Here is a 123,683-nt window from a genome sequence, read left to right as displayed (position 1 = left end):
AAACTATTTAAATACCAATGTAGCGAGGCCTACATTTTTTATCAGTTTTATTTTGATAAAAATGACACAGTCACATGGCGTTGGCGCTGTCTCAAGTTGGACAAAAATTTTAACCGGCATGCACTGATTCAAGTCAGCCGCATCGGCCTGTGTAGCGCTGCATGAAGTTGAACAAGCCTTTTGATTTTCTTCAGTTCTTCGCCCTCCTCCTAAGCCCCTGCCCTCCCTCCTCTGCTGGACCATTTATGGTGCGAAGACGTGACTTTTTGGGAGGGGATGTACTGTAATGAGTATACCATGTTCTGTTGTTTTCATTGTGTTTTTGGTTCTATCCTGTGACCTTTTCCTCTGTCTGTTTATTTAGTAATCATATTCACCTGTTGTCCATTTACTATCTCATTAGTTACCTTTGTTTGCTCTGTGTATATGTACCCTGTGTTCTCACCCTTTCTCTGTTCATCGTCGTTTGAGGTAGTTTGGTTGTGTTTATTCTGTGTATTTCTCAGAATGTATTATTAAAGCCTGTTCCCTTTCATTCTCCTTCATCCATGCGCTTACTTATTACATGCGTCCACTTAGCGAATGTATTGAAAATGACTACTCGTCTTGTTGCCAGGACGATTCTTTTGTACATTGTAATGGATAAACATAAGTAACAGGCTGGATGTACATTACCCCTTGGAATAAAAATAAGATTTTTAAGTGTGAGTTTTTTTGTTTGTTTTTTAGTAAAGCATGGAATGACTCGACTCGTACTCATGACAAAACATTCCAGACTTTACTCAGACTCCAGTTTAAAGACTTCAGACTTGACTCAGACTTCAGATAAAAGACTTGTGAACATCTCTGGACAGAACTACATTACAAGTATCTCTAAGAATAACATCCATCAGAGCAGGGAAATCAAGGCCTTAGATAACTGGGCAAGTCCTGAGTAAGTCCAATCTTCATCAAATGTGAACGCTTGCCCCACTACTCCCATTTATACATGATAGTGCTGATCCTCCCTGTGTGAACACATCTCACTATTACTGGAGGATCAGTGCGAGCACATAATTCAAGAAAGAGTTCAGTTCAGTTCATTTAAAGTATTATTATTTCATATACACTGTTTGGAAGTTAGTTGGGCAACAACAAAGGCGTAACCAATCAGCATTAGGGGGCGTATGACGGTCGAGGAGAGAGAACGAGCAAGAGGGAGATTTGAAAATAAGAGGGAAAAAAAAAAAAAAAAAAACCTGCAGGATGAGAAGATGGGACACAATACAAAAGAGCTCAGAATATCACAGGAATGAAGGTTTATGACTGCTGGGCAAGTGCTTTAGGACCTTGTCGATTCTCAAATAACCTGCCTGATCTATCTTAGCTGCTCAGTGTACCCAAACACACAAAATGAACTTGAGGAAATAGAAAAAGTATGGGCTAAAAGTATGGGCACCATTTTCTCTAGTACACTAGAAACTGTTGCACCCATCAGATTAAAAAAGGTTACAGAGAAAAGTACTGCACCATGGTACAACAGTATTACTCTCGCTATCAAGAGAGAAACTTGTAATCTAGAGTGCAAATGCAAACAAACTCATATATAGGTCTTTAGACAGTCTTGTGAAAATTCAGTATGTCCCTCTATAAAGGCTCTAAAAGCAGCCAGGGCCGAGCAAACTCATAGAAAATTAACCAAAACAATCCAAGGTTTTTTTACTACAGTCGCTTTATTAACAAATAAACAGACATCACCTGAACTGAATATTCTATTACAATTTAACAGTACCTAATGACTTTATGAATTTCTTCACTGAGAAAATCGAAAGCATCCGAAATACAATTGCAAATGTAAACATTAAAAGCATTTTATGATTCAACCTCAATTATCACCACTGAACAATTGAAGTTTTTTACAATTATGTTACATAGCCGATGACGAGAAGGGGAGAGGCTGGATCCAAATGCATATCCCACCTTATTTTTATAGTTTACTGCACATTTATATTTTTATTTTTTTATTATTATTTTATAATAAATCGAAAGCCTCGCACATTCACGAAAAATACCTCAGCCTTGGTGAGCAGAGACTTTTTAAAAAAAAAATTTTTTAAAAATCTTACCAATCTAAAACTTGAACGTTAGTGTATACGTGAACCGAATATGTCCCTTCCCGGGCACCATAATTTGGGTTGGATTTTTTTTTTCTGGGACCTGGCAACCCTGCTCACTCGGGTGGAGTTCGTTTGAACTTTTCTTTTTGGGTCTTATTGTTTTTGTTGATGTTTTTAAAGAAGCAAATTAGACCATTAATTAAGCGTAATAAGTTTTCTTTGAATGAAGACCGATTTTTATTTTTTTAAATAAAAAAATAACAGTTTTCACCGCAGTCTTTGTGTGACATCACCTGACAAAGGTAAGATAACGTTAAACTGATTGAAAATTGTTCGTCGGTGTTTGTTTTAGCTGTACATGCAGTATTACTAACGTTAACTGTTATAAGAGTACAGTTTGCGACAGTAAATATCCTTGTGTTTTCTCAAATGTACGTATATGATATAGTGCACTGCTAGATTCATTCAATCTGGATTAGAGATTTGGTTTGATCAGGTCTGGGCTGCGTTTCCCAAAAGCATCGTAAGCCTGTTGATCATAGAACAATTGCCACCTATATTCTCTAAGAAAGGCTTGAAACATTCCAGTGAGTACGAGTTACAGAGTAGAGTTTAACTTGATTTCTATGGACGGCTAGTGTGTTTTGCCTTAGAAATACAAAACGGGACCTATAAGGCACAAGTTAATACAGTATTGAAGATAAGACTATGAGTGACTATAGAGGTCAGCAAATAATCCGAATGAGCGTGTTAATATACATTCACATGAAAGTTACTCAGAAATGTAAATGCGCTTTTGGGAAACTCTGCCCTGGCTTGTGCTGTGTGGGGTAATGCCATTCTTTAACAAGTTCAGACAGGCGAGTGATAAGTCAGTTTTGTGTCAAACATTACTTCATTTAGTGAGCAGTATTATTAGTTGTAAGTGTTACACTGTGAAAAATTAAGTATTTATTTAAAAATGAATCCAATCAAAAAGTAACAGTGCAGTGTCAGTGTTTCATACATGTAGAATGGTATTAGTTGGAGTGTCATGTAAATACAATGGTATTGCCAGTACATGTGTGAGTGAGTGTATCAATCATTGTTGTGAAGATCTGTTTTTCTTTAATTAGCAGATTAAACATGAAGAGGTCCAGACACATTCATCACATTCATCACATATGCGTCAAAGTATCTATTTTAACAGTGTTTTGTTTCACATGGCATGCTGAAAAACAGCATTTGTTTGAGAACTTAAAGAAATAGTTAAGCGAAAAATGAAAGTTCACTGATTCTTGAAAGATGGGACAAAACATGTCCAGCAACTGCTATTAGGTTTAAAAATAACAATATTTTCTATTGTAAATATTATGAGGGATTAATAATAGAATGTATTTATCACAATTATCCCCTTCAATTTAATTTTATCATTATTATATCAAAAGTATGACACTTATTGTTTTTCTCTACATCTAAAACAGTGTCCATAGAGAAGGTTTCTATAATTCATATGCAATAAAATGGATAAAAATGATTTTTTTTTAATGATAAAAAAGCTTGTTTTATCAAAAGCAACACTTCATAATATCTCATGTCAGAGCAAGGTTTTTTTTAATGACACATTCGTGTTTTATAAGATTTCAAAGTTGTGTCCCCACTTTTTGTCAACACCGTCAGACATTAATTAAAATGTAATAAAATCAGGGAATATCAGGGGCAGCTGTCACTCTGAGGGACCCCATTGCCACATTCCACCTCTGAAGAGTACATCAATGTCAGACAGGCTCTAGTAAGTTTTATAGTTTTAGAATATTTTAAATCCTAATGTTAATATTTCCTGTGTCACAACCATGATATGTCAACACCCTCTTCCAATTTATGAGGAAATAATTTGAAATTTTTAGATCATTTTATCCTCCTGAAGCAGGTTCTATTAGCATCTAGCATTAACAGAGAAAACAAAATGGTTACTACATGAACTCCATTTGTTTTGTGAAAGAAATGCCTAATGTATCAACACCGTCAGATTTTTACGGCCAATGGTGGAGTTGACATTCAACATGAAGTCATCATATTTTTGTGGTTTATAATTAATTTTTAATTATATTAAATATAAAATAATGTTTAGTTTTTTCTAATATTGAATAAACACTAAATATGTGACCTGACGGGCTTAAAGGGTTCACCCAAAAATTAAATTTCTGTCATTAAAGGATTAGTTCACTTTAAAATGAAAATTACCCCAAGCTTTATTCACTCTCAAGCCATCATAGGTGTATATGACTTTCTTCTATCTGACGAATACAATCTAAGATATTTTAATAATCACCCTGATGCTCCTAAGCTTTAAACAGTGCACAGAAACCACCTGTTTGAAACTAAAAAAGTACATCCATCCATCATAAACGTACTCCACATGGCTCCGGGGGGTTAATAAAGGCCTTCTGATGTGAAGCGATGCATTTGTGTTAGAAAAATATCCATATTTCACATGTTATAAAGTAAAATATCTACCTTTCTCCAGACCGCCTTCCATATTCAACTTAGGAAGAAAGTGTAATGCCTCTCGCAGTTCAAAACGCTACTTCCTAAGTTGAATGCAGAAAGTGGTCTAGAGGAAGCAAGATATTTTACTTTATAATTTGTTAAATATGGATATTTTTCTTACACAAACACATCGCTTCTCGTCAGGAGGACTTTATTAACCCCCGGGGCTGTGTGGAGTATGTTTATGATGGATGGATGCACTTTTTTGAGCTTCAAACAGGTGGTTTCTGTGTACTGCCATTATAAAGCTTGGACACGTCAGGATATTTATTAATAAAACTCAGATTGTGTTCATCATAAAGAAGAAAGTCATATACACCTAGGATGGCTTGAGGGTGAGTAAAGCTTGGGGTAATTTTCATTTTAAAGGGTCATGAAACCCCCCTGTTTTACACAAGCGGCAACCTCCCCCAGTCTCTCGTGAAGCCAATACGGAAGTGACTTAAACTGCGATTCATCGACTGGCCGCTAGGGACAGGCTCCAAAAGAGAGCAGAATCTCATTGAGTTCCATGTTAAATTGGCCAAGTTTACAGCAGAAAAAAACATGTTTACAAGTTGGTTCAAATTGTGGTTTTGGTCTATACTACTAATTTTCCCCTTCAAGACAACTGTGAGGGGGGTGAATTTTTTTCTAACTCATTCTTTTAAATTATATTAAGCCTTAAAGTTCTGCATAATTAAGGGCGTGGTCACTTAAGTGACAGGTAGATGCCGCTGCTGTCTGTTAGCCGTCACTTTACCTCAGCTAATTTCAGCCGCTGAATTTGGCATCTTAGCCGTATTTGTGCTCGATTATTTTCTACAATTATAAAATATGGCTTGCTGCATAATATTCGAGACTGATGTGTGTCTGTGTAGATGTGCATGCATGCGGAAGATAAACAGAATACGTTGTTGGATAGTGACATTGGCTGAAAGTTTTGTTTGTGAGATTTACTACAATGACAATGGCGGGAGGATATCAAAATCTGACAGCACTGCTTGGATATTATAACTAAAACTGCTGCACTATTTTGAAAAAATATATTTTGGACACAGGCTCATGTTAGATACGATCGTATACAGTTTTACAACATAAACGCTGCTCAGATTGCATCCTTTCTTGAAGAACGATGACAGAGAGCAGATCATTCAAAAATGTTATGCAAACAATGGATAATATATCAATATTTCATGGACAAAAAGTACTGTTTTTGTTTTGCAATGGACATTTATATTTTACCCAAGTGCCACAGATTGGATTCATCTCGCGATCTCTATTATAAAAGTATGAAGTCCCGTTTTAATTTTCCATGTAGTTATTTGCACACCCAACACAAATTACTGGTGTTGGAGCATCTATATCTAAAAAAAAAACACCATAGATTGACAGTAAACCTTTAGAACTTTCTGATGATAAAACTTATCTTTATTAATAATTTAGATAGTATCTAGATAGATAGCTCCTTTGCTTGCTAACATGGTCATGTCGAGCTAGGCGGGCGTGGTTTCAGCAACCAGTCACATCAGCTCAAACCACCTGCCCGCCTTTTTGCCCATTTTCAGTTATCCGGGAGTGATGTGCGGTGACGCGCAGCTAAGATGGCCGCAGCCTCACTTACGCGTCAAAACTGCTGTTCAGAACTCTATGGGTGACGTCACGGACACTACGTCCATATTTTTTATGGTTTTACCCTGGTCGTTCACACCTATGACTTGAAAAAACTCTGTGAAAATGGGCGTGTAAAGCTCTGGAAAAGTGGGAGTGTAGAGGGGGGAGAAGAAGGGAGAGAACAACCAATGAAACAGAGACATACAACACACTCATTATACAGAATAATGAATATTAATATATGAGCATGGAGAAAATGACAAACTCACAAGCACAAGGAAAAAATGCGAAAGAATATTTAATAGGGCTAATAATAGGCTACTTTAATTACGTTTACGATCACTGCAGTCTCAAAATCAGTCTTTTGTCTGTTAGAATGATCATGTCGTCGCGTTCAGACCACTGTATCAGTGTCCAGTTTGCACATATAATTAATTTGAAGAAGACTTGATGAAATATGTGTGCATAACTACACTGTGCTGGTTAATGTTTGGTGCAGGAGAATGTGTGAAATAAAAACTTTAAACACGGATACTTTATTCTGTATGAGCTATGTGCCATGTGGCTAGTGTTATTAAACTCAACGCGGTGCTCCTCGCTGAAAACGAGCATATTTTCCATTTGTGCTGGTAGATTACAGCAAAACAATCCATATGCACACAAACCTCTGCTCTGGTCGCGGTTCTATGGATATTGTTGAATAAAGTCGTTATTTTCGTTTTGCTAACATACTCATTGTTTGTTGTGTTTGTTTTAATACAATAATTGATTAGTTCAATGTATTTGACAGTAAAAATGACTACTCAGGTTTTCATCACCACCATCAGATGTCAACTCCGTCAGGTCATCTCCGTCAAATTAATATTTTGATAAAAAACTGATAACATGACAATGTGTTTTGAAATGTTAAAATCATCTTGATTTCTGATATAGTTATATTTCACAGTCCAATTTAAGAAACACAGATGGAAATCTTTATTATCTTTATATATACTGTACATATATATATATATATATATATATAATATATACACATTTATTGTGTACAGGTGTACAAAATATTTGTGTAATAATTGCTCACGGTTCGGTTCGTATCACGGTTTTGGTACTGTTCAGAATGTGCTATGTTTAGGGAAAATAGGACTACTGTCAAATAAAAATAAAGAAAATAAGAACAAACAATCAAACTACAAGCAACATCACAAATAAGTACAATAAAGCAAATATTCAAATAAAATAAACAGTGCTTTTCACGTTTTTCAGGTATCTAACAGTAGTTTTCAGGTACTGAAAATGGATGAAGTAAAATATAAAATAACACTGCATGCATATTATCTTTACTGTATAAAATAAAGATGAATCATTATTGAAGTTACAAAAGCTATTCAGTCAAGAGCAGTGAGTGATTTATTTGTTATTTGTTGTTTGATTTAACGTTAAAAACAGGCAGCAGGAATATTATTATTATTATTTTTTTTTTTCCTTTAAGACATGCACGATCCAGTACATATACTGTTACACATGCGTTGTCTTTGTCGACTAATATACATTCACTTAAGACATAGCCAACTATGTTTGCTAGGATACTCGCCAAGAAGGACATGTTAACATAATTTTCAAAGAGAACTCAGTATTTGCGCGCTGACTGAAATAAGCATGTGCGCGCTTCGGATGAGCGCACACAAATTTTCTCACAGCGTGTGCGAGTTCTCTTTCGCATCTTGTTCTTGAAGGTTTAAATCAGCAAGGCTTAAATGAGTTTAGTTTAAACACAGATAGCAACGTGTTTTTTTTTGTTTTTTTACCGAGAACCGTGCATTGCCCCCCTAGTGTGTACAATATTTTTTTCAGGATTCTTTGATGAATAGAAAGTTCAAAAGAACAGCATTTATTTAAAATATAATCTTTTGTTACATTTTAAATGTCTTTACTGTCACTTTTGATCGATTTAATGCATCCTTGCTGAAAAGAAAAAAAAAAAAAATCTTTAAATTCTTCTCAAAAAAATAAAAATTCTTACTGACCCCAAACTTTTGAACGGTAGTGTATAATGTTACAAAAGCTTTTTATTTCAGATAAATGCTGTTCTTTTGAACTTTCTATCCATCAAGGAATCCTGAAAAAAGGTATACAACTGTTTTTAACATTGATAATAATAATAATAATAAATGTTTCTTGAGCAGCAAATCATCATATTAAAATGATTTCTGAAGGATCATGTGACACTGAAGACTGGAGAAATTATGCTTAAAAAATTCAGCTTTTCCAACACAAATAAATTACAGTTTATATTATATTCCAGCAGAAAACGGTTATTTTAAATTGTAATAATATTTCACAATATTTCTGTTTTTACTGTATTTTGAATTAAATAAATGTAATCTTGGTGAGCAGACAAAACTTCTTTTAAAAATATTAAAAATCTTACCGATCCCAAACTTTTGAACGGTATATATATATATATATATATATATATATATATATATATATATATATATATATATATATATATATATATATATATATATATATGTGTAACAAGGGTCACCTTTACATAAACATCTACACAACTCAGGTTCATTTAAATAAATCCCCAAGATTTATTGATGGCTTTACAAAGTTATTATGCAGGACACCCTATATATGGAGGTAACGAAGCAAGAGTTGAGCATCAAACCACACAAAAATACCAAAAGAAAAATCACACAAAAAACCTGTACATAAATTCATAAAAAGAAACCTTGTGATTCACACAATTCATCAAAGTGAATTACATGCAAAAATAGCTCAACTCTGCTCCAACACTCGACTAGTGTCCTTGTAAAGTATACAAACAATGGGGGAAACAAACAAATTACAAAAAAGAAACAAATGAAACTAGTCCGCCCAAAGGGCCATAACCACATCTTCCAGCCCAATTACCAATCTAAATACCTGGGCGGACTAGACAATATATCCAAACCAACACATTCAAACCAAAAAAAATAAACTCAAATACAACAAGAGCAACAATTAGGCTCCATAGAGCTGAAACACACACATAAAAATACCTTTATTATTTATATCAAAACAAACAGAATTTATTAAAATATTTTAGTGCTTCAAACAATCTCATACCTATGTCAAAGATCCAAAAGACAGCACATGCAAACCGCTTGCATATGAACCAATGGGCTCCATAGAGCTGAAATACATGCATTAAAACACCTTTATTATACTTCCTAAAAAAACAAACACCACATATTAAAACACTTTAATGAATTCAATAGACTCCTACCCATCTCCGAAATCCAAGAAAAATCCACACGCGAACCTCTCGCAAACAAACAGTAAGAGTGTCAATCTATTTCCGCCGGCTGGAAACAAACGCACCTACCGTTCTCGTTCCTACCACCAATCTTTATACATAGCTAGCCACACCCCTCAATTCGTAACTTTACTCCCTCACTGTCACCTGCCACATTCCATCCCCCCCAAATGCATCGGCGAATCGACGATTTAAAAAAAAAAAATAACTTAAGTTCTTACACTGTCATTTTTTACTTTGGACCTTGGTAAATGGTAGGGATTGGAATGTTGACCGGCTGTCCTTCTAGAGGATCTCCGGGGACCTTCTACTAACCGAGAACCCCAATTGGTTTCATTCACCTCATCTTGATCATCCTCCACTGAGGATCCCAAGTTTTCAGAGACAGGGGCAATATCCTCAGAGGACTCAGCACACAATGTTCCCAAAGGATAAATTTCTACCTCCTCCCCCTCTACAACTTTACCCTGTACATCAGCCCCAGGCATCTCATCAACTCCACATGTGGCCATCGGTGCACTTCTAAGCTCAGTCCTATGAACCTGCCATACTGGGCCATCCTGACTTACTGGAGCAATAGAGTAAGGGCCCCCCCATTCCTTAGGCTGCTGCACTACTCTATACAAAGTGGAGTCCCACATATCCTGAATCTTATTACGACCCTTCACAGCATGATTACGGGTATAAACTAGGACACCTTCCTCAATACCCGTATCTGTAACTTTAGACTCTTGACTCTGATCTCGGAGTTGCCTCCTTGTCTCCAACCGCCGCCTCACATGATCATAAGCCCCCTCCAATAACTCCTGGTGCTCTTTCACCCATTCTTCTACAGAACTCTCCCCTTCCTCCCCTGCCTCAACACCTAGCATGAAATCGATAGGCAAACGAGGTTCTCGCCCAAACATCAAATAATAAGGGTCCTACCAGTTGACTGATGAACTGTCGTATTATAGGCAAAAACTAACTGGGCAAGGTACCATGGCCAACACCTCTTCTGGTCAGGGAAGAGAGTACGCAACAAGTCATGTAGTGTACAGTTAAATCGTTCGCACTGTCCATTTCCCTCTGGATGGTATGGGGTTGTGCGACTCTTCTGTATATTATAAAGCTTACAGAGCTGTTGTATCAGACTACTCTCAAAATTTCTCCCCTGATCTGAATGTATCCTATTAGGAGGACCAAACAAATTAAACCAGTGTTTCACCAACACCTCTGCTACTGTACTAGCTCGCTGGTCCTTTGTGGGGATAGCTTCAGTATATTTAGAGAAAACATCGGTTAACACTCTGAGGTCTGACGGTATCGCCGGCGATACCACCGTGGTTTTTTTCTTATCAGTGTGAAAGAGACTAAAAATACTCCGTCAATGTTGCACATACAATTAAGAGTTATACACCATTTTAATCTGTGGAATATCTTCTTCATTTGTGTACACTCAGAGTAAAAACAGAATGTTGTGCTTTTTGTAAAATAAAGAAAACTAACATGATGCGTGATCTCTCCTCTCCCTCTGAACGAACTCCAATCTGATAGTTCTCAGAAAATGAACTGTAACTTAGTGAATACTAATGACAAAAAAATTAAACTTATGTCTAAAAAAACGTTAAGATGTCAGGTTTTAAATCATGTAAGTCATGTAAGTCAAATCGAAAACAAACCTTCTTTGTTTATGTAATCTGTATGAAAAGAGAGCCATGTCAGAAATCCGTGATTCAGCTCATTATCTGCTAATGCGGCCACGCCCACGGAGCCAGCGCTATTCAGACGCTAATTCAGTCAATACATGCATTCATCGTCTCAATCGTGTATTTATTGTCTTGAAAAGTGTTTATCTGGATGTAAAAGTCATGGTTAGCGATCTCTAGAAGACATGCAGTTACTTCCTGTTTACTTGTCTTCTACAGATGAAGTTTAGATGAGTTTTTGTTTCTTTAGTGCCCTCCGGCTGCTGTATGTATTGGAAACTCCATTCATGGAATAGCCTCTTCTTCTTTTAGATGAATTTGTGGACTAAAATGCACAGAACGCCCTCCGACTTCAAGGATGAATTGAAAACACCAGCGCTCATAGTAATGACAATGAATATTAAGTTAATATAACTCCTCTGTATAGAAAATTGACATAAGCATATGAGAATCCAATATTTCTCCAAATGTGCATGCTTTTAAACTAAAAGTCTATATCTATATCTTTTTGCATCACAGAAATACATTATATTTTAAAGTATAATATAAAACCATTAGTTTATATTGTAATAATATTTTTCTGTATGTTTCATATATCATAATGAGCTTGAGACATCACAGAAGGTTTTTTTTCACAGCCTACCTGACTGAAATGCCTCATTAAGCCTCTCCCACTGCCGAATAAGCTCCTTAGTGCCTATACCAAACTTAGCTCGATCCTTTGGACCCGGAAATTTACCTTCCTTCCAATGAACCAAAAAAGGCCCAATAACTGGATCCTGCTTCTGCAGCAACGCAAGATCCACCCCTGAACAACCTGGAAGGGTGACAATCTCAGACTGAACACACAGAGGCATGCTCCCCACATTACTTCCTACCCTGGAAGCTTCAGTTAACTGTGGCTCCATATACTGGCGGGACAACGCATCGGCATTGCCGTTACGAGACCCTGGGCGATACTTCAAAGTCAAATTAAATGCAGCCAACTGGGCCGCCCACCTCTGCTCCACAGCACCAAGTTTGGCTGTATCCAAATATCGCAATGGGTTATTGTCCGTATACACAGTACAAGGTGTACCTAACAAATATTCCCTGAACTTTTCGGAGACTGCCCACTTAAGGGCAAGGAACTCCAGCTTCATAGAGCTATTGTTCTGCATGTTTTTCTCAGATGGCCTAAGCCCCCTACTAGCAAACGCAACGGGTCGTAACTTGCCTTCATGCTCTTGTGACAACACTGCTCCAAGACCTGAATGGCTGGCATCTATTTCTAAGACAAACGGCCTCTGGAAATCAGCATAAGCCAAAACTGGAGCTGAAATCAAAGCTTGTTTCAGCTGAAAAAAAGAATTACCACACTCCACATCCCAATATGATGCAAGAGGCTTCCTTGGAGTCTTACCTCTTTTTCCTGCTACATTTAACTGAGCCACCACCCGATGCAGTGGTGCTGCCATTTGTGCAAAACCTGCAATAAACCTACGATAGTAACTGGCAAATCCAAGAAAAGATCTTAACTCTGCCAAATTACTTGGAGTTCTCCAATCTCGTACTGCTGCAACCTTATCTGGGTCTGTAGCAACCCTTTCTGTCGAGACAACATGCCCAAGGTACCTAACCTGAGTCTGAAAAAAGTGACACTTAGACAGTTTAATCTTCAACCTCTGTTTCTGAAGACGGGAAAACACCTCCTCCAACCTTTCTAAATGCTGTTGAACAGAAGAAGAAAAAACGGTTAAGTCATCCAAGTACAACAAAACTGATTGATACCGGCAATCTCCAAACATTCGCTCCATCAGGCGCTGAAAAGTGCTAGGAGCATTGCACAACCCAAATGGCATTCTATTAAATTCAAATAACCCAAATTGGGTGCAAAAAGCTGTCTTAGCCCTATCCTTTTCAGCAATCTCAACCTGACTATAACCACTGGCTAAGTCAAGAGTCGAAAACCATTTTGCCCCAGCAAGACCATCCAAGGATTCTTCAATCCGAGGCAATGGAAAAGCATCTTTTCTAGTTTTTGAATTTAACTGCCGGTAATCCACACACATTCGAAGTCCCCCATCCTTTTTCTGTACTAGAACAATTGGAGAAGAATAGGGGCTACTACTTTCCCTAATTATTCGGCTATCCAACAGTTGTTTAATGTGAGCTCTCACTACCTCATATTGTGAAGTGGGAATACGACGATAGGGCTGGCGGACTGGAGGTTCATCCAAAAGAGGGATCTCATGAGTTATCAAATTTGTACACCCAACATCCAAATCAGTCTTGGCAAACAAAGAATGATACTTTATTAATAAAGCTTTAGCCTTCAACTGTTCCCCCTCATCTAAACCCTCAAAAGATGGAAAATTTATGCCCTCTTCCCCAACATGCTCAGCTTGCTGAGTAGTAACATTAGTGGTAATGAACATGACTTAACTTCACAGAAGGCTCAGCTTGTGGGTCCTGTTCAACGGCTACCTCAGCCACACTGACGGTTGCTATAACCCTACGTGGAGTCAAACAAACATCAGAATAACTGACATTGGTTACGGGTACATAAGCAATTCCTCTCTCAGACGAAATAACAGCCGGAGATACCAACAACCCCTCTGGCAAGCTGCCCTTCTCAAAATCTAATGGTTCAACTAAAAATTGAAATTGTTCTTGTGAGGGAACCTTAGGACAAGTAACTGGAACAAATGTTAAAGCACCTGCAGTCACACAAACTGGAGCCCCACTCCGTACCTTTACCTTATAGGCTTCCAGTGAGTTCAACATAGCTTCCTCAACCTGGCAATGTCTTAAAGCTTGTCTCCATCCTGGAGCTGAATCCTGCACAGAAGGAATATCAAACAAACTAGACCCATGCTGTTGAAACAACTCTTGATAAAACCCTTTAATAACATTCATACCTAATACCCCAGGGGTTATATATTTTTTCAACTGCATTTGGGGGTCCCTGGGATCTTTCACTACCAGGATGCCCATAGATGGCATACAATTACCAAGAACTGTAATATCCAGCTCTAAATAGCCCACATAGGGCAATTCTAAACCATTTCCTGCTCTAAGGTCTAACCATGAGTAATCACGTAATGGAACATTTTCAAGATGAGCAAAATATTTGTTATAACAACTCTCGGTTATAGTAGTGACCATTGAGCCTGTATCCAATAATGATGAAACTATGACATCCCCAAACTTTACTTCTATCACTGGACAATTACTTACAAGTTTAGATGCCATACCTGCATTAGAGCCTGAAGGTACCCCTACCAATGTGTGGCTCTGCACACTGGCGGGTTCTAGTTTTCCGACTGAGTTACAGTCTCCTTCTCTGGCTGTGCAGGTCTGGGGCGTGGAGGAGCTAAACAATAGCGTGCAATGTGTCCCAACTGATCACAACGAAAGCATCTCAACTCACTTTCAGCCTTTTTTGTACTTCTAAAAGTTGGAAGTGAAGCAGGAACATTTACTCCAGTATTCAAAGGGCTCAAAGCCTTCACCAATGAGTCCAATTGACTCTGCTGCGCTTCAATAAGGGCTCTAAGTTCTGAATATTCTGACTGATTAACACTTTTGGGCTCACTAAGCACCTTAACTTGAGCCTCATTAGAAGAATACAAGGAATCATTTCGTTTTTGTGTAAAAGAACGCCCTTCACATTGTGCCATCCATTGAACAGCTTCCCTACGTACATCACGAATTGTCCAGTTAGGATGTGAATGTACTTAATCTCTTAACCTCACACCCAGATTGAGATCTCTAACCCCATCACAAAACTGGTCACAGAGATCTCTTTGAGATTTAACCTGAGCCAATTCATTTGAATTTACAATTTGAGCCATTAAAGTCATTAAAGCATGAGAATAGTCCAACAGAGACTCTCCTTCTTGTTGTTTACGATTGAAAAAGCGACGTTGCAGGGAAATGTGAGAATGTGAACACCCATAAATTTCTCTTAACACTCTAAATATAGCATTTACACATTCTTTTTCTTCCCTTGGTAGATATTTCACCTCTATTCGGGCAGCACCCTCCAAATGATTATACACCCACAAAGCTTTTTCTTTTTCAGTAGATTTTGTTTGAATATGAATCTCAACCAATTCAATCCATTCTTCTAAGGTAAGAGAATCAGACCTATCCAAATTCCCTGAAAACTTTGGTACCTTCTCAGTTTGTTGAATAAACACCACTTGTCCCTCTCTCTCCACTGCAGTTGCAGCTGAACCCACATTGTCCATGCTACTACTCGAAGGCCCAGATGGGGCAGATGGTGAATAAAGTCCTTGTGAACATTGCTCCAGATCCATGGTATCTCTTACAGCTCCTTCCAAGGACATGGCGCTGGAACTTGTCTGCTATACAAACACAACAGCCCAATGTTGCTCTTGTTAACAAAAAACAAAACAAAAAAATATTCCCCCACTCACAATTATAATACTTTACCACCAATAATCTTGGGGAAAAAAATTGTGACTACGCCAAAATGTAACAAGGGTCACCTTTACATAAACATCAACACAACTCAGGTTCATTTAAATAAATCCCCAAGATTTATTGATGGCTTTACAAAGTTATTATGCAGGACACCCTATATATGGAGGTAACGAAGCAAGAGTTGAGCATCAAACCACACAAAAATAACAAAAGAAAAATCACACAAAAAAATTTGTACATAAATTCATAAAAAGAAACCTTGTGATTCACACAATTCATCAAAGTGAATTACATGCAAAAATAGCTCAACTCTGCTCCAACACTCAACTAGTGTCCTTGTAAAGTATACAAACAATGGGGGAAACAAACAAATTACAAAAAAGAAACAAATTAAACTAGTCCGCCCAAAGGGCCATAACCACATCTTCCAGCCCAATTACCAATCTAAATACCTGGGCGGACTAGACAATATATCCAAACCAACACATTCAAACCAAAAAAAATAAAAAATAAACTCAAATACAACAAGAGCAACAATTAGGCTCCATAGAGCTGAAACATACACATAAAAATACCTTTATTATTTATATCAAAACAAACACAATTTATTAAAATATTTTAGTGCTTCAAACAATCTCATACCTATGTCAAAGATCCAAAAGACAGCACATGCAAACCGCTTGCATATGAACCAATGGGCTCCATAGAGCTGAAATACATGCATTAAAACACCTTTATTATACTTCCTAAAAAAACAAACACCACATATTAAAACACTTTAATGAATTCAATAGACTCATACCCATCTCCGAAATCCAAGAAAAATCCACACGCGAACCTCTCGCAAACAAACAGTAAGAGTGTCAATCTATTTCCGCCGGCTGGAAACAAGCGCACCTACCGTTCTCGTTCCTACCACCAATCTTTATACATAGCTAGCCACACCCCTCAATTCGTAACTTTACTCCCTCACTGTCACCTGCCACATATATATAATAATTATACACATAAAAGTTTTTTTTTTGTGGCCTCTGCTGCCTTGGTAAAAACTTATTTTTTTTTTTTTACAAAATTGCATACTGTTTTGTCCCACTTCTCAAGAATCAGTGAGTTATATCATCATTTAAGCTTTGTTCAGACTGTTAGTCCAAATCCAATTTTTGGTGCATATTCACTTGGAATTCCATCATATTTAGCAAGTGTGAACAATGAAGAAAATCACATGAAATCCATTTTTCACAAATCCATTTTAAGCTATTTATTCATATGACTTGATTTGACTTGACTTGATATGTGGTTTGGAATCAAATCTGTGTATCATTTATTCTGTCAGTTTTTGACTAAATATTTAAAGTAGAAAAACAAGAATTCAACTAAATTTTTAGTTTTTTGTTCAGGGATGGAAAAATGAAAGAAAGAAAAAGTGCTTGAATATTCAATATCTACACGGTCCGTGTACTTTTGTGTCAATTCCTTTTTCGTTTTTTAACCATGTCAAGAAAAACAAAAAAAGAACCGTTGTTTTATTTTTAAATGCTATGGTGAATACCAGAATTTAAATTAAAACAATGCACTAATTTAATGTGCACAAAATATATATTGACTTCTTTTCAGATTATTACGTTTTGCATCTTTATAAACCAAAATTTAAAATGGACAGATTAAAGTCGAAGAAATGTCAATTTACAAGTTTTCTTTTGTAAAATTGTTGTTTCTCCCATACTTTCGAGAGCCATGTCTAATACATGATAATAATTGACTTGATTTCCTCCCCATTCTCACTCACGAGGGGTCCAGAGAATGCTATACTGGCATCCATCAAAGCGGGACATTCTAAGTGCTTAACGTGAAAAATGCTTAATGTGGCTTAATGTAGGTGATATTGGAGGAGCAAATTCACTACAGCTTATAAGCAGCCCACAATGAACACCATTAATAACACGTTAAGCATTTTCCTAGAAAATAAAACACAGGTATGAAGAAAACGCTTAATGCATTAAGACACTGATATTAAATAACCAATAAAGATATGCAGACAAGCAGGTCAGGCCAAATATGAAGACAACGCGCTTTCAACGTTCAGCGTTTTCCACTTATATAAAACCATAATAAACACTTAACATAAAAATATTGTCCTTCCACTTTGTTTACGTTGCCGTTGTCTTAGCCTTAGATGCTTTACAATTTCTTAATATAAAACCATATAAAACCCCTAACAGAGCCAGACAAAAAATTAACCTTAATTTTGATGTCATTTTGGCCTTTATTCATGCAGGCTCTTGAAGCGAGTCATTCTATTGACGCCAGAGGAAAAGGCACTAGAGGGCGCTTTAGCGTCTGTGTGTATGACGCAAAACACTGGAAATTAAATTTAGCATTTTTACATATTAAGAAACAAGTTGTATTTCATTTATATTATTTTTCACAAAATAATAATCTTGCATAAAGAGAAATAGCTTGTTTCTGTTAATTCTATTCATCAGTGTTAAAATAAAAAAACAAAGAAACCGCATTTTCCATATTTAATTTCTGGTTTAAAAAGGATAAACGAATGGACGCAAAAGTACACGAACCCTACACTTGGATGGGAATGAATTGGCCATCCGAATGAAACGCCCATTTCCTCTTATTGGGCATCCAAAGATTAAGTCGTGCTGTCATCAGTTCTTCTTCATTTCCACGCAGCAGAATAATAGTCCTCCTCAGCTGCGGTTGTATGGATTCTTAACAAATTTATTGCAACTACATTTAATCTTTTTCTCACCAAAAACAACCAGACTAAGGAGTGGCTTGACACAAACCGTACCAGGGCAGAGACTAGACAGGGCTTTCTTCTGTGTAGACATAAATTCACCTATGGCTAACTTTACGCATGTCAGAGAAATAGGTATACAGTTGCAAGAAAAAGTATGTGAACCACTTGCAGAATCTGTAAAAATGAGCAAAATTTTAACAAAATAAGAGTGATCATACAAAATGCATGTTATTTTTTTATTTAGTACTGTCCTGAGTAAGATATTTTACATAAAATATGTTTAAATATAATCCATAAGACAAAAAAATAGCTTAAATAGCTTTATTAAAATGATCTATGACTGTTGTTTTTTTTGTTTGTTGTGTGATGGTTGTTCATGAGTCCCTTGTTTATTCTGAGCAGTTAAACTGAGCTCTGTTCTTCAGAATAAATTTCCAGGTCCCAAAAATTCTTCAGTTTTCCACCATTGAACCCTTTACAACAGTTACTGAATGATTTATGTTCCATCTTTTCACATAGAGGACAACTGAGGGACTCAAACACAACTATTAAAAAAGGTTCAAACATTTACTTCTTGCACGTTTTATGGTGGATTGTGTTACTTATTTATGGAACATAATTACTCTTTACCATCTGCCGCTGGTTCTGTCGACAAGGACAGCTCCCGTAAACTCATGAGGGAAAAGCGGAAGCGGCGCCGGCGACTGTGTCATAATAAAAGTTCCGCTGCTCGTGAGGCGTGTGTTGATCAATCGCTCCAGCTCCTCGTTCAGCTCGCGCAACACTCGGTCCTGCTCTGCTTCATACTACAGTAACGTTAATAATCGCATCCATGAACATGAGTTCTTCCAGACTCCAATCCCTATTCTTTTTGCACCGTCTGTTGAGATGGAGACCACATGTCCCAAGTTTCCGCTCTAAAACTTGGCGTCATTAAACTACGCCTTTGTTTTGAATAGGCTTCTAGCGACCTCTAGCGGAAAAAAATATCACAGGTTGTACCTTTAATAACGAAAGAAGTGTCTGAAACCACAGCCTTGCAGGCCAATGAGGAGCCACTAATAGTAGATGGTGCCCGCAGTCGCGCACCCGACACAGAGTCTTCCAAATCATTGGTAACTGGGGGAAAGCATAAAACATGTCTGGTCGTGGGCTAACGCATCCTGACCCAGAGACCCTGGATCGTCCATCAGGGAAAACCAACGAGGACAATGAGACGTGAGACTGTCTGCAAACACATCCACCACAGCGGTCCCATATGTTCTCCGTATCATCTGCACGACGTCTGAATCTCCCTGCGACACCCTGCCAAGAGAGCGAGCATCTGCAGCATGATTGAGTCGACCTGGTAGGTATGTTGCACAAATGGAAAGCAGATTGGTCTGCGCCCAAATGAGTAGATCGTGAGCTACCTGAAGCACACTCTGTGACCCTGTGCTTCCCTGATGATTGATATAAAAAACGGCCACTTTGTTGTCTGTGCGCACCAAGACATGCTTTCCTCTGAGAACAGTCTGAAAATGCAAAAGGGTAAGGAACACCGCTGTCTGTTCCAAAACATTTATGTGTGCTGTACGCATAGCCCCTCTCCAGGTGCCATTCATTCCCCTCCTGCGCCAGACTACACCCATCACCCCCCACCCCCCGGCCGAGAAGACATATGGCATATGTCCTTATGACTTCCCAGCGAGCAGGTGGAGGTCCTAATAGAACTCCTGTGAGGAGAAACTGCTGCTGTGACCACAGTGCTAGAGCTTGCATGAAGTCTCAAGAGAACTACATGGCCACATAGCTTGTTGCCAAAGCCAGGCCAAATGGAAGAACCCTGAACTGAAATATTTGACCCCCTATGGCAAATCGTAGGAACCGCCTGTGCTCTGGTGCAATTGGAACATGAAAATAGGTGTCCTTCAAGTCTATTGTCACGAACCAGTCTTGCAGCATGATGGCCTGCAAAACATCTGTTGTGCACAACATTCTGAACGGCAGGAATTTGATAAATCGATTTAAGTTTCTTAAATCCAAAATGGGGCGAAATCCGCCATCTTTCTACCCCCGGGATGAACTTGGGGATCGACATGTTCTATGGCATCTTTGCGCAACAACACTTGAACTTCGTGCGCAAGTGCCTGTGCCTGACGTGGATCGTGAACTATTGTTTGTCTCACGTCGGTATGAACAGGAGGTCGACAGCGAAACTGTATACGGTACCCTCTTGAAAGGGTTGTCAAGAGCCATTGATTTGTTGTTATTGATCTCCAATGATTCAATTGACTTTTCGTGAAACAGCTCACTGTCGATGCGTCAACACTCCCGCAAACGATTTCCTGTAGAGGTGTGGGGGGGGGGGCGACATTGGGGACCTGGGGGGGAAGATGTGAGACTGATGACCACGTGGTTGAGTCCCGCCACAACGGGAAGGTGGAGGAGGTGGTGTAGTAGTCTGAGAATTACGATGGTGGAAATGTTGAGATGATCTATAGTTGGGTCTTACACCAACACTGTGAAAACGAGCACCAGAGGCTGCTAGAGGAGGCCTGGGACCTGGGGCAGTCCCCACATGACGGGAGCGAGTTTCAGACACTGGCACATGCCGATCCAAAGATTCCTGTGCAGCTAGTCCAAAAATTTGTCCAGGTGCCAACTGCAATCTCCGCAAATTGTTCCTACATACCTCCGGCAAAGAGGACTGGGCCAGCCAAACCTGCCTTTAAGCCTGTACAAGAAAACCTAAGGCTGTTCCACAGTGATTGGCAATAACACCCATGGTCTGCAATGTAAGTTCAGTAAAGTCTGTCACTAATGGGTCAAACGAAGTTTCTCTCAGAGAGGAGTGTAGAGTCACAAGCATGTGCGCCAAGGAATTAGAAACACCGCCAAGGCTTGCTGTAGCATTGTATGAACGAGACAGTAACTCATCAGTGCGCCTACACTCAACATTGGGGCAGCGTACATTCTCACAAAGCGCCTCATCAGGAGATACAATAAGCGCTGCCACACTAGGTGGCATGTTACCAAGTCCTACTGTCTCTGGGTCATGCATTACAGCCAGTGTGCAGGCTGACTGATCTGGACGTGTTGCCTTTGTTGAATTTTGCAATGCATACACCAATACAGACGTAAGTCATTGCACTGAGGCATTGTAAATTATGTTCTCTGTGCACGATGCAGAAAAATATTCTCAGACCCCACTGCTGGTTGAGGGTGGCAATCATAGCTTTTAATGTTCCTTCCAGTGATGCAACAACTGAAGATGATCCACCTGATTGCACAGATACTGTCTCACTGCCAGAGTGCTGTGATAGATCTTCAGGCCGGTTTTCCTCAGCACCTGAAGTAACATCTGGAATGGTTTCAAAGAGTGAGTCAGTGGCAGCCACTGACATCACATCCAAATCCTGTCCTGTATGCATCATTGGTGAGGATGTCATATATCATACACTCAGGCTGAACTACCTTTTGCGCATCTGTTTTAGACTGAGCTTTAGACAGAAGTGGCAATAACAGCTCCACTGCAGAAGACAGCTGATCAATTTTACATTCTAAATCAGAAGATCTAGGTTTCTTAATCTTCTTCACACCCTGAGATGCTTGCTTACGCTTACGATCAGCTGTGGTGATACTGGAAGAAGGTAACAAACTATCTGAAGCAGATTCTAGACCCGCTAGACGAGCGTGACGCACGGCGAGTGGCATAATGGAGTATTCCGGACATGGGTCAGTCAGTGCCTCTCTAAGATGATCCATACCAAGACAAGCAGGACTATGGTGATGTCCATCCATTATATCCGTTACATTGGGGCATGTAGAACACTAATGTGCATCCATGTTAAATCAATACTCACCGTAAAGTTGATAAATCCAGCACACGTTAGTAATTCATGCCGTGATCAGGTTCGTATACGCTCTCAGCCGAGGCAGCCAGGGCTTCCGAGTGTAAGTATATAGTCACAGAAGCATTCAAACTTGCCGGCAACCTGCAGATTGAAGCTCCTTATGTGATGCAATCCTTATATCACGACCGCGGTGCACCGCGAGATGCGTGTAAATCCAACAATCAGTATAACTTACTAAGCAATGTAATTCAAGATGAAACAGCTTGCGATATATCTTGAAGATCTCTTCAGCAGCAAGCTGCACAAAATATCGTCACGTTCGATTCAACAAGCGAGAATGAGAAAGAGATCGAGGTGACGTGCTAAGGTGTTATTATAGTACAAGGCATGTCACGAGTCATGAGGTGACAACTTTGTCATTCGATTCTCGATCAACTGTGAGCGTGAGGAGTTTTCCACTAGTGCTTTCAGCACTGCCTCTGGCGGCCTGGAGCGAAAGGAAATAGAATCAGTGGGTTACATACCTATGAATGGGTTTTTTTTAATAAATTCAGCTCTATATATATAATTTTTTTTTTTTTTTTTGGTCTAGTGGATTATTGTAAACATCTTTTATGTAAAATATCTTACTCTGGACAGTACTAAATAAAAAATAACATGCATTTTGTATTAACTCCTTTATTTTGTTCAAATTATTAACATTTTCACAGATTCTGCAAGTGGTTCACATACTTTTTTTGCAAATGTATGTGTTTATTTCAGAAATATGAATGTACCTCGCATCTTCTCCCGTACATTGCCCATTAGTCTACTACTTTGGCCTGTTATGTTTAGCTGACCAACTCTCAAGATCTGTGTGTGAAAGCTGTGGGACACCCTGGACAGCGCAGAGAGAACACACAATGATTCTGTGACTTTGTTTAGTTGGCAGAGAAAATAAAATGCACCGTTTTGTTTGACATCAATTAATACTCAATATTAAATAAACTCAGCAAAAACAAAGTTATAACTGCTGTGTATTTACACTTACTATTCTGTGCTTTATTATATAGGTATATGTATCTGCTTTGAGATTACCCATCACAACTTATTTGAACTGTGTGAACTAGGTCAGTTGCTTTTTAGTTCATGTCTGTGTTGTTTTTTTTTTGTTTGTTTGTTTTTTTCAGATGGGGTTAAATGAAGAGAAGAATCAAACATGTGGGACCATCTGCATGAAATACCTGCTCTTCACCTTCAATTTCCTGTTTTGGGTTGGTATCTGTATATACAGTGCTGCTTGAAAGTTTGTGAACCCCTTGCAGAATCTGTGAAAATGTGAATAATCGGTTGCACGCTGCAAAGTGATGTTATGGGATTCACTGTCAATTGCATCGACTGACATAACCAATGCATATTAGACAAAGATATAATAGTAATGTTGTAGCAAATTAGCTCAAAATAAATATGAATAATTAATCATAACTAGTTATAATTAATTATTAATATTTTAATCAGTTAATAAAATTAACTTAATGTAATAAAATTAATATTACAATCAATTAACCTGTTGTTCAATGAACACACAGTGTTAATTGTTTATTAACTAAGAAATGTTCATTTCCAGGTTATGGGAAATAACAATCTTATTCTACTAAAAGCCTGTAGTCAGGACCGACATGAATAGGGACTCCCGTATACGAGCGCAAAACACGGACAACCTTACGTGTGACATGAACAAGACTTTATTAACTAAACATTTAAACTACTCTAACATTCACACACATACATGCATACAGTTTACCAAGAGAGAGAGAGAGAGCTAACGCAGAGTACAGGAAGCAAGAGGTTACAGCATTGTTGGACATTCAGCAGATCAACAGCCTTGAGCAAACCATCAGTTTTAATTTTAACCGGCCCTTCTTTAAAAGGGGTAAGGATACTCAATGTATCCGATAATGAGACTAAGTTTGATACTTGCATGTCTCTCCAAGTTGAATTAAACTGTCCTGATGCAATTTGTGGAGGCTCCCGTTGAATCTTTGCTGATATTGTCTTGATGAAAGAGAACCAGTTGGATTCAGAGGATCTTTGGTGAATGGAAGGTCTAGGCCGAGGCCTGGCACAAGCTTGGGGTTCCTTAGAAGCTTCTAGCTTCTTAAAGCATCATCTTGACGTCAGCATTTGTCAGTGAAAGAGAAGAAGAGGAGGAAGAGCAGGAAGAGAGGGGGTTCCTTGTGATCAGTGAATATAAGGGGTGAAGATGTCACACCCTCTTGAGGTGTCTGAGCCAATAAGGAGTTCCCCTTTCAGAGGGAAGTTTTACGAGTCTTTGTTCTGTAGCAAGATATTAGCATAAGACACTGGATTGGATGAATGAGAGAATAACCTTCTAGATTCTTATAATACTAATGTGTCACAGAGTTAGTAACATGTGACATAAATTACCAAATAGGAAATGAAAGTTGGAGTCCGTAGATACCAAGCATGCTGCCAATGTGATCTCAGTTAACTATACATTTGCAACTATGGAACATTAATACCAAAATAGTTCAAAAGAGAGAATTAATACATAGAATAAAGCCTATAAAAGGAAAGTCATGAGATGGGAAACTTGGATACATGTTTATACATTTCCCAAGTGGTTATATAGAGAATACGTAGGATTAAGAGAGTTTATTTGTCCTTCTCAGGAAGGATGAGTCACTAGTCTCTACAGCATTCTTATGGATCATAAAAGTACCATATAACTGTAACAGGACACCTAGTTGTGCCTGTGTGCTAGCTACACTTGGGATGTTGGTTGCAGTTTTAGGGGGATGAGTTCAGAGAACTTTGATAGGGAGAGTGAGTTTATGGGTAATTCATTAAATACAATGAATAATTGTGTGGCTGATTGGTCCAGACGTTACAATGTTTTAGCATGCAACTCTAGATAGAATGTTAATTCAAAATATTCAGTTTCTATTGAAATCTCATTCATATTATGACATGTAAATCTAAATGTTTCACAGTATTGCTCAACCTCAACAACTCTTCAAGGCTAATATTTTATGTACCTATGTGTTTCGGACTGAGTCAGCTGATGCATGTTGAGTCATGCCCATTAGGAGTATACCGGGTTTGACAATGACATTATCAAAAAATCCTACATAATTATACTTTTATTTGCTCAGGTGGTCGTGGAGGGTTTCTTTATCTCTATTAGCCTGTAACGTTTTATCATTTGTTAAAGCCACACATAATGCGCCTTTTAATTGTTATGTTTGAGCCATATGGCTTAGACACACATAGACATAGGCCACTAGAGCTAAGCCATTCAGCGTGGTAGCCCAGGCACACATAGCCATATCGTTCACTATAGCTAAGCCATTCAGCGTGGTAGCCCAGGCACACATAGTCTAATAGGCCACTAGAGCCAAGCCTTACAGCCCAGAATTACTTAGTTGTGGCAAAAATGGGCCAGGCACACATAGATAGCATACACACATTTCCTATGGCTCTTCGGAGCAGCAGCAGTACGTTTTGGCGGTAGATCTGCTGGGGGGTGAGGGTGAATCATCATCTTGCCTTCTGGATTGATGGGGGATCTCTGACATACAATACACCGGGCTTGTATTGTCTAATATCATGTCACCTGCTTTGTTGGGGGGTTATTCATGTAAGCTATATTGTACAGCAGCAGCATGTCTTACTTGCTCACAGCAGCGTGTCGTGTATGTATTGGCAGTAGCAAGTCCTGTACTTGCTCTGCAGCAGCAGCAGTAAAGCAGCAGCGTAGCAGATCTATTCCACCAAGACCAAATATATCTACATTGTCATATCCATTACCATGCAAACACTCCGAGAGTTATGACAGAAATACAAAGTTCTTGCATGAAACTCTAATGGGCAGGCTAATAGGTCCTTTCAACACAACCTGCTAATTATCGCATCATTATCTATAGGTCACAGATGATTGGTTCCTGCAGTATTAGTAGCCAATGAGCTTGCGTGCTTAATATTTAAATACATGAGTTGACATTGCTTAGCAGCGCAGCGTGCTTCAGAAATCGTCCACCTTCCCCAGCTCCACCTGTATAGATCTGCTACGGTTATGTACGCTATATTGTACAGCAGCAGCATGTCGTGTATGTATTGGCAGTAGCAAGTCCCTTACTTGCTCTGCAGCAGCAGCAGCATAGCAGATCTATTCCGCCAAGACCAAATTTATCTACATTGTCATATCCATTACCATGCAAACACTCCGAGAGTTGTCATGACAGAACTGAATTTATAAAAACGACCCGCTCAAAAGTTTCTTAAAGGTGCTAAATAGGATGTTTTGTTTTATACATTTTTGCAATATTACTTGAAACTGTCTTCACTAACTGATATTTATTAGGTGCACTGAAAGTAATAATATTAATATACATCATCTGTGCACGAGGTAGGGCCTTAAAAACATCACCAATCGTTTATGCGATCATCGCGTAAAAGATTGGCCCTCTGGCTTGTCAATCACTGCCATGACGTTCCTTGTGAGAGACGTGCACAAATTGGCCCTCTGGCTTGTCAATCACTGCCATGACGTTCCTTGTGAGAGACGAGCGCGGCTGCGCGCTCCAGTAACTTTCCACACTCCACAGGCGCCGCATGCAATGTTTTTGTCAGGAGACGGGAATAACAACTGCAGAATTATGAGTTACCTGCGGTGAGTCCGACATAATGAATCCACTAACACGACACAGCGAATGCCGGTGGTAAACAAACACTCGTGTTCCAATATTCGTGCACGAGTTTTGGGAGGCGTTCCTTTGAAATGAGCTGTTAAGGAGGGGGGTTGTTCTTACGCATGCGCTCATTTCAAAAACTCAGTAAGTCTTTGGATTCTCAGTCGACGAAAAAATCCTCTATATCACCTTTAATACTATGTGTGGCTACCTGGATGATCTATAACCATTTTTTTTTTTTTTGTTTTGTGATGGTTGTTCATGAGTCCCTTGTTTGTCCTGAGCAGTTAAGCTGCCCAATATTCTTCAGAAAATTCCTCCAGGTCCCAAAAATTCTTCAGATTTCCAGCATCTTTTGCATATTTTAACCCTTTGCAGCAGTGACTGTATGATTCTCAGATCTATCTTTTCACACTGAGGGCAATTGAGAGACTCAAACAAAACTATTAAAAAATGGTTCAAACATTCACTGATGCTCCAGAAGGAAACACAATGCATTGAGTCAGGGGTGAAAACCTTTGAACAGGATAAAGATGTTTTTTTTGTTTGTTTGTTTGACAAATTAAGTACATTATTGACTATTCCTTGATCTTCAAATTCAAAAGGTTTTCACCCCCTGCTCTTAATGCATCGTGTTTCCTTCTGGGGCATCAGTGAATGTTTGAAACTTTTTTTTTTAATAGTTGTGTTTGAGTCCCTCAGTTGTCCTCAGTGTGAAAAAATGGATCTCAGAATCATACAGTCACTGCTGGAAATTATTCAAATATGCAGAAGATGCTGGAAAACTGAAGAATTTTTGGAACCTGGAGGATTTGTTTGAAGAATATTGGGCAGTTTGCTCAGGACAAACAAGCGACTCATGAACAACCATCACAAAACATAAAAACAGTCATGGATTATCCAGGTAATGACACACAGTATTAAGAATCAAGTGTTCATAAACTTTTGAATTGGGTCATATTTATAAATTCAGCTATTTTTTGTCTTGTGGACTCTTGTGGACTTTATGTAAACATTGTTTATATAAAATATCTCAACTCAATCCCTCTTATTTTGTTAAAATTATTCACATTTTCAGATTCTGCAAGTGGTTCACAAACTTTCAAGCATCTATTTTACATAAAAGATGTTTACATCTATTTTCACACTGAAGACAGCTGAGGGACTAAACACAAGTATTAAAAAAAAGTTTGAACAATTACTGATTCTCCAAAAGGAAACACAATGCATTAAGAGCTGGGGGTTAAAACCTTTGAACAGGATGAAGAATTTTTTTGTATTTTGAATAAAAATCATATTTTTCATTTAGTATTGCTCTTCGGAATGTTTCCCAGAAGTACAATTTACCTTGATCTTCAAATTCAAAAAGTCTACTCCCCCTGGTTCTTCATACATTGACAAAGTGACACACTCCCATTCATTTCAGTAGAGAGCTGGCGATTTCCAGTGACATAAGTAACAGTGATGCAACAAAGCTGAGATATGTTTAACTTTATGCAAATGAAGAGCGACTTTAGGGAGTGACATCTGATAGGAGTGAAGTCAGTGGAGCACACGTGATCCATCATTACATCCCGTAGTGGAGTACTGAGGCAAGATGGAGAAGTTAATTTTAGCAACTTTCCTATAAAATGTCTCTGTGGACATACGGGGGTACTCACCATGTTGACTCTGAGCCAAAATGGTTTTGTGAATCCAGATAGACTGGTGCGCTGCAGATAAACAGCCACGATGGCAAAGGGCACTTGCTGTTTCTTATTCATTCATTATTTTATGTATTGATCTATTGTTTACAACAGGGGTCAAATTGTGGTTTTGGTCTATACTGCTAATTTTGCCCTTCATGACAACTCTGAGAGGGGTGAATTTTTTTTATAACTTATCCGTTTACATTATATTAAGCCTTAAAGTTCTGCATAATTAAGGGCGTGGTCACTTGAGTGACAGGTCCATTGCGCTGCTGTCTGTGAGCCGTCATGTTACCTCAGCTGCCGCTGAATTTGGCATCTCAGCCGTTTTTGTGCTTTTTTTTTCTCGATTATTTTCTACAATTATAAAATGGCTTGCTGCATAATATCCGAGGCTGATGTGTGTCTGTGTAGATGTGCATGCATGGGGAAGAGACACACAACACACGTTGTTGGATCGTGGCATTGGCTGAAAGTTTTGATTGTGAGATTTACTACAATGACAATACCAGGAGAATATACAACTCTGACAGCACTGCTTGGATATTATAACTAAAACTGCTGCACTATTTTGAAAAAAATATACTTTGGACACAGGCTCATTTGTTTGTTAGATACGATCGTATACAGTTTTACAACATAAAGGCTGCTCAGATTGCATCCTTTCTTGAAGAACGATGACAGAGAGCAGATCATTCAGAAGAAATGTGAAATGTTTTTTGTTTTGTTTTGCAATGGACATTTATATTTTACCCAAGTGCCACAGATTGGATTCATCTCGCGATCTCTATTATAAAGGTATGAAGTCCCATTTTAATTTTCCATGTAGTTATTTGCACACCCAACACAAATTACTGGTGTTGGAGCATCTATATCTTAAAAAAAAAAAACAACATAGATTGACAGTAAACCTTTAGAACTTTCTGTTGATAAAACGTATCTTCATTAATATTTTAGATCGTTGCTGTTTCTCAATATGCGTTCTTCAGCGATCTTGCGTCCTTGTGTTCTTGCTTTACATCATCATCAACCGTCGAAGTTCATTCCAAGGCCGTTTCTCGAGGGCTGCGTCCGAAAACCTAGGTAGCTGTCTTGCTGCCTCGCTATCTTATAAGAGAATGACTTGTACGGCAGCATTTGTGCATGAAGGTACCTCACGAAATTGATTTTGGACAGACTTCTGAGGCAGCGTAACAGTTTAATGATCTACAGCAATATAGCGCGAGCTTTGGTGAGAAATAAAAAAAAATTTAATTACTACAGTAGTAATTTCTCGATAGAAATGATATCAAAATTGAAATATGTTGATCAAAATCGTACATTTATACACAAAATGAGCAGCAAACGCAACTTTTGGACACCATCTTTATTTTTCTAGCTCAACTGTCACAGAATGGAAAGCACAGGATTGTGGGATATCAAAGGCAGCTAAGGATACATCTATGCTTCCTTCAAAAATCGATCTGAGGAAGGTATCTCATGAGAGAGGAAGTGAAGCTAACATTGGATTCGGATGTGCCTTGATGCCTTACTACCTTGAAATGTGTCCTCGGAAGGCAGCATTTTCCAGTTCTCGGACGCAGCCAATATGCGTACTTGTCTGCACTTGTGTACTGTTTTTATGTCATGATATGTAGTTTTAAGAGTTTTTCAGGCGAGAATGTGCTGGTTTAAAGCTCAAATTTGTGGTTTACTGATAAAGATAGAGCCTTTCTGACAATTTGATCTGACGTTGTCGGAGTCAGGCGATCCAGGCGATCACCGGACGCTCAGCGCTCATGTGCCCAGCCGAGAGCAGCCTTACCTCGGCTAGTCCGTCTGACGTTTGCCGCTGGCTCCTTTTTGGCTGAGGGCAACGTGACGTTTCATAACTTTATATATGGCTATTTAACTTTTGTATCCTACTGATTTTGTACGCTTGACTGAATTGTTTGCTTTATTTCTTATTGTATATTCTTACCTTTTATAATGGCTATTATTGATCATTAAAACTGACATAAAACAAATGGAGACATGGTTTTGTTTTATGTTATAGCCTATTTCATTTTATTACAGTGAAGTTAATCAGAGTATGCACAAATAGTACATTTAATATTTTTGAAATGTAGCCTATACGAAAAGAGGTAGGGTTGTTTAATATTTCGTTTTGTTATAAATATATGCACATTGCAGATAATCAATCACTCGTTGCCTGAGACTATTAATACGTTTTTGTTTGTTTTTTAAATAAAACGAAAAGAGGCAGAGTGGTGTTTTATAACAAATTTCGTTTTATTGTTTGCTAAAATATACAGAGATAACCAGAGAAGCCAGTGCGAGCTCAGTGACGTTATCAAGAACGCTGCTGTTCCATTTGCAGAATCACTGGACTTGTGTTCTCCCGTCCACGGGAGTTCGTTCTCCTGAGTCGAACTTGCCAAGTCTAACTACCAAGGACGCGAGTCCGAAGTTTGCGAACTTGGTTTTGAGAAACGGCCCAATACTCAAGAACGCAAGAACGGAGGACGCATGAAAGTACCCGGATGTGTTCTTGATATCGAGGATGCATCGAATGCAAACTTGAGGGAATCGAACCGTTAAAAATCCCAGAAGACGCTGCGGCGGTCGACGTACGGAAGCCTGTAAGCTTTGAAGTTCTCGTGAGATTCCAGCTACAAGCTCGCAAATACGTGACGGCTCGTGAAAGTAAACCGTTTGTTTTGCTTAATTTTAATAAAATGATAAACTGAAGAAAGCCTGCAGTATTTTTATTGACATATAAATAATAATAATAATCTTAACATTGACAAAGCATAACAGCCAAAGGCTACTCATTTTCATAAATACAAACGGTAAAATAAAAAGATAATTATATGAAATATTTTTTTTGAACAGGTTATGACATGTGTTTGTGATGTTATGTTGTATTTACTGTGCATTAGCCACTTATAATATGCTGGGACGGTCAGTTGGTCAGTTGAGCAACAAGATCGCAGCACATCTCAATTCTCAAATGATGCGTTCTCGGTCCTCGCGTCCTTCCGAGATCGTTCTTTCAAGGTCGCCTGGCAAGACCGGACTCCACGAGAACGCAAGTCCGTTCTCTGCGTTCTTGGAATTGAGAAACAGCCCGTATCTAAGATAGATAGATAGCTCCTTTGCTTGCTAACATGGTCACGTCGAGCTAGGCGGGCGTGGTTTCAGCAACCAGTCATATCAGCTCAAACCACCTCCCCGCCTCTTTGCCCATTTTCAGTTATCCGGGAGTGACGTGCGGTGACGCGCAGCTAAGATGGCCGCGGCCTCATTTACGCTTCAAAACTGCTGTTCAGAACTCTATGGGTTACGTCACGGACACTACGTCCATATTTTTTTTACAGTCTATGATATAGACCCTTTTACAGCCCACGTGATCAAACAGTTGCGCGCGCATTTTGGCAACGGAAGTGGTGTTGTTGCCTATTGGTTTTAACGTGTTAGCAACTCTGAAAGTTTTTCAGGGCTCTCAAGTGTAACGCACTGAGCGTGACAGTCACTCATTTCGGTCTTTTGTCACGCACTCCCGCCACACATTGTATTCCTCACGCAGAAAAACTATTTTTCATATATTTAATATGCTGCTGCGCCGGGCAGGAATCAAGCGCGTCTCCACTGGAATAGCCTGCCACTTATCATCCAATCAAAAAAAGAAAGAGGCTACACAGTAGCCAATCAGAAAATAGCACTATTGTATCTGGGTAAGATTTAAACCAACAACCAATGAAAAAAAAGTATATCCTGGAATTGTTCACCATCATCCTCGTTCACCCACAGAGGAAAACACTGGAGCTCTGAGCATCACTTCGAGCACAGAATAAGTCATGATCTCCTATTGTAATATTACAACAAATTCACAGCTTGTTTGACACAAACAATGACAACTTGACTGCTGTTAGAGAATGTTTCCCAGATAATCAGCATCAGTTTTTCATGAGTGTCTGAACTTAGTCAACAGTTTTACAGCCTGTTTACTGAAAACACCTGCTCAGTAGTCTAGACCTAGTTATATTTTCGTTATCACACGATGACTGGCATTTTGTCACATTAAACATCTCTCTCTCCAAATAGGCTTAATAATTTTATTAGCTCTAAATAAATTATAGTGTATTACATCGTCGATGTTATTGGTCACTTTAAAAATCATGTCATGTTGTTGGATATTAGTCATTCTTGCCTATCTTTAAAACTTGAGAGCCCTGGTTTATATATCTGGCCACTGTATTTGGCCATCTGCTAACGTCTTCTATCCACTCGACTACACAGATCTGATAGCCGGATACCATTTGATAAAGTCAACTTTTTAAAATAACTTTATCTGTCTGTGTTGGTTAATCCGCTCGCGAAGCTGTAGATATATATATCACTTTCGGAGTTGCTAACACGTTAGAACCTATGGGGAACAACACCACTTCCGTTGCCAAAATGCGCATGCATACGTTGCTACGTCATCATTGTGTACAAACAGTAAAAGGGTCTATAGAGTGCCCCAGGGATGACGCGTTTTTATAGGCCAACCCGGAAGTTAGAGGCGCATGGGTTCCCTCGACTGAAAGCCTATGCATTTTTCCCATAGACTTTTGGAAAATCGCAGAAAAAAAGCTCTGTGTTTAACAAAGGGTTATGACACTTACACGTTTTGTCTATCAAGATAATATCAAGTTAACACAACATTTATAGATTTTGAAGCCTAAATAAAGTCGTCAGATATAAAAGGCTAACAGTAGGCTATAAACGGACTACAGCACACCATGGTCGCGGATCAACGTCGTCACCACCAAGCTTCCTCAAACTTTATTTAGAAAACAACTCTATTTAAAAACATGCTCACTGATTATGACCTGGCTGTGTATGAGTACTTATCCACTTTTTCATGAGAAATGCTGTCCAAATGTCCTGTTTGTCATGATGACGACTACTTCCTTTCCTCAGTCCCCGCCAAAGGAAGTAGTCCCTTTTAGCAATTTGTTAGTAACCGCCGATTTTAAGACACAGTAAAAGTTTAAAAATCACACGCGGGTTATAACTGGTGTGTTTTATGTCATAGATCAAAACGTGAAAGTATTTAGAGGCTTTGTTTACCACAGACCTTATTTCAGGCGATTTAGCAAAAACCCATTAAAAAAACCCATAGACTTTACGGCGTTGGAACCGGAAGTCCTAAAATGCTAACTCGCTGCCGGGTTTTGCCTACAAAAACGCGTCATCCCTGGGGCACTCTATAATGGAAGCTATATGAATATCATAAATGTAGATGTTGACTTGCATTCGCAGCGGCAAGTAACGTTACTGGACAATGTATTCCGCTTCCAATGTTAACTTGACTGACAACAAATTATAACATGTCGATCTGTCACCAGACTGTGGTGCGACAATAGAGACAGAGAAACGACTTCTTCTGGTAGATTTTAACGTTAAACAACTTAACATTTGCAATTATGATGATATCAACAAGTTAAATAAAAACTTACCTGTAGGTTCACCAATCATTGTTCCGCCACCGCCAATGACATGGAAAATGGTGACTCCCGTGATTCCCGCCTGGATGTTGACGCATGCGCACTTTGCGGTGCCAAAGCTAATATTTAGGGGTAAATTTTACTTAATTTTTTACTCTTGCAGTTAATACTGATAAGAAATAGATAGTGGAGGTAGAATGTACCCTTTATTTTTTATTTTACTTGCTAACTCATATACTTAAGTAAACTATAACTGATTTGCATGGGTTGTATTTAACACCCTCAAGAGTAAAAACCACAATGACACTGATGAGGTAATTAAATATGACAAACAAATGGATAAAAATGACAATCCTTTTTCCTCACACAAACAGACTCAGGTAATTTACACACGCTTAATCTCTCTCTGTTTTTACAATTACTGCATACCAATGGCTCAAGCCTTTATTACTAATACTAAATTACACTTTAGAATTCGTAATGGAGGCTTAGGACCATTGACTGGGGATTGAGACAAAGTTTGCACATTGCTTGTGCCATATCCATTGGCTCACCTTAAAGGTTCAAAAAGGAAATATTTCCAATATTGCAGTGTGACATTTTTCTTTATCACTAATTGCTTGCAAAATGATGGACAAAAATGCACAGGAACATCCAGCTGCAGCCAAACATTCTACTCAACTTTTGACCAGTAACTAAGTCCTAATTACAGAACATTCCCAAATGCAACGAATATAGTCTTCCACTTCCACCTTACATTTAAGACCTAATGAAGAATTATTTGGGTCAAACTTACTTCTAAGGAGTGGTGTGATGTGCAATCTGTGCAGAATCCTGAGCTGAATAGCTCTGGCCCTGTTCCAAAAAGAGATCTTATTCGCCAGACCTGATCCCAATCATCATCTGTTAGGGTCAATTTCAACTCCCCCTCCCATAATCTTCTAAGGTCTAATGTGTTTGCAACTTCATACAGACCTGCCAACATGTAGGCATTTCAAATCCAACCGTCTCCATTGAGTTTGTATTGCGTGAGGCTGCCTCCTTGTCTTTTCTGACTTATTACAAAAAACAGAACAATGTCTAAAAACTGCTGTGCGTCAAGGTGTACAGCTTACAAACTTAAAAAACCCAGAAATAAGTTTTTATAAGCTGTCGACCCCCAAAAACGAATGTTTAAGGACATAAAAGTGGATACAGGCAGTGAGACAGAGCAACGGGTCATATTACTATAAGAAATGCATTGGAGGGGAACGTAATCGGCGACAGGTGAAATAATTCTTTGACATGGTAAAAAATAATGAATGGTTTGTTTTTGTTGGTTTGTTTAGCATATGTTGTCGCTGATTAAACAATTATAATTGTTTATTATATGTCTATGGAAACCTGTGTCGATGTAGGACCCAAATAGCGCTACTGAGCTGACCTTTATGTGCCTGATATAAATTGGATTTTATAATAACGTTAAATAGTGTTTGCCATTTATTTATTTAATTGTGTCAAAAGGCTTTGCGGTCCGGATGGACGCATCTCCCGGTCCGCATTTGGTACTGTTTTGCATTTTATTGCATTTTATACTTGTTTTCAGAGATGTTAACAGACATTTTATACTTGTGCATGTCACATGTGTGTGTCACACGCTAGAACAAACCTCATTGGTTTTGCAGCGCAAGTTTCCATGTTTTCCATAAGCCTAAATTAAATCTGATTTCCATTTTTGGCTCAGCTAACCCTTTAATGCCAACAGCAGTGCTTCTCTCAGCATCTCAAACATTATGAAAAGAATCTTGAATGTTACTTTAAATGTTTTCCCAGCTGGCAGGAGGTGCAGTGATGGCTGTGGGCACCTGGACGTTACTTGAGAAGAGCGACTACATCAGTCTGTTGTCCTCAAAGATTTATGCTGTCTCTGCCTATATACTCATCATGGCTGGGGTGATCGTCATGGTAACAGGGGTTTTAGGCTGCTGTGCCACCTTCAAGGAGCAACGACGCCTTCTGAGAGTGGTGAGAAATATGTATAAATGTTTACTTGCTCTAGAGAACTGTTGAGGGTTGTTTCCATTGAGGGTTGTTTCCATTTTCTTGCATTTTCCTCAACATAAATAGTAATGCATGACTGCACATCATATCAGTTTAGAGTCTAAGTGGAGGCCAAAAGAGGTTAGCATATAAAGTGTTTCCTCATTTTACAACCATGGTTTGTCTGTAGAAGGTAACACTAATTAAAGGGACAGTTCACCCAAAATTGAAATTTCTGTCTTCAATTGCTCACCCTCATGTAGTTTGTTTCGTTCATTTTTGAAATATTATGCAGATATTTTTAATGAAACATTAGAAAGTTTTTGAACCGGGAGTACACCGGGGTACCAAACCTGTGACTACCTGGTGGAGGACCTCCGTGAATTTGGCACCCCATAAAGCGAAATAATCCCCAAAACTATGTCATTAGTTTGTGCTACGTTTGTGCTGATTTGTGCCGCAAAAATGGAACGTTTGTGCTGGTTTGGTGTTTGAGATATTAAGCATTATTTTTTTGGTCGTGTGACGTCATTCTCCACCCCATGTTGTTCAAATCGCTTCAAACCGGTGCCATGCGTTTGTGCTCGATTTATGGGGGTTTGTGCCGTTAAAACAAACACTGTAACTGTTTTCCTTCCACAGATATAACAAATATAATTCGGGAGCTGTGACGTCACTCTCCACCCTACTTTGTCTAAATCGCACGAAACCAGTGTCATTCATTTGTGCTCGATTTGTGCTGGTTTGTGCCCTTAAAACAAACACTGTTACTGTTTTCCTTCCACAGATATAACAAATATAGGTAATTCGGGAGCTGTGACGTCACTCTCCACCCCGCTTTGTCTAAATCGCACGAAACCGGTGTCATTCGTTTGTGCTCGATTTGTGCTGGTTTGTGCAGTTAAAACAAACACTGTAACTAAGACCTCTTCTTAAATATAACGAAAAAATGTTTTATGAACATTTATGTAACTCTCCAACCTATACCATCCAAATTGCTCCAAACCATTATTTTTCATTTGTGCTTGATTTGTGCCGGTTTGTGCCGTTAAAAGAATCCCTGTAAGTGATTACCTTTTTTAAAAAAAAATATGAAAAAACCCAATCTCCACCCCAATCTAAATTGCTCCAAACATGCCATATTCGTTCATGCTCGATTTGTGCAGGTTTGTGCTGTTAAAAGAATGACTCAAAATAATAATAATAATAATAGGCCTAATAAAAAAATAACAAAAAGAAAAAAAATCTCCTCCCCGTCGTCTTAAATTGTTCCAAAATTGTGCTGTTCGTTTGTACCGGTTTATGCCGTTAAAAAGTACTACGACCCCTTCTTAAATGGACGAAATTTGTGCCAGATATTGTCACAACCACTTAGGCCTACATGTTACCTGCCTACTTCTGGAACCAGGCGTGTTCTATGCTGTGCTATTAGTACTGGGACAGATATTTGAATAAATAACAATAATAAAATACTATACAATTGCATGGTACATTTTCAAATACATGTTAACATGTTTCTGCGCCCTTCAAAAACGTTAAACAATGCATAGGAAGGTCTGCATATACGGAAATGATGTATGCTCTGAGACTAAATAAAAAAATCATGTGTGCAGGGTAATTTACAGGTTAATTTAAATTTTTTTTGACATGTCAGAGAAGTGATTTTTTTTATTATTATTATATTTTTTTTTATTAATTATTGTGCAATCAAGAAACTCACAGCAACGCATGTATAACATTTGAACACATCGCTTCACATCTTCCGCGGAGAAAGATAAAATGCTGCAACTACCAGGCCCTGTGGAATTTTGTGGAATTGCTTATGTGGGATCTAACTGCAAAATGCATAACAATACACCTTGAAAACAAACACAGACTTTAATCACTGTCTATGTAAAGTATAGGCGAAGGCTATTTTCTTTAAATAAAACAATAATAATGAAGAAAAAATATAAATACACTGTAAAAAGTGAATTGCAATTGTTACATTAAATAGAACAAGTTAACGGATAAAATTAGTTTTGTTTATAAAATAATTTATATAGGTTGAGTCCTTGTTTTTCCCCTTCTTGACTGGATCCAGTTAATTAGGCCAAGATGTTTAGATTAGACTACTTGATGTTTAGATGTTTAGATTGACTGTTATATTTTGATAATAATCAGGCTGCAAATCAAGTTGCAATGCTAAAATATGGCGTGTGTGTGTGTGAGAGAGAGAGAGAGAGAGAGAGAGAGAGGCGCTGGCGTGATCGAACATTAAATGGCCTACTCCATAATTTTTGATCACACAGATAAAAGTAAGACGATATTCGCAGCCACAAAGTGTTTACTTTTATTTGTGTGCACTCAGAATGAAAACAGAATGTAAATGAAACTACAGGATGCGCTTTCTCATCTCGGTTTCCTGACTTGTATATAACCGCTCAGTCCGCTCCTCACAACAAAAATAAACTCAGCAGCACAGATTTATCGCAATTTTTTTTCTTTCGTTTTGTTAATCTGTAAATTATTTAAGTCACATATTTCGCGTATTACTTTTATGGCTTGCCTGCATTACTGTAGCCTACCAGAGACTTATGTCTAGGAACCAGATTATTGCGTTTTTGGTCCTGCAAAGTCTCAATCGTTTGTACTCCGTTTGTGCCCAGACTTTAAATTATAGGCGATTACTCCCCCCACTAGCCCCAAATTCGCCCACAATAGTCTCGTTTGTTTGTGCTTCCTTTGTGCTGGTTTGTGGCGGGAAAGGTTTAGTTTGTGCTGCTTTGGTTTTTAAAATATTTAAAAGAATAATTATAGATCATTTATGGGTCATTCACCACAAAAAGTTTCATTTGTGCTGCCTCGGTTTATAAATATTAGAGACTGCATTGAATTGAATAACACTGAACGGCATATTATAGTATTAGGCTATAGCTACATTTAACAGAAATAGTATAGGAGCAACACATTATTTTTAATTTGATTTTACTTGAAAAGAAAGAAACTGAAAAATTAGTTGAGTTTTTTTGTATTTTTGGTTGATGGGTAAAACTCAAATTAGTTTATGCTTTAAAATTTGTTTCGAATGTGTGGGCGGCCCCTAAAATACTCATTTTGGCTTTATGTGGTCTAAAACAACATTGAGGAAATTTTTATTTATTTGTATTTATTTTATTATTAAAAGTCCTCCATGATGCAACATGTTTCACTCACTATTACAAGAAGAGTTTTGTTTATTTTTATTTTATTTTTTATAAATAATAACTTTATTTGTGTTTCATTGGAAAAACCCAAAATATCAGAAAATAATGGAAGGGATCGTGCCGGCGCCTCTGCGGACAAGAGAAGTGTGTTGTGCTCTGCACAAGACGTAGCTGTGGCAAGAAATATATGAAACAACCAAATAGAAAAAATGTAACTTATATGCAGAGCAGTAGCCAAGGCCTCCATCAGATGAACTGCGTGATGGGACATGCAAGACATGCTGAGTTGAATGGCGTTTCAGGGTGCCACTCATGCGAAACAAATTGTATGAAAGGTAGTGCAGATGATGCAATAATCATGTATGCGCATCTTTGACGCATATTGATGCGCTCCAACTCTCCCTGAGCGCACGCGACGACCACGGGCAGCGCTCTGTTGCGCGCAGATTCAATTGAGTGCCCCAGGGATGACGCGTTTTTGTAGGCCAACACGGAAGTTAGCGGCGCACGGGTTCCCTCGGTTGAAAGCCTATGCATATTTCCCGTAGACTTTTGGAAAATCACAGAAAATAAGCTCTGTGTTTAACAAAGAGTTATGACACTTACACGTTTTGTCTATCAAGATAATCTTTACAAGTGAACACAACATTTATAGATTTTGAAGCCTAAATAAAGTCGTCAGATATAAAAGGCTAACAGTAGGCTATAAACGGACTACAGCACACCATGGTCGCGGATCAACGTCATCACCACCAAGCTTCCTCAAACTATTTAACAAACAACTTTATTTACAAACATGCTCGCTGATTATGATATGCGCTGTGTATGAATACTTATCCACTTTTTCATGAGAAATGCTGTCCAAATGTCCCCACCAAAGTAAGTAGACCCTTTTAGCAATTTGTTAGCAACCGATTTGTACTGGGAGTATTTTTCTATGATTATTCCATATTTCTTTAAAGTATGAAACTGTTATTCTTGTTTTGTTTTTGTTTTTTACATATTATAGAGAAAAGAGTCCAATGTTTTTTTATTCAATCTTTTTTCGTTTTTAACTAAATATTTCACAAGTGTAAAGTTAGTAGGCTAGGCTAAAAGTAAAAATTTATTTAACCTTTTACTTGAAGACTTAAAATATAGGCTATTTTGATTCTTTATTCAGGCTGGTGAGTTCAATGCCTATAATTCAATGTCTTATATTTAAAAAACTGGAGCAGCACAAACGAAAATTTCACCTGTATAAACCAGCACAAACGAGCACAAACAAAGCACAAACAAACGAGACTATTTTGGCCAAATTTGGAGCATGTGGGGGGCTGAATGACCTGAGAATGACCTATAAAAGTTATTTTAATATTTTAAAAACCGAAGCAGCACAAACGAAACTTTTTACCGGCACAAACAAACAAGACTATTTTGAGCGAATTTGGAGCATGTGGGGTACACCGGTTTTAAGCAATTTGAATGTAAAAACATTTTTCGTTAGGCCTACTCTTTATTTAAGATTATGTATGCTTTTTTTTTATTTATTTTTTATTTTTTTTATAAACGGCACTAACGAACAGCACCATTTGGAACGATTTAAGAAGACATGGGGTGGAAATGATTTGGTTTTTATTTTATACACAAATCAAGCACAAACGAACAATACTGGTTTTTAGCAATTTGGATGCCATAGGTTGGAGAGTTAGCCTACATAACTGTTCTTAAAACATTTTTTCGTTATATTTAAGAAGAGGTCTTAGTTACAGTGTTTGTTTTAACGGCACAAACCGGCACAAATCGAGCACAAACGAATGACACCGGTTTCGTGCGATTTAGACAAAGTGGGGTGGAGAGTGATGTCACACGACCAAAAAAATAATGCTTAATATCTCAAACACCAAACCAGCACAAATGTTAGTTTTTGCAGCACAAATCAACACAAATGTAGCACAAAGGAATGACATAGTTTTGGGCATTATTTTATTTTATGGGGTGCCAACTTCACGGAGGTTGTAGGGGGTGGTTGAAGTTCGGTTGCACTGGTGCTGTGGCATGATCTGCATGAATGTGAAAGCAACTCAGACTCGTGTGCACAATTTTTCAGGAAGTAAAGTAATCTGCATGTGCATTTTATCAACAAAACATTTGTAAGGGATAGGGGTGTAGCAATACATCGATATAGATCGATACATCGATTAAATGTCTAACGATACAATGTATCGATTCAACATGTAAAAAAACTATACCATTTTATACATTTAAGAGGTAGGCTACCTTTGTTTTCACACTCTCTACATTTTCACGCAATGTCAATTTATGCATTACCACCAACGTGTGCTTCTCATTTAAACTACCTTTTAGAGCTTGTGAAATACAGTTTATGGAGCTGTCACTGTCACAATCAAACTCTTTACTAAAGTTTATCAGTTGCTTGTGTTTAAAGCCTTGAAGAAATAACACACAAGAGCTGCGCACACACACAGAATACCCCATTACAGACAGCACACAAGTAGAATTGGGTCTTCTTTTACTTATTTTTGTGCTTCAATAGATAGAGGTCTATGGTTTTGCATAAAAGGACTTCATCTTGCTAGAGTTTATTGCCGTTTCTAAATTATGTTATACCGGGTGTCTTTTAGATCACAACACTAGAGTAGAGAGTGCTATGAATTGTTCTTCATGCACTCAGTAAGTGAAATTTAAAACTTAAAGGTGCAGTGTGTACATTTTTGCGGCATCTAGCAGTGAGGTTGTGAACTGCAACTAACAGCGCACACCCCTCGCACCCCTCCCTTTCGGAAAAGCTACAGTGGCCGTCTGGCCGACATGTCGTCGTCTGACAGAGCAGAGACTAGCTTGTGTGAAGCAATGAGGTTTCTTCTTACTTCTAACAAAAACGGTCCCTGCTTCTAATAAACCAGACGACACTACTACTACTACTTTGTGTATTCAACATATTGATGATGTAAGCTGCCTCTAAAAACACAAACGATTTAGAAGGAGAACAACATAGTGACGAAACGCACTCTGTAGAGTGTTTGTCCATTTAGTGCTGCTGTAGAAACATGCCGGCACATAATGGCAACTTGACATGAAGGGAGGACCAGTGGTGTACGAAATGGCTCATTCTAAGGTAATAAAAACATATCGCTTCATTATGTAAGGTCTTTATGTACTACTGAAAACATATCAATATACCCCTGAATCGTATCGTATGGCAGAATTTTTTGAGGTATTGCCAAACATCGTATCGCTGGCTATGAGAATCGATAACATATCGTATTGTGATGAACCATCTGATTTACACCCCTAGTAAGGGATGACAGTGGTGATGATTTACCTTGGATATGAGCAAGAGTGAAGTGTGCAGTGTAATCACGCATAGTTTACTCATTCACTCTGCTGCGCATAATAGCACCAAATTAATAAAAAACACAATACATGCTGTTTTCCATTATGCACTGTGCTTGTTTGTGATGACGTAAGATGAATGCAAACCAACTTTGCAAGGAGAACTGAGATCAATTGCAATCTGACAAGGACCAGAGCATACGTGCTTAGTATGAAAGCCCCCTTAGTTTTAAATCTAGAACCCACCCTCTCTTCAGATCTCTCTCTAATGCCACACCTCTTTCAAAAATACTTATTTATGGTTATTGTTAGAGCTAAAATTGGTTTTGTGATCCAATGGGATTCTGATCACTGTATGAGGCAGAAATATATTTATATGCTTTGCTAAAGGCTACTTATGAAAACCATTGCCATAATAAATATATATTATGCTTATAAAAATAACTTTGACAAAGCATTTATGATTATAATTGTGTATTTATTTGGTTTCATATGCCATCATCTATCTCTTTCCTGTGCATTTGTTGATCCTGGACTTCTGCAAATGTCATAAATTACATATACTTCGGTTAACTCCTGTAACTCTGGTTCCCTTTTTAAGTAGATCTGTTGACATTGCATCACAGTTGTGGATTGAAATCCACCCTGTCTCATACTTCAAAGCCATGTCGGACTACTGCCCACATTGCTAAGAAGGCTTACATGGCAGCTGGACACGCAGCATCAGGAGCATCCCCCTCAGGCATGATCCAGATCGGCAGCAGCCAGCCAGATGTCTCTGTTCCAAGCACAGGGTGCGGCTTGATCCAGAACTGCCTCTGCACCAGAAATCCAGCAGGAAGTTCAGTTTCCTCACAAAGCAATGTCCCCGCCTGTAATGGCCAGGGTCTAAGGAGGAGCGTCACTAAAGAGATTTTGTCACTGTTTGTGTTAGTGTGCTTTGTTGCCACTTTCAAACATGGCTCAATATCAGAGCTCTTTTCTTCCTCAAAATGCTGTGCTCAATATAAACAAAACCCCTCCCTCAGACAGTGTTTTTCAGAGTGCAAGCTCAGTGAAACCCAGTATATTGGACGACAGCGTTCCTGCTTGGGTTTGCTCTACATGAGGCCACTGCAGTTTTGGCTGAAAGATTGCATTCTGCAGAGAGCGTGGAAAGCCGTGAGAATGTTTGTTGTGGTAACGCATGCATGTCTTGATGCACTGTTGGTTTGGTTCAATAGGACCATGTATGACCAGGAGATCAGCATGGGCAGAGTGGTCAGATGGAAGGTGGTCACCATGAATGTATCGCTAAATGGCTGCAGAGCCCTTTGCGAAGGCAGGCCGGCCGGCGTTTGGCACTTGGACGAGTGCCCAGAAGCACTGGCATATAAACTGCCTGGAGATGAATGCTGTTCATTGGGCTCTCTGCAAGATTTCCTCATGTTCGTGACAGACCGCCATGGTCTCATTCAAACAATACAGCAGTGGTGTCATACAGTCGACCTTTTTGCCACTGAGGAGAATGCCTACTGCCCTATGTTCTTCTCTCTGACGAATGCTCCACTCATGCGTTGTCGGGTTGCTGGCCCAGGAGGCGAAATTTTGCTATGGATTTGGATTTAATTGGATGTAACATTGAACCGAGGAGCAGTCGTGACGAATTGAAAGAATGAAGCCAATAAGGTATGTGTAGCGCTACTTGAGGAATGATTAGTGTGCACACATTTAATAGCGAAATCCAATGCATTGGTTGCTTGAGTTTTTAACATTGCCAAAGGTGTATGAATTCTACAGTCTGCAAATATGAGTGTTGGGAATTATGGTGATGTTGTGGCTGCTGGTGAACAAATAGAGACTATTGAGCCATTTGAGAAAGCTGAAATGGAGCCTGTAAGGGAAAAGAGGCCTACTAAGCTCACTCCTAAGGTATTACTGGAAAAATTGGAAACACTGCAAAAGACAAGAAAGAGTAAAGTAAGTAAGGCAAAAAAACTTAATGGCTATCATAAAAGATTTTATGTCCAACCGAGAACATGAATTTCTCAAAAGAACACTGCACCTCCTTTTCATCAAATTGAGAGATGAAGCAAGGGAAATGCACAATTCTGTGATGGTTCTTTTGCCCAGCGAGGAAAAAGAAAAACAACAAACATGGTTCAGTGGAAAGATGTTAATTTACAATGGGTTTGTAGATGATGTTGAGAAATGTTTGAGTACTGAAAGTAAAACTTCATGTTCTGGTGTTGATGAAAATGTATATCCAGAGAGATAGCGTTTCAAACATCTCACGTGAATCAAGTATACCATCTAGCAAGAAAAGATCAAGGAGTGTGCGTAGTGGAAGATCTTCTGCTTCTACAGCACGAGTCATGGCAGAGGCAGAGAAGGCTGCATTAATTGCACATGCAACTGCTTTAAAAGAGAAACATGCTTTGGAGCTGCAACAGGAAAAGTTGAGACCCAGACAAGAACAACTGGATATTGATGCAGAAATGGCAGAAATCTGCTACTGCCAAATTGCTGTTTTAAATAATTCTTACTATCAGTCTCTCAAAACCTGCACTGATGATATGACTGCATGTTATGATAAAGGAACTGTGATGAGTGGCAAAGAAGGTACTCTTAACCCTCATGCGGAGGAATATATGTCAAAGAAAACTTCTCAAGGAATGTGATTCAGCAAAATCGCAGTGCACCACAAATTGACCATAATTCTGCATAACCAGTGCAAACATCAAATGTAATGTAGAACAGGGATGGAACATCAACTCCAAACTTTTGCAGTATCATGCAAAACAAATGGAACATCAACAGGGATGGAACATCAACTCCAAACTTTTGCTGTATCATGCAGCCATGCAAAAACAAAATGAGATTACTGCCCTCCTGGTACAACAACAATCCAGCACACTGCCTCAAAGAGATATTCCTTTGTTTGATGGTAATCCTCTGCAATATAGAACTTTCATCAGATCATTTGAGCATGGAATAGAAGACAAAACCAAAAATAATCGAGATTGCTTATACTTTCTGGAACAATACACACGAGGTCAGCCTAGGGAACTTGTGCGCAGTTGTCACCATATGGATGCACAAAGAGGGTATTTGCAAGCTAAAGCATTGTTAAAAGAACATTTTGGCAGTGTGTTCAAAATAGCTGCTGCATATGTCGAGAAGGTTCTTGGATGGCCTTCAGTAAAGTCAGAGGATGTAAATTCATTGCAGACTAAAATTAGAAACAGCTTTGCAACAACGGTTGTTACCAACAGTAAATCAATCCAGTGTTGTGAGACTGATTTAAGATCAAGGTCCCGAATTGTATGTTTTTGGTGAAAATATGATCACTTATTGGACCAGTGTACACAAATTCAAAACAAGCTGCATAGAGAAAAACTTCCTAAAGGAGAAAGGTATTTGTTTTGGTTGTCTTTGTGTTGGACACATGAGCAATTTGTGAGTACAAACTAAAGCCAGGGTACTCGAGAGATCTGTGACAAAGCTTTGTCTGTATTATGACACCATGGAAATGTAATGGACTGATTGCAAAGACTGTTTAATTTCTAACCTACAGAGAACTGATTAATGCAAAGATTACAGTGTTGCTTTGGGCTTTAATGGCTCTTTGTATTTGTATTGAATTGTAATGTCTATCTGCCATGTACAATAGGGTCTGGGGTGTAAGAGCCATTATGTCTGTTGTAATTCTGTTTTTTGACCACTGGGTGGAGTGTGGGCCTTAATGTGTATATAGGTAGGCAAAGAGTAAGAAAGGGCAGGTGTGTAATTAAAGGGAAGCACAACATTTTTTGACCGTGTTTGGAGGTAAATATGTGATGGCATTCGATGGGATTTTATATGCACTGTTCAGAGGAACTGTGAGATAAAATGACCTGAACGAACTGTGTGATGAATAAATCTGATAAAGCAGTATTTTGAGGATGATTTATCTTGTTTGGATCTCATGCATCAGAAACCATCCTACAACACCTACAACATGGCTATTTATGTCACTACACTAGGGATGGGACAATACATCGAATCTCGATTCTCGATACAATGAATCTGGAGTGATTCTGATATTTTCAGATGCATCATGATTCTCTCTCAAATCAATTCTGAGCTTAGTTTTTTAACAGCAGATGGCACTACTATACATGCTTTAGAAACACTTGTACACTGCCTGCTTCCAGTTCCTTTACACACACCACTTAAACCTTAAATAATCATTCATAAAGTTCAAAAAGGTTGAAGTAAATTACAAATCTTGCATCATAAAAGCATTCTGAGCCGAGGTGCAAGTATATTTAATCACTTACATGACTCAACCGAATGCACAAGCGCTCTCCAGTACTCTTCTTAATCAGCATTAGAGCATGCAGTTAAAAAGTAACCTAGAGCGCCATCTGCTGTTAAAACTAAGCTCAGAATCGATTCAAGAGAGAAATATCAGGATCTATCTAGATTCATCGTATCGATCGAGAATCGATGTATCTTCCCAGCTCTAATGAGAACCCTGAAGTCAGTGCTGTGTATCTGATCCTAGCATTTCTGCAGGACCAGTTGGATGCAGGAAGCTCATCCTCTACATTGAAGGTATATGTAGCCGTATTATTACAGAACTTTCTTTTCATATGGCTGTTGAGGGGGGCACTTAAAAATAGGCTTTCTATGAGGCGCCAGACGATTGAATCCTCCCTGTCCTTATTTGATGCCAGTCTGGGACTTATCTTTAGTGCTTAGAGCACTGTCAAGACTGCCCTTCGAGCTGCCTAATGTGAGCGAGTTAAGAGTGCTCTCATTTAAGACAGCACTGCTGCTCTCAAACGGCAAACGGTCATGAACACAATTATGGCAGTCTGGAGCATGAGCTTCCTGTTGCATAATGACGTATACGCTCGTAAGCTGACGCGGTGTTTGTTTACAACAGAGAGGGAAGACATGCATGTTGTATTGTTCATCAAAGTGGTACTTACTTGTGCTTATTCTGGATACCGCAAACTATACAAAAAATAAGATAACATTTGCTTGAAATCTCAATCAGGAAGAATGACTTTTCACAGATTCCCAACGTTTGAGCTTCTTTGCATATGTCATTACGTGACATAAAGCTCATGCTCAACACTTCCATGAACATGCTCAGGACCATTTGCAGAGGCTGTGGATTACAGGTAATAATTTTGTATTATTACAGACTGATCGTTTCACTCATAAGACCTCAATGTATCATTTGTCTCTCAAAATGATGGTAGCTTGCATTATTTGAATCACCAAGGATGGTTTCAGCTAAAAATCTTTACTGTTCTACTAAAGAACTATCCCTTTAAGTAAAAATAATGATTATGTAATAAAGGGAATATATTTACCAAAATGCTCTCCTCTTGAGTTGTTTTTTCTAGCTTATGAGTTTATGGACTTTATAGCTTTCTTGAGGTAATTGTAGTTAAGTCAAATCACCTTTATTTATATAGTGCTTCTTACAATGCAGATTGTTTCAAAGCAGCTTTACAGTGATAGCGGGAAACATAATTTTGGCTGTTATAGCAGCTTTGGAAGAAATTAGTGTCATTGTCTAGCTCAAGTAAGTTCAATATTGATTCATTTCCATTGTAAAAATCATGTTATTCATTTAGTTAACTTAACTATACAGCAACTTTGGAGAAAACAGTGAACATTGTCCAGCTCAGTTCAGTTCGCATATGATAGTATCGATGCAGGCAGATCGTTGTTAATATTGTTAACAGAATATTGTTAAATATTAAGTGTCTACAACGAAGCAAGCCTGAGGTGATAGTGGCAAGGTACCCAAACTCAACAGGTGACAGAATGGAGGAAAAAAACCTTGGGAGAAACCAGGCTCAGTCAGGGGGCGTGTTCTCCTCTGGCCAATAAATGAACATTACATGATTTAAGTTTCAGGCAGCATTACAGGTCAGAAGTCAGATTGGATCAGAACATTCAAAATATATAATCCAGTTCCATCTGGTTGAAGATGGGAATCATCATGCTGGTATGGACATGGGTTTGTTGAGGATCTGTGCCAATGGCTGTCATGTAGGGCTGTGAATCTTTGGGTAGACAGCGATTCAATTCGATTCACGATTCATAGGTGTTCGATTTGATTCAAGAACGATTTTTGCAATTTCAGAACGATTCGATTCGAGACGATTCACATTAAAATTCGATGCGATTCGATTAATTCGATTCGAATGCATTTATGGGGACATTGAAATGCTTCCCTCAACGTGTCTTATTCAGGGTGTGAATTACACAGCGGCCTTCAGGGGGTCAGAGAGTAAGGGCAAAAACAAACAAACAAACAAACAAACAGAAAAACCCTTTTGTCTATTGTTAATGTTGGTTCATGTTAGTTCTCAATGATGCTACATAACTTTATTTTAACAGCCTATAAAAATTGGCATTTGTGGAAATTTACATAAGCCAAAACTTTAACAGGGCTTTAAAAGTATTTTTAGGCCTAGTTCATGTTAAATATAGTGGATGATATTGTTAAAGGCTACACAACCTTATTAAACTGTTCCAGGTACATTAAACATACTAATGCTTACATGGAGAGACTATTAAGGTTGAACCATGTTCAAAAGATGGCGCCACTGTGTTTGGCTGGCCGTCTACCTCTGCCTTGTGTTTTATCGTTATTGTTAATTTTGTTACACTTTGCACAGAATGTGTCACCACTGTTAGTATATGACCGCCAGACTCTTCTGAATATAAGGAATTATGTGGTTATACCTTCAATCTGTGGCTTTAGTGGACAGTCTAAGATGCCACCGCCATTCCTGTCATCTGTACCTTCGTACCTGTGGCGTGTGCCCTGCCTGCTACCTACCTTTAATCACTACCGAAAACGCAGCAGAAGGCGCGGCAGAAGAGGCGGTAGACTTGTCAGATTAAGAAGAGCCTACCTGACCCTGTCTTCGGCATCTGATCCTCGTTGCCTCAAGGAGCTCTCTCAAGAGTATGACGGCTATGTCGTTAAGTGTTCCTCGGAATACTGTTATCGGTGGCTTCGACCCGTTGTCCCCGATGCTGAGTACACACCTGCTTGCCGACGACCCGTGAGGATTTACAAAAGGCATCCCATAAAGGACAACCATCGCCCGATTGCACGCATCTCCCAGCAGTCTGGTCTCAACACATTGCACGTTGCTTTGATCAACGCCAGATCGCTTACAAACAAAACTTTTATTTTAAAGGACTTTTTTATTTCTCACTCATTGGATTTTCTTCTGTTGACGGAAACCTGGGCTAAACCAGGTGACAACAGCGTCTTCACGGAGCTCCTTCCACCTCGGTGCTGTTTTTTCAGCTCCCCGCGTGCATCTGGGCGCGGAGGAGGCGTGGCTACTGTCTTTAAAGACAATTTTAAGTGCCGACTTTTATCTATAAATAATTATTCTTGTTTTGAACTGCAGTTATTTTTAATTGAGTTTACACGCCCTGTGTTGTGTGCTGTTGTTTACCGTCCTCCTAAATACAACAAGAATTTTATCCAAGAGTTTTCTGAGTTTTTAGCTGATGTTGTCCCTAAATATGATCAGCTTTTGATTTGTGGTGATTTTAACATCCATGTTTGCTGTCCGTTTGATCAGCTGGCCACTGATTTTAAACGACTTTTGTCATCTTTTGATTTATTCCAACTAATGGATCGACCCACACATCTTATTGGTCACACTTTGGACCTTATTATTTCTCATGGACTCTCTATTTCCCTTACTGAAATATCTGAGACTGCCATCTCAGATCACTTCCCTATTATTTTTGAATTTCCAATTCTGTCATCAACAGCCAACAGGTCTATTGTTTCACCATGTTACCGTCGCATTTTCACCTCCTCAACAGCTGAAGTGTTTACTGCTGCTTTTATGGACTCTAAACTTTATGCCCTTAGTGAAGATGTCTCTCCTGCATGCCCTGATGACCTTCTTTTATCCTTTTATTCCTTGTTCTGAAATCCTGGACTCTATTGCCCCTTACAAGCATAGATCTCCTAAGTTAAGAGTAGATCCCTGGATGAACGATGCCACCAGAGACCTTAGGCAGCTCTGTAGAAAGGCAGAGCGCAGATGGAAGAAGGACAAATTACATGTGTCATTGGAAATATTAAGGAGCTGTCTTTCTGATTATCAAAGGGCTGTGAAGGAGGCAAAGTCTAAATATTTGTCAAATATTATTACCAATAGCGGCCGTTGTCCCAGGGTGTTGTTTAACACAATTAATTCTGTTGTGAACCCACCTACCTGTTCTCCAACAGATGCCTCAGTCTCCTGTTGTGAGAATTTCCTTCACTTTTTTATTAATAAAGTGGAGTCTGTCAGACAACTCACGATTAAGAGCTCTGGAACTGATTTAGCTGTTGCTGCAGCACATTCTGCAGTGTTTGAACAGTTTGAAGCAGTCACACTATCATTTCTTAAGGAAGTAGTGCAACAAATGAAAATTACAAATTGCCCTTTGGACTTTGTTCCAACCAAATTGCTAAAAGAGGTCTTTACCACTGTAGGGCCTTTTCTGTTGGTTTTCATTAATAAATGTCTCAGCTTAGGATATGTTCCTGCTGCTTTTAAACACTCTGTGGTTAGGCCTTTACTCAAAAAACCTAATCTGGATCCCTCAGTTTTGTCTAATTTTAGACCAGTTTCCCACCTGCCCTTTCTTTCAAAAGTGCTAGAAAAAGTTGTTTTTACACAACTATATTCTTTTTTAGAAAATAACTCAGTTTTTGAGAAATTTCAATCGGGATTCAGATCGCGACATAGCACTGAGTCCGCACTGTTAAAGGTGCATAACGATATTGCTCGGTTTGTTGATGCTAAGAGCCCTGTTATTTTAGTATTACTTGATCTCACGGCGGCTTTTGATACAGTGGACCATGAAGTCCTTCTGTCTCGCCTTAATCACCATGTTGGCATTCGGGGTACTGCACTTCAGTGGTTCTCGTCATATTTGACCAATAGAACTTTTTCTGTCGCGATTGGGGACTCGTCCTCTTCCACCTCCTCTCTCTCTTGTGGGGTGCCACAAGGCTCTATTCTCGGGATTCTGTTTTATTTTCACTTTACATGCTGCCTCTCGGGTCCATCATAGCCAGGCACAATATAGCTTATCACTGCTATGCAGATGATCTGCAAATTTACTTGCCTTTGAGCCCAAAAAACACTGACGCAGTTGAGTCACTAATTGATTGCATTAATGACATTAAACTATGGTTAGAGCAAAATTTCCTTCATTTAAATGAAGAAAAGACTGAGTATATTTTATTCGGAGAGTCTGTAACTTCCGACTTTAATGCGCTGACTTCAAAGCTTAGACCATCAATCAGAAATCTCGGTGTGACTTTTGATAGTAGCCTGAAATTTGATAAACAAATTGACAGTGTGGTTAGAGCTAGTTTCTTTCAATTACGTCTCTTGACCAAGGTCAAACCATTTCTGAATCGCTCTGATCTTGAGAAAGCTATTCACGCTTTTATCAGCTCAAGATTAGATTATTGTAATGCACTTTATGTTGGTGTCTCACAGTCATCCCTCAGGCGCCTTCAGCTGGTGCAGAATGCTGCTGCCCGTCTTTTAACCAATACACGCAAACGTGAGCACATAACTCTGATTCTCTATTCGCTCCACTGGCTTCCAGTTTCTTTTAGAGTTGATTTTAAGATACTTTTGTTTGTTTTTAAAGCTCTCAATGGCCTTGCCCCTCTTTATGTAACTGAGATGCTGGCTCTGTATCAGCCAACCAGGGCTCTTAGGTCAACAAACCAACTTTTACTGGAAGTCCCAAGGTCACGGTGCAAACACTGGGGTGACCAGGCTTTTTCTGTTGCTGGGCCCAGACTCTGGAATAAGCTCCCCGCCGATATGCGCACTATCACTGACCTGGGCCTTTTTAAAGCTAAGCTTAAAACTTATTTATTTAGACTGGCTTTTAATATCTAGCAGTTGTGCTGGCATTTTGTGTATTTTGTGTATTTTTTATTCATTTTCTTGTTGCTTATTAATTTTTGTTTACATTTTGTTTTTATTGGAAAGCACTTTGGTTCACCTTGAGTGTTGTAAAGGGCTGTATAAATAAATGTTGATTGATTGATTGATTGATCATGCACTTTCCCAACTACTCTTAAACTAATTTTTCTTCACTGAATAGTAAAAAGCCCTCTTTGTTCTCTTTATATGGAACATTTTCCTTATGGTAATTCTGAAAGAAAACGCGCTGGGTTTCTGTTGCTATAGTAACGAACGCAACTTTAACGCGCGTCTGATTGATAAACCGCGCGCTCTTATGTCAGTGTTGTAGTTATTTCAGCAGTTTCCTCGCACATTCAGTTAATGACATTAAGTTAATCATTTCATTCATCATTCATTGAACTGTGCGTATGCATTTAGACACTTACATTATGTTTTTGCTCCGATCAGGCAATAAATGCGCGCCTTGAAACTGCTCAGGTAATGTCAATGAACCATTTCCGACTTTTCCACGCAATAAAAGCGTTTTATTTCAACAGTAGTGACCGCGCAATGACTTGGCAACTTTATCAATGGCTTGAGCAGTCTGACTCAGGACCTTTGTTGTCTTAATAGAGAACTGTCCTATGCTCATGTGAACAGCAGTGGTCGTCCTGATGAGAGCTCAAACGTGGGCTACGAACTGAGCGCGAGCGCAATCCAGTGAGAGGCGGTAAAGAGTGCAGCGCGTGTCTGTGAAGGAGAGCTGTGAGGGAATGCGCAAAATGACGGCGCACGTCTCCATCAAATCGCGCATGTAGTAATTTAATGTTTATACATTTTAAAGCACTGAATCACTATAGAATCGCGATTAATCCGATTATTTACATTTTACATCGATTATCGACAAACGATTCACGATTCAAAAAACATGTTTCAAGATCGACGCATATGCATCGTCAGGAATTATAATCGATGCATCGAGAAAACGAGTGAATCGTTACAGCCCTACTGTCTTGACCTTCACAGGGGTTAGTCTAGTTGACACAATCTCTGCTGTCACTTCAGGGATGTGTTGTCCTTGTGTTTAGGTGCAGGTCCTCCATCTGATCTGGATCCAGCTGACTACGGTAAACCTTGGGATAAACAGAGACTAATATTAGCATACATGGCATTCTTCTAATGATGTAATAAGCACATGGGTGTTATAGGACGTGTTATCAGTTCCGGCTGACCTATATTATGCAGCCTAACAATAATTTAACTGATTTGTAAATGGAAATTGATATGTATGCCAGGTTAAAAATATGTGTTTTTAGTCTAGATTTAAACTGACAGTGTGTCTGCTTCCCGATCAATGCTAGGAAGACTGTTCCAAAGTTTAGGTGCTAAATAGGAAAAGGTTCTACCACCTACAGTTGATTTTGATATTCTAGGTATTATCAACTGACCAGAATTCTGAGATCACAATAGACGTGAAGGACTATAATGCAAGAGAGTTAAAACTATAGAGTTCGCTCAAGTATTGGGGAGCTAAACTATTTAGTGCTTTTTAAGTAATTAGCAAGATTTTAAAATGTATATGATGTTTAAAGGTGTGGTAAGTAGAATTTGAAAAACACTGTTCGGAAGTTAGTTGGGCCGACACCAACAACAAACGTGTAAACAATCAGCATTAGGGGGTGTGGCTATAACGGTCAAGGAAACAGAACGAGTAAGAGGGAGATTTGAAAAAAAAGCAGAAAGAGAGATGAGACAATACAAAAGAGCTCAAAAGAATAAAGCAGCGGAGGCTGCTTTGATTCCGCTTCACATGTGAATAACCCTGGGTTTGAGTGTCTGGAGCTGCTGTCCTTTTGACGACTAACAATGAACTCTTGTTTGTATTTACTCTTGTGAACTGTAAATTCAATTTTCTTGTGCTTCCTTGTCATTCGTTCATCATCTGTGCTTTATTTTTTGTAAAGCATTTTGTTGTGCGTCAGCTGTGATAAACAGACATCCACTCTCGCACTGCATGTGTAACAGTGGCCAGCTAGTGAGAGTTGTGCAGGTAAACCACTGCGCACTGATGACAGCTTGAGAATGCGATGTTTAGCGCCATTGTCAGTGCACTTGCCTCGCCTGCCATCGGGCTGAGGTTCGAGACGGATTTGGAACAGGGTGGTTAGGATTGGAGGGTCAGTTTTGGAGGCGGAGCATTGAAGAGAGGGGTGGGTTTGTTTGGGTTGATTTCAAATATCAACAATGTCCAACAGCATTTTTCAAAATCTACTTATCCCGTCTTTAATAGGGAGCCAATGCAGTGTTGACAGAACCAGGCTAAAATGGTCATACTTCCTGGTTTTAGTAAAAACTGTAGCTGCTGCATCTTGGACCAGCTGGAGTTTGTTTATTAAGCATGCTGTGCAACCACCCTGTAGAGCATTACAATAAACTAGCCTTGGTCATGAATGCTTGAACTATTTGTCAGTGATCTGATTGGTGTAGGTTTATATATATATATATATATATATATATATATATATATATATATATATATATATATATATATATATATATATATATATATATATATATATATATATATATATATATATATATATCAGTGGCGTGCAGTGGTGCTCTGAAATGAGGAGGCACATTTTCTTTTTTTTTTCTTTTTTTTTATGAATCATTGTAAATTCATGTGCATTACTCTTAAAGTTGACAAATCTTCCTTGTTAAATGAACATTACTTTACATCACATCAAAAAAACAACAAAAAAAAACAAATACAACTCTATTTTGTAATTTTACATTAACAATGCAATGTTCTATTTATCAAAACCAAGTCAATCTCATCAAGCATCAAGTGTTTTAAGCATTTCTACATTCATTCCAAAATAATAACTAAAGGCAATAATAATTTAAACAATATATTTTATTTGTTTATTGCGGTTTTTCTTTTTAATTGTCAACCTAGAATATTTTGGATCATCAGTCATGCTCCATTAACACCGTCTGTCACAGACATGAATTGCATTTTTAATTTCACCAAGCTGATTGCACTAAAAAACCCCGCAGTAATCATGCTTTCAGTCCATTTCAAGTTTGATTTTGACGTAACATAAAGCAGTGATATATCTACCTGGGTGATCTGTTTACTTACTTTTCGATTAGTCTTCCGATTGACGCCATCATTTGTTCAGTCAAACCTACGCGCACGTCAACGAGAGGCGGGATTTATTGCACAAACCAATAATATCCAATCATAACCAATTACATCCAATCATAGCGCGATGGAGACATTGCCTCCTCTCACGTGACTTTCCCCCATTCATTCTCAATTACCCCCCACAAAACCCACCGCACACCGGGGTTCTGATGATTTTCTATTCACCTTATTCCGCCACGCCCATTTTTAATTCTCCGCTCTTCCGCATTTTGTCATCCGACTTCCGCTAAACTGACTCGGCACATCCGGTAGCTAGATCAGTAATTAAAAGATTGTTTATAGCGAGCTATAACTTAAGAGAAATGACAAATAACGTTAATGCAGTAAATGTTTCAAATTGGGAGCACGGAGAAAACTTTATACAACGGTCAGATAGTCTCATATCGTCACTGTTAACGGCTGTAACTCGTAGACGATATGAAGAAGTGGCCAGAGTAAACCATGGGACTGTCATGAGTCGATGGAGCAGCATGTAGAGGGTGTAGGTGAAGACGACTGGAATTATTTTAAATCAGTTTTGAAAGATAACTTTGTGATTTGTATTTTAGAAAATGTGTAATTTAATAAGTTGTGATAAAATCAGTCGTAAGAGTGTTTGTTGTTATCAGGAAGCTGGGCACCTTTTACTGACCTTCATGTAGAGATAATGTTTCACCATTTAATTTTCATATGCAATAAACCAAGATAGAATAAGTCATGTCAAGTTTGCAAATTAATTCTATTTAAATCAGAATACTTCATCCCTTTAAATTGTAAGAGCTTTTTAAAAAGATACTGACAGCTAACATCTGGCCACATTGTAAAGATAAAAAAAAAACATCACATATAATCATATTGTAAAGGTTCATAAAAATATCTACATACACTATTTACACTGATTAGTTAAAGTAAAACCACAGCACAGACAAACATACCTAAAATCAACATTTATTCATCCTCTACATCAGAAATTATGTTGCTCAGAAGGGTAAAATGGGCAAATTCTCTAAATGATCAGTTTTAGGGGTGAGGTTAATTTGAACTGTTGTAAGAAAGGATTTTGAAGATTTTCAGTCATATGACCCATGTACATTAGCGATGCGCCCGGTGTTGGTGGTGTCTTCTTCAGAGAGTTGCGTGCATCTCTTGGTGAATGCTGGAATGACAAGTTTCACCTTCCTTTGACATTCAACAGTGTTTTGATCTGTCTGCATTGACAACATTGTATGCAAACTAAACTTAGCTGGATGATGACATCACTGTTTACTCCAGTGCTGATATAGATAAATTATCATCCTGATATGACCACCCTATACCACCCTAATGATCACCCTGCAATAAATTAAACGCAGCTCCATCAGAGTCGTCAGGAGCTGATTCCAAGTGTGTAGCTGGAAACTGTTGGTGTATATATTGGTAAGGTGCTCGGCGTGGTTGTTTCTCAGCAGTTGTGTACAATGGCGCCAGCTCAACGTATTTCATTCTCATATCAAATGTAGGAGGCTTCAGATTGAGATGTGATTTTGAAGTGTAGTTGTGGTCAGAGACAGATGGACCAGCACCAAATCCTCTTGTACCACTGTTTGAAGAATTTATCTTCCAGAATCTAGCAGTAAGCTTTGGAAGATCATTTAGTCCATCTCTGCAAGATGGACATTTCAGGATAAGAGATGGACTAAAAGTGAACTCCCACACCTTACTGCCAGATTATGGAAGATAAATTCTTCAAACAGTGGTACAAGAGGATGTGGTGCTGGTCCTTCAGGAGTCACTCTCAAGCCGTCTGTCTATAACGCCTATAAAAACCCAGTCTTCATGTACTTTATAACACTTCAGCTTGTGATTCTTACTAAGAGCAGGTCGCTTTTTAGGATCCTCAGGAAGTCTATAATACACTGTCTGATGTTATAGTGAAGCAGAAGGTTTAGGGATGCTCACATTGACCGTTTAACCGTTAACCGAAAGAATTTTAACCGATTAATACTATCAGTTAAACGTTTTTTTTTTTTTTTTTTTTGCTGCATGGGTAAAGAAAAATATGCTATATATACATATATGCTTATTTGTTAACTCGCGGGGCGTTTCACACGTGCCAGACATATTTCGCTAAGCAACAAGCAAAATGAATACTAAATGAAGGCGCGCCGTTGGCACAGGGGACAGGAAAAGACAGAAATCGACCCCCGCACTTTTGATAAGGGCTGCTTCAATCAGTCACAATATATCATCTTTTAGCTTAGGATATTTTCTTTCAAATGAGACCATTTTCACGTTTCTGTGAGCTTTCGTTCATAAATAATCAACTGTTTTGTCGCAGATGTGAAGAAGAGGAAATGCGCTCTCGAACAGAGAAACATGCGATCTCCAAGCAATCGATCACAGCGTGCTAACGTTTTAGGACGGGTCGATGGTATATAAATCGTGGCCGAACGTTAGCGTTTGTCAATCAAGCAAAACCGTCCATTCAGAAACCGTGAAATTTGACACTTTAAGGTAAGAGGCTGATCTCTCAGATTGACGTGCGAGCTGGCTTGACTGAAGTTTTCATGAGGATTTGTAGTTTATGGACTGTTTTGAGTTAAAAGCATTGATGGCATCTATAAAAGAGATATCTAAAAGCGAAACGAAAATTATTGCCTCGACCGGCGACACAGTGGGGAGGACGCACGAGAGGAGACCTGCGCGTTTAATTGGTATGTGTATAGCTACTGTAATACTGCATTTACAAAGCTTATCAGTGGCATGCACTTTGATCACGAAAGTGAAAGTGCCTTTTGCAGTCTCATCGCTGTGCCCCCGCGTTCCCATTTCTCTCGATGTGAACCGTGAGCTCCAGTCCATTACAATTTAGGGCCATGGTATACTTCATTTCCCGCATTCCGCTTAGTCTTGTGCGCAAGCCTTTCAAAGAAACTCCTTTACCCATGAGCGCGGAAAGACGCGTTCGGTATGCACACGTGCACCGTCCGTGGTCATAACAATAACAATCCTTGAGGTAGGCCTGCTATTTTTATTTGACGGAAAAAATGTCTAAAATACCGGTTGTTCAAAGCTTCAATGGATTCACCGTGTTTTTGTTTTGTCATCTTAATTTGTTAAACATTTAAGTGAAAAATATTTAGCCTATTTATTTTATGCCTTTTATTTAAATTATTTTTTTCTGTTGTCAGAAACGCTGCAGGTGCGTGACAATTTGATAATGTGAATCCAGGTTCTGTTGTTTATCTGTTCTATGCTGCTGTTTGCATGTTAAAATAAACCCGTGGAAGACACAGACACTCGTCAATTGTATTTTTTATTTAATGTCATAGCCTATATATGTCATATTATCATCATATAGGCTATACAATATTATAATTTTATCAGTTAACGGTTAATAATCGGATAACGAGCGTTGCTTGTCGGTCGAGAAATTTAACCGAAATGAGCATCCCTAAGAAGGTTGCATGGTTATAATTTTCTCTCTGATAGTATCAATCTTGTAAGTAAAGAAAATGATTAAGTCATTACTGTTGTGCTGTTGGAAAATGTCTGCACCTGTTGATGCTTTAGTTTTCATTAATTTTGCAACTGTATCAAATAAATATCCAGGGTTATGTCTGTTTTCTTCTAAAAGAGTTGAGAAGTAAAGATTCTGTGTTCCATAACCCCAATAAAAAATCAGCAAATTCTTTGATAAAGTCTGTGTGGTGCCTGTAGCCAGTACAAATGTTTACTCTTTTCCTGCCATATTTTGTTGTGTGAATATCTAAACCAGAGGCGTCATGCCCATTCAAACCAAGGAGGTACATGCCCCCTCAGATTTTTTAGCCAAATAGAATTTAATGCAGCTTCCAAAAGATAAAAAATAATAATTTTACATCTTTTCATTTACCCTTTGAAGCATGCCATTGGTGTGAATAGAATGTTCAGTGCGTGATCAACTGCTAAATTCAAATCTGCGTTTCCTCTTTGGTTGGCGATGAGCCAGAGACGGACGTGGTCAGCACTGTTCAAAAATGGTAAGAAAAACATGTTGAATGACTGCTGATTTCTGTAGTTATACATTTGTTTAAAAACTTGTTTAAAACTCATCTTTGATCACCAAAATGATGTATTTAAACATATTTTCCTGTGGGGAAAAAAAAACTTCATGCCTTAAAATAGCTAGAAATGTAACTGCACCCTTGCTTCATTTGGTATACAAGGGTCTATGAATATGCTGATTAGCCCCGTCTCCACTTGCACAAGTTCAGAGATCCACTCGGTCAACTTACTGAGGTAAACACTGCACAATGGTATCATTTTTTTTTTAAAACATCGGACACATAACGGTAATTAACCCGTTTAATCCCAATTTTTTTTCCAGAGATGACAATTATGAATGTGTATGGTATTAGTAAGGATATTAAACAATGAATGTCAATGTTAAAAAAAAATAAATAAAAGTCCATGAAAAAATGGGTTTTATGCCCAGTCACAAAAGTGACCGGTTGTAGAACACAGGGAGTCTAGGTCTATGGTGTTAATGCGTTTACAAAATGACAAACCTCCAGCAATTAGTTTAAATATTGGGTTAAATAGATTAAATTAGTGTTTTATTCCATTAATAAAGAAGTAAACATTGTCTGGCTCAGTTTCAAAAAGGACAAAATAGCATTCCTATGCAGGAGTACGGCACAAATAATCCATAATAAAGTGATGACAAAATGACACAAATTATAGGAAATTGAAAGGTAATTATTACAAACTATTATAAACTGAAAAAAAAAAAAAAAAAAAAAAAAAAAACAGACTACTTCTACAAACATTTGTAAAAGAATGGATTGCTCTCAGGAGCTCAGTGAATTCAAGTGTGGTACCGTGATAGGTTGCCACCTGTGCAATAAATCCATTTGTGAAATTTCCTCACTACTAAATATCCCATGGTCCACTGTTAGTGGTATAATAACAAAGTGGAAGCAATTGGGAACAACATCAACTCAGCCATGAAGTGGTATGCCACGTAAAATCACAGAGCATGCTGAGATGCACAGTGTGTAGAAGTCACCAACTTTCTACAGAGTCAGTAGCTACAGACCTCCAAACTTCATGTGGCCTTCAATTAGCTCAAGAACAGTGCATAAAGTGCTTTGTGGAATGGGTTTCCATGGCCGAGCAGCTGCATCCAAGCCTTACATCACCAAGTGCAATGCAAAGCATCAGATGCAGTGGTGTAAAGCACGCCGCCACTGGACTCTAGAGCAGTAGAGACACGTTCTCTGGAGTGACGAATCACACTTCTCTGTCTGGCAATCCGATGGACGAGTCTGGGTTTGGCGGTTGCCAGGAGAACAGTTCTTGCCTGACTGCATTGTGCCTAATGTGTAAAGTTTGGTGGAGGGGGGATTATGGTGGGAGGTTGTTTTTCAGGGGTTGGACTTGCCCTCTTAGTTCCAGTGAAAGGAACTCAGCACCCCCAAAGCGTCCGTAATCACAAACGACATTATCTCTCCATCATTCACATTACAACGCGGGACCAGACAGGGATGCCCACTCTCTCCATTACTTTTTGCCATATTTATAGAACCTTTGGCAGCGGCAATAAGACAAAATAATAGTATTTCTGGTTTCACAATAAACACAACTACCCAAAAAATATCATTGTATGCAGACGATATTTTACTATATTTACAAAACCCAGAAAAATCACTAACAGAAGTTATAACCCTTATTAATAGATTTTCGAAAATATCAGATTATACTATAAATTGGTCCAAATCTACTATCTTACCAATAAATAAATCTTTTCAAAGAACAGGGTCTATTAAAAATAATTTCGAAATGGGTAATATCACTTACTTAGGAATACATATATCCCCTCACTTATCTGAATTATTTAACCTCAACTTTATCCCGTTACTTAAAGCAATCGAGGAAGACTTAAATCGCTGGATGAATCTACTGCTATCTGTCATAGGACGAATTGCAACAGTGAAAATGTCTGTATTACCCAGAATCAATTACTTGTTCACCATGATTCCGATTCAACCTACTAAAAAATGGTTTCAAAAGTTAAATAGCACAATTAACAAAATCTATTGGAAAAATAAGAACCCCAGAATAAGCATTTATACTATCCAAAAAAGTAAGGCAATGGGTGGATTAGGTGCTCCAAATTTTTATCTTTACCATATAGCAGCACAATTACAATACCTCTGCAAATGGATCAATGGTAATCACTTTCATAACACTTAAACATCATGATTTATACAAAAATACAGTAATTCATAATACCTTAGATGCATGGTGGAGTGTAAATAAAATAACCCAGAATCAGCTAATACCAAATTATTTTTCTCCTTTATGGCATAATCCAGACTTTACCATCAATAAATCACAGATTTAGAAATAAAAAATGGAGTAACGCAGGAATTACACATTTACATAATTTGGTAACAGACAACAGACTGCTCAATTTTCCAGAATTAATGCAGAAATATAACTTGGGCAAAGATCAATATTTGTTCTATTTACAAATTTAAAATGTAATTGAAACTAAAATTGGTAAGAATTATCAAAAATCACCATTCTTTATCGAGAAAATAAATACAATAAGCAATTCAAGAAAGCTATTATCTAAACTATACACCTTAATTTTATCTATAGATACAATATACACAATTCCAATTAAGCAATGGGACAAGGACCTAAACATAAACACAGATAATAATCTCTGGCAACAGGTTTGCAATAACACATTTAATACAAGTCGAAATACCAAAATTCAACTAATTCAAAACAAGATTATACATAGAACACACTTAACACAGTATAAAATGTTTAAAATGGGTATAGCGGAGTCTGACCAATGCATCCACTGCACTCTCAATACCCAAGATAATTATTTTCATGCACTCTGGACGTGTCCAACAGTCATTCCATTCTGGAAAGACGTTACTGCCAATCTCTCTATTTTTTTTAACTGTGAAATTCCAACAACCCCCTTATTGTGTCTTTTAGGTGATCACTCACAAATAAAAACCTCACCGGAATATATCCAACCTATACTTTTGTCTCTAGTTATCGCTAAGAAAACAATGTTAATCAACTGGAAAAACAAAAACAAAATCTCAGTTGCACAATGGGTACAACTATTAAAGGACTACATTAATAATGAAAACCAGATAGCCATACTCAAATATAAAGTATCAGAATTCACGCGACAATATGGCACTATTGCCTATCACTTGAACATCCAACTAGCCTGACTGGTGAACAAATGTCCCTCATATAATATATTTCTTTACTATGTATGAAAGAGGGGGAAATATGTATGAATATATAAATATGTATATAAATATGTATGCACACTCAATCTTATTTATTTTATATCAGCTGTTTATATTCCTATACCCCTCCATGTCTCAAATATTGCACTACTATTACAATAATTGTTTTCCTTTTTTCAACCCGTTATCTCCTCTCGTAACTATGTAAAAAGGATAGAATGCTCTTTTGTTGAATATTATAACTATTACTATAATCACTACTACAGTATACTATACATAATCATTCCTAATTAGGGGCCAAGCACCGAAGGTGCGGAGGCACCTATTGTTATTGTTGGCATTCTTTTTTTCTTTTTTTTTTTTTTTTTTTATTAGGGGCCAAGCACCGAAGGTGCGGAGGCACCTATTGTTATTGTTGGCGTTCTTTTTTTTTATTTATTTTTTTTTTCTTCTTCTTCTTCTTCTTCTTCTTCTTCCGCTCTTGAAGTCTATGGCAACCCATAGAACCGCTTGCGGGAAAGTTGTGAAATTTGGCACACAGTTAGAGGACAGTCTGACCTTTGTCCACAGCAAATTTGGAGTCTCTATCTCAATCCCTCTAGCGCCACCAGCTGTCCAAAGTTGCACTTATGGTTCAAAAGTTATTAACATAAACATAAGGGCTAGAAACAAAATTCCTCAAACCGTTTTCGAAAAACTCACGAACGAATTGTACGTAGTGCTTGCGAAAACAGAAGTAAGGCTGTATCTCCGCAACGCTTTATCGTTTTCAGACCAAACTTGGTACATGTCATCACAAGCATGACCTGAGGTAACATGCAGTGTTTCGGCGCAGCGCCACCTACTGGTGCGGAGATATGAAAAATGGGTATTTTTGCTTATAACTTCTGATGGGTTTGTCCAAAAATCATAAATTTGGTCTCGTTGGATTCGGGGAATCATGCCGAGTCGAATGATATCCAATTTTCCCATATCGGCCATTTTGAATTTTGTGCTAAAATGCTGTATTTTACGAACGCATTAACGTATCTTTACAAAACTTGGTATGGGTCATCAGCACAATGCCCTGAAGGAGCCTGAGAAGTTTCGGCACAGCGCCACCTTGTGGTCAAAAGTTATAACAAAATTTACAAAAATGCTAATAACTTTTGACTGTATTCACCAATTGTAATGAAACTGGTCTCAGTAGATTCCTTGGGTCATGCTGAGAACATAGATATCACATTTGCTATAGTCAGCTAAACTTCCTGTCCGCCATATTGTTTTTCTTCAAAAACCTACTTTTTCGAACTCCTCCTAGACCGTTGCTCCAATTTTCACCAAAATTGAACCGTGTCATCTTCAGACCATGCCGACAAAAAGTTATGGATTTCAAGTCGATAAGTCAAACCGTTTTCGTATACCGGAGCAAAGAATTTGAGATGTGATGCAAAAATTACCCTTGAAGCTGTATCTCTACAATGCTTTGACATATTTAGACCAAACTTGGTACATGTCATCACAAGCATGACCTGAGGCATTATACAGTGTTTCGGTGCAGCGCCACCTACTGGAGTGGAGATATGAAAAATTGTTATTTTGCTCATAACTTCTGATGAGTTTGACCAAAATTCATAAATTTGGTATGGGTCATCAGGACAATGCCCTGAAGGAGCCTGAGAAGTTTCGGACCAGCGCCACCTCGTGGTCAAAAGTTATAACAAAATTTACAAAAATGCTAATAACTTTTGTCTATATTAACCAATTGTAATGAAACTGGTCTCTGTAGATTCCTTGGGTTATGCTGAGAACATAGATATCAAATTTGCCATAGTCAGCTAAACGTCCTGTCCGCCATATTGTTTTTCTTTAAAAACCTACTTTTTCGAACTCCTCCTAGACCGTTGCTCCGATTTTCACCAAAATTGAACCGTGTCATCTTCAGACCATGCCGACAAAAAGTTATGGATTTCAAGTCCATATGTCAAACCGTTTTTGTATACCAGAGCAAAGAATTTGAGGCATGATTCAAAAATGACTCTTGAAGCTGTATCTCTTCAGTGCTTTGACATATTGACACCAAACTTTGGAAGTGTCATTGTCACCTCACTCTGACCATACCACAACAATTTGGACACAGCGCCACCTATTGGTCGAAAGTTATGAACCAGTAAATCCTCATTTTTGATAATTTTTCAGCTCTTATGCCTAAAATGATCTTAATACGTCTTTAATTGTTCACTGTTGCAGTTGGTCTGATGCTCCCAGCCGTGTTGGCTGGTTTCTTGTGCCGTTTTTGTGCTTGGCCCCATAATTGCTGCTTGCAGCTATATTTATTATTATAATCATTATAATAATATCTTGTACCTTTACAATTGAGTGTACTATGTTGCTTTTCAAGCATATTCTGCTAATTCCTTTCTTCCTTCCCCTCCAAAGTTTCTACCTGTATCTATAAACTAGTAGAGGTGCAAGCACTGCTGTCACTAATTTCTTAACCCTTAATGGGTCCTTGGGGTCCAGCTGACCCCGCTGGCATTTTCCTTCATTTTTTAAAAGTGTTCCCTTCATCTCAGGGGCATGAAACTCTGGGACTTTTCCTAAATAATCTATCTAAAATGCACAAAAAAATCTGGGCTTGATTTGGTTGTTCTAAAGGTGCGTAAACAAAAAATCACAGATTTAGTCCCAGATTGACCCCACATGAATGGGAAAATGAAAAAAATTATTATTTTTTTTTTTCAAATAATTTGTCAAAAAAATAAAAATAAATCCAGAATAAATCTGAAATGTTCTACATTTCCATTAAAGGTCTGGTCCTAGACTATAAACACGAAGTGGAACAAACTTTCTATCTCATACACACACACATACAGACACACAAACACACACATGTGTGTGTATGCAACAAAGAGCATTTTTATAGAAATTGTCAAATAAAATCAACAAAATTGGCCTAAATCTGAAACACTTTACATGTAAATAAATGTCTGGTCCTTGACTATAAACACAAAGTGGAACGAACATTCTATCTCATACACACACACACACACACACATACAGACACATAAACACAAACACACACACACGCACAGACACATAGACACTCACACGTGTGTGGCTGCAACAGAGGGCATTTTTGTGGAAATTGGCAAATAAAATCAGCAAAACTGGCCTAAATATGAAAAATTTTACATGAAAATAAAGGTCTGGTCCTTGGCCATAATCACAAAGTCGAATGAACTTTCTATCTCATACACACACACACATACGCACACATAAACACAAACACACACAGTTAATATTGAGCCTCTATTGACCTCTATTGGAAAGTTTTGGCCATTGCACCATAATTCTTTAACTATAACCCATGAACTTTTTCCACAAACCTCTAGATGGTAGTATTCTATCCCTACCACATGGAGCAATGTCCAAATACAATTTAGATTTAATTAAGTTCATCATTAAAGGTTTTTTTTTATTAAAAATCAATTTTTCATAAGCCAATTTATGACATGGTTAAGTAATTGTTCAGTAAATAGGTAAAAAATACAAAATATCCACAAAAACACAGCATAAATGCATAGATGAGAAGTAAATAAAAAAAATGATATATAGTTTATCATATAAAAAATTTATATTTCCTTATGCAATCGCTCTGTAAACGTTTGGGGTCAATCTGACCCAGAGGGACAAAATTGTCGGTACAACAAAAGGGACCATTAATTTTATTTATTTATTTATTTTAGTTTATTTATATATATTTTTTTTTTTTCTTTTTTTTTTTTTTCTCTCTCCCTCTCATAACCTTCTTTATCTCTCTCTATCTTTGTCTCTTTCTCTCTTTTTCAATCTCCTTATTTATCTTTTTGTCTCTTCTACCTTTTCCTCTCATCTGTATGTTGCTATTCCTTCTTATTATTTCGAATCGAAGAGAGAAAAAAGTATACTAAAGTGCCTTGCCATGTGCAGAAGTTATTGAGATCTGATTGGTCAAAAGATGACACCTAGCTGAAGCTTAGACTTCAGTATCATTTCTACTGAGCACCATGTGGGAAGGTCAATCAACGAAGGCGAGGCCGTGACTACGTCATGCACCAGTGGCTTAGAAAGGGCCTGCCATTGACCTACGAACTGTTAAAAAAATTAACTAAGGTGTTGTAGTGTCAACCAACTAAGGCGAGGCCGTAACCAGGTCATACTCCAGTGGCTTAGAAAGGGCCTGCCAATGACCTACAAATGAGTAAGAACGGGGCTCAAGTGATATATCGCAGTGACTTTCTATTTTTAGAATGAAACAACTCTTTCTCTCTCTCTCTCTCTCTCTCTCTCTCTCTCTCTCTCTCTCTCTCTCTTTAATTTTCTCTATTTCACTCCTACTTTTTTTTCTATCTTCTCCCTTAGTACTTCTCTCTCCCTCGCTCCCACCCAAAGTTTTTTTTTTAATTATTTAGTTTATTTATTTAATTATTTTTCCCTCTTCTTCTTTTTCACCTCTCTTCTCTTCTTATATAATTCTCAATATAATGAGAAAATATCTTAATAGTATTTGATATTAATAGGAATTTGCATATTAATAGATATCCTTTGTAAATAGATATGTAAAAAGAAACATATGGAAGTATATACACATTTCTTCTTATTATTATTACATTATTATATCAGTAAATAGCCTATATCTTCAATTTTGTCCAGTATACTTAAAAAGAAAGCTGACTGAATGTACCATGTTAATAACAATAGATGTTATAAAGAAGACATATATACCGTATCCCTGCATATTGGCATATATGTATGTATGTATCTAATACATGTTTGTATGTGTATATATATATGTATATTGGTGTATATGTATGTATTTTTGTATGTTATAGTTATACATTTACCATTTTTATATTCTGTGGAATAACTTCCACACTTCAGTATGTGATATATGACATTTATACTAGATATACTTACCAGATCATTTTTCAGTGTCATCATTTTTTTTTCCCCTTTTCTTTTCTTTTCTTTTTCTCAATATGTTTGTTCTGTTATCTTTTCTCTATATCTTCCATCTCTCTCTGTGTGTAGACTTCTTATGTTATGTCAGCTTTTCAATCATTCAATAAAAAAAAAGAAAAAAAAGAAAGGAACTCTCAATGCTTCAGCATACCAAGACATTTTGGACAATTTCATGCTCCCAACTTTGTGGGAACAGTTTGGGGATGGCCCCTTCCTGTTCCAACATGACTGCACAGCAGTGCACAAAGCAAGGTCAATAAAGACATGGATGAGCAAGTTTGGTGTGGAGGAACTTGACTGGCCTGCACAGAGTCCTGACCTCAACCCGACAGAACACCTTTGGGATGAATTAGAGTGGAGACTGCGAGCCAGGCCTTCTCGTCCAACATCACTGCCTGACCTCACAAATGCGCTTCTAGATGAATGGTCAAAAATGACCACAAACACACTCCTAAACCTTGTGGAAAGACTTCCCAGAAGAGTTGAAGCTGTAATAGCTGCAAAGAGTGGGCCAACGGATTAAAAACGGAATGTCATTAAAGTTCATGTGCATGTAAAGGCAGGCATCCCAAAACTGGCAATATAGTGTAGATAGATAGACGAATAGATAGATAGATAGATAGATAGATAGATAGACCTATAGACAGACAAACACCAAGGTCACCAAGGATCAAGTAAATCCAAAACTTGACTTATGATCAGTCTGAAAGAGTTTATAAGAATAACATATAGGGGACATAGACTCCCTGTGTTATACCACTGGTCACAATTGTGACCGTCTTCATTTATCAGCAATCTGACAACAGAGGAAACCATGTATTAATATAATTTCAATATGTATGTATAGATATCCCTTTCATGATGATGTGTGCAAAAAATGTATAAGCTATTCAAAAATTAACTTAGAAAACTTAATTGTCATTTCTGAGCTTTAATGTCATCATTGTGTTAAGATGGCAGTACCAGGAAATAAATGTGTGTGGTCACATGACCAAACTACCCAATGATGTTAGACCTGCCCAGAACTCATGCAGACATCTTAAATTTGCATTATATATTGCATTATGAACATATGCTTCATAATCAGAGTTGCTTTTTAATACCACACCAAAATATGTGATGAAAAATGTATTAAACGGGTTCATTTGGAAAAAAAAGATGAAGTTCTCAAAGTGAACATGTATCTTCACTCTACTAACAACTAAAAATCAAGTCAGGAATCTTGGTGTGATTTTTGAGTCAGACCTGAGTTTCAGTAGTCATGTAAAGACAATAACTAAATCAGCATATTATCATCTCAAAAATATTGCAAGAATTAGACTTTGTCTCCAGTCAAAACTTAGAGAAACTTGTTCATGCTTTCATCACCAGCAGGGTGGATTATTGTAATCGGCTCCTCACTGGTCTTCCCAAAAAAGACCATAAGATAGCTGCAGTTCGTACAGAATGCTGCTGCCAGGATTCTGAGCAGAACCAGAAAACATGAACACATCACAACAGTCATCAGGTCCTTGCACTGGCTTCCAGTTGCATTTAGAATTGGTTTTAAAGTACTGTTACTTGTTTATAAATCACTCAATGGCCTAGGACCTAAATACATTGCAGATATGCTCATAGAATATAAACCTCACAGATCACTCAGATCATCAGGATCAAGTCATTTAGAAATACCAAGGGCTCACTCAAAGGAAGGAGAGTCTGCTTTTAGCTGTTACGCCAGCCGCAACTGGAACCAGCTTCCAGAAGAGATCAGATGTGCTCCAACAGTAGCCACATTCAAATCCAGACTCAAAACACATCTTTTTATCTATGCATTTACTGATTGAGCACTGTGCTATGTCCGAACTGTTTGCATTTTATTTTATACATATTATCTTTTTATTCTTTAAATTCCTTTTCCTGTTTTTATTTCATTTTTAATGTATTTTATATCTTTTATGTATCATCCTGTTATTTCTGACTTTTAAAGCATTTTAAATATTGCTGTCTGGTTGAAAGCTCGGAGAATTAGGAAGAAAGCATTTGTGATTAGGTTAAAATTTGGTAAATTTAGATAAGGGGACAAACCATGGGGAAATTTGAGCTGTGGTGCATGGTTAAGATATCTCTGGATTACAGTCAGGACACTTTCCAAAGTGGGAAATTTCCAAAGGGGAAATTTGAACTGCGTTACATAGATAATATATCTCCGGAAGGGGGATTAGGGCTGTGTGGCGCAGTTTGAGGTGTCTTGGCAAAAGGGGATTTTATCAGGGGGTTTATCAGTTTGAAGTGCCTTAACAGGTAGCATTCCTGTCGTGTGAGGAAGATCCATTTAGATCTGCTCTGATAGATCCGTTTAGATCCAATCTGACGGACAACAACAACAACAAAAAACTCCCTGAGACTTCCTAGCTCATCCATCCAGATAGCAAAATTCTCTGTTTTTACTGTTATTTCTATTCCTTATGTTCTATTTTTATTCTTTTTCTTTATGTAAAGCACTTTGAATTACCATTGTGTATGAAATGTGCTATACAAATAAAATTGCCTTGCCTTGCCTAATATGATAATCCTTTTGCTTGACTGTTATCAAACAACTAATAATGTGTTGCTAATGTTACACAAACCATGTTCCCGTTCACCATCTCAGAGTCAGACAGCTGCCTTTTAAAGCATCCATACCAACGCTTTGAACAACTTATAGTATAGCATATAGTTCATCATATAGTTTATGATAACATCGCAATATACCTCATACAGCTGCTATATTGCTTAATCTACCTGATTTTTTGTAATAACAGAAAAATATACTGGGATAACCTGGCTTCTCTTGAAACTCCTCTGCTTCAGAGCGATAAATAGTTGATATGCTAAAGCCCACAGGCACATTGACGTGGTTGGTTACATGGTAGTTTGCGACGTACGAAACACCATCGATTTCAGACTGAATTTTTGAAACTGTCTTAAGATCACTGCAGTTTTAAAGATAAAATACTCAGCAATGGTGTTGCCTTTGAATTTGCACATGGTTTGTCATATAGCATATTAAAAAAATCACATAGACACAACTTTAAAAACCACATAGGGACTTTAAATTGTCCTTGGTCCATCCTTAGTGGCCAAAAAAAAAAAAAATCACGATTTTTATCTAATTTATCTGCCATTTGTGTTTCAAGCTAACCTTCAAGCTTTCTTTTTTTCCAGTGAGTGTGAATGATGTAATATCTCTTGTCTCCCTTCTCTTTTTGTCAGTATTTTGTCCTATTGCTGTGTATTTTCCTGTTGGAAATCCTCGCTGGAGTTTTGGCCTATATTTATTACCAGCAGGTCAGTACTTGTTCTTTCTTTTATTCATCGTTTGCAATGCGTTTGAGTCTTTCAATGTTACACTTTGTGAATGTTGTAGCTGAATGAGGAACTGAAGGAGAACCTGAGGAAGACTATGGTTCAGAAATACCATCAGCCTGAGCAGGAGCATGTGACAAAGGCAGTGGACAAACTACAGCAGGAGGTGTGGGACAACTATCTGTTTGTTAAAATGCATCTGTTATTTACTTGAGTAGTGTTGGGCTAATGATTGCTTCTCCCTCTGTCAGTTCAAGTGCTGTGGCAGTAACAGCTCCTCCGATTGGGCAGAGAGTGTTTGGATCCGCTCTGGTGAGGCTAACCAACGGAAGGTCCCTGACAGTTGCTGTAAGAGCCCAGTCATAAAGCTCTGCGGTCAAAGAGACCACCCCTCAAACATCTATAAAGTAGAGGTTAGTACACTTCAAAGGACATGCTTGCACTGAACAACAGCTGAAGTGGTTTCCTATGGTTCTGTTGGATAATATAGGCCATGCCACATGTTTAACACTCTGAGGTCTGAGGGTATCGCCGGCGATACCACAGTGTTTTTTTCTTACCAGTGTGAAAGAGACTCAAAATACTCCGTAAATGTTGCACATACAATTAAGAGTTATACACCATTTTAATCTGTTGAATATTTTCTTTCATTTGTGTACACTCAGAGTTAAAACAAAATGCTGTGCTTTTTGTAAAATAAAGAAAACTAACATGATGCGTGATCTCTCATCTCCCTCTGAACAAAGTTCAATCTGATAGTTCTCAGAAAATGAACTGTAACTTAGTGAATACGAATGACAAAAAAATTAAACTTATGTCTAAAGAAACGTTGAAATGTCAGGTTTTAAATTGTGCAAGTCAAATCGAAAACAAACATTTTGTGTTTATGTAATCTGTATGAAAAGAGAGCCATGTCGGAAGCCCGTGATTCAGCTCATTATCTGCTAATGCGGCCACGCCCACGGAGCCAGCGCTATTCAGACGCAAATTTAGAGGCAATACATGCATACATCGTCTCAATCGTGTATTTATTGTCTTGAAAGTGTTTATTTGGATGGTAAAGCCATGGTTAGCGAACTCTAGAAGACATGCAGTTCGTTCCTGGTTCTTCTTCTTCTTTATATGGATTTGTGGCCTAAAGGTGTACAGAGCGCCCTCCGGCTGCAAGTATGAATTGTATCCAGCACTCATAGTGATGATATATAGAATAAATATAGAATAAATATTACTCCTCTGTATAGAAATTTGACATAAACATATAAGAATCCATCAATATTTCTCCAAATGTGCATGCTTTAAGCTAAAAGCCTATATGAAATGCCACAGAGGTAACATAATTGTTCAGACTCTTTGCATCACAGAAATACATTATATTTTAAAGAATCTAATAGAATACCATTATTTACAATTGAGCTGAGACATGATTACAGAGGGTTTTTTCACACCCTACCTGACTGAAAGGCCTCATTAATATGCAAGTCATTTCAGGTCATTACTATTTGATTCTTTTGTCTTCTCAGGTCTAAATGGCCCATTATTCATGGTCATTCATGCCTTCATGCATACTGTGTTTCTTGACAAAAAGTGACTTACAAAAACTAAATCAATATTATTGTTTTATATGAAGGAGTAGGCAGCATAATTTGTACATAATTCTGAAGCAAAAACTCTAGTCTACAACCTCCAATACCCAAAAGTCTTATGAACACAGATTTAATATACTTTTTTTTTGCCTTATTTCATTTTTTGTTTTTTCAATAACCACGCATAAACATTATTCCTTCAAAAACAAAAACATGTACATACATGTTCCTTACATATTATTGTAGCCTAGTTTGTGCTGAATACAGTGTAATGACACTTGTGTCATTAATGTGTTTATGAACAAATGAAAAAAGCACAAATGTCAGCGCATGTCAAAACTTCTCCAGGCCCCGAATCAGCCTCAGACTCCAGAGGGTTAACTACAATATTGCAGAGATAACTTTCCCAGTAAAGATTCCAAATCTGCTTTATTTAACAAGACTCTGTGTTTATATGTGTTGCCACCACCCATACATCAGTCTGAGCAAAATATAAAATATTTCCTAAATGCAGTGTTATTAGACTAACGTAGAATATTTGTGTTAACTAATCGTCTGCTGGTGGATGGTAACCTTGTTATCTTGGCAGGAGCTGAGAAACGGTGAGATTAGCGAATGTAGCTGAGGGTTAGATGATTTTGTATGGACTAATCATCTGTTAAGAAGTATGGATCAAATTGACTTTATAAATATTAGAAAATATGTTATGCTGACAAAAACCAATGCTTGTGGAACCGGGAACTAATGGTCTGGGAGACGGTGTTAGATAGTTATATCTCCACGGTCATGAGTAAAGGAACTGAAAGAAGGAAACATTCACTCAAGTTTTAATCTAAGACAAATTTGGCAAAAGATCATATGGTGAGTAAAGAATTTTCCTTCTTCCAGTTATTAGGGTTGACAGAATAATAATGAGAGTCTGGATTTCAGTCGTGCAGAGACATCTGGGGGTTGATAGAAATTTTTGTGCATTACATGCACAAAAATTCCAGGATTCTGGATCTCCACTAGGGTTGATTGGATAAAGCTAGGATATTATTGCTAAAAATGAATTTGGAAAGAGAAACAGAGATGAGACCAAACAGACAAAGGGTGAAAATCAAGATCTAATGGCACTGTTGAGAAAGCAAGAACAGGAGAAGAAGGATTCTATAACAATACAAGGCAGTGAAAGAGGAAGAGGGGAGCAGAGAGGGGTGCAGGTGGTGGTAGGAGTGTTTAGACACCAGGTTCAGTGAGGGAGAGAACAATTGAGCCAGATGACAGGACCCCATGGAGGGGTTTGTGAGCTGTGGCTGGAGGGTATGACTATGAAACCGAAATAAAAGATTCACCAACAACTCCCTGTCCTCCTCCTTATCCAGTTCTGAGCCAAATGGCCATAGATAAGAGGAACAGGAGATTGATCTTGTTCATATTTTCTCAGCTCTTTGCACTAAAATTGGTGCTGATTATTGTGTTAAAATACTCGTCTTACTAAAAGAATGGTTGATTTGTTTTTGACTTAATCTCATTGTTTTTTTTTTTCAGGGTGGTTGCATCACAAAGCTGGAGAACTTCATTCTGAATCACTTGCAGATCATTGGTGCGGTGGGGGTGGGCATAGCCTGTGTGCAGGTCAGCTGAAGCACTACAGAGTGACATGTACTGTAGCTGAACACTTGCACTTTAGCCTTCCTAAAAATGGCATCATATACTTGATTAAATACTACTTAAACAATGATTAATATATTGACAGATGGTCAGGGTCCTGTCACCCCTGATTGACATGGCAGTATGTGTCAAACATGTATTGGTCAGAAGTGAATTTCTGTGCCCGTCACAATAATCACACTTGTGGTCTTTGCACTTGACCACTTTTCTACTTACATGACATATTTCATTACTTGCACTTTAAATTAAACTTCTAAATGTCTGTTTAGAATAGTCGTCGACCGATTATCGGCGTGGCCGATTATCGGAGCCGATTTGCCGATAAAATCTGGCACTGATCCAGCCACCTCAGTAAGAGCGCACCGCTCTGTGGCCTAGACTAAGCCCCGCCCATCGTCCGTCTGATTTGTTGGGAGCCTGGCCAATCAATACGGCTGGCGTGGCTGGGAAATTTTCCGCTCTCACACCGAAAGCACAGGAGCTGCTTCAGTGATCATCATCACACATCAATAAGTTATCTCTCGAAGGTAAGAATACAGTAAACGTTCCTGAAGTTGCAAAAAATCACTACACTGAAGTTGCAAAACACCTAAATATAATCGATTTATGATGACAAGCCCCGTTCAGTTATTATACTGTGCATTCCCGGTCAATGTCCGTCATTGCAGTGATATGCTTTAACGGATCATCACATCAGTGCTGAGATAGTGAAACTAAAACCTACTTCTCTCACCATTCGGCCAACTTAACGTTATATTGTGAATAGATTATCAACACGAATGAATTCACTCACGTCTGCTGCGTTTTTTTTTTTTGTGTTGTTCACAGCTTCACTGAACAGCGTCCGTTCCGTTAGGGCTCTTAGTCAAAAAAATTGCGCATATTTGGAGAAATATTGCTTTATTCTAACATGATTGCAAAACAATTATATATAATTCAATATTATTATTATAAAGTGACGAAAATATTTTTGGTGCGCCAAAAAAACAAAATAACGACTTATTTAGTGATGGCAAAAACTTCAAAACTCTGCTTCAGGAAGCTTCGGAGTGTTATGAATCTTCTGTGTCGAATCATCATTCGGATCACACGTCAAACCGGCAAACTGCTGAAATCATGTGACTTTGGCGCTTCGAACCGCTGATTCATAATGCTGATTCATAATGCTCCGAAGCTTCCTTAAGCAGTGTTTTGAAATCGGCCATCACTATATAAGTTGTTTTTTTTTGTTGTTGTTTTTTTTGCTACACAAAAATATTCTCGTCGCTTTATAATATTAATATTGAACCACTGTACTCAAATGAACTGATTTAAATATGTTTTTAGTACCTTTATGGATCTTGAGAGAGAAAATGCCATTGCTCCCTACGCAGGCCTCATGGAGCCATCGGATTTCAACAAAAATATATTAATTTGCGTTCTGAAGACTAACAAAGGTCTTACGGGTGTGGAACGGCATGAGGGTGAGTATTAAATGATAGAATTTTCATTTTTGGGTGAACTAACCATTTAAAAGGGGTTCACAATCTTAATACTAAATTGCCATTTTAGTGTTCAAACGATACTTGCAAATGCCTTAGCTGTCCAGATCTGCAGGCTCAGGAGAAATCCGTGATGGTTCGGTCCACTGTAATCGATATCTTCTGCATTGATGAAGAAGATGAAGACAAACTTTTCGCAGTTAATTTGACTCTTTTGTGGTCGCTGCAGTTGTGCATGGCTTGAAGTGAAATGGAGGCCTTCCAGCCAGCCCGGCTCAGGCCAGGTGGCCCTCACGTAGTATCAACAGGAACAAGAACAAAGAACTAGAAGAACTAACTCAGCTCTGCTCAGACCTATTTAACTTCTCCGGACAGTCGACACCTTAAAATCTTGGCTTGACCAATGAGAAAGGTGCAGTTCTCTGGCAGGGAATTTCCTTTGTTTGAAAGTGAATTAACTTGCATGGGGGGTTCACTTGAAAGTCGTCCATTTACAGTGGGTACAGAAAGTAGTCAGACCCCCTTAAATTTTTCACTCTGTTATATTGCAGCCATTTGCTAAAATCATTTAAGTTCATTTTTTTCTCATTAATGTACACACAGCACCCCATATTGACAGAAAAACACAGAATTGTTGACATTTTTGCAGATTTATTAAAAAAGAAAAACTGAAATATCACATGGTCCTAAGTATTCTGGACGGTGTAAGTGTGGTAACTGCATGACCATTGGTTTGTGAAGTTAAAGTAAATGAACCAATGACAGCGAGGAACGTGCGAGCCAATGGTGAGCGAGCCTGCCAAAAGGGGCGGGGTCTTGGGCTATATAAGTCTCACCATGGCAAATCTATTTAATTCGACTGAAGTGACGCCATGAGGCGTCTCGCATGTAGCGCAGCAAAGTACGCAGTACTCGTTCCGTATCTAAGTGAACCGAGGTTACATTAGTAACCGAGTACGTTCCCTTGTGATACTACACGAGTACTGCCTCGTTCGTGTTATTAATATTGATTATTAATAAGACAAGACGCAATGGGGACAGTACAGTCATGCTGTGCTACACAGGGGGGCGACCGAGCATCGGGGCAGAGCACTTGAAAAAGGGCTCGTGACTGATACTCATAAGACAGGATAGCCCAGAAAATGGAAACTGAATCACTGTAGTCATCCTCCCAAGCCCATAAACTAGTGCACCAGAAGGGCATAAGGTGTATATATAGAGGGCACAGAACATAGTTACGCCCAGACGTGGTCAGGGTCATAATGGAAAGCCATAAGCTGGACACAGCAGGGAGGCTCGTGCAGAAAGGACCTGCATCTGAAGCACAGGGATATCTAGATTATAAAACCTGACAAATGTGAATGGTGAGGCCCAGCTGGCCGCCGCACAGATGTCACAGGACCATGCCCACGAGGAAGCCATATCTCTCGTGGAATGTGCTCTTACACCCAAAGGGCATTGAAGGCCTTAGGAGGAGTAAGTGAGTGCTATAGTGTCAACTATCCATCTGGAAACCCTGGGCTTCGTGACGGGAAGACCCTTTGTGCGGCCACCAAAGCACACAAAAAGCTGTTCCGCCTGACGAAAAGAGTCTTGAAGGAAGGAAGGACAATATCTGGGACATGTCACAAGTCAATGGGTCGTCGCCCCAGGCTGTACACCAGGCGGCAAAGATGGCCCATTTAAGAGAGTAGAGACATTTTGTAGATGGAGCACTAACCTGAGAGATAGTGTTTAAGACATTCTCAGGGAGGCTTGCAGGCTCCCATTGAGAAACCACACATGAAGGTCCCACAGCTCAGGTCTGGGGTGCCATATGATCGCTCTCGCTTGAGAGAGGAGGTCCTGTCTCAGAGGGATTGGCCATGGCTCCATGAGCGATAGCCGAGATAGCTCTGAGAACCAGTGTAGGGTCCTCCACAGAGGAGCCACCAGGAGGACTTTGTGAGCACCTTCCCTGACTCATCTGCTTACTTGGGGAATCAGCGTGATTGGGGGAAAAGCATAAAGAAGGAGGCTGGACCAGTCGTGGGCCAGCGCGTCCCTGGATTTTGAGAAATATATTGGGCAGTGATGGTTGTCTTCAGAGGCAAAGAGGTCGACCTCTGCCTTCCCGAAGACGCCCCAAATTCTCTAGGCTGAGTGGGGGAGGAGTGACCATTCCTCTGAGGGAAGGTTGCTCCAAGACAACATGTCCACCCCTATGTTCAGTGCGCCCTGTATGTGTGCTGCTCTCAACGAGAGCAGGTTGCACTGGGCCAACTCTAGGATGGTTTTCGCTAGAGTGAAGAGGGGCTTTGAAGAGAGACCGCCCTGGCGATTTATGAAGGACCCCACAGTCATGCTGTCTGACCTGACCAAGACGTAGTGACCCACCAGGAGAGGAAGGAAAGCCTGGAGAGCTTGATATACCGCCATCATTTCCAGGTGGTTGATATGTAGCTCGCTTTCCGGCCCGTTCCAAGTACCAAAGGCTGGACAGTTGTCGCACAGACCTCCCCAACCCATCTTGGAGGCATCTGTGAAGACAACCTTCCTTCTGTTTATCACCCCGATTGCTACACCCTGCTTGAATCAGCAAGGGTTCGTCCAAGGGGCCACACGCCTGGTTCACCTTGAGCGAGCAACAGCCATGTTGCCAGGTTAGGGGCGGGACCCATGGTTTCAGCCAGAGCTGCAGAGGGCGCATGTGAAGCAAGCCCAGCTGCAGAGCCGGAGATGCTGAACTCATTAGACCTAGCGTCTTAAGGTTTGTACGAGCTGCTGAATGGCCAGAGAATGCTCTGGGAGTGACATCTGTCTCAGAAGGGAGAGAGCTGCATCCATGCACTTTGTAAAAGTGCGGGGAGCCAGAGATAGCCCCGAACGGAAGGACCATGTATTGATATGCCACTCCTTCGAAGGCGAATCTCAAGAATCACCTGTGATGGGGGGCTATCTGGATGTGGAAAAAAAGCAGCGTCTTTCATATTAAGGGTAAAGAACCAGTCTTCTGGGCGTATTTGCGGGAAGATCTGCTTCAAAGTGATCATTCTGAATGAGCACTTTATCAGGGCCCTGTTCAGATGTCTGAGATCGAGAATGGGTCTGAGACCGCCATCATTTTTGGGGAAGAGGAAGTACCTACTGTAAAAACCTGACTCACTCAACGACCTCTATGGCTCCTTTCGGCCAGCATGGTGTTTACCTCGGAATGCAGGACATGCATTTTTGCTTTCCACAGAGGTTTGGACCACGGCATTGAAAAATGGGGCCCCCTTTGAGTGAACTGGAGTACATAACCTAGTTTTAAGTACGTGTTTTATGTGCAAAAAATGTATGTCTTTTATGTGCAATAAACACATTTTCCCAGCACCCAGAATTGAACGGGGTGACTGGGAACACACACACAAGGCTGTTTGCAGGGTGGTGTCAGCAAGCGAAGCGCAGTGATTCAGCATTTGATAAAAAAAGACTAGAGAGATATGCTCTTTCAGTGTTAACATATACCATGAGTCTCACCTGAGTCAGGGGAGGGCGTCATGTCATATTCAGCTGAGTACTGTCAGCATTGAGCTCATTTTCCTGCTCTTGTAGTTAGGGGTATGCACAAATAGTCAAATATTCCTTCTGTAATTAATATTCGAAAAAAAAAATACTATTTGAATTTTACTATGTTGCTTTGCTGGCCGTAAATGCAGTGAATCCATGAAAAATCCTAAGCACTCAAACTCACAGTTATAAGTAAATGCACCGGGTGGCGCTGTGGAGCTTGTTTAACTCCCTCGGGTCGGTGGTCACGCCGATGTGATCACCGCGTTTTTTTTTTCCTAACCAGTGTGAAAGAGACTCTGTCAATGTTGCACATACAATGAAGAGTTATACACCATTTTAATCTGTGGAATATATTCTTTTATTTGTGTACACTCAGAGTAACAACAAAATGTTGTGCTTTTTGTAAAATAAAGAAAACTAACATGATGCGTGATCTCTCGTCTCCCTCTGAACGAACTCCAATCTGATAGTTTTCAGAAAATTAACTGTAACTTAGTGAATACTAATTACAAAAAAATAAGACTTATGTCTAAAAAAACGTTGAAATGTCAGGTTTTAAATCGTGTAAGTCAAATCGAAAACAAATATTCTGTGTTTATGTAATCTGTATGAAAAGAGAGCCATGTCAGAAGTCTGTGATTCAGCTCATTATCCGCTAATGCGGCCACGCCCATGGAGGGAGCGCTATTCAGACGCAAATTCAGTCAATACATGCATACATCGTCTCAATCGTGTATTTATTGTCTTGAAAATGTTTTGAATAGCCTCTGTTAGTTTGGTTAGTTCCTGGATTGCCTATTCTTCTTTAGCAGGCATTTTTGGACTAAAGGTGCAGAGCGCCCTCCGGCTGCAAGTATGAATTGAAAACACAGTATCCAGCGCTCATAGTAATGACAATAAATCCTGAATAAATATTACTCCTCTGTATAGAATATTGACAAACATATGAGAATCCATCAATATTTCTCCAAATGTGCATGCTTTTAAGCTAAAAGCCTATATGAAATGCCAAAGAGGTAACATAATTGTTCAGACACTTTGCATCACAGAAATACATTATATTTTAAAGAATATAACAGAATACCATTATTTTAAATTGTAATAATATTTCACAGTATTGCTGTTTTTTTCTGTATGTTTGATTTACACCATGATGAGATTTGAGACATGATCCACAGAGGGTTTTTTCATAGCCTACCTGTCTGAAAGAGCTCATTATTTATGCAGGTCATTAGAGCTCTTTATGCGATTCTTTTGTCTTCTCAGGTGAGGATCGCCCATTATTCACGATGATTCACGCCTCCACGCATACTGTGTTTTTTGACCAAAGATGTTTTAGAAAATTTTAATCTCTCTATTGTTTTATATGAACAAGCAGGCAGCATAATTTTTACCTCATTTTAAAGCAAGAACTCTAGTCTACAACCTCAAATACACAGAAGTCTTGTGAACAAAGATTTAATATATATTTATTGGCTTTATTTCAGTGACTTAAGTTTTTTGTTTTTTCAATAACCACACATAAACGTTATTCCTTCAAAAACACAAACATGTACATACGTGTTCCTCACATATTATTGTAGCCTAGTTTGTGCTGAATACAGTGTAATGACACTTTTTCCATTAATATGTTTATGAACAACTGAAAAAAGCACAAATGTCAGGGCATGTCAAAACTTTTCCAAGGCCCCAAAAATCCTCAGACCCCTGAGGGTTAACAAGTTTATTTTATTTGATCGTCATCATAAAATGTTGTCGCCTGCCTTGCAAAGTTTGGAATTACTTGGATGAAAATGATCTCACACAGTGGAATTACTTTTGATGAAATATATTAATGAAACAGAGTTACCATAATATCACCACCATAATGAGAAAGCACATGAAATCAAAACACCCGGCAAATGAGGAAAGACAGCTGTCCATCACTGTATTTATGACAGGTAAGCGCAGCTGTAAGTTAGTAAGCGAAGATGATAACTTATCTGATAGCAAAATGATTTTGAGACATATGCTTACTTTAAGTTTTGTCAAGGGAGATCTATTTACGAACAGAAAACAAGGTGCTGCTGTTAGAAACTTAGCTTAGCACAACGTTATGTATTATCATTATCTTTGTTTCTTTGCAACGTCTGTCAGCATGGCTCGTTTTCTCACCCAAGCATGTGGATATTATTGTTTTTCTCAACATGAATGTAACAGACACGCCAGGCTCCAGCACCCACCAATGACAGCGAGCACTTTCCCCTTAGTACTTATCACCGTCACCTGCATCTCATCATCACGCTCATCACCATCACTACTTAAGACACTCACACACACAGTCACATTGTCCGGTCTCGTTCGCATTACAGGATACTTACCTCTATGCTTACCTTAAGGACTCCAGTCGATACCTACCTGTCTCTAGTGTCTCCGTGTTCCCTCCTGTGCTCCAAGTCTGTGTGTGAGTGTCTCTCTGTTTGAGTTTAATAAACCACCTTAACTTTCACCTGCTGTCTCCGTCTGGCTATATTGTAACAGAAGACCGGACCATAACAGTGGAACACAAACATGAGTTCAACCGATCCATTCCAGGATTTAGTGGACGCCTTTCGTCGCACTTTCCACCTACCATCTCCACCACCAACGCCTTCACCAGTCCGATCACCTACTCCAGCACCAACCACCATTTCCGCATCCACCACCACCTCTTCCTCACCGCAAGTTTTCGCCAGTCCCATGGCCAAACCAGCGCCCTTCTCTGGTTCGGCGGAGGATTGCAACGGATTCCTCCTCCAATGCGCGCTGACCCTGGAGATGCAACCGCACTTGTTCCCAACGGAATGGGCTAAGGTAGTGTTCTTGATCTCACAACTTTCTGGGAAAGCTCTGCAGTGGGCCGATTCCATTTGGTCACAAAAATCTCCAGTCACACAGAAGTATGTTGATTTCGTTGAACACTTCAGAGAAGTATTCGGAAAACCTTCCTGGGATTTTTCCATTGGTGAGAGACTTTATCATTTAAAACAAGGAAAAATGTCTGTTAACGAATATGCTCTTCAATTCAGAACCCTTGCTGCCAGAAGTGGCTGGAATCAACAAGCGCTATTCACGACCTATCGTCAGGGATTGGATCCTCGAGTGCGGTTGCATCTCGCTGCATACGAGGATAACATCGGCCTAGAACGATTCATCCAGCTGTCAATCCGTTTCGCCACTCGTATGCAGTCGTGTCTCGACGAGCACCAGGGTCAGTTGCAGCTCACCGGCGCCCAGTGCCGGCCAGAATCTGTCAGCACCCCAGAACCAGCCCACAAACCCATGCAAGTGGATTTCTCACGGCTTTCACCCGCTGAACGGCAGAGGAGGATGAGCAACCATTTATGTTTATATTGTGGTTCTCCTGGGCATGTACTCTCCTCATGCCCAACCCGTCCTCCACGTTCTCTGGTGAGTGTCTTTGTTTCCAGTAACCCTATTTGTAAGCCACTCACCACAAATGTAACACTTACTGCTGCTGATGTTTCCATTCCAGCGACCGCCATCATTGACTCTGGTTCCGCTGGAAACTTTATCTCCGGCGCCCTCTGCCGTCAGCTTGGACTCAAAACCAAAACCACGCCGTCTACCTTCCAGATCCACGTGAGTAGAAGACATGTTAGTCGTCAAACTCTGCATTTGCAAGTTGGATTACTGCATCTCGAAGACATTCAATTGCTGGTTCTGGAGGGTTCCACCGCTGACGTGATACTAGGGCGCCCGTGGTTAGAGCAGCATAACCCCATCCTCTCGTGGAAGAAAGACGAAGTCCTGAAGTGGGGCGACACCTGTTTTCCTCAGTGTTTCAATACGTTACCTGTTCCAAGAATCTCAAGTTCCAGTTCTCTTCCGGTCTGCGACACTTCCATTTGAAAGTCCATTAGAGAAACGTTCCGTGGATATTCCCCAATGTTATGCCCCCTTCAGCAACGTCTTCTGCCCCAAGAGAGCCTCCAAGCTGCCACCACACCGGCCATGCAATTGTGCCATCAACCTGCTTCCGGGTGCGTCAGTGCCAAAGGGTAAGATCTACCCCCTTTCCATCCCGGAGGAGAAGTCCATGGTGGAATACATCGAGGAGGCCTTGGCTCAAGGATACATCAGACCTTCCACTTCCCCTGCTGCTTCCAGCTTCTTTTTTGTGGCTAAGAAGGATGGAGGCTTACGTCCATGTATTGACTGCCGACCTCTCAATGCATTGACTGTCAAGTTCAGGTACCCCCTTCCTCTCGTTCCAGCGGCCCTGGAACATCTCCGTGGTGCCACTGTGTTCACCAAGTTGGACCTCCGCAGTGCGTATAACCTCATCCGGATACGCGAGGGGGACGAGTGGAAGACCGCCTACTCCAAAGATTCCTCGGCTTCGACGTTTTATTCAGAATTACAGTGTCATTACCTGCCCTCTAACAAGCCTCCTCCGCAATAAACCCAAGTCACTATCCTGGACTCCAGCAGCCACAGAAGCTTTCAACTCCCTCAAGACCTTCACCACCGCTCCACTCCTGGTGCATCCTGACCCCGAGACGCCCTTCATTGTAGAAGTGGACGCTTCTACCACCGGAGTAGGAGCGGTACTGTCACAGCAGCAGGGGAAGCCGAGCCGACTTCATCCATGTGCCGCCTTCTCTGGCGGAGGTGAACTACGACATCGGCAACCGCGAACTCCTCGCTGTCAAGCTGGCCCTAGAGGAGTGGAGGCATTGGCTAGAGGGAGCCAGACATCCATTTTTGGTCCTCACTGACCATAAGAATCTCGAGTACCTCCGAGCAGCCAAGAGACTAAACCCTAGACAGGCCCGTTGGGCCCTCTTTTTTCTCGCTTTAACTTCACAATCTCCTATCAACCCGGCTGCAAGAACGTCAAAGCTGACGCTCTCTCAAGACTCCATGCTCCCGAGGAAATTCCTGAAGAACCTGTTACCATTCTACCAGAGAAGTTATTCGTCAACCCCATCACCTGGTCTAACGAGACCCTTCCCACTTCCAATGCCTCCACCGCCACTCCGTCGGGTTGTCCACCAGGCTTGCAGTTTATCACCAGGACACGGTGCACTCCACTCATTCACTCAGCTCACTCCTCACTCGGCACTGGCCACCCGAGGGTCAGTGAAACCCTCTCGTTGCTGAAAGAACGCTTCTGGTGGCCCAACATGGCTGCCAACGTCAGAAGGTACGTGCAGGGATGTAAGGAATGTCCAAGAGCTCCAAGAGCTCCCACCATCTACCATCAGGCAAGCTCCTACCTCTGCCCATTCCCAATTGTCCATGGTCACACCTAGGAGTGGACTTCGTCACGGATCTCCCAGCCTACAGTGGATGTATCTGCATTCTAGTCGTAGTAGACATATTCTCAAAGTCCTGTCGTCTTATTCCTCTGAAAAGACTTCCCACAGCTACGGTACGATACTACGGCATCCCCGAAGACGTTGTATGTGACAGAGGTCCACAGTTTATCTCCCATGTCTGGAAAGCCTTCTTTTCACTCCTAGGTGTGACCGTCAGCCTATTGTCGGGATACCATCCACAATCGAACGGGCAGATGGAACAGAAAATCCAGGAGATTGGTTGCTTCCTCTGTACCTTCTGTCACGGCCACCAGGACTCTTGGAACCAGTACCTGGGTTGGGCCGAGTATGCGCAAAACTCCCTGCGCCAACCGACAACTAGACTCACACCCTTCCAGTGCGTAATCGGCTACCAACCCCCGCTGTTCCCCTGGACCGGGGAACCATCTGTGGATTACTGTGGATTTATATTGGATTATCGGTGGATTACTGGTTCTGAGACAGCGAGAGGGTCTGGGACTCAGCCCACCATAAGCTACAACGTGCTCTGCGGAGGCGCCAGATTACTGCTGATCGTCGTCGCTCCGAAGCTCCCGTCTACCAGCCAGGACAGAAGGTTTGGCTGTCCACCAGAGATATCCGCATGCGCCTCCCATGCCGTAAGCTGAGTCCCAGGTTCATTGGCCCATTCACCATCCTCGAGCAGGTCAACCCGGTCACCGACAAGCTCCAGTTACCACCCGAGTACCGCATTCACCCCACATTCCATGTGTCTTTGCTAAAACCTCACCACCCTTCTGTTCCTCCACAGAGCCTGGTGTGACAGAGGATGAGCCCCCCCTTCCACTCATACTGGAAGATGGAGCTGCCTACGAGGTGCGAGAGATCCTGGACTCCCGGCGCTGTGGTGGTCAGCTCAAATATATATTGTGGATTGGGAAGGCTATGGTCCAGAGGAACGTTCCTGGGTTCCACGTAATGACATCCTTGACCCCAACCTGCTAGACACATTCCATGCTGCTCATACCAACAGACCTGCCCCTCGTGGAAGAGGAAGACCACCACGACGTCGGGGTCCTCGGCCCTCAAGAGCGGGCCGTGGAGGGGGGGTACTGTAACAGACACACCAGGCTCCAGCACCTACCAATCACAGCGAGTACCTTCCCCTTCATCATCACACTCATCACCATCACTACTTAAAGTGTCATGAAACCCCCCTGTTTTACCCTGGTCGTTCACACCTATGACTTGAAAAAACTCTGTGAAAATAGGCGTGTAAAGCTCTGGAAAACTGGGAGTGTAGAGGGGGAAGAAGGGAGAGAACAACCAATGAAACAGAGACATACAACACACTCATTATACAGAATAATTAATATTAATATATGAGCATGGAGAAAATGACAAACTCCCAAGCACAAGGAAAAAATGCGAAAGAATATTTAATAGGGCTAATAATAGGCTACTTTGATTACGTTTACGAGCACTGCAGTCTCAAAATCTTTTGTCAAGTCTTTTGTCTGTTAGAATGATCGTGTCGTCGCGTTCAGATAGGCTACACCACTGTATCAGTGTCCAGTTTGCACATATAATTCATTTGAAGAAGACTTGATGAAATATGGTGCAGGAGAATGTGAAATAAAAACTTTAAACACAGATACTTTATTCTGTATGAGCTATGTGCCACGTGGCTAGTGTTATTAAACTCATCGCGGAGCTCCGCGCTGAAACCGAGCATATGCGCGCTCCACGTGTATATCATAAAAACAATCGTATTTTTCATGCGTTTGTATTCAAACTTCAGTTATGACCACATCGAGAGCACAATACAAACACACGTGCTGTGCTGAAGGAAACAGAGCCTACGGCTAGCGTGTTTGAACGCAGCTAGAGCAGGCAGAGGTGAATGAGCCGCACGGTGACATTTGAATTCTCTGCTGTAATGCGATCTCACGCGAACATATTTTCCATTTGTGCTGGTAGATTACAGCAAAACAATCCACATGCACACAAACCTCTGCTCTGGTCGCGTCGCAGGAAAACACATTGTGTTGTAGCACTGAGAAAACGAACACCAAAGACATGTCTCTGAATGACAAGAGACCGAGGCGAGTGAAGTGATGCTTCCTCATGCATAATACCAAAATTATAATCTTATGCATACTACAGCGCAGTGATTGGAGTAAAGGAGCTTGTCATGTCATGAATATACAGTCTGCGTCACCATGTTCGACCATGTCCATACATACTAGGGCTGAAAACACAAGATGACGTCAGATTTTGTGACGTTGCTCCGACTCAGCTTTTCAAACAGGAAGTCAGAAATCTCTCTGAAAAATGCAAAAATAACTATTTTTCACTTATGAATAACATTAATGAGTACCTTTAGTGTTTTCAATGATGTGCAACCTATACATATCTGTTTACATCTCAAAAAAAGTGTTTTGGGGTTTCATGACACTTTAAGACACTCACACACAAAGTCACATTGTCCGGTCTCGTTCGCATTACAGGATACTTACCTCTATGCTTACCTTAAGGACTCCAGTCGATACCTACCTGTCTCCAGTGTCTCTGTGTTCCCTCTTGTGCTCCAAGTCTGTGTGTGAGTGTCTTCCGCCAGCATCATCTTCTGTGTTTTCCAGTGATCTACCTGCAAATACAAAACATTATTACCATCCGTTCATTCATTCCACTGAACTTCCATTGCCATTTACTCACCTGTCTGCTGAATCCACTCTGTGTTTAATAAACCACCTTAACTTTTACCTGCTGTCTCCATCTGGCTATATTGTAACAATGAACATGTGAAATAATATGAAAACGATAACCATAAACTGACTCTGCTTTATTAGTGTTTTTTCCCGCTTGTGCTGCTTGAGCTTAAATGCTTTTGTTCTTTATATTTTTTCTTTGCACGTTTAATGCTTTCAACTAAAATAAAACCTTAAGATATAATTTAAGCTTGTCGTGTATATTGCCTAATCTTAAGCTTGTTCAGAAATGGTTACAAAATCTTGATGAATATAAAAAAATAACCTCTTTCTCAGAGCACACGCCCTCAATAAACGTGGCTCGCGGGGGTGTGGCCGGCAAACGACACATTCAGAGACTGGGCATATTGCAACAAATGCTGGAGAAAAATACGCTCTTTTAGAGTGTATATATATTCCATGAGTCTCACTTGAGTCAGAGGAGAGCGACATACCTTATTCAGCTGAGCACTGTAAGCATTGAGCTCGCTCTCGCGCCTTTTTTCAATGAGCACTATCAGTGTTAAGCTCGTTGTAACACTCTCATCGTGAGAGCACATGCCCTCAACGAACGCAGCTCGCGGGGGTGTGGCCGGCAAGCGACACAATCAGAGATTCAGTATTTTGCAACAAACGTCAGAAAAAGTGCTCTTTTAGGGAGAATATATATCATGAGTCTCGCCTGAGTCAGGGAAAAACGTCATGTCACATTCAACTGAGCACAGTAGTGAAAACACAGCGAGCGCGGCTTCTGCGTGGGCCATCCCCAGACATCGCACACACTCACTGTGCCTGTCATCAGTGTGCAGAGAGCCTCTGCACATGCCACAGCCGTGGCACGAAATTTGCAACAATGTCACAGAAAAAAAGCTTTGAAAGCACTTTATTTTATAATGCAACTGCATTGCAAAAGGATACACCGAAGTGCACTCACTTGATGCTGCAGGTGAAGCGCTGACCAGGCTGCTTGGGAGCGGCGTGAGAATAGGCCTGCTTGAGAGCGGCAAGCTGATCTGGCTGCTGTGAAGCGGCAGGTTGATCAGCGCTGCACGAGAGCGGCGATCTGGCAGAGCGGTGAGAGAGCTGCAGGCTACTTGTAGGCGGCAGCTGCTAGAGAGCGGCGAGCTGCTTGAGAGCAGCGAGCAGAATAGAGAGCAGCAAGCAGGGAGAGATGAGCTGACCAAACTGCTGCAGAGCAGCAAGCTGATCAGCGGCGAATTCCAGCTGCTTGCAGGTGAAGGCGGCTTCAAGTCTCGTGGATCAAGCGAAGAGATAAAATCTGCGTCGTCATCTACGTGAATCGATTTGCCATGGTGAGACGGCCGCTTATATAGCCCGAGACCCCGCCCCTTTTGGCGGGCTCGAGCGGGCTCACTCACCATTGGCTTGTGCGTTCCGCACTGTCATTGGTTCATTTAACTTCAAGAATCAATGGCCGTGCATTTTACACTGCGTGATTGTATAAAGGCTTCAGAATCTGAGAAAAAGGAGTTTTCCCCATTGTGTCTTGTCTTATTAATAATCAGTATTAATTAATAAGATGAACAACGTTGTTGTGTAAGCACCTTCATAATGATCATCGTAGTTGAGCTATATGCGCGAAGAGCGCCACCATGTTTGTTTACGCCGTGGTCAGGAGAATAGATCTGTTGGATTTACAGCACGTGAATTCATCCACTTCTTTCAAAATACACTGATGGATGTAAGTGTCCAGTGAATTGGGAGAAGAACAGGGTGAACTTTATAGTTGCTTGCCCTAGGGGGAGGGGGGGCGATTCCTCGAGTAATCGTCGTTAAAATAAACAAACGATTACTCGATTACCAAAATAATCATTAGCTTCAGCCCTAATTGAAAGAGTGATTTTATCTATGGTTCGTAACATTTCTTACAGATTTCTGCTCATTGTAAATCAGATAAAGATATATTGGTACAGTCCCAGTATGAGTGATTGTGTGTGTGAATTAGTCATACCATCTCTCTATTAATTGTGAAGCTGTGGGTTGTAAATAGTTCCTTGAAAAGTAGAAAATATATGCTATAATAAGTTGAGTTTCTAAGCTACTTTAGTGATAAATCAAAGGACAGCGCTGACAACTAGTTTCTGCATTCCTCTCTGTGCGCGTTTTTGAACAGCTACTGTTTGTATAAGTGTTCGTGCCACAATGCAACTGCACAAGCACGGTAGCTCGAAATAATCCATCCAATCGTCTAAAATCGCTTGAATGTCCAAACTGGCAAACCTTAAAACAAATACAACTGACAAAGTTTAGTGAAGAAGTATCACTATGTGATGAACGGACGTTCACCTCCGTGTTGCTTTTATGCCACTGACTGTACGGAAAGTATTCAGACCCCCTTAAATTTTTCACTCTGTTATGTTGCAGCCATTTACTAAAATCATTTGTTCATTTTTTTCCTCATTAATGTACACACAGCACCCCATATTGACAGAAAGACACAGAATTGTTGACATTTTTGCAGATTTTTTTTTTTTTTTTTTTTTTTTACGTGTTAAAAATGAATAAATAAATGATCCATTTGTCGGATGTATTATAGCTCATTGAAAAATGAACAAGCAATACAAATAATTGAAACACACAAAGCGTACAATTATCCTTAACTACTAAGCCTTTAAGAAGTTGCAAGTCAAGATTATTAATGAATATTTTTCTTGGGTTCCATATTTTTACAAATGCCTTTTGTTTATCTAAAATCCTATATCTCAGCTCTTCTAGAGGTAACGCGTAACTTAGCTCTCTAAGCCAAATTTCAAAGGTTGGTACAGACTCAGACTTCCATTTCTGTAAAATTGCCGCCTTAGCTAAGATCATGCTTAAAGAAACAGCTTGCAAAACATATTTACTTCCAATATTTGAAGTATCTCCAAGAATGCCCAATTTTGGCTCAGGTGGCAAATCAATTTTATATGCATCTGAAAGGAATTTGAATATATTCTGCCAGAATGGTCTAATTTTATGACCAAAACGTAGGAGGCAGAGTACCTTCTGAGACTTTACATTTGTTACATACAAAGGATACATTTGGGTAAATCCTATGTAATTTAGTCCTTGAATAATGAAGCCTGTGAATGACTTTGAATTGGATTACAGTATGCCTTGCATTAATGGAGCAAATGTGAATTTCATTAAGACAGTTTTCCCATGACTCACCAGAAAGTTCCACACCAAGTTCCTCTTCCCAAATGTGCCTAATATGATCAGTGTTTGTGTTCAACTTATCTAGTAGTAACGCATAAAAGAAAGAGACTGTGCCTCGTTCAGTTGGACTGCAATTACTTAGACTTTCCAAAGTTTGATGTGTAGGGATGTTTTCAAAACCAATTAAATGCTTTCTTACAAAATCCCTAATTTGTAAATACTGGAAGAAAAAATCTGTAGATAAAAGATCATATTTTAATTTAAGTTGAATAAATGAGCCAAATTTATTATCAATATATAAATCTCTTATGGAACTTAAACCTTTTTGTTTCCATTGGGAAAAAAAAAAAAAACTTATCCTGTGTAATGTTTTAACGAATTGTGAGCCATTTTAAATGGAATAGAGCTTAGAAAAATTGTGTCAATGTCCTCGGTTAATGGCATTAGCTTACTTTTGTCCCAGTTTGTTGTAAAACCTGACAATTTATTAAATCATTCTAAAAGTTTAAAAAGAGGTGGAATAGACATTTCTGGTTTTGCTATATATAAAAGTACATCATCTGCATATAAAGATATATATTGGGGTCTATCATTAATTAAAATAGGAGAAATTTCAACATTCTGTCTAACACATTCGGCCAAGGGTTCCATCACTAGTGCAAATAGGTAAGGGGAGAGAGGACAGCCTTCACATGTTCCTCTGTATAGTGAAAATGAGGCTGATAGTCAAGTTTGTAAGGACTGAAGCTTTTGGTTTAGCATATAAAATATTAATCCATTGAATGAATTTGGCCCCAAATCTTTTTAAAGTTGCAAACATATACGGCCATTCGATTTGATCAAATGCATGTTGAGCATCTAAAGAGATCAAGCATGCTTTTGTTGTATGTTATGCATATATTATATTATAAAGGTGTCTTAAGTTTGATTGTATGTGCCGATTTGGCATAAATCTGGTCTGGGGCCGTATTCACAAAACATCTTAAGGCTAAAAGTAGCTCCTAACTTGCCGATTTAGGAGTAACTCTTAAAAATAATGGACGTGTCAGTCCTAATTTTAGGACTCCTAAATTTTTGCTCTAAGAGTATTTCACAAAGCATTTTAGCGCTAAAACTAGCTCCTAAATCTGTGAAACATTAGGAGTAGTCAAGAGGACTCCTAAGTCACTACCCCGCTAGAAATTGTACGTTCCCAGAACATTCTCAGAACATCCCCACTGGTGTTGAGTAACGTTCCCATTATGTTCAAAGACGGTCACGATGTGGAGTTCTTTTAAGGTTTGGGGGATGTTATTTGGTGGACCTTCAGGGAACATTCAAGACATTCTCTGAACGTTTATGGAACCATACTTTATTTGGAAATGTCCTCAGAAAGTCCCCGCTGCCCTTGTCAAAAACCTGACTAATATAAGTGGCTGTTCAAACAAAAACTATTTTCACTTAAAGCTCTCTACAGATATTTTCTGGATTAATATTATGAAACCTTTTCTCTAAATTGCAAATCTCTTGCATTAAATCATTAGCTGACAAAAACACACACATGAGCTAAATGTAACTGCTGTATCATTGCATCAGCAACTACACAGTTACTGTCTTTAAATAAAGCAACATCCTGCAGAACATCAGTGTTTCTGGATCATCACTGACTGAAGCACAGGAGCTACCCTTCAGCACAATGGTGACACATAAAACTCAGACAACACAAACAACATTAAACAATAACAGGGGCCGTATTCACAAAACATTTTATCTTACCACTAAGAGTTCTCCTAAAAGTTCTTAGCTAAGAGTTTTCTCTTAAAACCTATTCACAAAGCTGCTGAGACAAACTTTTACTAAGGAATAGACTGAAGTCTCAAGCTAAGAGTAAGGGCGGGGTTGACCTCGTTGCTTTGGACTAAACACACAGTGATTGGCTGATGGGGGAGGAGTCAGCGATTTAATCATAGAAATATTGTAGAATGAGGTGTCATGTTTACATATTAAAATAAAGGTTTTAAAATACAAATGTTGCCCTATTCAAATAAAGTTTTTTTTAATAAAAATGTTCCCACAGTCAAAATAAAATGTTGACATATTTTTGCCATAAAGGTTTTAAAATGTAGGCTAAGTGTCACTAATTAAACTATACAGTTAATTGTCCACCTCTTGGATGTTTTTATCTCAAGAGAATGCAGAATTCAACCGACAAATTATGTTTTATAAACAAAGTTTGGGAGAAACACATTCAAACGGTCTTTCTAATCAGCACGAGGAGAGGGAAAAAAAAAATAAATAAATAATATATATATATATATATATATATATATATATATATATATATATATATATATATATATATATATATCGTCTGTGTATTTATTATATTAAATATATATATATATGTATATATATATATATATATATATATATATATATATATATATATATTATATATATATATATATATATATATACATATATACATATATATATATATATATATATACATATATACATTATATATATATATATATATATTTTTTTTTTTTTTTTTTTTTTTACTCTATTAAATTATTTGTGAGTGTGAACCCATGAAAACCACTGCCACAGGTAATCAGACAATATTTATTTATTTGTTAAAGATTAATTTTTGGCATCTCATCATAGATTCAAATCTATAAATATATTTTTTTTTTTTTATTTATTGCATTGCATTTTATTGCATTTATGAAGAAAAGGTTCAGCACCTAAGGCTCTATCGCTATTCCCTCAATGGTGTTCAGTGTCTTTGGGTGGATTAGGACTGTTTGTGATTTGGTCTTAGTGACTTAGGAGTCCTCTTGACTACTCCTAACGTTTCACAGATTTAGGAGCTAGTTTTAGCGCTAAAATGCTTTGTGAAATACTCTTAGAGCAAAAATTTAGTCCTAAAATTAGGATTGACACGCCCATTATTTTTAAGAGTTTCTCCTAAATCAGCAATTTAGGAGCTACTTTTAGCCTTAAGATGTTTTGTGAATACGGCCCCAGATCTCTCTAGATCTCTGCATCTTCACTTATTACAAACCACTCTGACTTTGTTTCTTTCATACAAATCTTCTTTTTGAGGTGTTGATGTTTTATCAAAATTTATAGATATCATTTTTGTCACTTTTAGAGACCTTTTAGACAAAGTTGCACAAGGTCACGAAAATGTCGCCTCCTGTGTGGGTATTTTATAGAAAATAATAAAGTTTGAAGTCACCGTTATGGAGGTGAGCGTTTGCTTTAGATGGGCTCTTGATTCTTGCCATTTTTAACATTTGATTTTCTCTGGCTGCTTTAACTATGTTTTCAAAACACATTAGTTATAGCAAAAAAAAAAAAAAAAAGAAAGTCTGATCAGATGAATTTGGTTGTTTTGTGCTGGTGATTTAGTCACCATGGAGTGTCCTGATTCATTGATCATCACCAAAATCTAAACTGAGTGTGTTAAATGTTATTTTTGTATTAATTGAAGTTTTTTTTACTCCCTTTTTTATTAGTTCTTTTTATACATTATACATTGAGTTTTGAGCAGTGTTTTTCAGACTCACACAGACATCATGAATCAGAGTATGATCCTCAGCGATGGTGACACTAAAATATCTTTTTTGTGACTTTAGTAGCTTGTTTTGTGATGTTCAGAGTTTATCTGAAAATTTTGTCACCATTGTTGAGGATCATATGCAGAATCTTGATATATGTGTGAATCTACATGATTCTATCTGAATAATTTCTGCATAAGGATAAACACTTTCATAATTTCAAAGTAGAACAGGTTCTCCAGCATTATGTCTAGGTGAATAAAAACAATATTCAAAGATCTGTGAATAAGACCACTGTATGACTCTATATCATCATCAATGATCAAACATCTGAACACATTTGATTAAATTTTAATTTTCTCACAATTTTTTATTGTACCAAATGCTTTAGAAAAACACAGTTATAACAATTGGAGAAAAACTAAAGTCAAATTGTCAAGGGTCAGGAGCCCAACTAAAGCAAGCGCTTACCTCCATAACGGTGAAATTTATAAATTTTGATAAAACATCAACACCTCATAAAGAAGATTTGTATGAAAGAAACAAAGTCAGAGTGGTTTGTAATAAGTGAAGATGCAGAGATCTAGAGAGATCTGTTAGTGTTTAATGTTGTTTCTGTTATATGAGATTTGTGTGTCACCATTGTGCTGAAGGGTAGCTCCTGAGCTTCAGTCAGTGATGATTCAGAAACATTGATGTTTTGCTGCATGTTGCTTTATTTAAAGACAGTAACTGTGTAGTTGTTGATGCAGTGATACAGAAGTTTCATTAGATCATGCATGTGCTGCAGCTAACGACTTACTACAAGAGATTTGAAATTTAAAGAAACGTTTCATAATATTAATTAAGGAATAACCTATAAAGACCTTTTAAAAAAATACGTTTTCATTTGAACAGCCACTTTTATTAGTCAATTTAGCTCTAATGTTCAGTTCATTTTTTTGAAAAGGGCAGCAGGGACGTTTTGAGAACATTTCCAAATAAATTATGGTTCCCTAAACGTTCAGAGAATGTCTTGAATGTTCCCTGAAGGTCCACCAAATAACGTCCCCCAAACCTTAAGAAAGAACTCCACATCTTGACCGTCTGTGAACATACTGGGAACGTTACTCAACACCAGTGGGAACGTTCTGAGAATGTTCTGGAAACGTAAAATTTCTAGCAAGGCTGTCACCTAGTAGCCTAATGGAACGTTCCCCTAAACTCATATCGGGAACGTTATTAAAGGATCAACAGAGGACCGTGTGGGAACGTTCTGTTAATGTCCCAAACATCCTCTTTGTAACGTTCTTTTTTTGACCATAAAATAACCAAAATGGAACGTCCCCCTAAAGTCATATAAGGAACCTTGAACTGCAGCACTTTCATTACCAAAAGAGGATGTTTTATGTCCCAAATGTTCTGTAAAGGTTCAGAAATTTCATCACCTTTTGAGAACTTTTAGGGAACGTTGCGTAAGGTCCTGAGAACGTTGCCTTCTACGTGGGTAAGACCAAATCACAAACAGTCCTAATCCACCCAAAGACACTGAACACCATTGAGGCAATAGCGACAGAGCCTTGCGTGCTGAACCTTTTCTTCATAAATGCAATACATTTTGATTCATAGATTTGAATCTACGATGAGACGCCAAAAAAAACTTTTAACAAATAAATCAAGATTGTCTGATTACCTGTGCCAGTGGTTTTGATGAGTTCACACTTACAAATGATCGAATGGAGTAAAAAAAAAAAAAAAAAAAAAACACACACACACACACACACACATATATATATATATATATATATATATATATATATTAACTGTATATACTAGTTTAATTAGTGACACTTAGCCTATATTTTAAAACCTTTATGGCAACAATAGGGTAACATTTTATTTTGAATAGGGCAACATTTGTATTTTTAAACTTTGATTTTAATATGGAAACATGATACCTCATTCTACAATATTTCTATGATTAAATCACTGACTCCTCCCCCATCAGCCAATCACTGTGTGTTTACTCCATAGCAACGAGGTCAACCCCGCCCTTACTCTTAGCTTAAGACTTCAGTCTATTCCTTAGTAAAAGTTTGTCTCAGCAGCTTTGTGAACAGTTTTTAAGAGAAAACTCTTAGCTAAGAACTTTTACTGCTATTTAGGAGAACTCTTAGTGGTAAGATAAAATGTTTTGTGAATACGGCCCCTGATCTTGATTTATGATTGAACAAATATATAGTTGCAACCTATTAGCTAAGACCTTACTAATATTTTTTTCTATTGGAATTAAGGAGATTGGACGGTATGATGACATCTTCATTTTTATCCTGTCCGGGCTTAGGTATTAATACTGTGTTAGCATTGTACAGTGTCAGGGGTAGTTTTGATTGGGAGAATGAATGATTGATCATACGAAGAAACATTGGAGCACAAATATCCCAGAATTTTTTTAAATAATCTGCACTAAAACTTTTTTATATATATATATAGTCCCCTCCAAAAGTATTGGAACAGTGAGGACTATTCCTTTATTTTTTCTGTAGACTGAAAACATTTGGGTTTGACATCAAACAATTTATATGAGACAAAAGATCAACATTTCAGCTTTTATTTCCAGGTATTTACATCTGGATCTGATACACAACTTAGAAGATATAACCTTTTGTTTGAACCCACCCATTTCTCATGTGACCAAAAGTATTGGAACAGATTAACTTAAAATAGATTAAAGTGAATAAGACTTAATATTTAATTGAAAATCCTTTGCTTGCAATAACTGTATCAAGCCTATGACCCATTGACATCACCAAACTTTTGCATTCTTCTTTTGTAATGCTTTTCCAGGCTTCCACTGCAGCCTCTTTCAGTTGTTGTTTGTTTTGGGGGGTTACTCCCTTCAGTCTCTTTTTTTAGCAGGTAAAATGCATGCTCTATAGGGTTTAAGTCTGGAGATTGACTTGGCCAGTCTAAAACCTTCCACTTTTTGCCCCTGATGAACTCCTTTGTTGCTTTGGCACTGTGTTTTGGGTCATTATCTTGCTGCATGATGAAGGATCTCCCAATCAGTTTGGTTGCATTTTTCTGTAAATTGCCAGACAAAATGTTTCTGTACACTTCAGAGTTCATTTTGCTGCTGCCATCATGTGTTACATCATCAATGAAGATCAATGAGCCCGTCCCAGAAGAAGCCATGCAAGCTTCTCCAAACTTTAGCCTTTCCATCACTTTGGTAGAGGTTAATCTTTGTCTCATCAGTCCATTAAACTTTGCCCCAGAATGTTTGAGGCTTGTCTCTGTAGTTTTTGGCAAATTCCTGCCTGGCCTTCTTATTCTTCTTGCTAATGAGAGGTTTGCATCTTCTGGTGTAGCCTCTGTACTTTTGTTCATGAAGTCTTCTGCGGACAGTAGACTGTGATACCTTCACTCCTGCCCTCTTGAGGTTGTTGCTGATGTCACTTTCTTTACAGCTCTCACAATGTTTCTGTCGTCAACAGCTGATGTTTTTCTTGGTCTACCCATTCGAGGTCTGTTACTTAGTACACCAGTGGTTTCTTTCTTCTTCAGGACATTCCAAATGGTTGTACTTGCTATGGTCAATGTTTGTGCAGTGGCTCTGATTGATTTTCCATCTTCTCTCAGCTTCACAATTGCTTGTTTTTCACCCATAGACAGCTCTCTGGTTTTCATGTTGGTTACACGTCTAACTATAAATGCAGTCTGCACAGGCAAAACCCAAATCTGAAACTGAGTGCAGACATTTAATGCTATTTATTGTTTGAATAATCAATGTAATAGGACACACCAGGGCAACAAAACACACCTGTCAGTCACATGTTCCAATACTTTTGGTCACATGAGAAATGGGTGGGTTCAAACAAAAGGTTATATCTTCTAAGTTGTGTATCAGATCCAGATGTAAATACCTGGAAATAAAATCTGAAATGTTGATCTTTTGTCTCATATAAATTGTTTGATGTCAAACCCAAATGTTTTCAGTCTACAGAAAAAATAAAGGAATAGTCCTCACTGTTCCAATACTTTTGGAGGGGACTATATATATATATATATATATATATATATATATATATATTATATATATATATATATATATATCTAGAGAGTGTCATTTTTCAAAAAAAAAAAAAAAAAAAAAACACAATTACATTAATATTTTTACTGTTATTAAAAAGGTATTACAATTCCCAGACTTAAAAGCACAGTACCAGTCATTGTAACAGTTGGACTATTGATGACTTCTGAAGGGGAAAGAAAACCTGAAGGATATTGGTCTATTCAGTTGGCTTGAAAATCATTAAAAATACACTTTCAAAAGCTGAAGTGATTACCTTGTTTTATTTACTAGTTAAAGTACAGTATAACTCAATATGTTAACTAATTGCTAAAGTGAAATAATCAAACAAAGCTTACTGATTAATCAGTGCAATAATCGATGATTAGTCGATTAATCGTTCTAATAATCGATAAATTAATCGACTATCAAAATAATAGTTTGTTGCAGCCCTACTTCACACACAGTCGGCTGGTTGAGGGATGGGGATGTTGTTGGCTTCGGCTGGTTTAGTTTCTCATACTCGGCATATTCAGTTGTATGGCGTGTTCTAAGGTGCCTAATCATGTTAGTGGTGTTAAAATGGCGTTGCTTGCTTCCACCTCGAGGGATTTCATCACGACATACATTGCAAACGGCTAACTTTACGTCTTTATTTTCTATTTGAGCTGCGCGTCTTGGACGCGGCGTCTGTCAAAAGTAGGCGAGGCGCCTATCTTTAGCGAAGCGGCGCGGCTGGTGTAAACACGAACATTGACTAGAGTGGCCGCGTATCAGCTCCTGTAGCTTCACTGCACACGCGTGCAATGTAAACAAGGCTTGAGTGATGCATTTAAATGACGTGAACTATACAGCAAGGATAGTACGAAGATATCACGTTCAGAATTATGGAATTCATTTGGTTGGTAACTATCTGCTTGGCCTCCTTGTTTCTCTGCTTTGTTATTTAGGAAGGATGGCATTGGCATACAGTAGCTTACATTATTTTATTTTTTGAAGTTTTTTTTTCTCAATACAGTTAATTTAGAGTTAGTTTCTTTTCTACAAATGGTGCAAACTCTGCTAGATTGTAGATAAAAGATTCCCATTCCCCTGCCATTCTGTGATCGGCAATCGGCAGATCATGATCTTGGTGATCGGTAATCGGTGATCGGCCCCAAAAATGCTGATCGGAGCATCTCTAGTTTTCACAGAATTTTATATCACTCAAAAGAGATTTGTCAAATCTCCAATTATACGTCCCCTTTTCCAACTTCAATTTTAGGTCCAGTGATATTGGGGCATGATCTGATATTAATCTGTTATGATATTGAGTGGATCTAACCATTTTTAACCAATTTGAATCTATAATAATCTGACATGAGAAAATTACGTCGGTTAGAGGTTCTGAATTTCGGTTTCGATTACTTTTCGATTAATCGCCCAGCCCTAACTCCCGTTCATGTTTGCTTTTAGAATAATCATTGGTTTAATTAAAATTTTAAATTAAAATAAAGTGAAGTACAGTGTCTCATCACTTTGATGGGCCCATTTGTCTCCCCAGGTGTGAAACGCATCAGTATTCATGTCCATTGTTACACTCTCTCCTTCGGCCTTTCTAACTTTGGAAGACCTGCCCGTGAGGCAAGATTCAAACCAGCAAAGTGGAGTTCCAGTGATGCCCAGCGATTAGAGTGTGGACAGAAGGATCTGATGACAGTGTTGAAAGCCGCAGATCAGGGTTCCCATGGGTCCTTGAAATACTTAAAAGTTTGTGAATCTGAAAAAAATAAAAATTCAAGACCCTGGAAAGTTTTTGAAAATAAACATGCATAGATACAGGTCCTTGAAAGTGCTTAAATTTATTTTGTGCAAGAAGTTTTCTGTAAAAAAATATTCCATATTATTTTCTTATTCTGCTAATGGGTTATTTCGCCAACACTTCATGGCCTATGCATACTAGCTTGCTTGCTTGATTTACGTTAGTTACGCACATTTACACGTTACGCAAAGTGCTTCCTGCATGAGGTACTTTATGTTGTGCGTTTCCATGACGTTCACGCGTGCACAAAACTACTGCGATGGTAACTCAACGTTTCACAGATGTAAACCAATGAGGAAAGAAAAACTTAAAGGGGACCTATTATGCAAAAATCACTTTTGCATGGTTTTAAATATAAATGTGTGTTGGCAGTGTGTGTACACAACCACCCTATAATGATGAAAATCCAACCACTCTTCTTTTTTTAATCCCCATAAATCATAAGCAGTGTCTCAGAAGCCGTTTCCAGATCCCTGGCAGTGTGACGTACATTTACATTTATTCATTTGGCAGACGCTTTTATCCAAAGTGACTTACAAGTGAGGAATACAACAAGTGAGTCTTCATGATGAGGCAAATAGACAAGAAGTGCTCAATATTTTTTTTTTTTCTAAGATGAGGTTACGTGATCACGAAAGAGATGAGTTTTCAGCTGTTTTTTTTATTTTGCCAGGGATTCAGCATTCTGGATGAAGGCAGGAAGATCATTCTACCAGCAAGGGACAGTGAATGAGAATGTCCTGGAGAGTGATTTCTTGCCTCTCTGTGATGGTACCACAAGCCTTCGCTCCTTTGAAGACCGTGGGCTTCTGGTAGGAGTGTAGACTCGTAAGAGCGAGTGGAAGTAGGAGGGTGCTGAGCCTGTGGTAGATCTGTAAGCAAGCGTCAACGCCTTGAATTTGATGCGAGCAGCAAGTGGTAGCCAGTGTAGAGAGATGAAGAGAGGCGTGACGTGGGCTCTTTTGGGCTCGTTAAAGACGAGACATGCTGCAGCATTCTGAATCATTTGTAGAGGTTTGATTGTGCATGATGGCAGTCCAGCCAGAAGAGCATTGAAGTAATCAAGCCTAGAAATGACCAGAGCCTGGACGAGAAGTTGTGTTGCATGTTCTGTTAGAAAGGGCCTGATTTTCCTGATGTTGAATAGTGCAAATCTGCATCACCGAGCTGTCTTTGCAATGTGGTCTTTGAAGAACAGTTGGTCACCAAGGATTACTCCACGATTTCTGGCCAAATGTGATGGAGTAATTGAGGATGTGCCAAGCTGGATGCTGAAATTGTGATTTAGAGTCAGATTGGCAGGGAAGACGAGAAGCTCAGTCTTAGCCAGGTTGAGCTGTAGATGATGTTCTTTCATCCACGCCGAGATGTCTGCCAGACAGCTTGAGATTCGAGTATCTACTGTGGGGTCGTCTGGATGGAATGAAAGGAAGAGTTGTGTGTCATCAGCATAGCAATGGTAGGAGAAACCATGTGCCTGAATGACGGGACCAAGCGATGTAGTGTAAATGGAGAAGTGGAGGGGTCCAAGAACTGAACCCTGAGGAACTCCTGTAGTCAGTTGATGAGCTTTGGATACCTCCCCTCTCCAGGCAACCCTGAAAGACCTTCCTGTGAGGAGTACCTGTGATGTCCAGTGACGAGAGGGTGGACAGAAGGATCTGATGATTCACCGTGTCAAAGGCAGCAGATAGATCGAGCAGAATGAGAACTGATGATTTGGAATCAGCCTTTGCAATCCGCAGGGATTCAGTGACCGACAGCAGTGCAGTCTCAGTCGAGTGGCCACTCTTGAAACCAGATTTATTGACATCCAATTGGTTGCTCTGTGAGAGGAAAGATTACACCTGGTTGAAAACAACTCGTTCCAGTGTTTTTGCTATGAATGGTAGGAGAGAAACAGGTCTGTAGCTGTCTACAAGAGATGTGTTTAAAATACAGGAAATGCATCATGTAAGTAGACAAGACGGTCTAGTGCAAAGACCACAAGTATGAATATTGGGACAGTCCCATAAATGCATGGTCACATCCTGCTACATCAATCCAGGGTGACAGGATCCTGATGATCCATCAATCTACAAGGAGTGACAGGTCATAAATCATATTTTTTTGCGATGACAGTATGTACAGTATGATATTATATGGAATTGTATTAATATCAGGCTTTTTCTCTCATACAATCTTTCAGATTTTCGGCATGTTTTTCACCTGCTGTCTGTACAGGAGTCTGAAAGCAGAGCCATACTGAAGAGAGACCGCTCAACTGGGGCATTAATCAATGAACATCATCCTCTATGCCATTTTTGTTTCACAAAATTTTAAAGGTGAAGTATGTAGTTTATGCAGCACTATAGTGACACCTAACAGATTTGCAAGCATATTTTTAAATACCTTTCGTGTATCCTGCCTCCCCCAACTCAAACATCACAAATACATTTCATACGGGTGCTTATGAAGGCATGTCTCAACAGGTAAAAGTAGGCTATTTTCAATAAAAGTATATATTAGGGTTAGGGTTAGGGTTTTAGCTGTGTTGCTATGTGTCAATTGACCCTTCGCAAAGACCCGCCCCCCCCTTAGTTACTGTTGCTTTGTCTGACAAGCCATGGCGCTGTCACACCACACAGAGTGAAAAATACATCGCGGAGCAAAGAGGACACTGACAACATGTCGACAGACAAGACAGAGCAGGTTACTTATGATATTAAACAAAGTCCCCGCTTTCAAACTGTGTAGTTTTTTAAGAAATTCAAACAATAAAAACCGTTTTGTTGCTCTTTAATGTGTCGTGACCATGGTCGTGACTGCTGTAGCGCCTCAGCTCAAGAGGCTCGTAAACCGATCATCTCTCCCTACGAGTCCATTTATAGCATCAAATAAACATGAATGAACATGAGAATCAATGTTGTTTCAAACGCGAAAAGATGTCCATATACACAGTTTTTCAAGTTTAACTCCACCGAGGTTAATATTCTAACTCCTGACTGCTTTGTCGGACAAAATGGCATATTCGACGTTCTGATTGGTTAGATCGCTTGTCAATCAAACTCCCAGCGAAGGGTCAATTAAGCAAATAAGTATACTGTCTAGAGCGAATGCAAGTGTCTTGCTTGTAATAAATACATCCAAAATATCTGCGACAGGTGCATTATTTTACATGATGTTCCACAACGGTTTGAGGTGGTCTACACTGGACACATCAAAGTAAACATTATAAATGGATACATTTGTGCTTCTGAACAGGTGCATGATGATCCTGTATGGTATTGAAGCATCCACATTTTTGCTTGCACTTCTGTAACCAAAGCTAATTTTTTTTCCCCCCATGTCTGGCTAAACATCCTCTCACTCTGCCTGCCACTGTAGCCACTCTACTCTCACTATAGGTTGTGCTGGAAATACATTGACGGATCTGAGGAGACCACTTTCAATGTTTAATGATTCCTGGGAGGCTCAATGTTTACATTTTTCGGGGAGATAAACCCATGAATGGCATGCTAATAGTAGTCAATGAACAATAAACTGGGTTAAGTATTTTAACATCATAACTTGCATACTTCACCTTTAAACAGAAAGGAAACAACTGAGGGATCTGCAGAGCATGTCAGATTCAGATCATTAAATAATTCCAACTACACACAGGCATTGACACACATATCCAAGAATAATATACAGTTTATGATTTTATGATCATTAACACATTTAAAGTACTACTGAGCTAGAAAGTTAATTTAAATCCATTATCTAAATGACTTTATTCTTATTGATTCAATGGATTTTAATAACTTAAATTTTGGACTGTATTTTGAAACCTTGTATGTACCTGTTTTTTGTTTTGTTTTGTTTTTATTTCTTTGTGTGTGCGTGTGTGCGTGTGTGTGCGTGTGTGTGTGTGTGTGTGTGTGTGTGTGTACTTGTTTTTGTGAAATATCAGGACATAAATGTGTATAATGACATGGGTATGACATGGGTATTACAAAAAAAGGTGAAATATGAGGACATTCAGCATGTCCCCACTTTTCAAAAGGCTTATAAATCACACAGAATGAGTTTTTGTGAGAAAGTAAAAGTGTGCACAGTTTCCTGTGATGGTTAGGTTTAGGGTTAGGGGTAGTGTAGGGGGATAGTAAATACGGTTTGTACAGTATAAAAACCATTATGTCTATGGAATGTCCCCACATTTCACAAAAACAAACATGTGTGTGTGTGTGTGTGTGAGTACTCCCAAATTCTCAATCAAAATATAAAATCTCTTCCACAAAACCTTTTGTTTTTGGTCCATTTAATGCTACTGTGTAATTATGCGCCACTACACCACTAGCAGCAACAAGCACAATTGCAAAAATAAGTTGAAGTATAAACAACAGATCTTTGATTTAAAATGACTTTGATAAAAAATTAAAAATTAAACGTTAAAGTGTGCTTATATACTTATAATTCTGACATGGACTTCTGGTTGATGTGTGGGGAGTAGCTGCCTTTTGCTTGCGCTCCCACAGTTTTCATTTTACAGTTTCTTTTTTTGGCCCATCAATGACTTGATAAATCAGTTTATCGGTCAGCTTACTACACTGAAATTTTCTGGGTGAAAATGGAATCGAAATCTAAACACAAGCACTAAACAGCGAGAGAGTGCCTGCGAGAGAGACTGACTGACAGTGTGTGTACGTTGGAGCTTTTTCAGTTCAATCGTATTGACAAATTAATAATTCAATAAAGTATTAATAATAAATACTACAATATTCCATAAAAAAATAAGAGTTGTCAATTTTGATTTCATGGTGACTTTAAGAAAGATTAAGCACAGGCTAGAGGGAGCTCAACAGATATTGCCACCCTGAAAACACTGCTGGAAGAACACAGAGCAGCATTGTCTTCAGAATTTAAATCAGCATTTTCCACATTGGAAGCGAGGCTGGACAAATTACACACAGCGGTGAACGACCACGAACAGAGAGTTCTTTCACTTGAAACAGACGTGGACACAAGTGACCTGAAGTGTTGGAAACCTGGTGTCGAGGTATGCAACTCTAGCCGACGAACACGTTAAATTCAAAGTCGAGGTTATGTATTTAGAAGGAAGGAGCCACAGAAATAATATACGAATCTTCGGCTTACCTGAGACGTTTGAAGGCCCTCATCTATCCACTTTCTTTTCGTACCTTTTAATGGAAGTTTTTTCCCGTGAGCCCGTTTACCTCTCCCCCTGAGTTGAATTGTGGTCATCACACCCTCACATTGAAGCCGAAGCTGGGGGATAGGTCCAGATCTGTCCACACCAGTTGCTCAACTTAAAACAGAACTACAGGTTACAAAAAGATGCTTATGAGCTCTGTCGTAACGCTGGCCTACTGAAGCAAAGACGGTACGTACATCGCAGTTTAGGACGCAGTTACTGCCTTAGTGCCTTTCGTCTAACAACAACATCAGCGTGCCTATGAGTCGGCGACAGACTAAAAGAGCATTTCATCATACTGGTGCGGTCTTAAGAAATTTATCTTCACTCGTCCCAGAGCCCTGTCAATGCTGCGTTGTTCAATGTACGCTCAGTAAATAATAAAGCCCTGCTCTTATCGGACATCATTGCAGATCGAAAACTGGACTTATTGTTTTTAACTGAAACATGGCATAAACAAAATGATGGACTCCTCTTTAACCAGCTTACTCCTGAGGGGTACGGACTGTTTGATCTGGATTTTCTATTCTTATTGGATTGTTTTAATCTAAAACAGTTAATTAGCGGGCCAATGCACAATGCAGGCCACACATTAGACCTTGTGATTGCAAACAATGCAATTGTGTCACAGCTGTCTTCTGTCGACATTGGTCTTTCTGATCACCTGGTAATTTTCTTTAACCTGGAACTGCCTCTTCCATGTATGCCATCTTCACACACTGTTAATTTCCGCAAATGGAAATTAATTAATCCGTCAGATTTTGCACTGTTGTTCCCTCTCTTAGTGATCTCCAGTCGGCTCCTCTTGAAGATAAGATTGTACAGCTGAATACTGTTCTTGCATCTAATTTGGATTCTTTTGCTCCCTTGAAGTCTCGCGGTGTCTCTTGTTTGTTCTGCCCCTTGGTATAATGATGACCTGCGTTCTAAGAAAGCAGCCTGCCGTAAATTGGAGCACAAGTGGCGTGACTCAGGTTTGAATGTATATTATCAATCCTGGAAAGACCACTTGGGGGTATATAAAGCTGAAATTGAGTCTGCAAGATCTGCTTATTTTTCTCAGATTATAGATAGCAATCAAAGTAACCCTAGACATCTCTTTCACACTATAAACAGACTTCTCAAAGTTAATGTCAGCACTCTCTCTCCCTGTCTCAAAACAGCTGTGTAATGATTTTCTTCATTTCTTTAGTTCTAAAATTTTTTGATGTTTATAAACTTATTCATACTGCACCTGTTTCTGCTTCTACATTATGCTTACCTAGTTTCTCTGGCATGTCCCTCTCTACTTTTTCTCAAATCGACTCTGAGCTGCTCACTAGGGAGGTGTCACGTATGAAAGTCACCACTTGCATACTTGACCCCCTCCCTACAAGCTTGTTTAAATCTTGTTTGGATTCATTTTCCCCTGCTGTTCCCAGCATTGTTAATGATTCCCTGCGTACTGGTGTTGTACCAGCAGCATTGAAAACTGCTGCTGTAACAGCTGTTCCAAAAAAGCATAATGTTGATCTGGATAACTTAAATAATTATCGTCCTATATCAAATCTCCCTTTTCTTGCAAAAATTCGTGAACGTGTTGTGGCTCTGCAGCTACACACTCATCTTACAGTAAATAATTAATTCAATTAATTCAATCAGGCTTTCGAAAATTTCATAGTACTGAGACAGCCTTGGTCAAGGTCACCAATGATCTGTTAATAGCCTCAGACACTGGTTCTCTTTCTATTCTGATCCTTCTGGATCTCAAAGTCGCTTTTGATACAGTCAATCACAATCTGTTACTCAAGCGTCTGGAAACTGTCTTTCTGGGAATGTTTTAACATGGTTTAGATTTTACCTTTCTGATCGTCAACAGTTTGTATGTATGAGTGGATTCTGGTCTGTGACCGGCTTTGTATGTATGGGTGTTCCTCAAGGTTCAATCTTAGGCCCCTTACTTTTTAGCATTTACATATTTCCATTTGGATTGCTTTCCTCACATCAGCTTCATAAAAATGGGTCAATATTCTTAAATGTAGATGGCTCTGTTTTGGAATCACAAACCAAATTAAAAAATCTAGGAGTTATATTTGATTCAAGGTTGTCTTTTGACTCTAATGTTCAGTGCACTGTAAAGAACTCCTTTTTTCATCTCAGAAATATTGCTAGGCTCCGCTCTATGTTATCGCTCTTGGTGACTGAAAGGCTTATTAATACTTTTGTGTTTTCCCGCATTGACTGTTGCAACGCACTGCTGGCTGGGGTTCCTAAATGCACACTTAACAAACTACAATGCGTGGAAAAAATTCAGCTGCTAGGATCCTGACCGGAGTCAGGAGAAACGAGCATATTACACCAATTCTCAAGTCCTTGCATTGGCTTCCGGTCAGGTTCTGAGTTGATTTTAAAGTCCTCATGCTCACATATAAGGCACTGCATGGTTTGGCCTCCCAGTATCTCTCTGCACTTTTAACCTTATACACACCAAAGCATCACTTACGCTTCTCACAAGCTAGTCTTTTGGCAGTCCCACGGGCACGGTTGCGTTCTGTAGGGGATAGGGCCTTCTCATCCTACGCTCCTAGGCTTTGGAATGCACTCCCTCCTCACATCAGAGATGCACAGAATTTAAGTATTTTTAAATCCTATTTAAAAACAATTTTTTTTTAAGGTAGCTTTTTCTTGATTGTCTTGTTTTTTATCTTTCATAACTATATGTATAACCTGTTTTACTTTGTGTGCGTTATATTCTTATTTGCTTGTTTTATGTAAAGCGCCTTGAGAAGCTACTTTAAATATATATATATATATATATATATATATATATATATATATATATATATATATATATATATATATATATATATAAATAAAGTTATTATTATTATTATTATTATTATTATTATTATTATTACTATTCGCTTTCATAAGTTCCAGACCAAGGATTTGGTCATTCGCGAAGCTAAGAGGAAAGCTTCAGCATCGTGGTAATTTTCATTAAAGGTGCAATAGAACATGTTTTCAAAAGATGTAATATAAGTCTAAGGTGTCCCCTGAATGTGTCTGTGAAGTTTCAGCTCAAAATACCCCATAGATTTTTTTTTTTATTATTCATTTTTTTAACTGTCTATTTTGGGGCATCAATATATATGTGCCAATTCAGGCTGCGGCCCCTTTAAATTCTCGTGCTCCCCGCCCCCGAGCTCGCGACTGCCTTAAACAGCATAAACAAAGTTCTCTTAGTTTTTCACAGAGTTTGATGGTGCTCCGTGGCTAAAGCTAACTTTTAGGGTGGCCATTTCCATAACGCCAAAAAGGAGGACACTTTGCGGCATTTTGTAGGACTCTGGTGTACTCGCAACTACAATGTACTCATAATACAATTTTGTCCATTATATCGATGGTATCATGATACAGTGATTCTGAAAAAGCCTACTCTATTCATTGCCGGAAAATTTGATGTAGACCTATGTGTAACAGAAGAGGCAAAAAAGTGTTCACAGCATTCGTATTTATGTACATTGTGATGTCTGTTTCAAAAAAGTCTTGCAAAGTGCATAGTGCCTGAAAACATAAAATTTCTGGACTTCTGTAAATAACAGAAATAAATAAATAAAATAATCTGGCAGACTGGCACAGTGCCAGAAAACATAAAATTTCTGGATTCTGTAAATAACAGAAATACATAAACAAATAATGAATTTGAAAAATAAATAAATACACATTCCAGTTCTTAACAAAGAAGTTCACCCTCTGCAGCAGTTCAGGCGACAACAGCACCGAATCGGCATGTTAACGTGATGATATGACGTAGCCAGCACGTGGAGGCTTGTTTACGTTTTTAACCAATGATGTATCAGATATTCATTTGACAACAATTTCAGCCAATCGTTTGTTTGACCAGAGATCTTACAGCATTAGACGCTATGCTGCTGCGTCCTAATAAAGATTCTAGAGCGGGGTTTTTTTAGGCTGATTCAGCGCAACTCCAAAAAGGAGGACAAATGAGTGTCCAGCTTGAGGCTGCGCCAGACAGGGGCTTAAAAGTCTTGTCTCCGTGAATACAGTAAGAAACGATGGTAACTTTAACCACATTTAACAGTACATTAGCAACATGCTAACGAAACATTTAGAAAGAAAATTTTCAAATATCACTAAAAATATCATGGATCTTGTCAGTTATTATTGTTCCATCTGCCATTTTTCGCTATTGTCCTTGCTTGCTTACCTAGTCTGATGATTGCACAGATCCAGACGTTAATACTGGCTGCCCTTGTGAAATGCCTTGAACATGAGCTGGGATATGCAAACATTAGGGGCGTACATATTAATGATCCCAACTGTTACGTAACAGTCGGTGTTATGTTGAGATTCGCCTGTTTTTCGGAGGTCTTTTAAACAAATGAGATTTTTATAAGAAGGAGGAAACAATGGTGTGTACTGAACTCTTGTTATTCAACTATGCCAAGGTAAATTAAATTTTAAATTCTAGGGCACCTTTACTGAAGATTATAGCCCCGTAGTTCTGGAAATGCGTACGGAAATACGTTCAGTCAGATCTCTCAGAAATTTATCAAAAAAAATTTAATTTGTGTTCCGAAGATGAAGGTCTTATGGGTGTTTAACGACATGAGGGTCAGTAATTAATGACAGAATTTTCATTTTTGGGTGAACTACACTGCAAAAAAAGCATTTCTTACTTAGTATTTTTGTCTTGTTTCCAGTCCAAATATATAAAAATTCTTAAATCCAGATGCTTTTACTAGATAAGAAAAAATGTTATTTTACTTGTTTTCTGGAAGAAGGGTGAAAAAAGGTGCCCTAGAATTAAAAATTGAATTTACCTTAGCATAGTGAAATAACAAGAGTTCAGTACATGGAAATGACATACAGTGAGTCTCAAACTCCATTTTTTTCCTCCTCCTTATATAAATCTCATTTGTTTAAAAGACCTCTGAAGAACAGGTGAATCTCAACATAACACAGACTGTTACGTAACAGTCGGGCTCATTAATATGTACACCCCCAATATTTGCATATGCCAGCTCATGTTCAAGGCATTACACAAGGGCAGCCAGTATTAACGTCTGGATCTGTGCACAGCTGAATCATCAGACTAGGTAAGCAAGCAAGGACAATAGTGAAAAATGACAGATGGAGCAATACTAACTGACATGATCCATGATAACATGATATTTTTACTGATATTTGTAAACCGTCTTTCTAAATGTTTCATTAGCATGTTGCTAATGTACTGTTAAATGTGGTTAAAGTTACCATTGTTTCTTACTGTATTCATGGAGACAAGAGACATCGTTATTTTCATTATTAAACACTTGCAGTCTGTATAATTCATAAACACAGCTTCATTCTTTATAAACCTCTCCAACAGTGTAGCATAAGCCGTTAGCCACGGAGCATAGCCTCAAACTCATTCAGAATCAAATGTAAACATCCAAATAAATACAATACTCACATAATCCGATGTATGCATGCAGCTGTAGGGAAAACACCCTAGGAAGTAAAATTAGCTCAAATGAAATATTTAGGGAATTATAAAGAGTTGTTTAGATTACGACCGAGCAACTGATTCGTCCAGCGTTCATTTGCTCGAGCCGTAATAAGCTCTTGTAACGGATATAAATATCCAACAATCGTGAAAACACTGATTAGAGCACGGTAACTTGATCACAGTTTAAGACATTAAATCATAAAGCACATAATACAAGACACTTTCCTTTTAAAATCTACAAGAGATTTTATTTATTCTAACACAAACTAATCTAACACAAAGGCACGCACATACACACACACACATTCATACGCGTTGCAGTAAGAAGGAAATGAGAGAGAAAGAGTTTTGAAAGAGAGAGAGAGAGAGAGAGAGAGAGAGAGAGAGAGTGATCTGATTAACCGAATTCCTATCAATGCATTTCAAGGACCAGAACGAACCATGAATCATTCATTTATGCACCAGTTCAGTTTTGGTCTGGAGGTACTTGCTTGCGTTGACTTAAAGGTGAATTTCCCTCGTCGTGCAGAGAGGGGTTTCCCAAGTCGATGATTGGTCCAGATCAGGTCCGTGTGGAACAATGAAGGAAGTCTCTTTGTCGCTGGAGTTGAAGCGGCAAAAGTCGTTGGTTGAACTTTGCGGCGAAACGTAGGACACGAGACTTTCAGCGGTAAAGGAAAATTAAGTAAAGAAAAGAAAAGTGAGTGAAGGTTGGATGGCTTGAATGAGCGGCTGGTCTGTTCTTCTTGTTACTCCATTGTTCTTGGTACTCTGGTCATGGTTTCTCTTACCAGAACTAACCAACTCCAGTTCGTTTACTAACCAACTTCTCTCCATTCACTATCTTGCCATATGATTATTTAAACTGAGTTGTTTGTCACACCTCAGAGGAGTCTTGGCCAATCAGACATTGACCCGTTTCAAGAGGGCCTTCCTCTGCCCCCAATAAAACCTAAGTGTTACATCCCGGTCTGTCTCTGCTTTAGCAGAGTGCCGTTTTAACATAATTGCTATTAAATGGAATACAATACATTTTAAACAGATTTCATTCAAGTCAGAATATAGGAAAGGGAGAAAGAATCAAATTAAGTCCAAATAAGGCATACTTCCAGTCATTCAGTCAAGAGTTAATGGATTTACACGAATTGTGAGTGTTCTAAAGCCTAACTGTTTACAGGTAGTACTTGTGGACACATAATGCAAAATGTATGTAGTTAAAAGATGTTTGATAAGTCCGTTAAAATTGTTGGAACAATTTTGAAGCAGATTTATTTGTTCAACAGTCTCTTTGGCTCTCCTGTGAAGTAAGGAAACAAAAGGGTCTGGATTGTCTCTCTGTCTTCTTGGGTGACCCTTTGGTATGTCGCTTCTGCTATCAGGAAGCATGTGTCGTAAAAGTAATCAGCCTGGCTTTATCTGCAGACGGTTCGGAGCCGGAACCTCAATTCTGAATTAGAATTATGTTTTGAAAGAATCATCTAAATGATTCATTTGTCTGGTTCGTCCACAGTTCTTACACAGCATGCATGACGAACACTTTGTAAAGATCCATTTTGAGGGTTATATTAGCTGTGTGAACTTTGTTTATGCAATGATAGAGTTGAGAGCTTGGGAGGGGTCGGAGAGCGTGAGCAATTAAAGGGGCCACAGCCTGAATCATTAATTAAAATGTATGGGGTATTTTGAGCTGAAACTTCACAGGCACATTCAGGGGACACCTTAGACTTATATTACATCTTGTAAAAAAAAAAAAAAAAAACGTTCGATGGCACCTTTGAGTTTTTGCTTAAAACAAACAAAATGATCTGCCAATGGGGTAAGAAAAATAATCTTGTATCTGTTTAAAAAAAAAAATTCTGTCCCAAACAGAAACAAGATTATTTTTCTTACTTGGAAAAAGAGCCCATCTGTTTTAGCACAGTGTCAACCTCCAAACACAAAAGCCCCCTAGCTATGTGGGCATGCAGCGCTCCCAGTGTAGTCAGCTTCATTAACAAATGACTCTTATGAACCGGTTCTTTGAGAGTCAAAAACAGCGCAGCCAAGTTCACTTACGATTAGGCCTGGTCCTCTATCGTCCTCCACGGTCGTCGCTCCTCCTTTTATGCTCCCGGAGTTCCTCCGTGAGAGACTCAAGGCCGGTGCGCCTCCCAGGTGATGCTTGTTATCACTTACGTCACCGGCCTCGCGCCGTTCCCTCACGGCTCTCGCCCGCCCTGGTCGCCACATACAGTAAACTGTAGCACGTAGTACACCCTCAATGTTGTGATTGTCAACTTTTGTGTACTGTATTTTTACACAACTGAGAAATGACTGCCTAGGGATATAGTCTAGTGTCAAAAGACCTATACACTGAATGAAGTTTAATGAAATTTAGCCAAATGTGCAGAGAATGCTGAATGTACTTTTACTGCAATTGACAGTATACTGTATTGTGTGGCATACTAAGTTAGTTCTTATTTTTCTCATGCTTTTCATCTACTGCAAGATCAATTTATAATGGTAAAATGAAAATAAATTTAAAAAAAAATCCCTCCGAAAGTTCATTGCTGTATTTTACTGTATCTGTATCTGCATCTGTAAATGTATTTTTGTGTAGTAGACATTGAGCTGCAAAATAATTCCTGAATCCCAGTAAGAGGTATTTTTGTTACAGTGTTATATGATCTCACTCTTGTTCACTAGGCAGTGCAGTAGTCTTTGTATTTGTTATGTTTTGTGTGTCATCTGAGGCCAAAGTTTGATTTTGTCAGACAAGAATAAGTTTTTGACTAGAACATTTTATTTTGACCTGGAAGTTTGAGGTTTTTACAAGTTGGTGTATAGTTTTGAGATTGTGTTTATAGTTGTGAGAAAATGTTGAATTGTTTCATGAATTGTGCATTAGCAATTAAGAAAAACAATAAGACTGAAAATGTTTGAAAGACAAAATTTATGTTGGCTTGTCATAAACCCAACTTAATGTCTTGTTTAAAAAACGTAAACACTTTGTTCAGTTAGGCCGGAATATAGATGTTCTGGGTGATTGCTAAAGTGTTGCTAAGTGGTTGCTAGGAGATTCTGGGTGGTTGCTAGGCTCTTGCTGTGCAGTTGCTGGGGTGTTGCTAGAGTAGCCTTTGTAGTTGATAGGGTGTTCTGGGTGAACTCACACCTCTGTTAATAACAGAAACTCAAAAATTGTTTTGTTGCTCTTTAACTTGCACTAAAATGTGATTTAAACCATTGAAGTAGCCTGTGTAATATTAATAAAACTGCTCATCTCCTTTAGTAATACAAGCTCAGACTCATTTAGAATCTGTTGATGTTTTTCATATAGTGTCTTTACTTGGCGCCTTGATGGATATTGAAATATTATTATTATTTATTTATTTATTTATTTCATTTTAAACAGTATATAGATGACTACTTTGTGTTAATGCATTGTTTGTGAACACAATCGTGTATGTCAGGCCATAAATCTCCAAAAAATAAGCACGTGTGCTTGCTTTGGTGTTGCCACCCCTCATAGACCTCATGCCACCCCTTTGCCACCCTATAAATAATTTTCTAGATCCGCCCCTGCCCTGACGGTGTTGGGGGAACCTTGAAAAGAACAGAGGAACAAGCTGGTGACCAACGGCCAGGACATACCCGATGCCCATGATACAACATCACAATATAACACCGTTTTGTCTTATATGCATGAAGCAAATAAAATACTATCACCTTTGATGTGTTGTCATTCATTTTTAAGGCTAATTATAACATTAGTAAATGTAAAAATGTAAACTCTGTAGTGCCCAATCGACACAATCATGCTGGATCATCCAAAATATTGAAGTTACACTTTTGATGTCATTCATCTAGCGAGAAATTACTACTGTAGTGATTAAATATTTGTTTAATTCTCACCAAAGCTTGAACTATTTTGCTGTAGATAATTAAACTGTTTACACTGCCTCAGAAGTCTGTCCTAAATAAGTTTCGTGAGGTGCCTTCATACACAAACGCTGCCTTACAAGTCATTGCCTGATAAGGCATCAAGGCAACAAGTCAGCTTTACAACTTTACAGCAGATAAAATATGTTTACAGCCTGGAACAAGTCAAGTCGAGTTACCTTAATTTATATAGCGCTTTTTACCCTGCAGATTGTATCAAAGCAGCTTTACAGTGATAACTGGTATATAATTTTGGGCCTCACAGGAGCTCTTAAAGAAAATGGTGTCATTGTCCAGCTTAAGTAAATTCAGTATTGATTCATTCCATTGTAAGAATCAATAGGTATTCATTTAGTTAATTTATCTGTGTCAGCAGTGGAGTAAACAGTGATGTCATCGTCAGTTCAGTTCATATACAATGGTGTTGGTGCAGGCAGATCAAAACATTGTTGAATATCAAATGTCAAGTGTCCCCAACTAAGCAAGCCAAAGGCGACGGTGACAAGGAACCCATACTCCAACAGATGACATGGTGTTAAAATGGAGAAATAAACCTTGGGAGAAACAAGGCTCAGTCAGGGGGCCAGAGGGCTGTTTCATAAAATAAGATTAGAAAACAAGCCAGGCTTATATTACTTAGTCAGACTTTTTGTCAGTGAATTCTGTTTCATAAAACAAACTTAAATTAGTTCAAACTCAGTTACCCTGGCAACTTATGCTGGGAAACTAGCCTGGTCTGGAGCAGGCTAACTGTCAAGCTAAGCTGAGCTTCTCTAACACTGACCAATAGGAAAGCAATGATGTTACAGCTGACTCTCTCACATACAATTTTTTGACTTTATTAACATACATACATACATACACATATATATATATATATATATATATATATATATATATATATATATATATATATATATATGTATGTGTGTGTGTGTGTGTGTGTGTGTGTGTGTGTGTGTGTGTGTGTGTGTGTGTGTGTGAAAAACCTACAGGTTTTTTTTTTTTTCTTACTGGCTAAATGTCTTGAGCCCAATATTTAATTAGATTGTTTTTTTTTTTTTTTACATTTCTCTCTGGTTTTGTTTGGCAGTAGTACTCTTTATGGTTATTAGAAGAGCAGAAATTAAGATCACAAAATTAAAAATTTAAATAAATATGCACAGACTAAATTTTAATTGGTAAGATGCATCTAAACCATAAACTCAGTAATTGTCCCAAAGTATCGGTCTTTGTCAGACACGTGATTTTGTTGTGTGTGACGTCACCGCGGCGCCATATTTGTGGTATCCCTGCTGACTGTGATAATGAAAGAGATTACGCGAGTTGAGATAACAAGCAAATAACTCGCAAAAATGAAGAAGCACAAGAAAAATGTTAAAATGTCATATCGCGATAAACTCACCAAAGATGCCAGGGACCGTTATTTGGAGAAATCGTCATCCATTCATAACAGATCAGTACGAACTGACTGCAGTAAGTTGGACTGCTGCTGACCCCGCATTGCTACCTAAATCATCATACTTAAATATTGTAAACTATCTTGTTTATGGTATAAACGCATATACGTGAACAATTTAAAAACTATAAATATCTCGAAACCCACAACATTTCACTAATCGCTGGGTGCAGGATTTATTTATATTCTGAAGGAAGGACTGCGATAACACAGTAGTAAACGATAATGATGATGATGTTGTGTTAACTGTATATCATAAGTGCCTGATTAAGGATGGTTTAGTGTTGTCATCAGGAAGAATTTTGAACTAATACTACCCCTTTTTCATGCATTTTTTTCTTTATTGCATTAAGTACATAAACCAGTATTTAACACGATAGACATTGTTCCAATAAACAAGGCATCATCAGAGATGTATGTAGAATTTAATAGTGTATTTTATTATAGTACATTCTGATATAGTATACCTTTTAGAGCCAAAATAATTTGTAAATTATTGTCCTCCATCTACCTCTGTGCTGTCTGGGTCAATGACATTATGGGTCTTTTTTTTTTTTTTTTTTCTTCAAAAGGCCTTCATAATAATAAAAACAAAGATATGTCGTGCAAGTTAAATATCTGGTTTACAGATTGTGTATATTAGTAATTATCCTGTTAATACTATAAGTGCATATACCTGTGAACTCATAAAATAAATCTACAAATCAGCATGAAAAATGTAATTATGCATGCTTTATTGTTCATGCAAGACTGGATAAAGCATAAGTACATTTTTACACTACAATTCTACAAAAGATTCAAACATGCGCTGTCAGATTGGATGGTTTCTCTGTGAAAATCTCAAAACAGTCAATAATCTCTGCTACTCTGTATTTAAACAAAGGAGACATATTTCTGTGCAAATCATCTCTGTCTGCCCATACAGCTGAAAGCTTCAGGTTTGCATATAGATATGACACATATGAAACAACAGTTTCATTGAATGTTCTGTATACGGTCTCAGGGGAAACATGAGAAGTGTTGTGCAGGCAGATCAAATCTGAGGTACATTAAGGTTCACAAAAGCATTTGAAATTTGTATTTGTTGCGTCTGGAATCAGAGGCACCAAAAAAAAAATAATAATAATTGTAATAACGCCATAAAGGTTCCCAGGTTTGGCAGACACGTATAGTACATTAACATCATCATCTCCAAAACAAACATCAGACATCCTGTACATATCAAGTCGGTTTACTTCTGCACATGCAGATCACCATCTCCTCCAGCCTCCTGCATCTTCTCAGTGTGAAGATGATCACTTTCTCCAGCCTGATGGACCATAGTGTCAGCTGACTGACTTGGGTAAAGTTGGTTTTATATTCACAAATTCGGACATCCGTATTCAATAGCCTTGTTAATCACACTACATTGGACATTCACAAGTAAATATGCCATTAAACAATACTTGCCTATTTTGATCGACTGTGAAAAATGTAGTAAGTTGACAATCGTCGGTTGTCAATATCATGTCGCTGCTTAAAATTCGCAAACGTTAATTTATTGCATATTTATTGGAAAGTCTGAATTTATCAGAAGTCTGAATGTGCGAATATAAAACCAACTTTACCCAAGTAGCTGACTGCATTGTTTTTCCTTACTTAGTGTCTGTGTGTGCATCTCAATCAGCTCTGAGCTCTCCTGATCAGTTCCCTAACTACTGAACTAGGGAGCTGATTGAGACACAGCCTGTGTTTAATGCTGATGTGGCCTTAATGTAGGGAGGGATGGTGTCCAGTTGGGTCAGTCTCCATAATCTTTAAGCAGGCTGATCTGCAATGAAATCAGAAGGTTTTTAGCTACATAACATAAGACCACCGCTGTAAAAAGTAGTCAGAAAATTAGAATCAGCATATGGATACAGAGCAAAAATGTCGTACCTTAAGTATATCAAATAAAAATGCCTTAGCAAAATTAAGAAAAAAAAAAAAATGTAGACATATTCAAGTAAAGGGATTCAGTTTAAATTGACTATTGTTTCATAGCACATAAAATCCAAACAATGCGTTGCTATAACGTTTGCTACTTTAGAAAACAGAAATCTCTAACTCACCATTGTGAAAATGAGCAAGCATACGTGAATGGAGATATATTGACGAAAGTGATGTTTTGCGTCTCACCGCGGCAACCCATGCGATCCGGCGCCTCTGTTACTGCCTCTACATACTCTCCGTACAGCCTTTTTTCAAGTAGGAAACCGACTAAATCTAATCTCGTAGTAAAGTTTTTGACATTTTTCTATCGTGGGACATATTATTGTAGCTTTTCACACAACAAAAGTGTGCCATTTTTACAATGAAAAGAAGCCAAAGAAGAAACAACTCTACACTGATACAGAGATTGTTTGGATACCTCACAAATGGCGGCGACACCCATAATGCACTTCGGTTTTCACGAGTGTGACGTCACCTGACAAAGACCGATATTGGTTTACCGCATTACAATAGTCCATTTACAGTTACTATCATAAAAAATAAACATACTTGTAGGTTTAAACTTGTACATAAGGCATATTTAATGTCCAACATCAAATATTTTAGCGAAATTATATTTAATATAATATTTAATAATTATATTATTATATTTCGAAGTATATTTTAGAATTATTGCTTCTATTGCATTCCGTCTGTTTAGCGCGCATGCGCGCAGCAGTGCTCGTTCACTGTGAAGTTTAGCCGCAAAATGGAAATATTTGCATTACTTTTAACATTTACAGATGGAGAATAAACTTGTGAAAAGTAAGTTATGCACTGAGGAAAACACCATGTCTCAAACGCATAAAATAGCACAAAATGTATGCCCTTTCCTGTGGTGGATCGATTTGATCCGTGATCGACCTCTAGGGCTGCTTGAAAAACCCGTGCACGCGAAATTATCTTGACTAGGTGAACCTGGATCGAATTAGCGGGACTGCGTGAACTTCAATTACCTTTTATGAAACCGTTTTAGCCCAAACTCATTTGTTAGGTTAATTCAAGTCAGGTTTTGGAGTTTAATCCACGCTTTTCTTAGCATCTTTTATGAAACAGCCCTCAGTTTTCCTCTGGCCAACAGCAAACAGTGCATGATTATGATTCATGCAGCTTTCATAATTCCGATTGGGATCGCAACAGTCAAAATATTTATTCCAGTTCCATCTAGATGAGGATAGCATTCATCACGCTGGTTATGTACTTTTAAAAGGTAAGCCGTTTAAAGTATAAGATTTTAAATTATCAGTAGGCCTACATCTGAATCAAATTAACTTGTGTATTAAAGCATGCTAGCTGATATTGCTCACTAAATAAATAGTTTCAGGGGATGTTATCAGATAATAGATTAAAACAGCTTATTTACTGAAAAAACTATTAATGCAGTTTTATCCATCGTTGTGTAATTGGGTGTTTCTGCAACTACGGGCACTTTTAAGTCCCAGCAGTGAAATTTTAGATTTATGTTAAAAGTTGTCATGTGATGCTTTATAAATATATCCTCATTGCCATTACACACCTTGACAAAAAATATGATTACTAATTAATGTGATTTAATATAATATTATGAAGCATTTATAGCTCAAAACACCATTTTTGTTAATGTCCCACACTTGTGTTCTCAGTGTTGAGATACATAAAATAAGCTAATTTAATTACAATTTGACATTATTTCAAACGGAATTGTTGAATATACAGATTAATTTAAATCATCTTAAAATTCTTTATTAATTACTGATCACTTTTATGATTTTTTTAACTAAATGTGCCTGTCCCACACTTTTGTGTCCTTACCGTGACAATAAAGAAAAGCTTTTATTATGAAATTTTATCAAACACAAAGTCTAGTTTCTATGGAAACAGAAATTATCACATGATCACATTGCTGACAGACTGGGCCACCACACTACTTCACTCAGAAGATGCCAAAAAATTAAGGTAAACCTCATCTTTTCTACATAGTATTTATTGTGTGTCCTTACCATTCAGCTTAATAATTGTGTATTTTGAACTAAATTTTAAAAATAAATATATATTACTGTTAAATTCATGTATATTAAGATGCTAAGAGTTAAAACTAGTGTAGTAGGCCTTGCTAGCTGCAATTAGCTAAAATATTAGCCAAAATGTCATTACCGCAACATGTCTTTACCGCAGCAAATTTAGGTGTTGCGGTAAAGACCTTGTGTTGCGGTACAGACAAATTCAATGCTTTCTGTATATTAAATTACAAATATTCAGTATATTATTAGTACTGAAGTATATATATTAGTATATATATTAACATGCCATTGTTTAACCCTAGATGAGACCAAATTCATCAACAATACGATCAAAAAAATGCAGAGAGGAAATGAAAAAAGACCCAAAGAGATATGCAGACTATCTGCAGAAGGAAAAAGAGCGCTACAAAAAGAGAAAGGAAAGTGGGCAGATAAAAACTGTCTCCCAGCTAACAAAAAGAGAGAAAAACCTGAAAAGAAGGCAGTGGAGGTTAAATAAAAGAAACCAGAGGGCAAAACAAAAAGTACTGAATGCCTCAAATCAGTTTGTATCAACAAACACACCACCAGTATCCCCATCTGATGAGGACTTACTTGCCGCTCCACTAGAACCTTTACCTAATGTGCAAGCTTCTTTTAAGAGGGGGCGTAAAAAAGTAAAAAAGAGTCAATCGAAGACGTACTGTGAACTCAGAGATGCAAAGTACAAGCTAAAGAAGGCAGTGGCCGCAGTTGAAAAATACAGGAAGCGTCGTTTCAGGCTTTCTGTTCTCGTTTTAATTAGTTACCTGTACATGTACCAAAAGCCTAAATGTTACAATGAGATTACTTCTCAGTCTGAAATGAGAAATAACTCGATATGGTGCAAAAATGTAACGTTGTGGTGAGATGCAGTTAAAAGAGATGCAGTTAATTTCCGAAGCAGTTGAAAGAGTTTAAATAGTTCATTAAAAGTGTTATTTACTACAAAACTGCTACTATCTTACACATGCAATGTCTGTTAATTTCTTTTTGTTTGTTTCTTTCACTGTTGGTCTCTACAGTAGCCTGTTTTTGATTTCGTGGCACTTTAACATTGTGTCCTTACCGACACAAGATGTCATTACCGCAGCACTGCCCTATTTCTTTTTTTTTTTTTTTTTTTTTACAGTTTCATTTGCAAAAAAATATTTTAACACTTAAGTTGAAATGAGTTACACATTGAAATTGCAACATCTGTCATAAAAAGTTAAATATGTTATATGTTGTGTGTATGGAAACAATTGACATCTAAGGTTACTGTTATTTTTTTACATGGCATAGAAAAAAACATGAAATTCCCTATTTTGTATATTATTTTTTTACATTAGTATTTACAAAACTGCATAAAATGAGAAAAATATTTAAATATATTACAATTTTTTTAGAAATTAATAAAGTACGTTATTGTAATGTTGCGGTAAGGACCATTTGTAAGAAGATGACCCGAAAAACAAAAAAAATAAACATGTTCCAGATTAAAATCTTAACAACTACATTCAATTTTGTGTACATTTTTATATGTATTACAGACTGTGATGGTTAAAATGTAAATTCATAGAGGTTGATTTTTTAAAAAATGGGACAGTCAAAAGTGCCCGTAGTTGCAGAAACACCCAATTAGAGAAAAAGGCTTCTAAACGGGGTTAAATCTAACTTCGGGGCATGTGGTGGATGAAAGTGGTAAAATGAGAATATCCTTATTAAATGTACCACCCAGTTGAAAAAATACTATAGTAAATAAATAGTATAGTGTTTTTGAACCATACTATAGTAAATTGTAGTATACTGTATATATTATAGTATTTACAACAGTTTGTTAATGAATGCTACAGCATACTGCAGTATAGTGAACTGATACTGTATATTATATACTATTACTGTATTTAATTTCTCCCGTTTTTGTCTCCTTTTATGTTGCTTTCAATACAACCACAAAGGAGATTCAGATCCTGAAGACTCCATGCAATGTTGCTGTACCCTCACCGCCAGTCTCTGCTCCTTGGGTTTTGCAAGCTTTTCCTTGCTCCTTATTTTTAATAAACCTTTAATAAACATAAAAGTTCCCAGTGTTGTTTTTTTGTTAAAAAGGGCAGATACACCTATATGTGTAACGTAGGGGAGTCCACTGGAGGCGAGTGTTGTGAGAACCCAAGTGCAGTTTATTGACAGTAATCCAAAATACAGATGTGAACATGAACGGGAACAGAAACGTGGCTTGGCTTGACTTGGCTTAAACAGACTTGATTAGACAAAATTACTCACCAACAGCAGGTTACAATGATAATACGGAACATGGGGAAGACAATGGCTATAAATACAAGAACTGATGGAACACATGACTAAGTACAAGCAATGGGGTATGGAATTACATTTGTTCCAAAAATAATGAACGTAACTTTAAAAAAAAAAAAACTTATAAAAAATATAAATTGAAACTGAATAAAATGTCTTTGAAACTTAAAAAAATAAATCGCAGGCAAAATGTTTGACTTTGTTTTTAATACACTGCATGTTTTGCTAACAGTTTATTTTCTTTTTTTCACTGATCTTTACTTACAAATTTCCAGAGTTTTCATTTATGCTTCTGAAGATTTCGTTTACGATCCCAGAGTTTTCGTTCGTGTTTCTGGCACAAATCTCTCGCGGGGGCGGGGCCAGCAGTGGTGTGTTCTGATTGGCTACTGAGTTTTTGATTGACAGCTTCTTCTTGACCTGAGGGCTGTTTCATAAAAGATGCTAAGTAAAGCGAGGATTAAACTCCAAAACCTGACTTGAATTAACCTAACAAATGAGTTTGGGCTAAAACGGTTTCATAAAAGGTAATTGAAGTTCACGCAGTCCTGCTAATTCGATCCAGGTTCACCTAGTCAAGAATTTCGCGTGCACGCTTTTCTTAAGCAGCCCTAGAGGTCGATCACGGATCAAATCGATCCACCATAGGAAACGGCATACATTTTGTGCTATTTTATGCGTTTGAGACATGGTGTTTTCCTTAGTGCATAACTTACTTTTCACAAGTTTATTCTCCATCTGTAAATGTTAGAAAGTAATGCAAATATTTCCATTTTGCGGCTAAACTTCTGTTTCGCGCATGCGCGCTAAACAGACGGAATGCAATAGAAGCGCAATAATTCTAAAATACACATTTCGCTAAAATATTTGATGTTCGACATTAAATTTGCCTTATGTACACTTTTAAACCTACAAGTAAGTTTATTTTTATGATCGTAACTGTAATGGACTAATGTAATGGGGTAAATCAACATACTTTGGGCCAATTACTGAGTTTAGATTAATCTTCCCAATTAAAATGTAGTCTGTGCATATTTATTTGAATTTTTAATTTTATGATTTTAATTTCTGCTCTTCTAATAACTATAACTACCAAACAAAACCAGAGAGAAATGTATTCAT

General features: G+C 38.6%; 1 protein-coding gene across 4 annotated transcripts; it reads left to right on the top strand.

Annotated features, from left to right (window-relative positions):
• Positions 1 to 2,204: 2,204 nt before the first annotated feature.
• On the top strand, positions 2,205 to 104,513 carry cd151l (CD151 antigen, like). 4 transcript variants are annotated; one of them, XM_067389073.1, is made up of 8 exons: positions 2,205 to 2,398; positions 23,405 to 23,488; positions 35,901 to 36,092; positions 71,236 to 71,310; positions 71,390 to 71,494; positions 71,580 to 71,741; positions 74,442 to 74,528; positions 102,415 to 104,513. In XM_067389073.1, the coding sequence occupies exons 2-8, from the start codon at positions 23,405 to 23,407 to the stop codon at positions 102,511 to 102,513; spliced, it is 804 nt and encodes a 267-aa protein (XP_067245174.1). In that variant the 5' UTR covers positions 2,205 to 2,398; the 3' UTR covers positions 102,514 to 104,513. The 4 variants fall into 4 exon arrangements, with proteins under 4 accessions (XP_067245174.1, XP_067245176.1, XP_067245177.1 ...); XM_067389075.1 differs by having other exon boundaries at positions 102,380 to 104,513; XM_067389074.1 differs by lacking the exon at positions 2,205 to 2,398 and adding an exon at positions 3,223 to 3,229.
• The last annotated feature ends 19,170 nt before the right edge of the window (positions 104,514 to 123,683 follow it).

Source organism: Chanodichthys erythropterus, chromosome 7 (genome assembly GCF_024489055.1).
Source record: "Chanodichthys erythropterus isolate Z2021 chromosome 7, ASM2448905v1, whole genome shotgun sequence".
NCBI lineage: Eukaryota > Metazoa > Chordata > Actinopteri > Cypriniformes > Xenocyprididae > Chanodichthys > Chanodichthys erythropterus.
The sequence above is the reverse complement of the archived record's forward strand: the minus strand, read 5'-3'. Positions and strand labels throughout refer to the sequence as shown.

Excerpts from the sequence above, each read along its gene's own strand:
- cd151l (XM_067389073.1), top strand. The coding sequence starts at position 23,405 with ATGGGGTTAAATGAAGAGAAGAATCAAACATGTGGGACCATCTGCATG. Across the intron at positions 71,495-71,579 it reads TGGACAAACTACAGCAGGAG|TTCAAGTGCTGTGGCAGTAA; the intron begins GTGTGGGACAAC and ends TCCCTCTGTCAG. Across the intron at positions 74,529-102,414 it reads TGGGCATAGCCTGTGTGCAG|GAGTCTGAAAGCAGAGCCAT; the intron begins GTCAGCTGAAGC and ends CTGTCTGTACAG.